Raw genomic sequence first — 101,105 nt, forward strand, 5'->3', positions numbered from 1 at the left:
TATTTCTCCAGCTTAGTATCTCTCATTCAACCACCAACACCAGGTGTTAGAAACACCATCTTTTGAGGGCAGATTCGGTGTGGAGACGGAGAAGTGCACTGCTAAATTGGGGTGGATCCAGGATGGAGATACCTGTCCCTTCTCTCTGGCTCAAGAACTAAGGCATGGATTTTTATCTTTTAAGAGATGGCAGCTATGAGTGATAAAATTAGTAAGTTCATTCTCTTACACATGAATGAGATGCAAACTCTTGCACAAAGTATCATTGTTCATCGCTCTTCACTTGTTCCGTAAAGTTGTTTATGTGACATGAAAGCAGTTTCTGGCGTCTGAACAGAGGAACTGTTTTCCAACATAAACTCAGAAGGCAATAAAATCAAGGTAATGATTCAGGGGAGAGAGGGGAGCCTGTTGTCCTTTGGAGGCTTGGATTAGATGCTCCCCAAACCACTAGTAGGGAGATAAGTGATCCCTTCAGGCTTTGTCAGGGCTGGAGGGGACCCTTGTTCTGATTAGCAAACAAAGCCTCCTAGAGAAACAACTTAAAACTCTCTCTCATCCTGACCTGTCTCCCCGTACTTAACTGAATGAAAATCCTTCCCTGTTCTGGAGCAGAGAGTAGTGGGTTAGGAATTCCCCAGACTGGAATCCTACCTCTCTGTATCCTGAATTGAGCAAAACAATAGTTGAGAGAGTCCAAAAACAAGTATTGAAATAAAATGTCATTAATGTAATTGACCGTGTTTACTTTGTGCATGCATTTTATTGGGCGGGCAGTGGGAATGACTCATCTGAATCTAATGGTATTATTTCATAGGCTAATCCAGTTTGTACTTGGGTTAAAGATATTGAAGGGCAATATTTAACTATGGAGTTTAGTTTTTCTTAATTACAAACAGTCCTCTATTAATAGAGTGTGAAATATCTTTCAAAATTTAGAATTTAGGATGTCTAACAGATGTCTTAAGACGTTCCTATAAGCTCATTGCACAAACTGGAATTACTTTCCAAAAGACTTAGGGAATGCAGATATGTTATTTGTAAAATGCATTGAGTATTGTAAATAAAACAAACCATTTTTGATTTAAGTTGCTCTTTACAGTTCTCTTATGGGAGGGCACTTCGCATCCTAAGCTAGTCTAAAGGCAATGACTTTTTGATGTTCTTGATGTTTCTAAACTATAGATTCTAAATGTTTCAAATGTTCTTGATGCTCTGAAACCATAGGTGTACTTGGCAGGCTTTACCACTGGCAAGTCAAGTATTTGGGGTGAAGCATCTCTTGAAATGTCCCTGTTCGTGACACGGTGTTCTCTATGGGAAACAGCTTCCATCTTATATCATCTTAGCAGTAGATGTAACTGCCACCAGGTGTAGTGTATCACTTGTATCAACCTTTTAAATTAAGGAAATTAAACTCAAATTTGGCATTATATATTAGTATGGCTGTGTCCTAAACAATAGTGACTTAATATAGAAGTTTATTTCTCTTGCATGTAAAAAAAAAAAAAGAAAGCAGGCCAGGGCTACTCTGACACTCTGCAGGGCCAGGCATCCAAGGTCCTTCTGTGTTGCCCTTCCACATTCTCAACACGTGGCTTTCGTGTCACGGATGCAGGCAGCTGCACTAGCTAGAAACCTCCTCTCAGCATTTCTGCTCCCTTCCTTTAAGAACGCTTCTTCAAGTTACTCACACCACACAGGCTTATCCACCCAAGCTCAGTCAGTTGATCCTACTAGCTACCGAGGAGGATGGGAAGTCATAGTGTTTCTCCTGGGCTGTCATGGGCCAAAGTAACATTTCAGGATTCATTACTGAGGAAGCAGTAGAGAAGTGCATATCAGGAACAGCTAGTGGTCTTCTGTCACAGGGTTGACTACGTTGTGTATATCCTGCAACCAAGCGTCACTTCTGAGGTCAGGTTTTAGCTTTTCCGATTGAGCGGAAATTTTTAAATCTCTTGGATGCTCCTCAGAGTTGCAGCTAGTAATGTTTCAACTTATATGTAGTAGATTGTGGAAGAAATTTCTGCCACTCAGTGACTGCTTGGAATCCTAGAGACCCAGAGGCTTCAAAAAACCGAGCAGCCTGCTCTCACAGCTACACTGCAAGTATAGACTATAACAATTTTCAGTAGAAGTTACCCTGGTGCGGAATGTAATCTTTAAAAAATTAAAACACACTTTTAACTATTCTAAAAACTTGAACAGAATGATTTGTAATCCTAGCATCAAGAAAGGTATATGAGGTGCATTGTAAGATGTTTGCTACCTACCTAATCAACAATACTGAGGTTCATGCACAGGTTAATCTGAAGAAAACTTTGAGCAGATTCAAGGTCATCCCCCTGATAATGGCATTCTTTTTTGTATGTGTGCTTTCCTTTTTTATTTATTGTATCAAAGCATTCAAAATGAATATATGTAACATGTACATAAATTATAAAGCATAATAAAATGAACACCTCTGAAACCACCATTCTGCTTAAGAAATAGAACATTACCCGTAGGGGGATCTTGGGGGTGAGCTTGCTGTTTGTTGTCGTCAGGTAACAGGACCGAGGCGGGGTGTAGGGGTGGGCTGTGGAGGCATGGATGAAAATAGCTACTCTCAGGCGCCCAGCTGTGCACAGCTCCTTTTCGGGGCCACAACTGAGTAGGGGTCCCAGGTAACACATAACCTGGTCTTGGAAGGCTGTCATGACAGCCTCGCTGCTGCTGCTTCCTCGAGACACTCCACTGACATCTGTTGGGAAATTGTTGTAATAAATATGCATACGCACAGTGAATCTGAACATGAATAGTGCCCTCGGAGTTGTGTACTGCACGGTTTACATGGCAGCCTTTCCACAGAGGAAGAGGATAGCGAGGCTCTTTTCTAGACAGGAGCTTCCCCCAGGGTTCAGAAGAGCAGCGTGTGTCCTTGGGGCGAGGGTTCCTTGCGGAGTTTGCTGAGGGGGCTGCAGACATTCTGAAAAACATCACAAGGGTGTTTATTGGCAGGACAACCAGAGCTGTTAGCTACTTAAGACCCTGGAATTACGAATGATTTCTTTCTCTTCTAAACTGTCTTCAATAATTTAAAAAATACATTGCTGGGAAAATTTGGAGCTATTTCCATTTCTCATCAAAACTGAAACGACCACAATAATGAACAATGAAAGAAAACCTACCTTAGCACTGGAACTAGGGAAGGGGCATCCAAATGCTAGAAACCGGGGGACATATGTATTTTTAGCAATCAAAATCCAGAAATTTATTGAAAATAAAACAGGTATAATATCAGGAAATCTAACATTTCATTTAATCGCAAGATTAAAGCAGAAAAAGTACATGATCATGACACTGAGCTGAAGAAGTAGGATAATCCAACAGCTATTCCAAATTTAGATTTTAGAAACTTGAAGTAGGTGAAATACTAAAGTCACATCCGTTAGAGTCAGAGCAAGGCACGGTTTCTTGCTAGTCAACATTGTCTTAGGTATGAACAGTTAAAAAAATGCTTACATTGGGACTTCCCTGGTGGTCCAGTGGTTACGACTCCGTGCTCCCACTGCAGGGGCCACGGGTTCCATCCCTGGTCAGAGAACTAGATCCTGCAGGCCGCAACAAAAGATCCTGCGTGCCTCAACCAAGGCCCGGCGCAGCCAAATAAATAAATATTAAAAAAAAAAAAAACAAATATTAAAAAAAAAAAACATAGAAACCATCTCTTTTTTTAAAATATTTAAATTGGTACAACATCAAAGAAGAGAGAGATCATTTTTCCCTATTTGCATACCTAGAAAACCCAAGAGATTCTAATAAAAAGCTTATGAGCACTAAGAAAAGAATACACTAAAGTGGCAGATCCACAAAACCAATAGAATTTTATGTACTAGAATAAGCACCTAGAAAAGGAAATGGAAAAAAGAATCCAATTACATCACAACGAAAACTGATTTTTTTTTTTTTTTTTGCGGTACACGGGCCTCTCACTGTTGCGGCCTCTCCCATTGCAGAGCACAGGCTCCGGACGCGCAGGCTCAGCGGCCATGGCTCACGGGCCCAGCCGCTCCGCGACTTGTGGGATCTTCACGGACCGGGGCACGAACCCGCGTCCCCTGCATCGGCAGGCCGACTCTCAGCCACTGCGCCACCAGGGAAGCCCTATGGGTTTTTTGTTGTTGTTGTTGTTTTTTGCCCACGCCTCACGGCTTGTGGGATCTTAGTTCCCTGACCAGGGATCAAACCCAGGGCACCAGCAGTGAACGTGCTGAGCCCTGACCACTGGACGACCAGGGAATTTCCATAACTACCATAACTAGAAATAAATGTTTCAAGAAAGATACAAGACTAAATGAAAACTGTAGTCTTTTTGAAGGACAGAATAATGATCTAACAAATGAAAAACCATCATTCTTTATTTGGAAAACAAAAATATGAATATTTCCCAAATATATAAATTCAGATCAATTCCAGTTAGACTGAAACAGATTTTTCAAGTACTTCAAAGACTATGGAAACAAATAATTTGAAAAAACTGATGTAAGAAAAAGTAGCGAGCAGCTGCAAGAGAGGGCAGGGGGACCCACCTCATGAATACCAGTTATAAGAATAAAATTTTAAATGACTTGTATCCATCAGGGTTCTTAGTTGTAAAACCCAGAATCCCCTCTGGCTAGTTTATGCTGAAAAGGAAGCACAAGGGATCCAGATTCCCTTAACCTGCCAGGAGTAACACCTGGCCTCATAGTCTGCTGGAGCAGAAACAACCCGCCCACCAGCTCCCGTGAGGATGCTCAGACCGCAACTCCTGACTCAGCTGCTGCTGCAGGCCGTGCCTCCACAACTGGGTTCTGCCCAGGCCTCCTGTTTCCTCCCTCCTTTCTTAGTGTTGGGCAGGGACAAGGTCATATCCATGTGTGTCAAGCAGCAAGGGATACCAGACAATGAATCTTGGCTGTGTGAGCAACTCCAAGCATAAAGGATATTCAAAATTTATTGAGCGTTACACCAATGCAGTTTAATAAGTTGTCAACAAAAAGATAGTCAAATAAGTTGGAAGAACAGGATGGGGAATCCAGAGATACATTCCTATATTCATGGGAATTCTGTATACAATTTAGGTGGTGTTTTAGTTTCGTGGCAAAAGGATGATTTCTTTAATAGATGGTACTGGCACAACTTATCTGACTGGAAGAAAATAAAGCTGGGCCCCATCATACCTTATATGAAAATAAATCCCAGTTGGATTAAAGACTGAAAAAAAATTTTTGCTTACTCTTAAAAGACAATACAGGAAACTACATGTACAACCCAGGAGTGGAGGAGATATTCTTTTCTTCTTTGTTTTTATAAAGGAAAACTTTTTTTCAGTTTCATTGAGAAATAATTGACATATCACTTTATATGGGAAGATGTTCTTAACCAAGAATAAGAAACCTAGAAGCTGTAAAAGAGAAGATAGACATATTTAACTGTATACAATTTTTAAAACTTTCAAAATGCTTTATTTTGGGACCGCCCTTGTGGCACAGTAGTTAAGAATCTGCCTGCCAATGCAGGGGACACGGGTTCAAGCCCTGGTCCGGGAAGATCCCACATGCCGCGGAGCAACTGAGCCTGTGCGCCACAACTACTGAGCCTGCGCTCTAGAGCCCGCGAGCCACAACTACTGAGCCCACGTGCCACAACTACTGAAGCCCGTGTGCCTAGAGCCCGTGCTCCCCAACAAGAGAAGCCACTGCAGTGAGAAGCCCGCGCACCGCATCGAAGAGTAGCCGCCGCTCGCCGCAACTAGAGAAAGCCAGCGCACAGCAAAGAAGACCCAATGCAGCCAAAAATAAATACATAAAATAAATAAATTTATTTTTTTAAAAAGTGAATAAGAGTAAAATAAAATAAATGAAATAAAAATAAGACCCTAAAAAAAAAATAAGACCCTAAGCACAGTTATTTTTTTAAAAATTTGCTTTAACGCAGGTAAGCTCTGGTCTCCCCATTAGATCCTGCTGCTGCATACTAGACCAGAAAATCCACTTGGGGACGGTTGATTTGGTTTGTTATCACCTAGAGCTTGATCATGTTAGAAATAACTGAAGCGAACGTAAAGTTCTGAATAGTCATCTCCTCTGCACCCTATGGATAGCTGATAAAAAATGTGGTGAGGCTGGTGAGTTCTGGGTTGACAGTGGTCATTAGGGATATTAGAAAAAGTAACAAGATAATTTTTCCTGGTGAAATGTTAAGCACAGTTCAGTCAAAAAAAATTTTTTTATAAACTTGTAACAGAAGGACAAATACTGCATGATTCCACTCACATGAGAAATCTAAACTAGTCAAACTCAGAGAAACAGAGAGCAGAACGGTGGGTGCCAGGGGCTGAGAGAGGGGGAGATGGGGAGTTAATGCTCAATGGGTATAAAGTTTCAGTTATGCAAGACGAGTAAGTTCCAGAGATGTGCTGTACAACACTGTGCCTATGGTCAGCAAAACTGTATTGTGCACTTAAAATTTTGTTAAGAGGGTAAATGTCAGGACTTCCCTGGTGGTGCAGTGGTTAAGAATCCACCTGCCAATGCAGGGGACACGGGTTCGAGCCTTGGCTGGGGAAGATCCGACATGCTGCGGAGCACCTAAGCCCGTGCGCCACAACTACTGCCCTCTAGAGCCCGTGCGCCACAACTACTGAAGCTGGTGCTCCTAGAGCCTGTGCTCCGCAACAAGAGAAGCCACCACAATGAGAAGCCCGCGCACCACAAAAGGTAGCCCCCGCTCACCACAACTAGAGAAAGCCCGCGTGCAGCAACGAAGACCCAACGCAGCCAAAACACAAATAATAAATTAATCAATCTAAAACAAAACAAAAGTAGAGGGTAGATTTCATGTGTTATTTTTTGGGGGGGGCACACAACATGGCATGTGGGATTTTAGTTCCCCCATCAGGGACAGAACCCCTGCCCCCTGCAGTGGAAGCACAGAGTCTCAACAACTGGATGGCCAGGGAAGTCCTCATGTTGTGTTCTTATCACAGAAATTAATAAGTAAATAAATAATAAAGCTCTTTCTTTGACAGAGTCTTGAAAATCAAGAACACAAGGACTTCCCTGGCAGTCCAGTGGTTAAGACACCGAGCTTTCACTGCAGGGGGCACAGCTTCGATCTCTGATTGGGGAAGTTCCGCATGGTGCACAGTGCGGGGGGTGGGTGACTTATAAAAAAATCAATAACAGGACTTCCCTGGTGGCGCAGTGGTTGAGAGTCCGCCTGCCGATGCAGGGGACGCGGGTTTGTGCCCCGGTCCGGGAAGATCCCACATGCCGCGGAGCAGCTGGGCCCGTGAGCCATGGCCGCTGAGCCTGCGCGTCCGGAGCCTGTGCTCCGCAGCGGGAGAGGCCACAACAGTGAGAGGCCCGCGTAACGCAAAAAAAAAAAAAATGAAGAACACGTACTTCTAACAGCAACATCCTTGAGAGACTGAGAATCTCTGAGGCCTGATGTTAGGTGTGTGAAGAGAAAGCACTGACACCCTACCCTTCTATTATTCACGTAAGGACAAAGCGCTGGAGAATATTACAAGTCAGAGAGCTTGAAGTCATCAACAATATAAACAGTGGTCAGTTCCAGGTCAAAGACCTTCTTGGAAAGTGTATGCACACTCTGTCTGTTATCATCATAAATTTAGTTTATTTGCCAGAAGCTTTCTCTCTGAGAATTTGAACTCTGATGAATAAGTATTGTATAGCTTTCATCAATGCTGTGTAAGGCAGTAAACATCTGGCCATAATGTAGGGATGGAGCCCAAAATATTTCATCCCGTAAATCACATAAATCTAAGGTGTTTTTGCAAAAAAACGAAAAACACTATTTTTTTCAGCCAATCCGTACTGTCTTATAAGGCATAAAAGTAAAGATAAAGGGATTTTATCACATCCGGCCAAACCCTGGTCTGAGTAGGTGTTGAATGACCATCACAAGGCAGTTCCTTTTCAGCCTCCCCCAGAAGAAGGAAACAATTCGCCTTCACTATCCCCTCTTGCCAAGTGAGAATGGGGCCTGGGCAGAGGAGAGAAGCAATCTAACTAGATTTCAGTCCCTCTTATCTCAGGGCTTGTCAGGTCTGGGCTTTCCTTGTTTGTTTGTTCTAGGAAATTGTATTTCCTCATTGCACGTTTGTAATAGGAAATTGAGTTTTCTACTATTTAACTCACTCTCTGTGCCTTCACCAATCTCTCTTTTTTTAAAATTAATTAATTTAGTTAGTTATTTTTGGCTGCGTTGGGTCTTCGTTGCTGCACGTGGGCCCTCTCCAGCTGTGGAGAGTCGGGGGTCACTCTTCACCCCGGTGCACAGACCTCTCACTGCAGTGGCCTCTCTCCTAGCAAAGCACGGGCTCTAGGCACACGGGCTTCAGCAGTTGTGGCATGCGGGCTCAGTAGTTGTGGCACATGAGCTCAGCTGCTCCATGGCACGTGGGATCCTCCCGGACCAGGGCCCGAACCCATATCCCCTGCATTGGCAGGCGAACTCTTAACCACCGCACCAACAGGGAAGTCCTGCCTTCACCAATCTCTTTAAAGTCGACTTGACCAGTAGAAAAGCTATTCAGATCTTCTTGGAGTTAGGAAAATTGTGCCAGATTTCATCCACGTACCAATTTTGAATCATGGAAAGAAAAATTATAAGTAATTATAATTTTATTATGTATTTATTTATTTGGTTGTGCCGGGTCTTACTTGCAGCATGTGGGCTCCTTAGTTGCGGCTCACTGGCTCCTTAGTTGTGGTACGTGAACCCTTAGTTGCGGCATGCATGTGGGATCTAGTTCCCTGACCAGGGATTGAACCTGGGTCCCCTGCCTTGGGAGCACGGAGTCTTAACCACTGCACCACCAGGGAAGTCCCAGTAAAGAATGATTATAGCAGAAAGGTTTCTAAAACACAGTTTAGAATTTGGACTTACTAGCACATCACACATTTGATTGTTCTTACAACAAAAGCCCCATCAGTAAAATATACTTACTGATGGTAGGGTGGAGTAGTATGAGTTGATTCCAAGTCCACAAATCTCAGATCTTATCCCTAGTCATAGCTGTCATGTATGTAACATCTATTTCATAGCAGGGGCTTTATGTTTGCTCTCAGATGCTCACAAAAGCTAACTTAAGGAACTTTAAGTAATAGTCTCAAATCCCAGAGAGTCTGTGCAGCTGTGAGGGCTCAAGGACTCGAACCAGCATCTCAGGCATCTTGCTAACTCATTATTTTTCAAGCCAGTGTTGTGTGACCACTGTATGGGAGTTACTAGCTGAGTCTCAAAATTGTGTTCCAGAGTCAAAGTTTAGGAATTCCAGTATACTGTATCCTCCCTTTGTAGTCTGCCATTCATATCAGCATATTAGAGTTTCAGAGAAACGTTGCATCTAAAAAAAGTGTTTAACTCTGTTTCACTTAGTTGTCCCCAATTATGTTTGGACTTGGAACTCATTTTTTTTTTTTTTTCAAGGAATTCCTGGTCACATCCTGGAAACTTACTGTAATTGCTGTTGAGTTGACTTCTGCTGAGGAATCGACTACTGAGGCCTCCAGCTGAGAACCAAGGGGCATTAAGTACCACGCGTTCTAAAGAGAATGGCCATCACCAGGGCACTGTTCTGGTCTCTGCCCTCCCATCAAGTCGATCCCCAAAGTCCACCCAAGAAGACCAGGGAGGGGAGTTGGGAAGAGTCACAAGAGTAGAAGGCTGTTGGCTCAGGGCAGGCTTCCCCTGCCCTCTTTGTGAGGTGGATGGTGGAGGTCCTTCACCACCACCCCAGCCAAAACGAAGAGGGGCTCCCAGAGAAACTCTTCTGAAGATATGGGTCCCTATACTGCACCAGGAGGCCATTGACACAAACAAGTCAGTGATGGCAGAGAAAGCAGAGAAAAACCCTTGTCAGTGTTCTCTAGAGAAACAGAACCAGCAGAGTGTGTGTGTGTAATTGTGTGGGAGGGCCTCATCCAATCGGTTGACGGCCTTTAGGGGAAATATGTATATGAGCTTTCTAAAATAATTTTTTAAATTAGGACTTCATTTTTTAGGGACTTCCCTGGTGGTCCAGTGGGTAAGACTCCGAGCTCCCAATTCAGGCGGCCCCGGTTCCATCCCTGGTTGGGCAACTAGATCCCCCATGCATGCTGCAACTAAGAGAGCCCATGTGCTGCAACTAAGACCTGGCCCAGCCAAAAGAAATAATACATAAATAAATAAATATTTTTTTTAAAAAGACTTCATTTTTTAGAGACATTTTACGTTTACAGCACAATCGAGCAGAAAGTACAGAGATTTCCCATATACTCCCTGTCCCCCACATACAGACTCCCCCATTATCAACATCTCCCACCAGAGTGGCACATTTACTCAGGGGGAGGACAAGGGATACTTAATTATCACCCAAAGTCCACAGTTTCCCTTTGGGTTCACTCTGGTGTTATACATTATACGGGTTTGGAGACACGTATGACATTTCTCCACCATTACAACATCATACAGAGTATTCTCACTGCCCTAAAAATTCTCTGTGCTCTGCCTAGTCATCCCCCACCCCCAAACCCTGGCAACTACTCATCTTTTTACTGTCCCCATAGTTTTGCCTTTTCCAGATATCATGGAGTTAGAATCATACAGTAGGTAGCCTTTTCTGATTAATTTCTTTCAATTAGTAATATACATTTACGTTCCTCTGTATCTCTTCATGGCTTGATAGCTCATTTCTGAGAAAGAGAGAAATTTATTTTAAGGAGTTGGCTCATGCAGTTGTGGGAGGTGGCAAGTCTGAAATTGGCAGTGCCTGCTGGCAGTCTGGAAATCCTGCAGAAGTCAGTTTGCAGTCTTGCGTCCAAAGGCAGTTGGGAAGCAGAATCCTTCCTCTTGAGGGGACCTCAGTCTTTGCTCTTAAGACCTTCAGATGATTGGATGAAGCCCATCCACATTACAGAGGGTAATCTGCTTTACTCAAAGTGCACTGACTTAAATGTTAATCACAACTAAAAGTTGCCTTCCCAGCAACATCTAGACTTGTGTTTGACCAAATAACTGGCACCATAGCCTAGCCAAGGTGACACATAAAATTAACCATCACAGCCCCCAAGAGAGGATCGGTAGTCAGTTAGAAAAAGACTCAGAACCTGTCTCTCTCCCAGGTGGCTACCCTCACACATTATGGAAATTGGAGTAGGAAGGGCAGGGAATCCCCAGGGTAGATCGCAAGCCAACCCCCGCCCCCCGCCCCCGCCCCCGCTCCACTCCGGGTGGGAGAGGAAAGAAGTGAAAGCACAGAGCAAGCTCCACACCCGCAAGCCATAAGCCTGGTGAGTGCTTGGGGGTGGGGAGAGGAAGTGGAGGGAACAAGGGATAAAGTTTATCATCATCATCATCTTCTTCATCATTATTATTGCCATGCCTCGCGGCATGCGGGATCTTAGTTCCCTGACCAGGGATTGAACCCAGGCCCTCCTCAGTGAAAGGGTGGAGTCCTAACCACTGGACCGCCAGGGAACTCCCAAGTAAAGTTTAAACAGGAGCTATAAATGAGACTGGACTTTTATTTCTGAAAGTGACTGTGAAATGATGGATCTTCCAGGGATGTCTCTAAAGGACAGGAAAGGAAGATTCAACAGGAAATGGATGAAGGAAGTCATGGATGGAGCAAAAGAAACCATTCTGTGTTTAGATCCCGCTGCTCTGACACTAATGCATAAAAATGGCGGTATCTTGTTTGAGAGACTCAATTTCATGTTTTTTGTTTGTTTGTTTCTTGGTCGCACAGTGCGGCACGCGGGAAACTTAGTTTCCCAACCAGGGATCGAACCCACGACCCCTTTGGTGGAAGCTCGGAGCCCTAACCACTGGACCGCCAGGGAATTCCTTCAAGTTCATGTTTATACTCCATTTGCATTGACACCATTAAACTGGTAATATATTGTCTGAGAGACCCCCAAGTTAGGACATACTGCCTTAATTCACTTCTGTCACCATTACCATAAGCAAGGCAGGTGAGCAGAGAAAAACATTTTTGAAAAATGTATATAAATGATTAAAAATAGAAAAATATTACTTTTATTCCAATAACTAGTTGGAGGTGTACTTATTTTCTCAGATGTCAGGCTTAGGAAAAATGTCTTTAAAGAATCTGTACAGAGAGGTGATGGTGGCTGGGGGCTTTCATGCCATGCCAGACCTTAAACCTGAGGCTGTGAGACCAGGAGAGAAAATACTGTGTGATGCTGTATGGCTCAACTCACTCTAAAAACCTCTTCTGCATAAATTCCTACAATATCCAAAGTTCAAAGGAAAACAGTACAGAGTGTGACAAAGATACATTCCAGGAAAGAGAATTAGAATTTATATCCAGCTCGGGACTTCCCTGGTGGCGCAGTGGTTAAGAATCCACCTGCCAATGCAGGAGACAAGGGGTCAAGCCCTGGTCCAGGAAGGTCCCACATGTCGTGGAGCAGCGAAGCCCAAGCACCACAACTACTGAGCCTGCTCTCTAGAGCGCAAGAGCCACAACTACCGAAGCCCGCACGCCTAGAGCCCGTGCTCCGCAACAAAGAGAAGCCACCGCAATGAGACGCCCACACACCTCAACGAAGAGTAGCCCCTGCTCGCCGCAACTAGAGAAAGCCTGCATGCAGCAACGAAGACCCAATGCAGCCAAAAATAAATTAATTTAAAAAAAAGAATTTATATCCAGCCCTTATTATCCAATTGTTCATTTCTTTAGGGCTGTAAAACTTAAAAGGGAAGAATGACCAAGTAACATTTTAAAGAGGAAACTCGGATGATAGGACACTTAAAATCCCCCACTTTATCCTTCTTGTTTCAACCAGCGGCTCGATTGAGATTTATTGAATACTTACTGTAAAAGGCATAGCATTAAACTCTGAAGGAAAGAGGAAGGTGAGCCCAACAACGCTCAGATCTGCTGGGAATTTATTCTAAACATAGTACTGAATAAACAGCCGTGTCTGTGTAGCTCAGTGCTGTATCTCTGGCACCTAGAGCTAGTAATCAGCCTGATTCAGGTGCTCAAAATTTTTTTTTCAGTGACTTCATATATAAAGGGATCCACGTCACATGTGTTGCCCATGGTATCAAGAAGGTATGCTTAAGCTAACGATGCAGACCTGTGTCGCCTCTGTTCCCAGCTTAACAGTCAACAGCTCTACTTTCCTTTTGCAGTGCTGAGCACCTCCAACGTTCAAGGCGCTATGTTAGGTGCAGGGATACAGCAGTCAACAAGGTACCATCACAAATCAACCCCTCATCTTACCAACTTGCGCTTAAAGAGGCATCACAGAAGTAAGCAGGTAATGGTGGGAGAAGAAGATAAATGTGCACTCAGGCCAGGAGAGCACACGTCCCCATGACAGAGCCTGATTTATTTGGGACAGCACTGCACCCTCCCAGCCTCCTCTGGAGCTAGTTGCGGGGAGCAGACTAGTTAGTACCCTGCAGTGGTATGTAGGCCAGGGAAGGCTGCTTGAAGGGATCTGACTTACTTTGTGATCTGTGTCTGGGTCTTAGTTTATAAAGGATACTGAGTGATGACGTGGAGAGGCTAATGCCGTTGGAAGAGGAACTTACTACTCACACCTCCCACGAGGCGGGGGCACAACATGCCACCAGGGCCATGTGGGGAAGTAGCAGCTTCAGTCAGGACGCAGAAGCAGGAACAAGGGGAAAGCACAGGCCGCAGCCTTTATTGTGTTTTCCGAGGGAAAGGCAAGCTTAACGTTGGCTCCTTGAATAATTCCGGTGGGCTTTGGGGCTTAAGGGCTGTCCTTAATTGTCTGGCACCTGGCCCCGGGTTGATTAGGGGAGAGGAAATGTTGGCTTGGTGTGTGAGAGTGAGATAAAGGAAATGGGTCAGAGTGGATCACAGGGGAGATGCAAACAACCTCGGCCGTTAGTTTTGTCTTATGATTAATGGATGTCAATTAGACAAATACAAAATCTAAAACGCTTCGCCTGCAATGTGGACACGATGCCTGGAGCAGTCAGCCCGGACCATGAGGTGATCCGTACTAGCACAGGGGGAACAGAAAGGAGCCTGTGTCCCCGGTGACTGCAAAGCCGCCAAACCGCCCTGGACCGTCTATCTCCACATTCATGTCACATGAGAGAGAAATCGAACTTCTGTCCTCTTAAGCCACAGTAGTCAGGCCTCTGTGATGAGTAGCCAAAAATCATCCTAAGGATAAAGGCATCTAACTCAAATAGGGTAAATCAGAGAAGACTTCCCTGAGGAGGTAACATCAAAGGCAAGACGCTGGCAGACAAATCAAAGAGGTGGGGAAGAGTGTTGGTTAGGGGGACCAGCGTGAGTGAAGAAGGTCCGGGGAGGAAAGGTGTACCTCACGCAGGGGCTATGGAAGCGGGTGTGGCTGAACTGACAGTGTAGCTCACTGGAGCCCGGAGGGTAGGGCGTGGATGCTAGCAGTGATGAGCGAGGCAGCCAGGGAGACAGCAGGGCAGAATCATAGAAGACCTCGGATGCCGGGTTAAAGGGCTTAGCTTTAATGATGCTAGGAGGCCATTCAAAGGCTTTCCAGCACGGGAGTGACATGACCAGATTTGCTGATCTTCCTGGCTGTTCTGTGGAAAACAGATCAGAGAGGGGAACTAGCTGAATGCGAGGAGAGGTAGGTAGGATGCTGCTCAGGGGAACCCACCCATCCTGGTTTGCCAAGGACTTTCCCAATTTTAGCATTGGGAGCTCTGCATTCCAGGAACCTCTCTCTCCACCCGCTATCCCGGGCCAACAGGGACAGCTGGTCACCCTAAGGCTGCTGCGTGACCCCAGGTGAGAACTATGGCTGTAGGGACGAGGATGCAGGGAAGGTTCCAGGTTACCGCACAGTGAAACGAACGCCACCTAAATGATCTTGGGTCAGACAGAGCTCCCGCACTCAAAAATCGCATCGTATTTCAGACATGAAAAAGCACGAAATAATGCCATTTGCAGCAACCTGGATGGATTTAGAGATGATTATACTAAGTGAAGTAAGTAGCACAGAGAAAGACAAATAACATATGATATCACTTATACGTGGAATCTAAAAAATGATACAAATGAACTTATTTACAAAACAGAAACAGACTCACAGACATAGAAAACAAACTTATGGTTACTAAGGGGGCAGGGGGGAGATAAATCAGTTTAGGATTAACAGATACATACAAGTGTATATAAAATGGATAAACAACAAGGTCCTACTGTATAGCCAGGGAACTATAGTCAATATCTTGTAATAAACTATAATGGAAAAGAATCTGAAAAAGAATAGATATATGTATAAATGAATCACCTTGCTGTGTACCTGAAACGAATACAACATGGTAAAGCCACTATACTTCAATTTTTAAAAAAAAGAAAGAAAGAAATCACACTAGGGAGTGCTCTGTGACCAGAAGTCTGGGTAAGCCAGAACTACAAGGCCACCAAACTCCAGGGGGAGGATAAACCATGATGGTCAAGGTCTAAAGCAATTCCTTTTCTTTTGTTTCTTTTAGTTTTTGTTTCTTGCGGTACACGGGCCTTTCACTGTTGTGGCCTCTCCCGTTGCGGAGCACAGGCTCCGGACGCGCAGGCTCAGCGGCCATGGCTCACGGGCCCAGCCGCTCCACGGCATGTGGGCTCTTCCCGAACCGGGACACGAACCCGTGTCCCCTGCATCGGCAGGCGGACTCTTAACCACCGCGCCACCAGAGAAGCCCTAAAGCAATTCCTTTTGATTGACAAAAAAGACCAAAAAATAACATTTTGCTCTGGGTACAAACAATCTTATTCCACGTCTCTTAATCTTGCCTTCTTGTTACAATTATCTTCATTTGATGGTTGACATCATTCGACCTGTTCACAGCCAGGACACTGAGAGCTGAGTGAAGCACAGAGGTAGGGCAGGCTGCAACCTGAGCCCTGCAGAGAGGCTGCGTAAGGAGGAGAGGGGAACGTAAGGTGGGAAAGGAGGCAAAGGGCCAAGTGAGCAAAGCTAGAGGATGAGAGAAACACAGTCAACTGAGGCCTTCTCTGTCTTGAAAGAAATAAAGTTTAGTTTTGGATTCCCATTTGCATTTTTAAACTAGAGTTGATTTAAACTGGGATCAACATTTGTCAATCTGGAGGATAGAAAACAAGTTTTGTGAGCTGTTTCTGGAGGAAAGCAGACCTTATGTGTTAGTATCATGGGTAGGGGGGCAAACTCTGGAGTCAAGACAGTTGGGGGTTGATTCCTACCTACTTGAGCTGGAGCAAGTAACCCGATCTCTGTGCCTTGGTTTCCCCAATGTGAAATTGAACTAATAATTGTAGCTACCTCAGAAGGTTGCTGTGAAGATTAACTGACCTTCTGTATAAAGCAGTTTGGCACAGTGCCTGGAATACAGTAGGCTGTGGACCTGTTGGCCATTATTATTATTATTAATTATTAACCAGAAGAATCTAGTGTCACAGGGCCAGAGGCAGGGGCATTCTCCTCCCTTCTGTATGGTACTCCACACTATTTCTCCTCTGCCTTCTCGTAAAAAGCCCCCCATTCTTTGCGGTCCATGCCATCCCACTATGCCTCTGACTCTGCCTCATCGTGGTCAGCCACCCAGGGCTGCACTAGGGTGCCTTCCCTCTGGCTAAACACAGCCCCATGCCAGGGTGCCTGGCCCTTCCAGTGGAGTGTGGGCTGGGTTTCAGCTCCAGGTTGCCTAAGTGGGCAGAGCACACCCACCCAGGTACAGGGCATCCTGCATCTACCAAGTTCCAGGTGTCTCCCCACATGGAATTGAAGGCTCCAGCCCCTGGCTCAGTTTCCCCCTTTAGCCCGTTTGCCGTCATTGTAGATGAGCACCCATCCATGTGGACAACCCATCCGAGTCCCTGCCTCTGAGCCCCTTGGCTTCCCTTGGGACCTCCTGCCCCACGCCTCTGTGCCCGCGCTCAACGCTGCTTCTACGCGAGCCATCTCTCACCCGTCTCCCCACCTGCAGCTGCACGCAGACCCTCGGACCTTCCGTCTTCCCTCAGCCTCTCAGTCATCCTCCTGGGTGATTCTTCTTTCAGGCTGATGACTGAAGCACTCCCTTCAGCCTCTGTTCTTCCACAGCCTCTCTGGCCCAGTGCCACCCCCTATGGATCAAGTCCACCATCCACGTGGGCTACTGAGCAGACTGGCCACCCACAGAGACCCGACAGGCCATCGCCCCCCATCAGGACTGAGGGGGCCCCTCAGTCCCACCTGAGAGAATTCGCCACACTTACACACCGATGCCTGTGCTTCTGGAGATCTCTGGGTTTTTCGTGGAGCAGTTGTCTCTAGAGGATGAGGGAGTTGTTCTTCTGAGATACTAGCGATCCACTAGCCAAGGAAACTCTCCTGCTGGGGCCCAAGACCACAGGGCAGCCCAGTTAAGAGGGAACAGGCCCCCAGCTCTGGGCAGAGTCCAGTCTTGCTCTGTTCCCGCCAGACAAATGGGGTTTGGAAGCACCGCCCTGGGACTAGATGTAAGTGAGGCTCCTCTGGGCTGTTTTGTAACCAGCGAGCATCATCGGAGCATGAGGAAGGGTGTGGGGATGGGAGCGACGTGAGAAGCCTGAAGCTGACAGGCTAGTTTTCAGCAAGGAGAGGCTCCTCTTTCCTTCAGGTTGATGGGTGGGGACTTGAAAGAGGGAGGAGGTCCCCACAGAAGCAAGGGCAGAAACTTGGGACTAGTATTACCGATGTGACTCAGGGCCTGGTGACTTTGGGTCTCACAGTGAGAGCAGCCTTGGATATGACCTTCCCTGACTGGTTCCCACACTCAGGGAAAGGGGAGCACCTGTGTCTTTTTTTTTTTTTCTTTCTTTCTTTTTGCGGCACACGGGCCTCTCACTGTTGTGGCCTCTCCCGTTGCGGAGCACAGGCTCTGGACGCGCAGGCTCAGTGGCCATGGCTCACGGGCCCAGCCGCTCTGCGGCATGTGGGATCTTCCCGGACCGGGGCACGAACCCGCGTCCCCTGCATCGGCAGGCAGACTCTCAACCACTGCACCACCAGGGAAGTCCCCATTGGAATAATAAAGGCTTAATGAAAAGGCAGCAAAGAGCTGAGTTAAATGAGAAAGATGTTTGAAGTTGAAAATGGCATATTTCTTTGCTTTAAGTCCTTTAGCCAATAAAAAACTATTTATATAAATTTACCAGGGATTTAAAGGGAGCATTTGCAGCATGATAAGCAAGAGACACTTTGAGGAGTATCATGGATTCATTTAATTTATTAAAATGTATATTTATCATCTTTTCATCCACTCACAAAACATCCTTTTCTCTCTGTAAAGACGATGAGGCTAAATTACTTGGCATAGGTGATGCTAAAGTAAATTGAGTTCTTCAAATGTTTTGTTTTAATGATTACCTGAGTATTTCAAAAAATTTCTCTGATATTATTTTAAAATAATTCCCTCTCTCACTACAGCACAGTTCACTTTTTTATTTTTGTTTTTAATGAACTTTATTTTTTAGAACAGTTTAGATGTACAGAAGGATTAGGAATATAATACAGAGGGCTCCTACATACCCCACACTCAGTGTCCCCTATCAGTAACACCTTACAGTAGTCTGGTACGTTTGTCACAATTAGAGAACCCATACTGGTACACAATTGTTAACTAAAGTACACACTTTATTCAGATATTCTTGGTTTTTCCCTAACGTCCTTTTGCTGTTCCAAGATCCCATCCAGGGACCGCATTATATTTACTTTAATCTCCTTAGGCTCCTCTTAGCTGTGACAGTTTCTCGTTTTCCTTGTTTCTGATGACTTTGACAGTTGTGAGGAGTACTGGTTAGATATTTCGTAGAATGAATCTCATTTGGGATTTGTTGACGCTTTTCTCATAATGAGACTGGGGTCATGGGTTCGGGGGATGACGAGCACAGAGGTAAAGTGCCCTTCTCATTACATCATTCAAGGGTAGGTACAGGCCATCAATAAGACTTATCACTGTTGATGTTGCCCTTGACCACCTGGCTGGGGTAGTGTTTGTTTGTCATGTTTCTCCAGGTCACACTCTTCCCCCACTTTCTATGCTGTGCTCTTTTCTATGCTGTCACTCTGCACGGCCCACACTTAACGGAGTGAGAGCTATGCTCCATGTCCCTGTGGCCGAAACATCCACATAAATTATCTGGAATTTTCTGCACCAGGGGATTTATCTCTTCTCCCTCATTTATTTATTTATTCAATCATTTATTTACATCAGTATGGACTCATGGATATTAGCGCAGTTCATTGTTTAAAGTGCAGATTCTTTTCCCCCTGTGGGGAAAACAGGAGAAGCTGCCAAACATGTCCATAAACAAAGTGCCCTCAGCCTTTTCTCAAGCACATCTCGGGAATGTGTTAAATCCTCTGGGTAGCAAGGGGCTTGGCATAGATAAGGAGGGATTGCTTGATGTGATCAAAATGGTTGACTCACTAAATGAAAACACCCTTGTGAAAACTTCCCTAGTATTTGCTTAATCTAAATCCCTCATTTCAAGGAAATGAAATTTAAATGCATTCTTTGTTTCTAAGTATTATTTAAATCACAGCAAAATATAGACAAATCAATGTTAAAAAAAAAAAAAAAAGACAGAAAATCTCCCTCAGACTCTAAAAGCAAAACTAAAATACACCTATGAAGATGAAAGTGTGTGCTAAAATTCCTAAATAAATTAATTAATTAAATACCACCACCAACAATGCCCAGGGATGATTCGGTCAGAGAGACAGGGAGCAGAAGCAGCGACCTCCCTGTCCCACGGCTTTCCTGGGGCCCTCAGAATCCCGAGGCCCTAAGAACTCACTTTCACTGTAAGTCTTTCCAAGTCCTAAGACCACTCAGCCTTCCGGTGAAGCTCCTGGTTGTCAGGGTGACGCCAGCAGGCAACACTGCCTTCAGACAACCACCAAAGGCCATGGGTCTGGGGCACACTCACTGGGCCTCTCCTGACGTCCAATGGCCTCTGGGCCCCCGGAAGACCGGCTCTTTCCACATGGCGGCTCCTCCCTCCCTTTTCACTGCGCTGCCTCCAGAACCTCAGGATTGCTCTTCTCAAACCTCCTAAAGCCCCCATGGACCCTGCACCGACTGAGAGCTGGCCCTCCCCTCCCAGTCTCCCTTCCTCACCAGTTTTGGAAGGTAATGCTATGCAGAGACAAAGTTCTAGCTCTGACACAGATTATCTGTGTGACCCTGGGCAAGTTGCTTCACCTCTCTGGGCCAATTTCTCAAGTGTAACATGAAGACACTGGTTTCAAGTCAGCTCCAAATGCTTTCACTCTGAAATGTCATGATCCTGTTAAATCCTTAAAGGCCAGGATAATACTGTTTCCCAGTTGTGTGGACAACTCGATAAATAGCGATGTAGTCATTAAATATTGTCTTATCTTTCCCTCAGTTCCCTCTTCTGGCCGGGGCATTTTTAATGATTATCTAGTATGTATACCCAGATATAATAAATTGTGTTTCATTGTTTTAGATGTATGCTTCTCAGTTTTGCCATCAAAAAGGTGTATTTGGGACTTCCCTTTTGGCGCAGTGGTTAAGAATCCACCTGCCAATACAGGGGACATGGGTTTGAGCCCTGGTCCTGGAAGATCCCACATGCTGCAGAGCAAGTAAGCCTGTGCGCCACAACTACTGAGCCCGTGAGCCACAACTACTGAAGCCTGCGTGCCTAGAACCCATGCTCTGCAACAAGAGAAGCTACCGCAATGAGAAGCCTGCACACCGCAACAACAAAGAGTAACCCCTGCTCGCTGCAACTAGAGAAAGCCCGCGCACAGCGACAAAGACCCAATGCAACCAAAAATAAATAAATAAATTTTTAAGTGTATTTTTTTCTAAATGGGATTTTTATTCTGATGGTTTCTAGCTTTTTAAGATGACTAATTTACCGAGCTGTAGGCTTTTTTTTTAAAAGCTTTTTATTGAAACCGTTTTCAGCTTGTTAGGAGGAGACATCTTAGTTTCAGACAGAAGTGGTCCACACAATTGAAATCTTTTACCTTGAACTCTTTCAGACAGGAAATTTTTAATTTATTTATTTTGGGCTGCTTTGGGTCTTCGTGGCTGGGCTTGAACCCATGTCCCCTGCATTAGCAGGTGGATTCTTAACCACTGCAGCACCAGGGAAGCCCCAAGTTGTAGGCTTTTTAAAGGAGAAAACTAGGATCAGGGAGGTGTATGCAGGAAGCTTGAGTCTGTAATACTTTATTTTATTAAAAAAATTTTTTATTAATTTTTTTATTGGAGTATAGTTGATTTACAATGTTGTGTTAGTTTCTGCTGTACAGCAAAGTGAATCAGCCATAAATATACATATATCCACTCTCTTCTAGACTCCATTGCCATATAGGTCATTACAGAGCACTGAATAGAGTTCTCTGTGCTGTAATATTTTATTTCTTTAGAAAAAACAAGAAGAACAGACGGCAAAATCTTAGAATGTGATGAAATCTGAGTGACAGATACAAAAATTGTTACATGATTGTGAATATTTCTCACTTTCCTCGAATCACTCAAATCATTTTCTTAAGAATAAAAACTTCTCATACCCTTCGTTTTCCTTTTGATTATCTGCTATTTGAAAATGCATAGCCAGTCAATTAAAATAGGACAGAGAAGAGGTGAAGCACCCCCTTGTCTAAGTTCTCCTTTCCCTTTACAGCTCACATTAGGTCCCACTTCCTCTACAAAGCCTTTCAGTTTGCCTCAGTCTCCTATGGAAACTTTCAGCCCATTGCCTGGTGCCTTTGTTGTAAGGTGCCACTTCTGGGCACTTAATCCACTACTTTTTAACACTCTGCTTGTTCAACAACCCACATTTTCATCTGTGGTACACTGATACCCTGTATTATCAGGATGGGCAAGGTCACTGTGCTACCAACCCCACAAGTCATTTCTTGCCCACACAACATGTCCGCGGTGGATTGACTGTGGGTCTGATCCATGTCATTTTCACTCTGATGCAGCAGTCTTAACCTGTCACATTGCCTGTTTCCAGGTAGAAGAGGAATAACCTGGTAACCATCATCTAACTCTGAAAACTTCCACCCACCTGGCTTCTAACTGTATTTTATTGGCCAAAGCAAGTCATGCGAGGACTCCTGAGTTTAAGAGGGCAAGGATGGCTAATCTTCCTGTTGGGAGGGGCACCACGGAGAGGCAACCAGTCTGTTGGGTGAACAGGACAGTAACACAATCTACCATTCCCTTAGGAAACATTTCTTCTGCTGAATTTGAACTTTCAACTCTCAGCTGACAAACAAGCTTTCTGTGATCTCACCTGCTGATGCGGCCAGTTTCTGCAGTGCTGCCCTCTTAAGGAACCCTTGGTACAAGCATTTAAATATTTTATTGCATTTTAGCCCTTATTAATTTATAACCATGGATGGAAAATGGAAAATTAAAGTGCCAATATGAGTCATAAGGAACACAGGTCTCATAATTTAAAACACAGGAGAGGATCCTCAGGTATGCCAGAGCTGTGAACGTCTCAATCAGAGGTTCACCAGACAATCTAAGCTAATTGACTCTGCTCATCTGTGAAGGAAACACATTAATAAACTTGTAAAGAGCTAGAGCAATATCAACAAAACTTGTGTTTAAAAGCTGTGATTCGGGCTTCCCTGGTGGCGCAGTGGTTGAGAGTCCGCCTGCCGATGCAGGGGACACGGGTTCGTGCCCCGGTCCGGGAAGAGCCCACATGCCGCGGAGCGGCTGGGCCCGTGAGCCATGGCCGCTGAGCCTGCGCGTCCGGAGCCTGTGCTCCGCAACAGGAGAGGCCACAACAGTGAGAGGCCCGCATACTGCAAAAAAAAAAAGGCTGTGATTCAAAAGGTTTTTAACTCTCCGGGAACAGAAACTATTGCATCAACTTTTGGACATTGTAGTTTCCTGTGTATATTTTCAGGAACGTATTATGTAGGGGCTCCCTGTGTTGGCTGATGTTTTTATTTAGTGCTTTGCACATGTGCTCTTTTTCCTCAGATTGTAAATCCCTGAGGATGGTATCTAAGGGGCACCACAGAGAGCACAGTGCACTCAAGTTCTGCAGTGAGACCATCCTGGATCCAAATCCTGCTGCTGACACCGCCTGGCAGCAAGACACTGGGCAAGTGACTTAAAGCCTTGGGCCCTCAGTTTTCTTTTCTGAAAAAAGGGGGATTTTAATACTTAGCTCATGGTTTGTTGTGAGCTTTACCTAATACATGTGAAACACTAGCAGGTGCTACATAACGTAAATTTTGTCTAATCTACCGTTTACTACGCTTACTGTGTGCCAGGCATGTAACATGCTTTATTCTGTAACAACCTCCTTACAACCGTAAAGGTAGGATTATCGTTCACATTTTGTAAAAATCAGAGAGATTAAGTGACTCTTCCAAAGACACAGCCATTGGCAAATTATGTCTTGAACTCATGCCCTTTGATTACAAAATTCTACAAACTGAAAAAGAGGAGATTAACCGGTCTTCCCACCTCAAGACCTAAGGCATTGCAAGATTCTGCCTTTCTAGATCGTGAAAGAAGATAAATCATACTTGAAAACATTTCAGGGTTAGATGTCGCATTGCTCTCAATTCATTCCGTTCCCCTTCCCTGCTCTTTTGCGGGTGTGATAAAATATACATAACATAAAATTTAGCCTTTTAACCCTTTTTAGCGTACAGTTCAGTGGGATTAAATACATTCACAGTGTTGTGTAACTGTTATGACTGTTTGCAGAACTTTTTCATCAGCCCAAACAGAAAGTCTGTACCCATTAAACACTAGCTCCCCATCTCGATGTAACCTCTGGTAACCTCTATCCTACTCTCCATCTCTAAGAATTTGCCCTCTCTTGATACCTCACTTAAGTGGAATCATACAACATTTGTCCTTTTAAGACAGGTTTATTTCACTTAGCCTAACATTTTCCAGGTTCATCCATGCTGTAGCAGGTATCAGAATTTCATTCCTTGAAAACATGGTTTTTATTATGGGCAAAAACACATAACACAAAATCTACTATCTTAACCATGGTTAAGTGTATAGTACAGCAGTGTTACATCTGTTCATATTATTGAGAAACGGATCTCCCGAACTTTTTCATCTTGCAAGTCTGAAATTCTCTACTCGTGAAAAACATCTCCCCATTTCCTTCTCCCCCCAACCACCATTCTACGTCTGTTTCTATGAGTTTGACACGTGTATGCTTTTTTTGTGACTGGCCTATTTTACTTAGTATAAGGTCTTCAAGTTTCACCCGTGTTGTAGCACATGACATGATTTCCTTCCTTTTTTTTTTTCTTAAAGATTTATTTATTATTTATTTTGGGCTGCATCGGGTCTTGGTTGCAGTGCAGTCTCTTCGTTGTGGCGCGCAGGCTTCTCTCTAGTTGTGGCGCGCCAGGTCCAGGACGCGTGGGCTCTGTAGTTTGTGGCAGGCAGGCTTTCTAGTTGAGGTGCGCGAGCTCAGTAGTTGTGGCACGCGGGCTTAGCTGCCCCACAGCATACGGGATCTAGTTCCCTGACCAGGGATGGACCCCGGGCCCCCTGCATTGTAAAGTGGATTCTTTACCACTGGACCACCAGGGAAGTCCCTTCTTTCCTTTTTAAGGCTTAATAATATCCATTATACATATGTAATGGAATATATATATATATATGTATATGTATATCTCCCATTCTGTTTATCCATTCATCTCAGTGGACGCCACTTGGGTTGCTTCCTCCTTTTGTGAATATTGCTGCTGTGAACGTGGAGTACCCCCTGCTGTTTTCATAAGCAGGAAAGTATGTCTCCCAGACTCCTTGTCAGCTGGTTTCCGGGAGTTCAGCCAGTGGAAAGCTCTGGCAGAAGCCTGGAGGATGGCAGGAGGGGAGATGCCAAGGCAGTCCCCTTCTCTCTCTGCTTTGGGAGGCATTTCCACCAGCGGCAGCCTGCCTAAAGGCATCTGTGCCACCTGTGTCCCTCCACCCCTCCCACCATGGTCACAGCTCTAGCCAAGAGGTGACGGCAGTTTCCTTCTTATTTTTGCCAATATCTGTGTTGCCTCACTGTCTTTTGTCTGCCTTCTCATCTGGGTACAACTGTGATATGAGATGTAAGGTTTCTTTCACTGGTGGGACATAACACAATGACACTCAGAGAGATGATAGGCAGAATTCTGTTACATAAAGCTCCAGAGGAGAGAAGACATCCAGGCAGGACCACCTGGGGACAGGGTAACAGCAAGTTGAACTGTAGGAGGTGGCTTATGCATGGCAGGCAGGGTGGGGTTCAAGATTTCGAGGGCTTCCTGGGGATTGGGTATTTTGAATAACTCTGTGGACCTAAGGAAGGAAGCGCCTCCCTGGGTGTTAGGTATCTGGGGCCTCTGGCCTTGGGTAAGTGCATATTGTAACACATGCGTGTTAGAGCCTGATAAGGCAAGTAGTTTGGGTGGGGGCTTAGCAACTGAGAGAAGATGAATGGAGAGTTTTCAGCCATGTCTTCAAAACTGAGTCAAGATGGCACTTGTGAAATATATTATTATGGCAACCAATTCCCTGACTACTTTCCCTCTGTGTAAAAGGTCTAGAATGGCTTCTGTTTTCCTGACTGAGCTCTGATGGGTACAGATGCATTCGATTGCACTCCAAATCTTTAAACATTGATAAACTGTATAACGTACCATGTTAATATCACTATTGATCAGAATACTGTGCTCTGTTGTTAGCCATACTACCCACCACTAATGTATCCCTCTGTCCACCTTGTCTCTTTCATTACTTTATGAGTTTCTTGGAGGCAAGGATTGTGTCTTAGTCTCTCTTTCTCCCAACCCCCAGTCCAGAAGCTGACCAAACCCCAAATGTGTGCTTTAATAAGTATATGATTCATTACATGGATCTCAGAGCATGTCAATCACGATTTTTGACTTCCACCTTGGCTACAATTCAGGGCTGGAGCCAGCTTCACATTCTGACCTTCAGAGTCCTGACCCCTGACTGGGACAAGATCCAGATTCTTTAATGAATCATCTGGCATCCACATTTGCTTCCATACACTCCTATAAAATTGGCATCGATCACAGCCTCCATGAAGCACTTCTTTGTCATTTGACAGAAACAAGAGACAGCTCTCACCGTTTTGTTTTTTTTTTGCTGTTGTTTAGTTTGGTTTTTAATTTCTGAGAGAAATATGGGACCTATCTCTAGGGCCAGCTTCACAGGTGTGTGACCCGGGCAGTAGCACAGGGTCCCACACTTTAAAGGGCCCACACTTGGTTTAAGGTTCCACTGTTGCCATCTTGAGATTCTTAATACCCTTTAAACAAGAGGCACCACATTTTCAGTTTGCACTGGACCCACAAGTTAGGTAGAGGGTCCTGCCTATCTCATTTGTATGTACCTTAAGCTCGTGACATCAATTTTTCAAGTCATATGGGTTTAATATTTATGAAACCCTCAGTGGTTCAGAAGTTCCCTAAGGAAATATACTCCAAACCTCAGTGGAACATGGCACGAAAAGCTTTTCATCTTCTGTTACCTCCCCTACCTAAATTGACGCCCCTAAAACTTCCTTAGCCCCATCTCTCTTCTTCCTCCTTTCCCTCCAAATGTTAAGCCCCAGCTATTGTACTACTTGCTGCTTCTAAACTTGAGAGCTCACCAGCCACTAGGTACTTGCATATCCTGCTCCCATCCTGCCCAGGGTGGTCCTCTGTCTCTATCCCTGGCTAACCCCAACTTATCTTATAATTCTGAATTTAGTTGTCACTACCTCTGGGAGGTCCTCCCTGACCTTCTCAACGCTGAGATCTGGGGTTCTCATAGCGCTCCGTGCTGCGCATATCTTAGCACTTATCTTGCTATTATGTTTCTCTATTTGTTTTTCTGTCTCCCTCATTAGACTGTGAGCTCCTTTTAGACAGAGACTGTTTCATTTTCTGAGGTGACAGCCACGCTTAGCTCCAAGAAGGTACTCGATAAGTTCCCTCCCATGAAATGACTGAATGAATGGGTCCCTGGTTTATGTGGAGAGTGCATGAGGAGACCTATGAGGTTTTCTTTGGTCTCACCTAGGAGAGCAGTACTTTCATTATCGAAGAAGACATTCCACAGCTCCCTCAGGCATAGCCATGTGGATTCCCCTTCCAACGCGTTGAGGGAACGTGTCGAGCCCCCTTTTTCCTTTCCAGGAGAGTTAAATAGTAGCTCTTTGAATTTCTCAGCTTTAAGAGGAGTACTGAGGTCTCTCCTGAGACAGCTGCTTGCTGAGGTCATGGAGGTAGTTCAAGTGAGACCTTCCCTCCCCCAGAGGACTGTCTGGCGCTATACAACTTCCAGATCAGGTGTCTCTTGCAAACTATCATATGTAGAATGGATAAACAACAAGGCCCTACTGTACAGCACAGGGAACTATATTCAATATCCTGTGATGAACCATAATGGAAAAGAATATGAAAAAGAATGTATATATAAGTATCACTGGCTCACTTTGCTGTACAGCAGACATTAACACAACATTGTAAATCAACTCTCCTTCAATAAAATAATCTTTTTTTAAAGTGTCTCTTCCTTCAACCTTCCTAGTCTACGTTCTATTCACCCTTTACAAGGCCCAACCAAAACACTAACTCCCCACAGTTTTAATGTAATCAATCCCTCCGTTTTCCCACTGCATTTTGTTTGTACCTGTAAGGATACTTGGCAAGCTTCTAACATCACAGTGACTTGTGGACTAAGCTAGACAATAGCGCTGGGAGCAGAATGTTCTAACGTTTGTAGCCTTTATGTCTGTATGTCTTACAAACACTCACCACTCAAAGTAACATTGGGTAATTTGGATCTCTAACAGATGGATTGAAATACAATTTGTCCTAGAAAAGAAGAGATTTGAGAAGCCCTCAAGTTAAGATTATTATAGAGTAATTGTCAAAGTTTCATTTCAGATTTGGAGCAAGAGAAAAACTGGTTGGATCTAAATTTCTTAAAGACAGATTATATAGGAAGGAAGAGGAATGTAAGATAAGGCTGTTTAAGTGCAAGAGCGGTTAGCTTTACAAGCCTGTAAAGCTGTCACATTCTTATTGTGTAGCTTAAACATGGATCTCAAGGGACCCCAGGGTCATCCCCAGAGATGTCAGACATGGGCCCTTAATCAGAAATAGTAATGAACACCGAAACTGAGTAGGACCCTGTGAGGCCCTCCCGTGTACAAAAACCCCTCCATGGCCCCTGTTTCTTGTTTGTAGAAAAAGGTTTTAGTCTCCTAGGCCTTCCCTGAGTTCCAAAGAGCAGGCACAGGCACTTACCAATTAGGGAAGTGAGGGAATGCAGAAACAAGGGAAAAGTAGTTCAGCAAGAAAAGTAATAATAGTTCAGTGATAAAGCAGAATCCCAGTTCCCCCTCAAGGGATATCCATAACAATCTGACACAAATCTTTGAGTTGTTATACAGAAACTAAGACACACCTCCCCACCACAGGTGGAGGATAGCGATTAAGTAACCCCAGATGATTAATATTACTGAAACATCACCCTCTTACCTCACTGCCAACCAATCAGAAGAAGGTCATGCTTCCTCCACCCCTCATCCCAAATGTTGCCTTTAAAAACCCTTCCCTGAAAGCCATTGGGGAGTTTGGGACTTTTGAACATGAGCTGCCTATACTCTTTGCTTGGTGCCTCCAATAGATGCTGTACTTTCCTTCACCACCATCCGGCGTCGGTACATTGGCTTTGCTGTGCAGTGGGTAAGCTGACCCAAAATTCAGTCCAGTAACAACATCATTGTGGGAGTTAATCAGAAATACCAAACAAGAAAATCTCAGCGTTTTCTTTGTTTTGTTTTGTTTTCTCACTACAACGTTCTGTTTTCTTTCACATTAGAGATAATTTTCTGTTTGGGATCTTCCATTTAATATTTAATCATGCTCTTAGCCACTTCGAACCAGCTCTAAGACAAGCATTAGTGCTTGAGAAGGAATGGAAATAGAGAATCTGGATGGGGAGTACTACATTCCAAGTTCCAACTCCCAGCAAGTTCCCATAGTTAGCTCCCACTTCGCCTTCCCCACCAGAATTGCAGATTCATTAGGCAAATGACTCATTGATTCAAGGGAATCTTGTATTTCAGAGAGCTTATGGGGGCAGGGGGGGGGGCTTCCCTGGTGGCCCAGTGGTTAAGAATCCGCATGCCAATGCAGGGGACACGGGTTTGAGCCCTGGTCTGGGAAGATCCCACATGCTGTGGAGCAACTAAGCCTGTGTGCTGCAACTACTGAGCCTGTGCTCTAGAGTTCACGAGACACAACTACTGAGCCCACGTGCCACAACTACTGAGCCCATGTGCCACAACTACTGAAGCCCGCGTGCCTAGAGCCCGTGCTCTGCAACAAGAGAAGCCACCGCAATGAGAAGCCCTCACACTGCAACAAAGAGTAGCCCCTGCTTGCCAACCAGAGAAAAGCCCGCACACAGCAACAAAGACCCAAGGCAGCCCAAATAAATAAATAAATAAAATAATAAAATAATTTATTAAAAAAAAATCTTGAGTGTTTAACTGAGATGCTTGGCTTACACAGTGATTACTAGAGGCTAACCTAGGACAAGGGCTCTTCCAGACCAAACACTAAATGGGAGGAAATAACCCCAAAATGGAGTCCTATCTCTCACTATCTCTTAACGCTCTGTGCTGGGTCTTGCAGATGTTACCCAAAAAAACTGGGTTCGCCTCTTGGTGGGTGTGGAGCTGAAAGACACAACAAAAACAAAGATCAGGAAAAGGAAGGATGTGTTACTTGCAGCAAGTAAGGAGAGCACTGGGGAATCTTCCCCAAAGCAGTGTCTTCTCAATAGCAAAATTGGGGAAATTTTAAGCTAAGAGTACATGCATAGTCATGAAGTGGCTTGGCGGCCACAGAGTCCAAGCTTTAGTTGATTGAAGTCCTGAGGGTCAGGAAAGGTCGACATCATCATCCCTTAGAGGGTGGTTGAGTGCTCGAGGGGGTTTTAAATTCTGCGAAACAGCTTAAGAAAGTGCTTCAGGTTAATCTTTACCATTGAAACAGAACTGGGAGTCTTTACAACTGATTTATCTTCTTTTTTTTAGAAATTTATTTTTATTATTTATTTGTTTATTTATTTTTGGCTGTGTTGGGTCTTTGTTGCTGCGTGCAGGCTTTCTCTAGTTGCGGCGAGCGGGGGCTAGTCTTCGTTGCAGCGTGCAGGCTTCTCATTGTGGTGGCTTCTCTTGTGGAGCACGGGCTCTAGGCGCCTGGGCTTCAGTAGTTGTGGCATGTGGGTTCAGTAGTTGTGGCTCACGGCCTGTAGAGTGCAGGCTCAGTAGTTGTGGTACACAGGCTTAGTTGCTCCACGGTGTGTGGGATCTTCCCAAACCCGTGTCCCCTGCATTGGCAGGCAGATTCTTAACCACTGTGCCACCAGGGCAGTCCTACAACTGATTTATCTTTGCTATTGTTACTTCTCTTGCCTGATAACAGTTTGTTCTTGTGTTCCCTTAAGATCATTATTGCTGAGGCCTGTTCAAGAACAAGCACTGTGGTCAGTCTTAGATCACAAAATGTCTTAGGCCAAAAATGGCTTCTTTTATGTCAAGAAAGCCACGCCTCGTTCTCTTTTTCCCGGGACTCCTTACCTTATTCACTTACACAGAGACCGTGTGGCAGTAATTGGCTTGATGATTGTTTAGAGCTGCAGTTATGATTAAAAATGCTACCTGAAGCACAGCAAGGATGTCCTTGACACGCAGCCTATTTTCTGGGAAAAGATTACTACCACAGTAATTGAGCTGAGAAGCGGAGACAAATTGCTCTTGGCAGCTTCAGCAGTGTTTCAAAGCACTGCAGTTGGCTGGAATCACCCCTATCATTTTCCCCCCTCCATCCAGTCTACAAGATAAGTGATGGCACCTACAGATTATCTGCAAGATACAAGTGGAAGGAGAAAACAACCCCACAACCAACTAGACTGTAAAAGAATCTCGAATTCATGACAGAGTTACACAAATGACCAAATGAAAGAGGAACTCCACTGGGGCCGACTACGCGACCGGCCGAGAGTGCAAGATGATTTATCTATTTACAATGGGCCGGCGGCGCCAGCGGCTGGCCGGAGCCCGCGGTGACATCACGGGGCCCGGGCGCCCGTCACGTGGTCCGCGAGCCGCTCCGCCCCCTCCTGCTCCTCCTCCTTCTCCCGCAGCCTTCCGAGCGCTGGGTCCGGCCGAGGCAGCCGCTCCGAGCTATCGGGGGAGGCGCGGAGCAAGGGCCGGCGGGCGGCGAGCGGGACTGGGAGCGCGAGCGGGAGCGGCCGAGGAGCCGGCAGTAGCCGCGCGGCGGACCCGGACCAACGCGGCCGAAGCTCCTGCAAAGTTGGGCGCGCGCTCGCGCCACTGCGCCGGCGGCCCGAGCGATGAAGATGGTGGCCCCCTGGACGCGGTTCTACTCCAACAGCTGCTGCCTGTGCTGCCATGTCCGCACCGGCACCATCCTGCTCGGCGTCTGGTACCTGGTGAGCGCGGCGCGCTTTGGCGAGCCCCGGGGCGCACCTGCCAGGGAGGAGGGCGGGCGCCCCGCACCTCGCAGGGACTCCGGCCCGCGCCCCCGCCTCGCTTTTCACGACCTCTGGTTGGTTCCCGGTGCGGCTTCGGGGTTGGGTGATGCCAGCACTAATCCGCCTAAAGTTATATTATTAGAAACTTAATTCTCCGGGCGAGCGGGTCAGCGATGCCCCGGGCTCAGCCAACCTGTGGCGAGGGGTGCAGTTAGGGCCGGGAGTTCGGGGCGTTTCGGGGGTGCGGGAAGGCAGGGGGCGCCCAGAGCAGAGAGCGCCGGAAAGCTCTCAGCTGGGAGCCGGCTCGGCCGTGGGGAGGTCCGCGGTTTCCGGTGAAAGTGCACTCGGTGGTCAGAGAACTCCGATCCGGTCTGCGGAGCACGTGCTTTCCTTTCCTTTCTTCTTAGCAGCACCCGCTGGGCTTTGTGTTTCGACGGGTCCCGACAAACGTCGAGGCGGTGACCGGCACCTCGTGCTACCCCCAGTTGCGGGCCCGCGTGCCTATTCTCCCAGCCCGCATCTAGCCTCGGGTTTGCTGTCCAGTCTCCTGCGCACCTTCACATCCCGAGCGGAAATGGTTGGAGGCTCTTTACCCACACGTTTGTTGTAAAGCCCTTACTCTAGGAAGGGATTTGCCTGTGATACATTGCGTTTCAATCTGCCCGGGGCAGCCATTTTACACCCACTGGCTTTCCCGCCCCTTTGCAGATGATCCCTGTACCTTCTTAGTCGACACCGGAGGAGGCAAATCTGGTTTGTCTTTAGGTTGGAGCTTTTAAGACCTTATTTGTATGGGGAGCAGTGATTATCAGGGGCAGTGAGGGATTCTTGCCCTGTGCCAGCTCCCGGTTGGTTGTTGGCCCCCCGAAGACTGCACTGAGTCGGATTCCACTGCATTTCGGTTTTGGTCACATCATGATGGAGAGTTAGACCCGAGCCTTTTTGCGGTGAATATCTCTGCATTATGAGGAAACACCTTAAAAGTGGTAGTAAGATGGCATATAGAACTTTTCGGTGGGAATAAATTCTTTTCTTCTTAGGCATCATAGTTTTTTGGTCGGTTCATAATTCAGTTTTTTGATGTATATGGACATGATGTCGAATTGTGAACTCGTTTGTTGTGTCATTTTAAACAGAACACCCCCCCCCCCCCCCGCCCCACATGGTGTTCTCTGTGCTATTTATAGTTTCAAGTTTCCTTTAGTCTGTGCCTATCACAGGCCACACAATAGAAATATTTGGCCTTAAAAGCTTTCAAACAGATCTTTGGTATGTGTGGGTTCTTACTGTGCGGTGTGAATGCAGATAGAACATCTGCGTATTGGCTCAACCCTGATTTTGCTAAAAGCAAAGAAATCTTTACAGAAATTTAAAATTACAGTGGAAGGATAGTGGGTGGCCTCGAAATAGTGCTTTTATTGATGATCAAGACAGATAATTTTATACACATGTCTTGTGTCCTCCTTGAAAATGTTTAAATCTGCAGACTTGCAAGTACATCAGTGAATGTAATTTGTAAAATCTAGGGCACTGCATTAGGCAAGTGGACTGCATGATCTACAGGAAACATAAATCTACTTTGAGCCCTGCTGTTGGCTGTAATCCAACTAACCAGTATTGGTGTGATAAAAGGAGAGCACTCACATACTCTGTCTATGGCTTGAGCATGCTTTTTGGGGGAAAGTAGTTATTGGTATGCACGTTTTAGCATTTGGAAATAATATGGCTTTTTGAAAGATAATTAGAAAGCTTTCCAGCACATGTGAATAAGAATGCCACTTTAGGTAAACCTCATATCTGGGAAACCTGCCGGTCATCTTTATAAGTCTTTTGCATTTCACAAAACAATTTAAACTTTTTTTAAAAAAATAGTGAGTTTCCCTCATACCTTTAAATATAATTTGGTTATCCAAAACATTGATTAACATGACAGTTTTTAAGATGAAGGAGCCAAAGAATAAGGCATCTCTTCCTCCTTACCGTACCCCCTCACCCCACCAGCCATCTGGCTGAGATGGGGTTACTTATCAGAAAGGGGGAGAGTTTTCAGGAAAACAAAAGGGTAGGAATATAGATAGGTATTCAAAAAAGAGTCCACTAGAAAGGATAGGTAAAGTGGATCTTTTTTTACACATCTTCTAATGGTTTCCTACCATGACCATTTACTAAGGTCCTGTGTTCCAGGGACTATACTAGATATCTTTGTTTTCTTTTTTTTTTTTTGGCCGCATCCCACGGCTTGTGGGATCTTAGTTCCCCGGCCAGGGGTCAAACCTGCACCCTCGGCAGTGAAAGCACAGTCCTAACCACTGGACCTCCAGGGAATTCCCTAGATATCTTGACTTGAAAAAAACCAAAACGAACAACGTAAGAACTGTGAGTTGAGTTTATTCAGTGTCTTACTGTGTAAGGTAACCCAGAAGACAGCCTCTCAGCTCGGAGAAACCGTTCTGAAGAGGTAAGGGAGGAGAGGAGCCAGGATATATGAATTCTTTGCTGTGAAAAAACCTGTAGTCGAAATCAAAAGGTGACTATTAATCACAAAGAACAGGCATCTCAAGTTGATGATTTTAGTGCTTTTCTTTGTATGGGAAGATGCAGGAATCTGGGGTCACTGAAATTTTTCCTTAGATACATATCTTCACTATCTCGGGTCATCCAAAGCACAGACTGCTTCCTGTTTGTCTCCATCCTGAATTCCCCTCAGGCCCACAGTCAGCGGGTGACTACAGTGGCTAATGTCTTGATCCTTGGAGAACTAGAATAGTAGGCAACATTTTTCTCTACAATGCTTTTTTTAAAATTTTATTTTTAAAAACTCTTTTAAAATTTTTGCGTGGCGCTGCATGTGGGATCTTGGGTCCCCGACCAGGGATCAAACCCACGCCCCCTGCAGTGGAAGTGCAGACAGAGTCTTAACCCATTGGACTGCCAGGAAGTCCCCTCTCTGCAGTGCTTTGCATAAGCTTAATTTTTATGTCTTGGTGAGGTAGATTTTTTTTATTCCCGTTTCATAGATGAAAACTGAGGCTAAGAGACCTTAGGTGATTTACTTAAGGTTGGCTTGTGGTTTGAGTGATGTTTTTGGTCTGTGCTGTTTCCACAGTTTAACCTTTTAAAAGTTGAGGGTGTGTTTTGTTTTTGCCTTGGAATTATAAAGGTTTCCTTCAGTCCAGTAAAAAAAAAAAAAAAAAAGCATATTGATTTCAGGTATTTGTATTAGAGATCTGTTTGTTTTGCTTTCTTTTAAGTTTTCCTTTTTTAAATTGAGGCATAATTTACATATGGTGAAAATCACAGATATTAGGTGTACAGTTCATTGACATGACCAATGCATGCACCTTTGTAACCCACACCCTTAGAGAACATTTCCAAAACCCCAGAAAGTTCCCTTGTGCCTCTTCCAGTATACCCCTCCACAGACACCCCGACCCCATAGGTGAGTTTTGCCTATTCATATAAATGGAATTATACTGCATGTATACTTTTGTATTGGGTTTCTTTAACTTAGCATAATGTCATAGATTCATTCATGGTTTTGGAGTGTATCAATAGATTGTACCTTTTTTTTTTTTTTTTTTTTTTTTTTTGCGATACGCGGGGCTCTCACTGCTGTGGCCTCTCCCGTTGTGGAGCACAGGCTCCGGACGCGCAGGCTCAGCGGCCATGGCTCACGGGCCCAGCCGCTGCCGCGGCATGTGGGATCTTCCCGGACCGGGGCACGAACCCATGTCCCCTGCATCGGCAGGCTGACTCTCAACCACTGCGCCACCAGGGAAGCCCTAGATTGTACCTTTTTATTGCTGAGTATTGTTGTATGAATATACCACAGTCTGTTTATTCATTTGCCAGATGATGGACATTTGGGTTATTTCCATTTTGGGGCTATTATGGATAAATCTGTTCTGAACATTCTTGCAAAAAAGACTTTGTGGACATTTGTTTTTATTTCTCTTGAATAAATACTTAGCAGTGGAATTCCTGGTCGTTGTGTGGGGTTTTTTTGTTTGTTTGTTTGTTTGTTTTTGCAGTACGCGGGCCTCTTGCTGTTGCGGCCTCTCCCGTTGCAGAGCACAGGTTCCGGACGCGCAGACCCAGCAGCCATGGCTCACGGGCCCAGCCGCTCCGCGGCATGTGGGATCATCCCAGACCGGGGCACGAGCCCGTGTCCCCTGCATTGGCAGGCGGACCCTCAACCACTGCGCCACCAGGGAAGCCCCGTTGTGTGTTTTAACTCTGTAAGAAACTGCCAAGGGGTTTTCCAAGTTGCCATTTTACATGCCAGGCATCAGTGTATGAAGTTCGGTGGGCGTGTAGTGGTAGCTCCTGGTGGCTTTAGTTTGAGTTTCCCTTATGACTAATGAGGTGGAACAGTTTATCTTTGCTTCTTGGCTAATTATATCTCTTCCTTTGTGAAGTGCTATTGATTGCCCATTTTTAAAATTGGGTTTTGTCCTTTTTTTCCCTACTGATTTGTAAGAACTCTCTATATTTTAGATACCAGCCCTTTGTTAAACATATACCTTGTGAATATTTTCTCTCAGTGTGTGGCTTGCCCACTCATTTTCTTAATGGTATATTTTGATGAACTGGAGTTTTAAATTTCAATTAAGTTCAACTTGTCATTGTTTTCTTTTATGGTCAGTACTTTCTGTGTTCTAAGACTCTTTGCCTACCCTGAAGTTGTAAAGATATTCTCTTATATTTTCTTCAGAAGCCCTACGGCTTTAGCTTTTATATTTACATCTGTGGTCTATCTCTAAGTTTTGTGTTAACGATGTGAGGTAGAGGTTTGTGTTTATTTTAAAAGGCAGTTTAATCATTAAACCTAAAAAAAGTTGATTTATCACATAACCTTTAATAGCTACAAATGTTTTTAGAAAGACAAGTAAGGTGCCTATCCATCTTCACAGAGAATGAGGACTGACTTGTCCTGGTTTCCAGAGGGATCGTGATATGAAAGAAATACTTAAAGTAGAATGATTGCTATGCAGGCTTCTGAGGTTTCCTCTCCTTCTTCAACAAAACTTAATATTCTAAGCCTGAATCCATTAACTTTCTCCCCAGATTTGCACATACTCGAGTCTCTCTTGTCGTGGTCCAAACGTGGGTTGGAAAAGAATTTCCAGACACAAGGCAGAATGTAAAGAACATAGAATTTGTTAGAGGGAAGGGTTGCTGCCAGAAGAGCAGGCCGACTTCCTGATAGTCTGGGAGAGTCAAGCCCGAACGTGTGCTGTTGATCAGTTTTTATAGCCAGAAAGCAAAGGAATGGTCCGAGGTGAAAATTTTGTTTCCTGATTGGTCAAGGCACATATACCTTCCTTCTATAGGGTGGGAGTGGGACAGGGCATATACCTTTCCTTATTTGGGACAGGTCCCGTTGCCCACGTGGGTCCTTATTTGAGACTGGTCCCAAGTTGCCCAGGTGGGCTCAGGAATTTCGTAACCATGGCAACGTGGTGAGGGAGATTAAGAGTCCGGTAGTGGGTGTAATGCTGAAACATTTTCAGGCAGGGTCGTCCTTTGTCCTTGGAGCACCATTGTCCTGAGAGCACCACATCTCTTTCACCTTCTATCTACATTTCCCAGTTTAGCTGCCTCTGTTCCCCTTGCCATCTGAATCTCTTCCTTTATTCCGTCTCCATGTCCTATTGATTTTTGCTCAACCTCCTGATTACCTTATTCTGTCCTGTTCTTATTCTTGCTACCGTTTCCCTCGTTTAGGCTCTCATTAGCACTCACTTGGCTATTATAATAGAATCATAACTGGTCTCCCTGCTTCTAGCCTTGCCATCAATAATCCATTTTTTTTTTTTCAGTCCATTACAAATGCAGTTTCCAGAGGCATTTTTCTCAAGCACAAATATGAGCTTGTTATCTTACTTGTAAAAAATGTTGGCTTATATCAGGGAGATGTGTGTATTTCATGACCTGTGTGTTTCAAGTCAACTTAAATTGGCTTACACAATTAACAAGTGCAGTGGTTTCCACCACACCCCTTTCCCCCTTTCTCCCATCCCTTCCCCTTTCAGGTTATCTTCCTTTAGGATACAAATGGCCAGCCAGTACTTAAGCCCTGGGTCCTGAGATTCATTCAGATTTGATAAATGTAAGTTATCTGTCCACCCCTGAGCCACATAGGCCAGGGTTATGTGACTAGAGTTATACCGATGAATTTAGGTCTGGGATATGCTTCCCTTGAACTATTTATTGACTAGGAGAGATGTGAGCCAGAGGTGGGATTAATTTAAAACACCAGCTTTGAGAGTGGAGGGATGAGTCATCAGAGACTGTTACTGGGAGGAGGAGGGAAGAATGTTTGGAGAATAACACAATGAAAAATCCCTGCTATACTCTTTATGCTAAAGCCTGCATTTCTTGTGTTTTGCCATCAGGACCTGAGTTTCTCCCTATACACTCAAGCATACTTTTTGCTTTGTAGTTTCTTTCATCGTTTTATCAGGTAATTTTCTTACTGTGTTTTTAAAAGTGGTCCTGGTAGTTGGAAGAATCTGTCATTGACACCTGGGATAGGTCCCCCTTTGTGCATATCATCCTTTTTATTATAATCCAGGTGTGTTTTTTTTTTTTTTTTTTTTTTTTTTTTTTTTTTTTTTTTTTTTTATGCGTTACGCGGGCCTCTCACTGTTGTGGCCTCTCCCGTTGCGGAGGACAGGCTCCGGACGCGCAGGCTCAGCGGCCATGGCTCACGGGCCCAGCCGCTCCGCGGCACGTGGGATCTTCCCAGACCGGGGCACGAACCCGTGTCCCCTGCATCGGCAGGCGGACTCTCAACCACTGCGCCACCAGGGAAGCCCCCAGGTGTGTTTTAGGAGGTTAGTTATTCAGCAAGTACATACTGAATGCTTCTTTGTGCCAGGCATTATTCATAGGGGAGTTGGCCATATATCAGGTTATAAAGGATGAAAGAGCTCAGGGTAGCTGGTCTCATTGGCTTTATGACCTGGCCTGTCAAATAATCAACTAGTTCACTTTGAAAGTCACAGCTTGCTTGTGTACCCAAGCCTGGTGGGTTCTTTTTGTGTCCTTAGAAGTCCTGGTGCAATAACTGTTAATTTTTGTCTGTATAGTAATACTGGATAGTAAAACCGACATCTTGCATTTGTAGAGTGATTGATAGTTTTCAGTGGACTTCATATTTGTTCTTATTGAGACCTCAAAGCAACCCTGGGGTCAGGCACGATAGGTGGTGATATGCTCCTTTAAGATTAATAGTTTCTTTCCAGCTGTCAGATTCTTGAACTTGGTCTGTAAGTCCAGGGCAAAATAGGGGCTAATTCATAATATTTCTGTAATCCTTACTACCTAATGTTTTCCCTACTATATTAGATTGTAAAAGACTGAAATTATAAGCTAAAGAATATGGATTTTATTCTGTAGGCAGTGGGGAGGCACTGAAGAATTATGAACAGGTGTGATAGGGTGAAAGCAGTTTTTAAGGAAGATTGAAAGGGCAGGCTCTTTCATAGATGGCTGGGAAACCAGGCGGGGTGTGGTACAGCCTTCCAGATAGGAGATGTAGAAATGTCAGTTCTTCCCAGCATAGGTCTCTCATTTGCTAATGATGCAAATAATATGGATGGGAACTTTGATCAGTTAGTCAATGATACCATTGCCATCCAGATTTTCTACGTCTGAATTCAGGAATCGAACAGATTTGGACAGAGAGGGATACTGGATTTTTGAGAGATGTCTAATGAACCCCTTTTAAAAAGTATAGGCCTCCCTACCCCCAAATGTACAGGATCAAGGGAAGTTCTATGAAATATTGTCTGGTGAAGATTTCAGTGGTATTTAATGCCTTTTTAAACTTTTATCTTGTGTTACCAGATGTTCATCCGAACCGTTTACTTTTTTTTTTGGCCATGCCGCGCGGCTTGGGAGATCTTAGTTACTTGACCAGAGATCAAACCCAGGCCGAGGCCTAACCACTGGACTGCCAGGGAATTCCCTCATCAGAACATTTTAAAGACCAAGAAATAAAGATTGCCATCATAGTGTTTATTAACATCAATCTCTCTGGGTCCCACTTTAGATACGTCTAATGAACTAACAAAGCATCAAGTGTTAAAGTGGTTAACATGAGTTTTGCACCGTGATGTGTATATTAACTAAATGTGTGATCTATTTGTTTTGTCAACTTATGTTGAATCTTTGTCATGAAGGAAGAGGACTCATTTTTCCCTTCCCACTGCACCCCCGTTGTGGCAGATATACTGTTGTTCATAAAGGGATGCTAGTGGAAATAATGGGTGAGCCCTAATAACTCACTGCTTTCTCCACTTCCTCCCGGCTCCCTTGGCTCTTTTAATAGAGCTTTCTGGAGCCTTGATGAGAGTTCTTAAACAGCTGTAAACTGTTTTTTTACCTGAAGCAAAATAAAAATTAAGCAAAGATCACACTTCTTCATTTGGTCCTAACAAACTCCCCCCGCCACGGCCCCCCACCATAAGGGATTTGAACCTGTGCCCCCTGCAGTGGAAGTGCAGAGTCCTAACCTTTGGACCACTAGGGAATTCCCAGTTTAACAAACGTTTAAAGGTTTAGAGTTGCCTCTTTGAGGCTGCAGCTTCCAAGGGAAAATTATTTCTCAGGGACATATGTAGGGGCCAAAAATTGCTTGAGGAAATATAGTTTCAAATTATTATTAAAAATAAGCTTGAGTGTTTTTATTAACCTTTGAGCTGCTAAAATTACATAGCTAGTTGGTTCCATGGTGAGGGATGGTGAAGCAATAACGCTTGGTACAGGTAGGTGCTGACATCTTTGTTGACTAACAGTAGAGGGCTTGGGGCTGCCGAAGTGGAGGTGTTATTGGTTGGAAGAAAAGAATCACTTAGGGGGTTACCTGGGTAAGGCCAGATGGGATGGATCAGAGTTTGGCCTTTCCTCAACCTTGCTGGACCAGAGGTTGGATCTTGTCAATGCCCTAAAGTTGAATGGCTGATTCACACTGACTAAACTTAACAGTAGACACATAAAACCAGAATGGCAATTTATTAATATTCGATGGGGAAATGTAATCCTCATGGAAATGAATACTCCTATCCTGAGGCCTATGTATTCTTTTCCTGTAGAGGACACTAAATTGTGATTGTCAGTGATTTGAGTACTTAATAGCTTTTCTTAAAGACAGCCTGGTGAGGCCAGCTTCAGAAAAGAGATAGCATTCAGTACTAAAAGGAGCAAGTCTCCAGGCCGCGACAGTGTGTCTTCTTCCAGCTGTGCTGCAAGAGGGGTTTGCTTCTTTGATAGTACTTTTTGTTGTCTGAATTTTGATCTAGCCATAAGTGTCCCCCTTCCCCCCCTCCTTTTTTTTTTTTTTTTTTTTTTTGCGGTACGTGGACCTCTCACTGTTGTGGCCTCTCCCGTTGTGGAGCACAGGCTCTGGATGTGCAGGCTCAGCGGCCGTGGCTCACGGGTCCAGCCACTCCGCGGCATGTGGGATCTTCCCGGACTGGGCCACGGATCTTCCCGGACTGGGGCACAAACCCGTGTCCCCTGCATCAGCAGGCGGTCTCTCAACCACTGCGCCACCAGGGAAGCCCCCCCCTTCCCCCCCTTTTAAGGTGGCATTGGATTCTCTGATAATCTGGTCTTTTCTCTTTTGTGTTAATATTTAACCTCTGTATTTGCTATGGTATAGATAAAGTGTTGTGAACAGAGGTGCAAAAATGCAGTTTCCTTCTCGCTTGTGTTAACATTTAGGGAGGATTGGCAAGCTTTGTTCCGTGAGGCCATCCAGAGACGACCCAGGGTGGTGGGGCAGTTGTGCCATCCTAAATGTGCTGACTCCTCTGGATGTAGGGGGCTGCTTCCGTTATCCTTGTCTGCGTGGTTGGAGACATCTCATCAGCACCATGTTTGTGTCCTGGCCTGCTAGAAAGAAGAACAGTCACCTGGAGGACAAGCAGCTTCATTTTTTTTAAGGATGTGAAGTGGAAATTGTATGCATTGCTGTCACTCATATCCCAGTAGCCAGAAACAAGACATACGACCTAGCTGCAAGGGAAGCTAGGAGATTTTATCTTTAGCTGGGCATTGATATATCCAGATAAGCCTATTACTGTGAAAGAAGGAGAGAACGGATTCCAGGGGCATCTACTAATCTGACGTGACACCTAACGGCAGCCTTATTGCTGAGATCCTGTTGCCCGGTGGGCACCCAATAGTAATTATAAGAGGCTTTAATTCCAGTCTACAAAACAGTACTTGTTGGCTCTCAGTACTTCAGTTTTCCTCTCTAAATTGGAGTTTAAAATTCTAACAATAAACAATTGCAAATATTAAAAAGTATCACAAAACAATTTAAGCAAGTCATAAAATAGTTGCAAATATGGATAAAACTAAGTAGTATTCAAACACAAATGCATTTCTCCCAAGGTATGCTGCTTAATGGAGTTTTTAATTGATTGTTAAAAATTATTTTAAAGATAAAATGAGGGTACATGGATAGCATTTTCAGTATGAAAACACATAGTCATCTATGTAAGAAATCAAATGCAGCTAGCTTATGGATCAGAAAACTGTAACTGTGCTTATGGATAAGGACTTCCCGTCTCAAAGGAAAATCATTGTAGAATATTTATGCCTAGAAGGAATGGCATTGTGTATCCAGTTTCCTTCTTCCCTCCTTCCTTCTTTCCTCCTCCTTTAACAGATTTGAGAACTTCCTGGGTGTTAGGAAATGTGTGAGGTGCTGGCAATGCAATGGTGATTCAAACTAGACTCAATCCTTGCCAACATGGAATCTATGGTCTAGTAAGAAGAAATTACCAGTAATTAATATATATTAATTAGTAATCACAAATAAATATTGGAACGTAATTGTGATAGGTGCTGTGAAGGAGAATGTAAGACATGTGAGAGAGTTTGGGGATGAGTGGCTGTGTTGGGGAGCCTTGCAATCTTTGTCTTTAACTGGAGAAATTAGCCCATTTACGTTAACAGTGGTTAATATATTAGGACTTATATTACTCCTTGTTTCTGTTTTTCTGTCTGTTGTTGCCATCTTTCATATTACCTGAATTTTTTCTTATCCATTTTTTTTTTTGCCTATCTGCTATTTTTTATTTCTATTATTTTAGTGGTTCACTCAAGAAATTTTAACATATGTACTTATCAGAGTCTAGACTTAATAATATCTTTGCCTTTCTTTTGAACAAGTCCTTTAACTCTGGTCATTTCTTGTATGTTAGTGTCTTTTTTTTTTTAAACTCACCCAAGACACTGATCTATACAATCAATGTTTGCTTAGAGTTACCCACATATTTACACCTCTGTCCATCATCTTCTCTCTTTATTTGCAGTCACTCTAATTTTTATTTTAAAAACAGATATTTTAATACCCCAAATGTGGAAAGTACGTGATCCATCATTTTCTTTTGCACCTCAGACCTGCTGTCTAGGATCACTATCCTTCTGTTGGACGTACATATTAAACATTTTCCTTTAGTGAAATCTGTTGGTGGCAAAGTCTGACAGTTCTTCTTTGAAAATATTTTTATTTTTATTTATTTTTTAAAAACATAGATTTTATTTATTTATTTTTGGCTACATTGGGTCTTCATTGCTGCATGCGGGCTTTTCTCTAGTTGCGGCAAGCAGGGGCTACTCTTCGTTGCGGTGCGTGGGCTTCTCATTGCGGTGGCTTCTTTTGTCGCAGAGCACGGGCTCTAGGCGTGCGGGCTTCCGTAGTTGTGGCTTGAGGGCTTCAGTAGTTGTGGCTCCCGGGCTCTAGAGCGCAGGTTCAGTAGTTGTGGCGCATGGGCTTAGTTGCTCCGTGGCATGTGGGATCTTCCTGGACCAGGGCTCGAACCCACATCCCCTGCATTGGCAGGCGGATTCTTAGCCACTGTGCCACCAGGGAAGTCCTGAAAATATCTTTATTTGACTCGAGTTTTTGAAAGATATTTCAATCCTTGGTTGAGAGTTATTGTCTCAACACATTGAAGCTCCTTCCACGTCTCTTGACTTCTGCTTTGCTGCTGAGAGGTCAGTTGTCAGTCTTGCTGACATTTACTTTTTTTTTTTTTTTTTGCGTTACGCGGCCTCTCACTGTTGTGGCCTCTCCCGTTGTGGAGCACAGGCTCCGGACGCGCAGGCTCAGCGTCCATGGCTCACGGGCCCAGCCGCTCCGCGGCATGTGGGATCTTCCCAGACCGGGGCACGAACCCGTGTCCCCTGCATCGGCAGGCGGACTCTCAACCACTGCGCCACCAGGGAAGTCCGACATTTACTTTTGATTCATTAGGTCTGGAGTTGGTCTTGTGGGTCTGCATTAGTAACACACTGGGGATGATGCTGAAGCTGCAGGTCTACCACACTTTTGGTAGCAGTGGTTTGTGGACTCACACATTTCGGATGCTAATTTCCTTTTCCTAGAATCTTGCCTATGTAGTTAAAACACTGGCTATTTTTATTCCTTCAAAAGGTATTGAACAAAACAAGTAACTGAAGGCTTGGTGATAAGTCAAAGTATAGTTACAAGGAACAAGCAATTAAAAAAATTTTTTTCTTATTTTACATTGGAGTAGAGTTGGTTAACAATGTTGTGATAGTCTCAGGTGTACAGCAGTGTGATTCAGTTATACATATACATGTATCTATTCTTTTTCAAATTCTTTTCCCATTTAGGTTGTAACATATAATACTGAGCAGAGTTCCCTGTGCTATACAGTAAGACCTTGTTGGTTATCCATTTTAAATAAAGCAATGTGTACATGTCAATCCCAAACTCCGTAAATATCCCTTTCCCTTCCCCTTCCCCTGGTAACCATAAGTTCGTTCTCTAAGTCTGAGAGTCTGTTTCTGTTTTGTAAATAAGTTCATATGTATCATTTCTTTTTAGGTTCCACATACAAGTGATATGCTTCTCTTTCTCTGTCTGACTTACTTCACTCAGTATGACAATCTCTAGGTTCATGAATGATGCTGCAAATGGGATTATTTCATTCTTTTTAATGGCGGAGTAATATTCCATTGTATATATGTACCACATCTTCTTTATCCATTCCTCTGTTGATGGACATTTAGGTTGCTTCCATGTCTTGGCTATTGTAAACAGGGCTGCAGTGAACATTGGGGTGCATGTATCCTTTTGGACCATGTTTTTTGTTTGTTTTTTTTTTTTTTTTTTTTTTTTTGCGGTATGCGGGCCTCTCACTGTTGTGGCCTCTTCCGCTGCGGAGCACAGGCTCCGGATGGGCAGGCCCAGCGGCCGTGGCTCACGGGCCCAGCCACTCCGCGGCATGTGGGATCTTCCCGGACCGGGGCACGAACCCGTGACCGCTGCACCGGCAGGCAGACTCCCAACCACTGCGCCACCAGGGAAGCCCCGGACCATGTTTTTATCTGGATATATGCCCAGGAGTGGGCTTGCAGGATCATATGGTAGCTCTATTTTTAGTTTTTTAAGGAACCTCCATACTGTTCTCCATAGTGGCTGTACCAATTTACATTTCCACCAACGGTGGAGGAGGGGTAGGAGCTGTGCCTTTTCTCCACAGCCTCTCCAGCATTTATTGTTTATGGATTTAAAAAAATTTTTTTAATTTAATTTTATTTTTTAAAATTTATTTTTGGCTGCTTTGGGTCTTCATTGCTGCATGCGGGCTTTTTCTGGTTGCTGCAAGCAGGGGCTACTCTTCCCTGTGGTGCATGGGCTTCTCATTGTGGTGGCTTCTCTTGTTGCGGAGCACGGGCTCTAGGCACACAGGCTTCAGTAGTTGTGGCATGCAGGCGCAGTAATTGTGGCTCATGGGCTCAGTAGTTGTAGTGCACAGGCTTAGTTGCTCCGTGGCATGTGGATCTACCTGGACCAGGGATCGAACCCATGTCACCTGCATTGGCAGGTGGATTCTTAACCGCTGTGCCACCAGGGAAGTCCCTGTTTATGGATATTTTTATGATAGCCATTTTGACTGGTGTGAGGCGATATCTTGTAGTTTTGATTTGCATTTCTCTAATAATTAGTGATGTTGAACATCTTTTCATGTGCTTCTTGGCCATCTGTATGTCTTCTTTGGAGAAATGTCTGTTTAGATCTTCTGCCCATGTTTTAATTGGGTTGTTTGTTTTGATGATATTAAGCCACATGAGCTGTTTGGAAATTTTGGAGACTAATCCCTTGTTGGTCACATCATTTGCAAATATTTTCTCTCAATCTGTGGATTGTCTTTTTGTTTTGTTTATGGTTTCCGTTGCTGTGCAAAAGCTTTTGAGTTTAATTAGGTCCCATTTGTTTGTTTTTATTTCCATTACTCTGGGAGACGGATTGAAAAAGATAATTGCTGTGATTTTTGTCAGAGAGTGTTCTGCCTATATTTTCCTCTAAGAATTTTATAGTGTCCGGTCTCACATTTAGGTCTTTAATACAGTTTGAGCTTATTTTTGTGTATGGTGTTAAAGAATGTTCTAATTTTATTTTTTTACATGTAGTTGTCCAGTTTTCCCAGGACCATTTATTGAAGAGACTGTCATTCCCCCATTGTACAGTCTTGCCTCCTTTGTTGTAGATTAATTGACCGTAGGTGTGTTTTTATATCTGGGCTTTCTATCCTGTTCCATTGATCTATTTCTGTTTTTGTGCCAGTACCATACTGTTTTGATGACTATAGCTTTGTAGTATAGTCTGAAGTCAGGCAGCCTGATTCCTCCAGCTCCATTTTTCTTTCTGTAGATTACTTTGGCTATTTGGGGTCTTTTGTGTCTCCATACAAATTTTAAGATTTTTTATTGTAGTTCTGTGAAAAATGCCATTGGTAATTTGATAGGGATTGCATTGAATCTACAGATCTGTAGCTTGCCTTGGGTAGTATAGTCATTTTGACAGTATAGATTCTTCCAGTTCAGGAGCTTGGTATATCTTCCCATCTGATTGTGTCATCTTCAGTTTCTTTAAACAGCATCTTATAGTTTTCAGAGTACAGGTCTTTTGTCTTCTTAGGTAGGTTTATTCCTAGGTATTTTCTTTTTGATGCAGTGGTAAATGGGATTGTTTCTTGAATTTCTCTGTATGATCTTTCGTTGTTAGTGTGTAGAAATGCAGCAGATTTCTGTGTATTAATTTTGTAACCTGCAACTTTACCAAATTCATTGATGAGCTCTAGTAGTTTTCTGGTAGCATCTTTAGGGTTTTCTATGTATAGTATTATATCATCTGCCAACAGTGACAGTTTTAACTTCTTTTCCAATTTGGAATCCTTTTATTTCTTTTTCTTCTCTGATTGCCGTAGCTAGGACTTACAAAACTATGTTGGATAAAAGTGGCAAGAGTGAACATCCTTGTCTTGAGGAACAAACTTTAAATTAATAACAGAAACACCAGAGAGCTTTTGTGAAAATGTTTTAAAAATTTAGTAAAATTTCAAAAGGTGCTTTCTTTGATTCTTTCGTTATTTACCTGAGAATATTTCTTTGCCTAGTTTTTTCCCCCTACCAGCTGTTTAGAAACTAAATGAAAGTTTCTCAGATAATTTTTTTTTTAAAAATATTTATTTATTTACTTTTGGCTGTGTTGGGTCTTCGTTGCTACATGTGGGCTTTCTCTAGTTGCAGCGAGTGGGGGCTACTCTTCATTGCGGTGCACAGGCTTCTCATTGTGGTGGCTTCTCTTGTTGTGGAGCACTGGCTCTAGGTGTGTGGGCTTCAGCAGTTGTAGCACACAGGCTCAGTAGTTGCAACTCGCAGGCTCTAGAGCGCAGGCTCAGTAGTTGTGACGCACGGGCTTAGTTGCTCCACAGCATGTGGGATCTTCCCGGATGAGGGCTCGAACCCGTGTCCCCTGCACTGGCAGGCAGATTCTTAACCACTGTGCCATCAGGGAAGTCCCTCTCAGGTAATTTTAATATTTGTTCTAAAGAAAGTATGCAAACAGGAATAGAATCTTAAAGATATTTTTGTATTTACATTAGCGACAGTTAATTCACTAGATAATCTTTTCATTAGTTTACTTTGAGAATAGCTTAAGAACAATGATCTTCAGAGGCTGTTTACTTTTGAAGTAATCTAATACTGTTTTCTTTTAACTAAAAGTAACTATCAGACATTAATGTCACCTTCAAGAATGTTCCATTACCTAGATTCATAGTAATGAATATTTATGGCATACACTTTATGTGTGGAAAGGAGAAATTATTAACAATTCAGCATTATGATTACAAAACATTCGTCTAAGAGTACTTAGATTATATCATTGCATTTTATTTTACTTTGACAAGATTTTTTAAAAACTTAGCTATCAAGTTATACTTTAGCTGCTTTTTACTCTAAACTGCAAGCCATGTGTGCAAACTAAAAGTGTATATTTTTTGTCTTAATTTCAGAAGTTGTTGTTTTGGGGTGTATTAAATGTATTGCTATTTCGTAAGAAAAAATTTAACTCTAAAGTACAATATAGCAACACTGTTCCTGAGTAGAATGCAAAATTTATATTCTAATGGTTAAGTCTGTTACGGCCTCTTCACTTTCATTAGAAAAGACATTCTGTTTTATGAGTTTCAATTTTGTCTTTGAATAGCTGTAGGAATAAAGTATTCTTTTATGTATTGAAGCTAAACAGGGAATGTTTTAAACAGTCTTCCAAAGCATATTTTTAATGATTATCCAAGTTGTTGGAGTAGGATGGTTACAAATAGGGACTAATAGACCTAATGAATAGAGCGTATCAGAACACAAAGAGCATGATGTTTGTTGCACTGAAAAATTAATTTAGCCATTTTGCAGTTTATATTTTCTCCTCTTTTTTGGACGCTGGCCTTCTAACCCTCTAGTGCTTGATCCTTCCTTATGTACAGAGTTTAGGTCCCCATAGCCCATTCTAAATTAGGCCCTGGGCTAGGCCTGTCTCTTTATATTCAGAGATGCAGAATGTTCTTTAGGGCATAAAAGGGAACACAGTTGTTCTCCCTGTCCACCCCTCCCCCCGCCACCAAGTCTCCCAGTGGCTCTTTGAACAGCCTTCTTTCTGGCCTCTGCTAGAGGACCATCCTTTGCCTTCTGTTCACTGTCCAGACATCTTTCTCATCATTCTGAGAGAATACATACAGTGGTGTTTCAGCCTGAGAGTGAAGATCAGAACCTGGCCGAGTCCATTCAGGGAAATTGAGGATGCTTCTGCTGGGGTCGCAAGTCGGTTTCACTCTGCTTGCCAGCTTCCTGTCGCCTTGAGAGTGGCTGGGCTGTCTGGAACACTCCCTTGGAAAGAATTCTGAGCCTGCTGCCAGGGGACTGGTGAGCAGAGTCGCCAGGGCTTGTGAACCGGGTGCGGTGGCTTTTGGGGCGGAACCTGGGTTACTGGAAGGAGCATGTGTGGCATTTGTAATCAAAGGACCCATGACTGAGTGTCAGCTGAAAATGTCATGACCTTGTGTGGGTTTCCCCAAAGTCTGAGAGTCCTCATCTGTAGAGCGGCGTAACAATAATCACACCACATAGGGCAGGCAAAACGTCTTCAGTAGTATAATACAGAATGTGTAGTGGTGGTGGTTTCTTGATTTAATCTATCACCCATGAGGGAGACATGCCAAAAGGATGGCACTGTGGCCTGCAAGGTGAATCAGAAGGACCTCATTGAATTTGGGGCGGGGGGGGGCGGGAATCTTTATAATACATTTAAAAAATCTGCCTACTGGGATAGGCAAACACACATGGAGGGCAGGCCAGAGCACCAAAGGCTGAATAAGAACAGGAGGCTGAGAGGCCAGACGGACAAGCCAACACGTGATTATTCGGACAGCCTGCAAGTACTTTTCCTGCCTAAAATCAACCTTGTCATAGTCCTTATTGCTGATAATGACAAGATTTTGTCACCCAGGCTCGAAATTTCAGAGTCTCCTTTGCTTCTTCTTTTATCCTTGCAGCTCGTCACTTCCTGTGTGTCTAATAATTCCACCTCCACGTGGAAAGGCCTTGAGATTCGAACCTTGACTCTTCCACACGTAGGACCTAAGTAACCTCTCAAACTAATGCCTAAGATGACAATCTGACAGGGTTGTCATGAGATTTAGAGACGAAGTGGATCAGACCCTCATTACTGCTCAGCCAGACTATTGCAGTACTTTCTAGAATGCTTTCCTGCCTCCGTTTTAGCCTCCCAGCCTTTTCTAGCTTGATCTTCCTAACGACAGCTCTGATCACGTCATATCCTGCCACAAAAACCTTCATTAACTTTTTGGATAAAGGCTCAAATTCCTCGCCTGGTTTTGAGGACTCGCTGCCATCTGGCCCTAGCCTGCATTTCTGGTCTCATCCCCTAGCACTTTGCTTTTGTCTACTGTGCTTTAACCAAATCGAACTGCTTCCTGTTTTCAGCGCAGGCCCCTGTCCCAGTGGCTTTACTCATACTTGAAATTGTTCTTCTCTCTTATTTGTTTGTTTGTTTTGGGGGCGGGGGGGCACGCCCTGTGGCTTGCAGGATCTTAGTTTCCCAACCCGGGATTGAACCCAGGCCCCAGCAGTGAAAGCGCCAAGTCCTAACCACTGGACCGCCAGGGAATCCCGAAATTGTTCTTTTCTACACCTCTTGGGTTCCCAAACCTTCTCATCTGTCCAGTCCCTGTCCAAGTGCTCCCAGGTCCACTGCACCTCCCTGCGAACTCTGGTCTCAGCCTCAGGCTTCAGTAGTATCTTTCTCTGACTCTCCATTATTCTTTCTGTGAAGTCTTTCTGTGTTTATGGCTTCATGCTTTGTGTTACTTGGGTGCATGATTTATTTAACCTATTGTGAATCCTGGGAGGCTCTTTCCTAAGCACTTAACAAAGCACCTACTCTAGGAGGCAGCTAGGGGAAGTGTTATGATAAGTAAAGCAGGCAAGGGGGTAATAACAAGTTGACCAAGGCTTGACAGGCCCACTGGAACTGAAAGGACAGGAAAGCAGCTGCATAGCACTGTCTCGGAAGATCTGGGACCAGGTAACTTTCTGATGCCAGCCAAGAGCTTTTATATGGTTCTTGTTAAGGTTTGAAGAGGTAAGACAACTAATTTGAGTCACTCTTATATGCCAGCTACCCTTCTAGGTGTTTTACATAATTTACTCATTTGAACCCCAAACAGATCACATTCTTTCCTTCCTTAATATTCTCCATTGGCTTCTTGTTGCACTTAGAATAAAACCCAAACTCTGTAACTAGCCCTAAAGGATCCCTAAATCTGGCTTGTATTTCCTAACTGGGTTCACTGCCCTGCCTCACCTAGCCATTTTTCTCTCTTACCCTCTGTACCCCACCCCTTCCTTCATTAAAGCTTCACCCATGAATCCCAAATTTATGTGTTGGTTTTTTTGTTTTGTTTTTTCTCCAAAGCTTAAAAAACAACCCCATTATGATAACAGCAGTAAACACATTGCCTTTGTCTGGCGCTTAACTTTTCAAAACACATTCTTAGGTTATTTTATCTCATTTCAGTACATAATCTTTGGTCTGCCTTTTCCAAAGATAAGACTATAGAGGGAATAGAATGCCAAGAAAACCTGATGATCTGTCAGAGAACTTCTTCGCTAAATCGTCTGCCCGTCGTGGAACTAACTCATACTTTCCTTTAAGCTTCAGATATGTTCTGAAAGCTTTTCTTCAACTACAGTTTTTCTAATCATACTCGCTTTAAAATGTGCTGTGAAGTTGCTTGGCTCTTTGGAGAGAAACAAGAAACTGGCAGTTCTAGTAGCCACTGCAGGGAGGGTGACCGTCAGATAGGAATAGGAGGGAGACTCAGTTTTCACTATATACCTTTCTGAACGTAAAAAAAGTTTTAACCACAAGCTTGTGGTATCTATTTAAATTAGTCATATATGTGTATGCTCTGGAAAATTGCCATTCTCATTATTATAACTTCAAAAAGCAATCAGACCATATTAGACAGTTTGGAAAACAGAGGAAGAAAATAAGGTCATTCCAGATTCCACCACAATCAAAAAAACAACCACTTGGGATTGCCATTTCAAAATGGATTCTAGAGTGGGTTTGTTTTTTTTTTTTTTTTTTTTTTTTTTTTTTTTTTTTTTTTTTTTGCAGTTCGCGGGCCTCTCCCTGTTGTGGCCTCTCCCGTTGCGGGGCACAGGCTCCGGACGCGCAGGCCCAGTGGCTATGGCTCACGGGCCCAGCCGCTCCGCGGCATGTGGGATCTTCCCGGACCGGGACATGAACCCGCGTACCCTGCATCGGCAGGCGGACTCTCAACCACTGCGCCACCAGGGCAGCCCCTAGAGTGGGTATTTTGTAAAAGGAATAACCTGACTCCCCATTTGAACCTCTTCTGTAAGTAGGTATTGCCGAATATGATTTTTATAGTAGGAAATGCCTTTAGTTACTGTTGTTAGCAAAAGAATTTTCTCTATATAAAAGATGAAGGTTATTCATCTTTCTCTCAGTTTTGACAAGAGTGAAACATAGAGCTCTATCACAAGTTTCTCAGCTTAGACCAAAGGAGAAATAACAACCCAGTCTCAGCCGAGCCTCACCAAACTCTGGAAAACCTGCCGCCCACACCTCTAGCCCCGTCACAGTTGGTCCATGTGTGTATAACCAGCCCGGGCAGTTAGGAAGAGTAAAGGAAATAGAAATGCAGCAGTGGAATTGTCAGAATCTCACAATTGGTTGGATGTAAGGGAAAAGGAAGATGGGAAGCCCGAAGATAATCAGGTTTTGAGGAACAACAGGAGATTTAAGAGATTAGGTTTTGGAATTGGTATTCCTGGATCCCAATCCCGTTTCTACAGTTTGTTACTTGCCTGATCTTGGGCAGCGTTCTTAAACCCTGAGCCTCAGTTTTGTCATTTACAAAACAGGGATAATTTTGCACCTACTTCATTAGGTTATTGGAGGGCTTAAGAGAGAAATTGCACATAAAGCACTTAGTGCAGTGCCTGAGTGTTTTCCACTTTTAATTATTAATGGTGATGCTGTTTTGTAAGATAGAGAACAGGAAAGTAGGAGCAGAGGTGGGAGGTGTTAAGGAAGATGGTTTCCGCTTTGATGGGGTGAGTTTGAAGTTCCCGAGAGAAATATATTCAGCAGTTTCTAGGAGACAGAAATGGGGGCCTGGGATAGAAAGTGGCTTGCCTGTGTTCCTGCAGAAGTAAGGGTCTGCCACGAAGTAGCTTTGCACTCATTCTCTGACACTGCTTCCTGGATGGGCTCAAAGTTCTTATTGTTTGAACCTGTGAAAAATGTTTGGTCGCCTGAACAAGCTCGTTAGCATGTGCGTGGCTAGCTGGAGAGTTTTTCCAACCACTGGCGTCAGCGCTGCTGCATGTTTGTTCACTGCTCTAGGGTGCCCGGCCCAGGGGACAGTGAGGTGAAAGCCAACTGCACACCAAGCCGTGTGCCCTTGGCTGCATGAATGGGCTGGCAGTGTCTCTGCCTCAGAAACGTTTGCCTGGCGCTTCCCTGGTGGCACAGTGGTTAAGAATCCGCCTGCCAATGTAGGGGACACGGGTTCGAGCCCTGGTCTGGGAAGATCCCACATGCTGCGGAGCAACTAAGCCCGGGCGCCACAACTACTGAGCCTGCGCTCTAGAGCCTGCGTGCCACAACTACTGAGCCTGTGCTCTAGAGCCCACAAGCCACAACCACTGAGCCCACGAGCCACAACTGCTGAGCCCGTGAGGCACAACTACTGAAGCCCACACTCCTAGAGCTCATGCTGCACAAGAGAAGCCACCGCAATGAGAAGCCCGCGCACTGCAACGAAGAGTAGCCCCTGCTCGCCGCAGCTAGAGAAAGCCTGCGTGCTGCAATGAAGACCCAAAGCAGCCAAAAATAAATAAATAAATATATATTTTTTTAAAAGGAAATGTTTGCCTGCTCCCTCAGTGGGTGGGGCTTCGTGTTGAAAGGCCACCAGCTGTTGAAGTTAAACTCCATGTGGTCAATGTAATGTTCTATTTTAAGGACCGTATACTGGGGTTACTTAACATTTTTTCCTTTCTTGCAGATCATCAATGCCGTGGTACTGCTGATTCTGTTGAGTGCCCTGGCCGATCCAGATCAGTATCACTTTTCAAGTTCTGAACTCGGGGGTGACTTTGAGTTCATGGATGATGCCAGTAAGTACATCAGACAACTATCGTAGGTATTTTGGTATTTTCAAGGGCAGGGAATCCAGCTGCCGGTTCTTCCTATTAAATTACAAATATTGATTCATGGGCCAATTTGAACTGATACTTAACTCTCTTCCCATCATTACAAGTCAGAACAACAAATATTTACGTGCTACATGTATTCTGTCTCTGTTCTAAGTGTAAGAGTCTCATTAAAATCTCTTTTGTCTTTTTTTATCTTAATGTTAACTTAGCCATATTTTAAAATTGTTTCTTTGTCATAATCTTTTTACGCTGGGCCTTTTGGCTAGGAGAGGGAGTCAGTGGCAGGAAGGAAGGGTCAAATGATATTACATATCTTATTGTGTCTTCTATTATGTTTCAGTATTTACCATTCTTCCAGGAGGTGATCATTCTCCATTCTAGAAATCCTTTTGATGATTATTTTGTTGCTTTTTCCAGATAAATAGAAATGTACACAGGGATGTGGATGTGGGGTGTGCAGAAAGGAGGCTAGGCCCCCAGCTCTAAGATCATGGAAACCTAAACATCATACAACTAAAGTCAAGCTGTGTCCATGCTAACGGAAAGGGGCAGAGCTGTGTACAATCCCAAACAAAAGGTCATGCAAATTTATTTTTCATTGGCTTTGCAGAACTTTCAGTGCATTAAAAAAAAAAAAAAGTGTCTGGAGCAAAGTGAGTAACGTGGAGAGGGGCTGAAGGTGCAGTTTTAGGGAATGACTAGGAGCATTCAACAGACGGGGTGAGACTTGTGAAGTTTATTCTCGGAGTGAGAAAACCATTCAGTGGTTTTTAGTAATTCTGCGGTTATGAACTGATATGTGTTTTCAGAAGATCCCTTTTGTTGCTGAGTAGAGGATACATTTAGGGGACTGGGTGTGTGAGTACAGAGGCCTGGAGACTGCTTTGGGGGGTGTTTCTGTGCGATCCAGGCTACACTGGGGTTGGGGAGGAGGGTGGGTTTGGAGGTGGGATTGATAGAACTTCCTGGTATGGGCAGTGAGGGAAAGGGAGGAATCAAAGATGACTCCTACTTTTCAACTTGAGTATATATGGTCTGCATCCTTACTGGGGTGAGAGAGTCTAGGGTCAGGAGATGGGAACACACCTTGGAGAAAACTCGACTGATTTTTTTTTTAATTAATTTACTTATTTTTATATTTATTTTTGGCTGTGTTGGGTCTCCGTTTCTGTGCGAGGGCTTTCTCTAGTTGTGGCACGCGGGGGCCACTCTTCACGGCGGTGCGTGGGCCTCTCGCTATCGCGGCCTCTCTTGTTGCGGAGCACAGGCTCCAGACACGCAGGCTCAGTAGTTGTGGCGCACAGGCTTAGTTGCTCCGCGGCATGTGGGATCTTCCCGGACTGGGGCTCGAACCTGTGTCCCCTGCATTGGCAGGTGGATTCTTAACCACTGCGCCACCAGAGAAGCCCCTCGATTGATTTAAGTGGCTTAGCATAGTTGCTAGGAGTGTGGCTCTGAGGCCGGAGACTGTAGTTTGAAACCTGACCCTGCCATGTGTGAAATGTCATAACAGTGGGCTAGTTACGGATGTTTGTGTGGCTTAGTTTCCCCCTCTGAATACAGGGGTGATCGTAGTTATCTACCTTGTGGGATTGTTGTGATTAAATATGTTAGTGTATGAAAAATGCTTCGAATGGGGTGCGGCCCATAATAAGGGCTCAGTGTATTTCACTGTTTTACTCACTGTTAGATATATTAAAGTGGAGAGATTAAAAAGGTAGTTTGATATGTGAACCAGACATCTGGGCGGAGGTAAATTTGAGGACATAAGCTTCAAAATGGTATTTACGTTAGGGAGATAGTAAAGAGACTTTTCCTGAAGGAGCCCTGACATGAGAGGCCAGGAGGAGGAGCCTGAGAAGAGCTGGAAGTGAAGTACATGCAAAGCCGGGAGATGCTTTGTGTCCATCATCTCCTACCACCATTGCTTCTAGTAGATACCAAGGCATTGTACCATCCTGGGGTTCGGGACCTTGTCAGACTGAGACAGGACTTCTGCTGTAACATCGCTCATCCTTTCTGTTCTCAATAACCCTGTTACCCTGATGAATTCCTCCAGAAAGATAATGAATTCCATTAATATTAAATTAGTATCTCTCTGCCTTCCTTCCCCTGAGTTAAAAGACTATATAACCTCTAAATACAATGTTTGATTGACGTTTAAAAATAAGTTACCTTTCACTGTTTCCAGTAGCAGGATTCCCTTTCTAAGTAATTGAGGTTAGCAAAGAGGTTTTAAATAATTCAGATACAGTTGTGTCTGAATCAAATAGTCACACTGCCTGCCTTTTTCTAATTGCCGCAGATTAAGCTGGGTGGTGAACTGTCTGACAGTATAGGCTTAATTTACCTGACCTCGGAGGCTTACTGGTACTCCAGACCTTACAATAGTAATTGTTTGTAATGACCTGGATATTAATTCAAGTGCATTTGCAGTTTCTCTGATATTTCATACATTTGAAAGAACTGAATGAATAGTTTGTAATTACTTTTAGGACTACGTATTGATCATTTAAATTGCATGGTTAAAAAGATACAGAAGGATGACTATTCATTCATGTGAGCGAATCTTTTATTAACTTGCTTCTTACATTTTCCTTTCATATGTTTTGACCTCTCTCTCTTTTTTTTTTTTTTTTTGGCGGTACACGGGCCTCTCACTGTTGTGGCCTCTCCTGTTGCGGAGCACAGGCTCCGGACACGCAGGCTCAGTGGCCATGGCTCACGGGCCTAGCTGCTCCGTGGCATGTGGGATCTTCCCGGACCGGGGCACGAATCCGTGTCCCCTGCATCGGCAGGCGGACTCTCAACCACTGCACCACCAGGGAAGCCCTTTGATCTCTTTTTAAAAAGAACTTTGTAGGTCAAACATCATCATGGCTGACAAACCTTTCTATATTTAACATACATGAGGATACAACTAAATAGTCCTTGAAATGGGTACAATCAATTGCTTTGAATTGTGCTTGAAAGTTATGGTATATAACAATTTTTTTGTTTTGTTTTTTGCGGCTTGCGGGATTTTAGTTCCCTGACCAGGGATAGAACCCGTGCCCTCGGCAGTGAAGGCGCGGAGCCCTAACCACTGGACATCCAGGGAATTCCCGGTGTATAGAAATTTTAAGTTGATATCTTTTTGGAATGGTGGTACTCATCTCAAGGTTTTATCCAGAAGGACAGAGCAGGAGTGTATCTCACTTTTCCATGTGATCTTTTCCTAAAATGATCTGGTAGAAGAAAGTCAGATCCCTATGATTTATATTAAAATGGGGCATATAGGAGAATCCACTGGGATAAAGAAAAAAATATAAAGAGTTCTCTTTTTAAAAACACCTATCTCTTCAACATTTGTATTTTTACGTAATTTATATACAAAAAATTGTAATATATATTTATAATTTACAAATAAACATATTTATGTAATCAAAAATTGACTATGCTAGGAAAGACTGGGAACTGTCATAGATGGGAGGAAACAAAGGAGATACAACTATATGCAGTACAAGACCCTGGATTAGATTCTGGAACGGAAAAAGGACGTGAGGGGGCAAAGAGAAACAGGTAAAATTCAAATAAGTAGACTTCATGAAATTTTATTTGTGAAGTTTTAATGGACTGGCAAGGAACTGTAACAGGAAGTGTCAGAGCCAAACATAATGCCAAACAGATCATCCAAATTAATTTCTGATTCATTTTGTAGCAAAATTGTCATTCAGGGGCTTCCCTGGTGGCACAGTGGTTGAGAATCTGCCTGCCAATGCAGGAGACACGGGTTCGAGCCCTGGTCTGGGAAGATCCCACGTGCCGCGGAGCAACTGGGCCCGTGAGCCACAATTACTGAGCCTGCGCGTCTGGAGCCTGTGCTCCGCAACAAGAGAGGCCGCGATAGTGAGAGGCCTGCGCACCGCGATGAAGGGTGGCCCCCGCTTGCCACAACTAGAGAAAGCCCTCGAACAGAAACGAAGACCCAGCACAGCCATAAATAAATACATTTGGAAAAAAAAAAAAGTTAAAAAAAAATTGTCATTCAAGCCAAACTTACTTTATTCACCTGCCCTGGGAAGGAAATGGCCATAAAAACAATGAAGAATTTGTTTACTGTATATAGGAACCTGGTTTAGGATAAAAACATTACTGCATTTATTGGAGAAATGATGGTCTTTATAGGCAGTGGTTCTGGGTGAAATCAAGAAGAGAAAAACAGGTAACTTCATCAGAGAAGGTATCCATATGACCAATAAGCACATGAAAATATTCTCCGCATTATTAGTTGTAAAAGAAATGCAAATTACAAGCACAGTAGTGAATCACTCCGCCCCTTCAAAATGGCAACATGAACAGAACTGACAATGCCACCTGTTGATACGGCTTTGGAACCACTGGATTTCTCAAGCTACAGCTGGGAGTGTAAATCGTTCAACCACTTTGCGAAAACCAAAGCTATATAGATATACATCCACCCTATGACCCAGCAGTTTCACTCCTAGGTATGTACCCTACAGTAAATGAATGCTTGTGCCCATCATTAGCCATGTATAAAAATGGCCACGGTCGCTTTATTCATAATAGCCAAAAACTGGAAACAGTCCAGATTTCCACCAGTGGTAGAATGGACAGAAGTGAAGAGATGAGACAATCCAAACAGAATGGGTGCTGGAGATTCATTATACTTCTGTGTATGTTTGAAAGTTTTGGTAATACAAACTAAGAAACAGAAGGGAAAAGAAGATCGGCTGAGGCTTTCCATATGGCTCTTGGCACCACATTGGGAAAGGCCCAGGCTGCCTACCTGCTGTGTGTTCACATAGCCTCAAACCAGCGGGGCACTTGGTCTGCAGAGCTTGTCCACTTGTGCGTGACGTGCCAATGTCTTGAGGAAATAGACATACATATGCGACAGCCGGGAGAGCGGAGCCACAGGACCATCCTGGCCCTTTATTTTCATCCCTCTACCCTCCCATCCTTCCATCCTGTCATCTCTTTAGCTTTTTTCTTTTTTAAAAAATATTTATTTATTTGGTTGCGCCAGGTCTTTGTCGTGGCACGTGGGCTCTTTTAGTTGCGGCAGGCGGGATCTAGTTCCCTGACTAGGGATCGAACCCGGGCCCCCTGCATTGGAGCACAGAGTCTTAATCACTGGACCACCAGGGAAGTCCCATCTCTTTATCTTTTAAGTCACATGGCTCAAAAGGTTACATATTCTACACCTTGACTACATCTTATTTTTTTACAAGGATAATTCAATGAATATTTATTTTCAAAATCTTTTTACAAAGATGGAGGTGTAAGAAGACTAGGGATGGTGAAGTAATTTGCTTAATCAAGACCAGCTGTTACCATCCCTAGATCTGAAAGAGAGATGGGAGGCAGTGGCTACTAGAGCTGGGAATGAGTCATACAGCGTTGAACTCCTTATAAGGAGCCATGCTACCTTTTGGGTCCAGGGCCAACCCGAGGCAGCCTCACAGCAGGGGGCAGCCTCTTCCTCTCTCTGATCCTTTGTCTGGACTCCTCATTGAGTGACTCAACTAACGCCACAGGGTAAGGGAGCCCTGTTGATGGCCCATACCTGTGTGCCTGCTAGGGCAGATAACTGGATGGTGAGAGTGGGTTTGGAAAGACAAATGGAAGACATCTGGTAGAATTATTCACCTTCTTATCCAGTGTTCCACTTAACCAAACTTGGTGGACATTTCCCCACTTTGCCTACAAGAAAACCATTAAAAAAAAACTTTACTAAGTGACTTTTAAAAAATTAAGATACATTAAGCCTGTAGAATTCCTTATTTGTTTGAGTTTGCCAGCGACTGAGCAGGAACTAACCTAGCACAGGTGTCCAGTACTGCTTCTCTGGTGGTGCATTTTGTTGTTTGCATTTCAGTGGTTTTGAAATTAGGATGTGATTTACAATTTAACATAGATTTAGTGTTAGTATCTTTTTTTTTTTTTTGCGGTACGCGGGCCTCTCACTGTTGTGGGCTCTCCCGTTGCGGAGCACAGGCTCCGATCGCGCAGGCCCAGCGGCCATGGCTCACGGACCCAGCCGCTCCACGGCATGTGGGATCTTCCCGGACTGGGGCACGAACCCGCGTCCCCTGCATTGGCAGGCGGACTCTCAACCACTGCGCCACTAGGGAAGCCCAGGATCTTTTTTTTTTTTTTTTTTTACTTCAAACCTTTATTTTGAAAAAATTCAAACCTTTCAGAAAAGTTTGCTATACAGTGAACACCTATCTTGCCGTTTTCATTAACAATAATTTGGAGTTCCTCATCCTTTATAGGATTACCTCTTATTAAATATTGATTAAGTGTAAAACAATGTTTATAAAATAAGCTGAGTAATTGTGAGTACTTGTGCACCCACAACTTGATTTGAGGAATTGAATTTTACCTTAACTTTTGAAAGAGCCCCTCTGGTCTTGGAGATAGCTGCCACTCTTCTGAACTGTTTATCATTCTTTTGCTTTTCTGTATAAGCTTACCACGTATATTTGTATCACTCAGTGATCTATTGTTTAAGTTTCACGTGGTTGAACTTTATATTGTGGATTCACACAGTACGCCTTCTTCTGAGACTTGCTTTTTCAACTTTACTGTGTTAATGAAAAAATTATTCAGATGCTTGATAAAGATGATAAGGAAGACTTTATTCAAGATTGGCTACTGTAGTGGGGGCCTTGCAGTAGGGGAGAAAAATCAAGCTCAATTCCCCCTCCAAAAAGGACAGGTGGCGTTTATAGCCAAGGAGCAGGGTGGAGGTCAGCGAATGGAAAATCACTAAGAGGAAACATCAGGGCTGGGGGATTCTTGCTAGATAACAGGATTCTTGCTAAAGGCAGACCAGGGTGATATGCTATTGAGGGTGAAAAATAAGGAATTTGACCAGATATCAGAGTCATTGGATACCAAGAGTGAGGTATACTAACTCTGTAGGATTCTTGCCAAAACTTGACTAAGTGGGCCAAGGATAGAGCCTAAGGTGTTTGGTCAGAAGGGAGAGTCTTTGTTATGTGTCCGCGTCTAATTGGGAAAACCTGTATGCTTCCAGCACCCAGTTAGTTGTAAGGGAATCTGGGAAATTTAGATTTTAGCTTTCTAGCCTCTGCAGAATAGGAAGGCACTTCAGAAGGTGGGAATGAAAGCTTGGTGCCAGTTCACCACCTCTCCTGCAAATGTGTGTAGTATATGGTAGGACTAACCTACCTTCTTTTTCAGAAATCTGCTTGAGCACCACATGTCCAGTTGTCAGGAAATACTGCTGTATATCTCTGACTGTTAAATTTGTTGATTAGCTGAGGGAGAAGCAACATCTTTACATGTTGTATTTTGGACATCTTTTTTTTTGAAAAACGACTTTATTGTGCTATACTTTGTATGCTGTAAAACCTACCCATATAAAATGTACAACTTCATGATTTTTAGTAAGTTTATAGAGATGTGAAATCTTTAAAAAGTCTAATTAAAACTTATGCCTTTCCAATTGTGCAAGTCTTCTTTAGTGTCCAGCAGTAATGTTTCCAGAATTGTTCCAAATAGATCATGAATATTTTTTATTAAATTTATTTTATTTCCTTCTCTTAAGGTCTAGTCACACATCTTGGTTCTCCAGTGACCATAATTACAAAAACTGTAAATGCTCCTTATTGGTTTTTCTGTTTTTAAATTTATTTATGTATGTATGTATGTATGTATGTTTGGCTGCGTTGGGTCTTCGTTGCTGCACGTGGGCTTTCTCTTGTTGCAGCGAGCGGGGGCTACTCTTCCTTGAGGTGTGCGGGCTTCTCATTGCAGTGTCTTCTCTTGTTGCAGAGCACAGGCTCTAGGTGCGTGGGCTTCAGTTGTTGTGGTGTGCGGGCTTCAGTAGATGTGGCACGCGGGCTCAGTAGTTGTAGTTCGTAGGTTCTAGAGCACAGGCTCAGTAGTTGTGGCACAGGCTTAGGCTCCACGGCATGTGGGATCTTCCCGGACCAGGGCTTGAACACGTGTCCCCTGCATTGGCAGGCGGATTCTTAACCACTGCACCAACAGGGAAGTCCAGGTTTTTCTGTTTTTATATAAGCAACCTTTATGAGACTTAATTATGTCAGTATAAATTTCTCAATATGAGAATAGCTGGCAGGAGCTAATTTCCTTATCTTAGAAAGTGAGGAGTTAACAGAGATTCTCTGAACTTGACATTTTCCGTAACTAACTAATCCTTTGTAACTTATAGTTTAAATCTTAACACCTGACAACATGTATGAACCTTGAAAATATTATCCTAAATGAGATAAGCCAGACACAGAAGGCCGCATATTGTATGATTCCATTTATATGACATGTACAGTATAGGCAGATCTAAAGAGATAGAAAGTACCTTAATGGTTGCCAGGGGCTGGAGGGTGGGGGGGAATGGGGAGTGACTTCTAAGGGTATAGAGGGGGTTTTTTTGGGGAGAATGAAAATATTATGGAAATAGTGGTGATGGGTGTGCAACTTTGTGACTAAAAAACCCACTGAATTATATATATGCTTTTTCAAAGGGTGCATTTTATAGAATGTGAATTATATCTTAATACAGAAAATTTATGAGGGGAAAAAAAGACCCAGCCCAAATAACCACATCCTCCCATAAATTCTTTTTTGTTCCTCTTGGCTGAAAATATTGTCCCCTCTGAACTCCCCTAGCTTGTCATCTGTTATCTGCTATTGAATTCTTCCATCCCTTCCCAGTAGATACTAAGCATCTGAGAGCAAAGATTATGTCCTCTTAATCTCTGCAGCCTCACATTTTTATCCCATGTTACACACCTATTTAGTATTCATGAAATAAATTTTGGGTTTAAGAATAAAGTTGTAAATTAGCAAGTTACAAGAAACCCCTCTTCTATCTGAATTTACTTCGATAAAAAGTTATAAATAATTGCCACACAAATAACAAAAAGTATGTTAGAGCTTTGCTTCTGTTTTAGGGGAATAAAATTAGTGCCTTACGCTTATTCTTCCCCAAGCTTTCAACCTCAGAACGTGAGGCCCCATAGGAGGGACTTACCTGGGTTTTGTGTTTACCCCCGCAGGGGTTGAGGGCTTTTGTATTTTGCTCTCAGGAGCTCATATTGTTGCTGTGAGTTCATCTGAAAATAGTTCTCCTCTAGACTTAATGGTGAAACTATACCCCAAATACTGTTTGTTTTCATGAGCCAAAAACATGGCCGAAAATTGAGCCATAAGAATGACTCGTTACTAGGCAAGTATGATGTGAGAGCATAAATCAGGTGTTAGTTACCTATCTAGCTACCAGTTTTATGGGAAGGACACAAACCCAAGAAATGTTAAGGAATAGTAGAATTAGAAAGATTATTTTAACAAAGGCATTTCGGGGAAACTCCTTTATATGCCTGTTCTATTTCAATGATTAATTGACTAAGTATCAGGAAATGCTTTCTAATTATGCCTTTGTGGCCTGTGGTGTAGCTTTTCTTTGGAACCTTTTCAAATTAGAACTGAGTCATTAAGCCAGGAATTTAATTTAGGAAACAACTTGCCCACAGTGTGCTCTGACTTTGGTTGGTGGAGCTGCTGTGCAAAGAATAAGTAAGGGATATTCCTGTCACTGACCAGTACTTTACCGATTGTATAAACATTCCTACATTGTTAGTAGGACCAGTTACTCATTTGCCAGTTGACATAATTATAAAAGAAATGGATTTTCATTCCTCAGAGTAACTCTCATGTTCACCATGGTACACCGCACACTACTTCAGAGGAGGTGACTTGTGCTCTAGGTTGCTAGGAGATACGAGGTTCATTAACCTGTTTTATCTCCTCTGCTCTGTGTTTTTATTTGATTTACGCTTTGATCCTGCCTAAGCTATTTGACATGCTTGTGATATATTCAGTCTGTTCAGTGTGGTTGGTGTAGTCATTAACAGGAATAGAATTTTGAAAATTTCCTCATCTCAAATTAACATTTTTTCTGTGGTATCTCATTGTGAGTGGTGATAGGATACTTTATGACTTTCATTTTATTTGTGCCTTTTAAATTTCTCCTGAGATTTATATTCTTTGAAAAAGATGGAAATTTTAAAAATTCTAATGATTATGTGAGATTTCGTTCTGGAGTGGTTTTCTTTTTTGTTTCCAGAATAGGACATAAAATTATTCAAGATTTTAGTGTTTTATTCTGTATTAATATTTTATATTAATAAAGGTTTTATTGATATGCCTAATACATAATTTATATAATTTATATAAATTTTATTATAACAGAAATATTAATGTAACCATTATATTTATATATATTTTTTCTTTTTTAAAATATTTATTTATTTATTTTTGCTGCGTTCGGTCTTCGTTTCCGTGTGAGGGCTTTCTTTAGTTGCGGCAAGTGGGGGCCACTCTTTATCGCAGTGCGCACGCGCAGGCCTCTCACTGTCGCGGCCTCTCTTGTTGTGGAGCACAGGCTCCAGACGCGCAGGCTCAGTAATTGTGGCTCACGGGCCCAGTTGCTCCGCGGCATGTGGGATCCTCCCAGACCAGGGCTCGAAACCGTGTCCCCTGCATCGGCAGGCAGACTCTCAACCACTGTGCCACCAGGGAAGCCCCATATTTTTATTTTTAAATAAAGCCTTAGATTTTTTTGTTTGCTTGTTTCTCTCTCTGTCTCTCTATTTCTCTTAAGATCTATGAGGGAGTCAAAGAGTATCCTCTAATGGGCTAGCTTTTATAAAACTCATTTTTTCTCATTATAAAATAGGCTTGTACAGAATTTGGAATGCGTCAAAGTAAGACAAAGAAAATAAAAAATTTCTGCCTGAGTTCAATCAAGTTTTAGAGATCACTACAAGTTCTGATAGGCTTTGCACATAATAAAGGATGTCCACTCCTTTTAGGGAGGCTCTCTGGTTTCCCAGGACTTTGACCTCCACTACTGCATTTGCTTTACCTCCTTCGCAGCTGGGTGGCATGGTGGCTAAGAGCTTTGCCTCTGGAGTTAAACTTCTGGGGTAGAATAGCTCATCCACCACTTGGCAGCTGGGCAACCTTGGGCAGGTTACTTGCCCGGCAAAAATACTGTGAGGCATACGTGAAATGTCCTTGTTGGTACCTCTTCCCTCATAATAAGGGAAGGTGAGTTCATTTAGCATTAAAATTATAAAGTAAACTATAAAATATATATGTATCCTGAGAGAAATCATGCTCTTTTAAGTACTGACTAGTATTAATTATCTCTTGATTCTCTTATAACCTTCTTTTTTTTTGAGAATCAAATTTTTACTCCTTTAGTAGAAGTCATCAGCTTTATTATAAATGTACTGCATTAAATCTGGAGACCATTTTAAGGAAGCTTCATTTTTTTTAAGGTGCCAAATGGTCTTTGTTGATATATATACATCTGACACAGAAAGTACTTTGCCCTTACGATTCTGTTTGTAAACCTGCTTAAAATATCCTCTCATCTCTGAAGCTGAGGATACAGTGTGGGTGGCTCTAGAACTGGAATGCTTTCCTTTGGAGAAATACCCGTAGCAAGTGGCAGCCTAGGTTGGTTCATTTGGTCAGTATTTAAAGCTTAAGTAGAAGCAGCATCGTATAGCAGAGAGAGCCAAAGATTTGAATCGTAGGAGCTGGATTAGTCATAGTTTAGCCTTTTGATGCAAATGCTATCTCAGCAGGTTACATGACCTCTGAGCCCTGGTTTCATAATCCATTCACTGGGCACAGTAACGTCTACCTCAGAGTAATGAAGACTCAATGAGGTATCTGTGAAAATGCCTTGGAAACTGTCAGCACTGTACAGATACTTCACTGCAAGGGTTTTTGTACTCTCTTAGCCTGATTATAACCCTACACTTTACCTTCAGAAACCCAGATATACTGTGCTTCTAATCAGAATAAGTCTTCAGTTTGTACCTACTGTGAAACAGGCTTTGTACTAGAGCTGCTCTATTCAACAAAGATATGATACAAGCACACAAGTCATTTTAAATTTCCTAGTAGCCTCATTTAAAAAGGTAACAACAAACAGGTGATTAACTTTAATAATGTATTTAACTCAGTGTATCCCAAATATTATTTCAGCTTGTAATCAGTATAAAAATCATTAATGGGATTTTTTTGGTTTTTGATACTAAGTCCTTGAAATGAGGAGTACGTTTTAGTCTTACGGCACATCTCAACGCAGACTGACCACAGTACAAGTGCTCAGCGTGCACATGCGGCATCTGTCACCTTCTCGGTGTTGAGGTTGCAGTAGTGAACGAGACACAGCAGCAGCTCCTTTTCCTCAGGAAGGTTCCTCTAGCAGAGACAGACAGTACACGAATGAGCAAGATAGTAGTGAAACATGCCGTAAAGAAAATACAGCAGCCACGTGGGCATGACTGGGAGGGTCACATTAGCTAGGATGGCCAGGGAAGATCTTGGAGGTGTTGAGCTGAAGGATTAAAAAGGCGGAGCCAATCATGTGAAAATATGAGCGACATTACTTCTATTCAGTGGGAACTGCAAATGTGAGGCCCTGGCATGGGATGATTTGGCTGTGTTTAGTGAACTAAATGGTATGGCTGGATTACAGTGCGTAGGAAAGTGTGGGATGGGATGAGAGGAGATTGGAGAGGTTGGCGGGCTCTGGACTAAACAGAGACATAAAGGTCCTGATAAGAAAAAGAATACCTCATTTGTTATATATATAATTCGGTGGACCAGAAGACCAAACTTTGAAATATATATACATAGATATATTTAATATAGACCTATGTGTGACTTAGGGAGAAAATCTTTTAGGCACTTTGCTTCCCTTAACAATCGTTGTCTCAGATTCCAAAGGAACTCTGGTGTTTAACTTAGTATAAAGTTCTTGTCTATAACTGGTTTATAAACAAAATGCCTTTGAGGTGTGACTTTAAGAAATGTTAAAACAGTGGAGCTACTACTGACTTTCTTTTTAAAAAAACTTTTTTGCAGACATGTGCATTGCTATCGCAATTTCTCTTCTCATGATCCTGATCTGTGCAATGGCTACTTACGGAGCATACAAGGTAAGCAACTTAGAAATGAGGTCCTGGGCCTTTTCCGTGGTCCCTTACACATGTATCTGTGCAGCTATCTGTAAGGAGTGGGGAATGATTGTGCTCAGTTTCCTGTAAGAATCTTTAAAAGTTTAAATCTCTTGCTAATGTTACGTGGAAAACCAGTGTTACAGTCTCAGAAGTGTTCACTGAGGCTTGCTGGTTCGCTGCTTTTGTTTGGTTTAGCAAGTTGCCATCATGACCTGCTTTAATGAATTTCTACTCCCCCGTTTCCCTTCAGATTAAGAAAAGATTTCTCTGAATTCAAAAAATATTGTTTTGTAATATTGAACATATTAAATATTAACATCCTGTCCTGTCTTATGTTTAGCAACACGCGGCCTGGATCATCCCATTCTTCTGTTACCAGATCTTTGATTTTGCCCTGAACACCTTGGTTGCAGTCACTGTGCTTGTTTATCCAAACTCCATCCAGGAATACATACGACAGCTGGTATGTGACCTTTATAATTACTAACTATGTTTCTTCGTGAGGGAGACCTGGTTAAGATAGAAATACAAAAGACGTAGAGATAAACATACATATACATATTAATTTGTGGCGTTTTAACTTGCATCTGAGTTACTGATGAGAGATTTTTGAATAAAGATAAGATTTTTTATCTCTTAGAATGCTTTTTGGGAAAACATAACCCCCTGAGGTAGATAAGTTGGTGATGATGGTATTAGAGGTGCCTACCTGATTTACAAGCTACTTACTAATTGTCTTATTTTTGTAAAATGCAATTTGCTCAATTAGCAGAGGAGGATAGCCTTTTGCCTCTGCCGGGTATGGGAAAAGTGGAACTCTACTATGTACTGTTTCCTGAACTTATTTGACCATAGAACCCCTTTCTTCTTCTTCAAACTTCTTTTTTTAAAAAATTAATTAATTAATTTATTTTTGGCTGAGTTGGGTCTTCGTTGCTGCACGCAGGCTTTCTGTAGTTGTGGTGAGCGGGGGCTACTCTTCGTTGCAGTGCGCGGGCTTCTCATTGCAGTGGCTTCTCTTGTTGCAGAGCACGGGCTCTAAGCATGCGGGCTTCAGTAGTTGTGGCTCACGGGCTCTAGAGCGCAAGCTCAGTTGTTGCGGCGTATGGGCTTAGTTGCTCTGCGGCATGTGGGATCTTCTTGGACCAGGGCTCAAACCTGTGTCCCCTGCATTAGCAGGTGGATTCTTAACCACTGTGCCACCAGGGAAGCCCCAAACTTCTTTCTGGGGCTGGTTTTCTACAATATTAAATGTCCTTTGTGACCATATGAGTGAATATTGGTGGCTGGCTATTAAGAAGCTCATGGAGGGTGTGAGATTAGAGTACTTCTGTGCCTTCACATTTTTTAATCTTTGTGTTTTAAATTATGTACCTTAAAATTTAATTTCTTCAGAATCTTAGAATGCTTTAAATGGAGAGAATAGTATGCTCAGTCTTTAGTTTTCATAGTAGTTTCTGAGGACTTCCCTGGTGGTGTAGTGGTTAAGAATCCGCCTGCCAATGCAGGGGACACGGGTTCGAGCCCTGGTCCGGGAAGATTCCACATACTATGGAGCATCTAAGCCTGTACGCCACAACTACTGAAGCCGGCGCACCTAGAGTCCGTGCTCTGCAACAAATGAAGCCACGGCAATGAGAAGCCCACATACTGCAACAAAGAGTAGCCCCCGCTCACCACAACTAGAGAAAAAGCCCCCGCACAGCAACGAAGACCCAATGCAGCCATAAATAAATAAACAAACAAACAAATAAATAAATAAAAATATTTCCTTTAAAAAAATAGTAGTTTCTGAGCATGGGGGAAGGAACAGGGTTTTTCTGGGATGAAGATACAGATTGGGGGTTTGATGTGAAAATGGAGGTCAAGAAGTTCAGTGGAAAAGAGGAATGGAGGGGATGGAGCCAGGTAGGAAGTGTGGCCACAGGAGTTTGTGATCTTTTGGCAGTTGGCCCAGATCACGTGACTAGTACTCAACAGACCTAGTATGAAAAGCCTCCATCCAGTGTGTTGCTCCTTAAAAGTATGAGGTTGTCGTTGTTGTAAGAAAATAGCTTCTTTTTGTTTCTTAGAAATAGATCTATGTTTTCGTAGAGTGTAGTATCAAGAAAATTTTGGTGTTATTTCCCACGTGCTAATTTTATGTATCATCTCTTGTGATAACAGCTAAGTGTTTCTGCATGAGGGGGTTTATATGTGATGAACAGGTTGTAGAACTACCTCTGTCTTTAAGGACTTGAATTCTACTCTGTAATCATGATCTGGCACTGAGCTCCTAAAATCATCCTGGAATTGTGGAGGAAACATGGTCTCCACAGAGCCCATCACGTGAGGGGGCCAGGAGAGGGTGGGATGGAGTAAGGGGACACCAAGGCAAGTCACATGCCAATTTTGACTACTTGAAGAGTCATATATTGTGTGCTCCATCCCATGTATTTGGAGATTTATAAGGAGGAGAAAGGGTAATGTGCAGGCCAGAGTCTAGAACACTCAGGATACTACCAAGACTTCCTGTTCCACCTGCATTGTTTAGTCACTCTGTACCCAGTGGTAAAGTCATAATATCAGTGGTGCTCACAATAATCCCCATATGAGTTTAAAAACTCACTCTCTACTTTTATTTATAATTATAAACCAAATAATACAAGTAGGCATCTTCTGCATGTTCGACTTGAAGATCAGTCTGGGCTGGAAGAGCAAGGCCTGCAGGTCATCACAGTGCCTAAGAGACAGCACTGAAAGGGGACATTAAATTTCCACTGCTATTGCCCCTCCTGCTGACAAGTTGAGATATACAGTGAACCTGGGGAGGCTTGTCTGAGAAGGCTGCTAGAGAGCACCACTTAATCCTAGCGCCAGTTCTTTTTATGTGGAGTCTTGTAAAACACAGTTCAAGTAAGTTATGTGTGTGTTTTTACAGGTCTTAAGTGGATGTAGAAACCACGTTCACTTTTCTGGGGGAAAGAGTGTGAAGATCTTTGTGGAAAGGCTCATATATTTCCACTGTAATAGCGGTTGTTTTTTTTTTTTTTTTCCACATTCCTGGAAACAATATGATTTTGTGTTGGTCTTGTAAATAACATCAGTTTGTTTGGGTTTTTTTTGTTTTTTTTTTCGGTATGCGGGCCTCTCACTGTTATGGCCTCTCCCGTTGCGGAGCACAGGCTCCGGACGCGCAGGCTCAGCGGCCATGGCTCACGTGCCCAGCCGCTCCGCGGCATGTGGGATCTTCCCGGACCGGGGCACGAACCCGCGTCCCCTGCATCGGCAGGCGGACTCTCAACCACTGCGCCACCAGGGAAGCCCTGAATTTTCTTTTTGAGAGTTGCTGCCTGAATGAAGAACAGACTAGCCTCTCCCCATCACACTGTTTATAGCTTTTTCATTAGTAGAGGTAGACTAGAAATGTTGTAGTGTCCTTAAATAATAACTATCTGCTTTAATTAATTGCTTTCTGATAAGCACATCTGGCTAATGCTTATGGAATAGAATCCTGGATCATTAATGAGATTTGCTAATGAGGTACTTTTCTTTTGTAGCCTCCTGATTTTCCTTACAAAGATGATATCATGTCAGTGAATCCTACCTGTTTGGTCCTTATTATTCTTCTGTTTATCAGCATTATCTTGACTTTTAAGGTAAGCATGAAGATTTTACTTATGGTCTAAATATTACTAAATGTATTCATGAATGCTAAAGAAGTAAGAAAACTTGCCGTTAGTTTATCTTGTTTTAGATTTCTGAGCTGCTTTTTGAATTCCTCACAATTCTGTTCCTTCTCTTATCTATATGAGAGAGATAAACACTAACCAGACTTCCACAGGCCAACCCAGGGTTCTTCTAAAATCTATTTGGATGGAAATAAATTAATATAATGTTGTACATTTATGTGGTGTGTATTAAGTACCATAGCATCCATTACAAGTCTCTGTATACATTCTTTTGTAATTTGTGGGATTTTTCCCTAAATATTTTTTTATTTATTTACTATATTTGGTTGCAACAGGTGGGCTCCTTAGTTGCGGCTCGCCTGGCTCCTTAGTTGCAGCACGCAGGCTCCTTAGTTGCGGCATGCATGTGGGACCTAGTGTCCTGACCAGAGATCAAACCCGGGCCCCCTGCACTGGGAGCGTGGAGTCTTAACCACTGCTCCACCAGGGAAGTCCCTGTAATTTGTTTTTAAAAATGTAATTGATTTTGAACATTATTCTGTAGCAGTCTGTTATGAATTTATCATTTTTATAAATTAGTTATTGTTGGACATTGAGATAGTTCCTACTTTTTCACTTATAAATAGTACGGCAATGAATATATTAAATTAATTACATCTTTTGTATACTTATACATTTATTTTCTCAAGATTTATTTCCTGAAATTTGAGGGTATGCATAATTTGAAGGTTTTTGATAGTTTGTCAAATTGATCTCCCCTAAAGTTGAATGCCTTAACACTCCCATCTGCCATGTTTCCCTTACCCTCATCGGTCGAGTGCTATTTTTCATCTTTGTAAACCTGATAATAAAAACATCATTATAATTTGTGCTTGTGTGCTAGTAATAAGTAGAAAATTCTTAAGTTAGATCTTGAACTTTTAATTCTTAACATCTTTCATTGTCTTTATTTTGGCATAAAATTACCGAATTCTTTAAAAACCAAGCTTGGTGAGTTTTGAAGAAGCTGCCTTTAGGGAGAAAAGTCATTTTAAATGGTAATGTGTTGAAGAGGAGTAGAAAGAAAATGATTCACTGAAAGTCACTGAGGTCTGCATCGCCCTCCATACAACATGCTCTGCATGGCTTGTTACTGCACGTGTGGCTTAGTGGTCAAGGATTTGGGTGAATTTTATACACAGATGTCGAGGCTTCCTGCCCCTGCAGCTCCTACCTCAGCACCCCAACTTCCTGGCTTTTTAGTCAGACCACCGGCTGTGTGGAGAGTGAGCAGAGCCACTGGCAAAAGGCTTCAGACCCTCAAATCCCACTCACTGCAGTTTGCCACTCAAGGGTAGACTCCCCTTTAGCTTCTGCCTGTTTTGGGCCCTTCAGCCCTGCCTTCAAATAGAGTCTGTGTGCCTGTGTGTGTTTATTCCAGATTTTATCATTTTTACCTGGAAGAAGGTTAGTCTGACCAAGCTACCCTGTGCCATTACCCAGAAGCCAGCACCTCCCACTGCTCTCAAAAAAGGCACTTTAACTGTGTAGGCATTTACATCTTTATTGGAAATGCTTACTTGAGATATTGAGTCAGAGGACCTAGATTTACCTTGTGTCACTGCCACATAGCTATGTGACCAGAGCCTTGGTTTCTTCATTTACTAAATAGGAGTAATAGCTAAGAAAACATTGTGAAGGGTGACTGTGAGGTTAGTTGAGCTAATGGATGGGAAGATGCATCATTCATTTATTTATTCAGTAAACATTTGCTGAGGGTCTCCTGTGTGCCGGGCCGTGTTGTAGCTGCTAGGGTTTGGTGGTGAATAAGAAAAATCCCTGCCCTGTCTGTGGTGCTTTTATCAACTGCAAACAATATTATTTATCATAATGACCTAATAAAAGGCATCTTATAGATGGTTCACAGCACTGTCTCCAACCTGTGTGTAATGTGTTAATATTTCATTATATATGTATCTATCTCTACTAACCAGACTGCATTTCATTGAGAACATAGACCCTGCCTTCATTTTTCTATCCCTTGTGGAGACTCAGTCATTATTAGTTTAAACAAATATGAACACATATATGTGTTACAGTTTCACATAACAGTTTACCTGATTAGTAGCTCTCACAACCTAAATTCACTGTTACTCTTTAATAAGTTTTATCACTAGTGATTCCCTGGGAACCCAAATCACAACATGTGTCAGTTTTGCTCTGTCCTTAGTCGGTAAAGGGAACAGCGCTTACCGCCTAGCTCTGCAAGTAGATGATGGATGTACTCTTGTCATTTCAAGTCTGTTTGGGAAATATACCAAATATTTAATTTATTCCAGATTACAGAAATGTCAAATAGGAAATAAGGTCATTGAAATAAGTTATTGGTCATTGAAATAACTTTAGAGACAACAGGCCAGGTTTTTCTCCCATCACAGTGTTTAGTGGGTGAACGCTCCTGGTGTTGCAGGGGCCATTCAAGAATGCTGACTGGGCGTATGGGGCCCCAGACACTGGGTATTTCCCCTCCGCAGTTTAACCTTCAGTTATAGATTTGTCATTTTGGAGGCCTCACATCAGAAAGAGTTGTTGTCTTAAAAGAACCTTCTGTTCACTGCTAAAATAATGGATGACTTCTTACATAGTACACAACAGAATATGTCCAAGCATTCCTTTTTTATTTGTATTAAAATTCTCAATGAGTCCAGGGTTTTGTTTGTTTGTTTTAATAGAGAAGCAAGAGCGTTGTTGAGTAAACTGAAGATTTGAGTAAATTCAACATATTGTTCAAGAAAAATGCCCTTTCCATCTCTTTCTCATTGTTGATCTCTGGTTTCAGATAATTGTCATTCATAAAACACTTTACTAAAATAGCATTATGCATTTTCATATTAACATTATCACAGAAAGTCTCACTGTAGGAAATAATCACCACCAAGTGTGAATGCAGCAGGCTTCCCTGGTGGCGCAGTGGTTGAGAATCTGCCTGCTAACACAGGGCACACGGGTTCGAGCCCTGGTCTGGGAAGATCCCACATGCCGTGGAGCAACTAGGCCCGTGAGCCACAACTACTGAGCCTGCGTGTCTGGAGCCTGTGCTCTGCAACAAGAGAGGCCGTGATAGTGAGAGGCCCACGCACCGTGATGAAGAGTGGCCCCCGCTTGCCGCAACTAGAGAAAGCCCTCGCACAGAAATGAAGACCCAACACAGTCAAAAATAAACTTAAAAAAACCAAAAGTATGAATGCAGCTTAAGACAGCATTCTGAGTACACAACAGAACATTTACCTCACTTCTGAAAAGTGTTGGCGAGCACTCCTTTTGTTGTTAAATGTCTTCTTTTTTTATAAAACAACTTTCTTGAGATATAATTCTCATATCATAAGGTTCTCCCATTTAAGTGTACAATTTAGTGGTTTTTAATATATTCACGGAGTTGTATAAACACAGCTCTGTGGTTAAACAATGTAATTTTAGAACACTTTTACCATATGACGTTTGCCCTTACCCCCATCCCCTGGTAACCACTAATCTATTTTCTGTCACTATGGATTTGCCTCTTCTGGACATTTCATATAAATGGAATCATATAATATGTGGTCCTTTGTGACTGGCTTCTTTGACATTTCCAAGGTTCATCCATGCTGTAGCGTGTTATCAGAACTTCCTTTTTATTGCTGAATTATATTCCATTGTATGAATATACCATACAATGGAATATTTTGTCTATCCAGTCCTAAGTTGACAGACATTTGGATTGTTTTTACTCTTTTGCTATTACAAATAATGTTGCTGTGAACATTTGTGCACAAGTTTTTGTGTGGACATATGTTTTCATTTCTCTTGGGTATATACCTTGGAGTGGAGCCACCGGGTCATATTTAACTGTTTGTTTATTTATTTATTTATGGCTGCGTTGGGTCTTCGTTTGTGGTGCGTGGGCTTCTCGTTGCGTGGCTTCTCTTGTTGTGGAGCATGGGCTCTAGGCGTGTGGGCTTCAGTAGTTGTGGCTTGTGGGCTCTAGAGCGCAGGCTCAGTAGTTGTGGTGCACGGACTTAGTTGCTCCGCGGCATGTGGGATCTTCCCGGACCAGAGCTCGAACCCATGTCCCCTGCCTTGGCAGGCGGATTCTTAGCCACGGCACCACCAGGGAAGTCCCCACATTTAACTGTTTAACCTTTTGAGGGACTTCCAGACTGTTTTCTAAAGCAACACCGTTTTACATTCCCACCAGCAATGTAGGAGGGCTCCGTTTTTTCCACATCTTTAACCTTTTAATCAAAGAATTTCAAAGCTAGAAAGGGGCTTTGAAATCATTTTGTTTTAATCTGATTGCACATGATTGGAATGAAAGTACAAAGACTTCGTATTTTAAACATCTCCCATGAGCTCATGCTTTCTATTTCCAGCATGTCTTTATTCTGGAGCTTAATTTTAATTATCTTCTGTGGATATTTCATTGTGAAAATGGAAATGTTTTAGTGAATTGTACTGATCACAGAGCAAATTAATGTGCTATGAACGTTGTTTTTTTTTAAGTTGACTTGTATTATAAAATCATATATAATGATATAGAATAACGATCCGAAAGACCCAGAGTTAAAGTGTGATGAGAATCGGTTAATGAATTGCTTGCTCTTTGGGGGCAGTAAATGTTTGCGGCAATTGCTCCTTTCAACTTCCTTTTCTTGGAAATTCTCTTTCTCCTTTCAGCCTCACCCTTCCCCATCACCTTCTGTGTAGTAAGGCTACAGTATCACCCTTGGCCAGAAAGCTACTATATCCAACATTTGTAATTTTAAAGCCTTCTCGGTTTAGTAGAGTTAATGTGTGTTTAAAATTTATATAAATGAACATTTTGCAATATGGCTTTATCCATGATGATATCGTAAATTGTCTGAACTTTGAAAATTAAATCTCTAACAATCGCTACTTACTTACAGGGTTACTTGATTAGCTGTGTTTGGAACTGCTACCGATACATCAATGGCAGGAACTCCTCTGACGTCCTGGTTTATGTTACCGGCAATGACACTACGGTAGGTGCGATGTCACTTCACGTGGAGATCTCCACACATCCACTATACGATGGCTTATAAATATTTCTAGTGTTTGCTGCTTTTTTTACTGTTGTTGAAACATGTTCACGAGCTGCTTAGTCATCAAAGGATTCATAGTTGAATGAAATGTGTTTTGTTTTCCTTACAAGACATTAAAATCTAGTTGGCTCAACTCTGGTTCATTTAAAAAAATATTACAAATAGATAATGTATGTGCCTCTCCACATTTATGTATCTTTCTTTTTTTTGGCTGAGTGGCATGTGGGATCTTAGTTCCCCGACCAGGGATTGAACCCATGCCCCCTGCATTGGAAGCGTGGAGTCTTAACCACTGGACCACCACGGAAGTCCCAACATTCACGTATCCTAAACCTGCATTATTAAAAAACCATGGTAGGGCCTCCCTGGTGGCACAGTGGTTAAGAATCCGCCTGCCAATGCAGGGGACATGGGTTCGAGCCCTGGGCCGGGAAGATCCCACATGCCACGGAGCAACTAAGCCCGTGCGCCACAACTACTGAGCCTGTGCTCTAGAGCCCGTGAGCCACAACTACTGAAGCCCGCGTGCCTAGAGCCTGTGCTCCGCAACAAGAGAAGCCACCGCAATGAGAAGACCACGTACTACACAGAAGAGTCGCCCCCGCTCACCGCAACTAGAGAAAGCCCATGCTCAGCAACAAAGACCCAATGCAGCCAAAAGTAAATAAATAAATTTATTTAAAAAAACAACATGGTAGGTAATTCTAGGTATCAATTCTGCATAGTTTGACTATACTGTCTCACTAGACATGTGAAATTAAACGTAAAAATGTGATTTTATAGGTAGAGAGATAAGAATGGCAGAGATTACTGTATCTTTAAAACTTGCCCCGCACATCGGGCTTCCCTGGTGGCGCAGTGGTTGAGAGTCCGCCTGCCGATGCAGGGGACATGGGTTCGTGCCCCGGTCCGGGAAGATCCCACATGCCGCGGAGCAGCTGGGCCCGTGAGCCATGGCGGCTGAGCCTGCGCATCCGGAACCTGTGCTCTGCAACGGGAGAGGCCACAACAGTGAGAGGCCCGCGTACTGCAAAAAAAAACAAAAACAAAAAAACAACTTTCCCTGCATATGAAAACCTTAGCAAAAGAATTTAGGTGAACCGTGTTCTGCCACTAGTTGTTCATACTTAACTTTTTTAAACCTATCGAATACGATTTTGAGAAACATGCCTTCACTGGAAGAGTCCTCAAAATCATTTGTCCTTTATGTAATTATCTTGCCTGGCTCGTGGTAAAAGTACAAGTCCTCTAGGTACTAATCTCTTTGTGTCTCCATCACCACGTGTGATACTCAGTACAAGTAAATGCTCGAGGAGTGGTTAATGGAAGGGATGGGTGACATGAGCCTGTGGGATGGGTCCAGGTGGATAGGATTGGAGGGGACAGAATGGACAGGACAGATAAAGGATAAATATAAATGGTGTGTCTGTTCTAAACTAGAATGGCGTTTTATATTTGGTTTTTTATTATTTTATTTTAAAAAAATTTATTTTATTTATTTATTTTTGGCTGCATTGGGTCTTCGTTGCTGCGCGCAGGCTTTCTCTAGTTGCGGTGATCGGGGCTACTCTTCGTTGCGGTGCGCGGGCTTCTCATTGCAGTGGCTTCTCTCGTTGTGGAGCATGGGCTGTAGGCACGTGAGCTCAGTAGTTGTGGCTCACGGGCTCTAGAGCACAGGCTCAGTAGTTGTGGCTGGTTGAAGCCCTGGTTTTGTTTTTTAAATTGTGGTGACTTGCTTACTCTGTGGCCTTGCTGAAGTAATTTAGTCTGTCCCTGACTTGACTTCCTTGTGTATAAAATGGGGATAGGGCTTCCCTGGTGGCGCAGTGGTTGAGAGTCCACCTGCTGATGCAGGGGACACGGGTTCGTGCCCCAGTCTGGGAAGATCCCACATGCCGCGGAGCGGCTGGGCTCATGAGCCATGGCCACTGAGCCTGCGCGTCCAGAGCCTGTGCTCCGCAACGGGAGAGGCCACAACAGTGAGAAGCCTGCGTACCGCAAAAATAGATAAATAAATAAATAAAATGGGGATAAAACAACTTCAGACTTTATACTAAATACACAGGTGCAAGCTGATATCACTGAGATCTCTGTGGGATTTCTGAGAGAAAGCGTGTTATACGTGAATAGTTTTCTGAAGTCCTCAGCAGGGAATCGTTGGTTTGAATCAGAAGTGCATGAGCAGTGGTTTAAGAGGAGGCTCTGCCGCGATCAGATGTACAAACCCAGCGTGCCCAGGTGCTGGGGGGCCCTTTGGGGGCCGTGCAGAATCCTTTGCACTGATCACAGTAGACACATCCTGCCTACTAACCCTTTAGAGAATCCCTCTTGGGTCAGTACATCTCTTTAAAGAAATAACTGTTCATAGTTGCTATAATTTTGATAAAATTACTGGTGTACAGAATTTTTTCCTTCTCTCTGAGTTTCTGAGTGTTAGTTATCTATCAGTATCTTTCTGTTTTTTCTTTAAAAAGATATCTCAGAGTACTTTTATTGCCCTGCTGAACTAATGAAAAGTCTAAAAAGTTTGAGCTGCTAAACAAGCAAGGTATGTTAGAGCCCCATCCTAAATATTATGAATGTGTGGGACTTACAAAACTACCATCTTTGAAAAGTATCTCAGCGAAGATAATGCCCATATCACATGTGTTTGTTTGGTATACTTCTGGTGGTTGTTTTTTCAATGCTTTCTGAAGGGTTATGTGTATTTTTAATAGAAGCAAGGTGGAAGGGCTGGGTACACGTTGTATAAATACACCTGAAATCAAAGGATATTCTGAAATTGTAGAAATTGGGGTGCTTGGAGAATTTACGAATCATGAGTGAGTCGCTAAAATGCATCCAACTAGCTTTTTAGAGGAAGTTTTATTTTCCACCCTTTGAAAGATTCAAAGTTAGGTATGGATAGCAGGTAAGCTGTATTTAGGCTAACATACATTCAAAAATAGTTGTACTTTCCAGCTAGACATCCTAGCTCTTCTAATAATAGACCTTTCTTCAGAAAGGCTTCCAGCTTGGCAGTAGTTTGTAGTAACTAGGGTTTGGGACCATGGACTAGTGCCAGCTGTGATTGTTTCCTTGTGTGTTGACAGAAGGTCCTGGGGAATTGCTTGATGATCATTATTATTGGTCATTATCTTCTCAGTCATTCTGTATCAACTTGCCTTTTTTGTTTTTGTTTTTTTTTTTGCGTTATGCGGGCCTCTCACTGTTGTGGCCTCTCCCGCTGCGGAGCACAGGCTCCGGACGCGCAGGCCCAGCGGCCATGGCTCACGGGCCCAGCCGCTCCGCGGCATGTGGGATCTTCCCGGACCGGGGCACGAACCCGTGTCCCCTGCATCGGCAGGCGGACTCTTAACCACTTCACCACCAGGGAAGCCCCAACTTGCCATTTTTAAGATAAGGAAACTGATGATTTGTTTCTACTTTCTAAAAGTTCACAGCGAACCGTTTTTTCCTTTTTAAAACAAAGAATGGTATTCCTGGGGAAAGGAGTTTTATCATTTCTCATAGCTTGCACGGATAGTCCACTTAATAGATCACCACCTGAAGTCTCAGCTTTCTGGCAGCGTTTTTAAAGGTTGTTTTTTTAAAAAATAGGGCTTCCCTGGTGGCGCAGTGGTTAAGAATCCGCCTGCCAGTGCAGGGGACACAGGATCCCTGGTCCAGGAAGATCCCACGTGCCACGGAGCAGCTAAGCCCGTGCGCCACAACTACTCAGCCTCTGCTCTAGAGCCTGTGAGCCACGGCTGCTGAGCCTACGCACCACCACTACTGAAGCCTGAGCGTGAGCTTGTGCTCCACAACAAGAGAAGCCACCGCAATGAGAAGTCTGCGCACAACATGAAGAGTAGTCCCCGCCCGACACAACTAGAGAAAGCCCGTGCGCAGCACTGAAGACCCAACACGGCCAAAAATAAATAAATAAATATTTAAAAAATAATGGTATTGTGGATATTTTTCTAAAGAGTACTTATTATATCTAAAATAATAATTCTTAATATAAAATATATCCAGTCAGTGTTTAGATTTTCAATCGACTCCTGTTAATTTTCCTAGCAATTTATTTGAAACAGGATCTGTGAGTCAGTATGCATTTTAAGACTTTGTAATTTTTTTAAAGAAACAACTGGCCCACAAACTAGATTTTACTGATTGTATACCTATAATACAGATCTCTGTATTTCCAGTAAATTAGTGGTTGGATCTAAATGCTTCCTATATTTATATTCCCATTTTCCTTTTTTTGTAAGATTGCTTTATAGTTGATAATTTTTCTTCCATCAGGATGCAGGTGATGTCTGGTTGATTCTGTCTTTCTGGGATGTCAGCAACCATTGATATCATCAATTCATTTGGAATTGCAATATGATGACATGCTATCATTTTTCATATATTAGCTGGAATATTTCTATAAAGAGAAACTTTCCCTCGAGTAGTATTTAGTTACCCAGTGGTACTTGGGACAATGATAAATATATGTGCTTTTGTTCTGTTTATCAGTTTTCAAAATGACAAGTTGGTCCATCATTCTCTAGTGATGGTTTTTTTTTTTTTAATGTAATAAATGAACTAATGAAAAGAGGCCTGTTATTAGAAGAGCTGGGGATGTTCCGTTGAAAAGTACAGCTATTTTGATTAATTTTATCAGTAACCGTAAAGAAAATTTACCTACTGTTCCATACCTATTTTAAGACTTTCTCAGGGGAAACCCAAAATCTTCCTCTGAACAGCTACACCATAGCTAACATCCTTATGAGTGTCCTAATTATGCTGTCTTTGCCCAGTTGGAGCGTCTTCAAGTTGGCATCTGAGTCTTTTTACACAACTCTGGTAGTGTGATCGCTTCCTTGCCGTTCTGGGCTCATCTTGTTCATATCCTGTTCCACACCTGGAATCAGCTATTTCTCCAAGGACCCCTGCTTCCTTTCAGTAAAGACCATAATCTGTATTTCTAGGGTTGGAGAATAGATTTTTTTTTTTAAAGGGGGCTCTGCATATTTAAAGGTTGTTTTGACTAGTACGAAAGGAGTTCAAGAACCAAAGGAGTTCTAATTAAAAACAAAAAAATACTGGAGCCTCACTCTGAGATCCTAAGTGGGGCCTGGAATGATCTAGTTCTGTCATTTTCCCTGGTCTCCATAGCTATATTAAGATCCTCATAGTGGTCATCACGTATGTTTCTCTTTTGTCCATGTCTTTATGGGGAATCCACACAGATACGTTGTGTCTTTCACTTCCTATCAAGTATTAAGCCAGATGGCTTTTCTCCCAGGCTGAAGAGTCTCAGGGTGACTTCTGTGGAAAGATACTGGGGCTCTTGTTGGTAGAAAATAAATGTGCTGCTTTTTTCTTCTCTAACACATATTATTAGCCAGGTATCTACTTTTCCAAATACTACTCAGGGAGAATAGATAGCGTTATTATATATTGGAGATCATTCTATGGATTAATTGCTCCAGTTTCATAACTAAAGCAAAGCAAAAACCTTTGAAAGAAATGCCTTAAGACAGAGAGGTCACAAACTCTGTTAGTTCATAATGCCTCTTAGGGTCTTGGTATTTTTTTTCATGATGCCCTTAGGCTAGAAGACATACCTAGCTGCTTTCTTCATTAAGTAGTCCGGTCCAGACAACTTAATAGTAGTAGTTAGTGTAGTACCTAACAGGCTTTCTAGTGTTTTCCTTGGAAATTTTAAATATCCCAAGGTGTCCCTTTGAGTCACTGCCATACACAGTTAGGTACCCTAGAGAGATGGAACCTTCCCTTTAGAACATTGTTTTCAATAGAAATCAGATTCTGGATATATATTACATAATACCACATTCTCTCCCCTACCTTCATCAAAATCTGGCCTTAAGAGGAAAAATGTATTAAAATACTAAATAATAGAAACAGATTTCTTTCACCTTAAAATTTATGCAAATCGAGATTTGAAAAATCCTTTTAATCTGCTAATACCAGTGCAGACTTGAGTCATGGCAGTACCCAGTGTTGCGTTAAATCCATGAGGAGGGAATCAATTGGGGCACTTTAAAAGCAGTGAGATGAATGTTTATCCAAAGTAGTATCCGAAATTCTGATTTCAGATAAAAGGATCATAGTCTTGGGCAATGTAGGAAAATGGCTATTTAGGGATAAATAGGAAAATTTTAAACTTCATGGAGTCCGTTATGCCGTATCATATTGCAGGTGCTAATCTTGGTGAACACTATATACAGGTTTATTGTTCTGACTTCAAAAAGTGTTTTGGCAGGAATTCCCTGGCGGTCCAGTGGGTAGGACTTTAACTGCCTGAGACCAGGTTCAGCCCCTGGTCGGGGAACTAAGATCCCACAAGCCACATGGCAAAAAAAAAAAGTGTTTTGTTGTGTGGGGCTGCCTTTTGATCCTGACTGCTTGAAAAACACAGTTAAGAAAAAAGTCAGTGACCTGGTGAAGGCCAGATTATCTCCCCAGCAGTCATTTCCCTGTAGATATCCCTGAGAGGCTGAGATTAATTGAGGCTGACCTTGGGCTGTCAGAAAGCCACAGAACACTCTCAGTTGACTGAGAAGGGTTGGAGGTGGGGAGGATTTATTTAGTAGTCGTCTCAATGACTTTCAAAAATTGTGCATAAAAAATTCCATTGTTTTTTTTCCCTCCTGCTGCTTTTAAAAATGAGTTTGTTCATTACTTCCTAGGCATAGATTACATGTGATTAGAAACAAGTTCTTGACTAGGTGACATGAGTTGTGTTTATTCTTTTCCCACATCCCACCCCCAGAGACAGAACGGGAGGGAATGAACTAAATTGATAGCAGGAGAGAGTTTTTAGACTTCAGAAGTTCCTTCATACCTGAGAAACTAGACTGTTACCAAGATGAATGTATAGTCATCATCTTGCAGATTCTTCAGAAAAGTCATAACTGATTTTCAGAAACTATGTGAGGAAGGCTTCGTTTAAAGGCGGTAACGAGGCTGGCTCTGAAGATCTCCTTCAGTCCTGGGCATTTCAGATTCATGTATGTTAAACATACCTCACAAAACAGACCTTTCACCACTGTCACCTGCCTGTATGAACCAGGGGGTCCGTAGAGGATTTGAAACTCCAGGCTGTGAGTTATTGGCTCTGAAGCTTCCGGCCTAGTAAGTACTGGAATACAAGAGAGACTTTTTTTTTTTTTTTTTTTGCGGTACGCGGGCCTCTCACTGTTGTGGCCTCTCCCGTTGCGGAGCACAGGCTCCGACACGCAGGCTCAGCGGCCATGGCTCACGGGCCCAGCCGCTCCGCAGCATGTGGGATCCTCCTGGACCGGGGCACGAACCCGTGTCCCCCGCATCGGCAGGTGGACTCTCAACCACTGCACCACCAGGGAAGCCCCAAGAGAGACATCTTATTCATAATACCTCAATATCTCTTTTCACTTGTAATTTAGTAGTTTGTATGATCTAAGCTTTTGCTTTTGCTTTTGCTTTTTTTTAATTTAAAAAATGTGAGAGGTTTTGATATAGACTGGGTAACATCCCAGATACGCAGAGAGAGCAGCCAGGAGACCGTTTCCGTAGTCCAGATCACTACAGTGATGAAGACGATGCAGTTCTGATGCAGAGGGCCTGAGGAAGAGGGAGAGGATTTGAAGAGGGCTGTCAGACGTAGCAGCGATAGTTGATAGGGGCCACAGAGTGAGCATGAAGCCCCAGGACGTGTCTGGTCTGTGACCGTGACCTGAAACGTTAAATCACTCACCTGAATGGTAGGACCAGACCTTGAAAGTTAACTGACCCTCTCTCATCTCCTTAGCGGTGTTCCCACAAGTGTCATCCAGCCAAGCGCTGAAGAACTCCGGTGAGGTTTCGCTCTTCTCTGCATCTGTCCTGTCTCCCGCTCTGTAGCTTTTTGTACTGGGGGTTTCTCCCCAGACACTTAGGTAGTGGTTGCCATCTGCCAGGCTCTGCGGTGCGGGCTTTATGTATATGAACTCAGTCTCACAAGAGTCCTTGAAGTAGATCCCTGGGTACAAAAGAGGAAATTACCAAGTGGGTACCTTCCCGTGGTCACACAGCTGGTGCGTGCCCGGGGAGTGGAGAGGGGATCACAACCTTCGCAGCCTGGCTCCGGTCTTTCTTTACCCGCCACCCTCCTCCTAGACTGTCATCTGTGCAGACTGCCGCCAGGGCTGGGTGTTCTTCCCTGTTGCTGCTGGCGGGGCATTGACCAGGACAAGCAGCAGTGAAGCAGGAAAGTAATTCATTTTGATGATTCTTCTCAAGTCAAGTCACAAACTTCCAAAACAGTGAGACTTCGTTTTGTTTGCTTATTTTTGCTCTCTAGCTCAGGGGAAGGAATGGGAGGGTGGATTAAAGAAAGAGGTGGAAGGGCTTCCCTGGTGGCGCAGTGGTTAAGAGTCCGCCTGCCGATGCAGGGGACACGGGTTCGTGCCCCGGTCCGGGAAGATCCCACATGCCGCGGAGCGGCTGGGCCCGTGAGCCATGGCCGCTGAGCCTGCGCTTCCGGAGCCTGTGCTCTGCAACGGGAGAGGCCACAACAGTGAGAGGCCCGCGTACCGCAAAAAAAAAAAAATAAATAAAAGAGGTGGAAGAAAAGTTAGAAGTAAACTTGGTGACACCAAGACAGCTGCTTTATTTATTTCATTCATACATACATACATATACATATATCTATTTTTTTCCAAGTTCTTTCCCTGTTTAGGTTGTTACAGAATATTGAGCAATACAGTAGGTCCTTGTAGTTCCCTTGTTGTGTTAGATAGCCCTCCCTTCTGTAACTCAGCCCCACGCATTTTCCTAATAGCTTCATATGGGCACGTGGCTTCAGACAGACTTGTCTGTTGGTTCTGATAGAAAAGCATCGTGGATAAGATTGGGCTGGATGCCCGCTGAGATTTCCTCTGGAAAGCGGTTCCCCTGCTTTAACGTATTCCACGCTACAAGCTGACAGTGTGCGATGTTAACTCAGCTCGTGTTTCTTTCCCTTCTTCAGTAAAATACAACTTTTGAAAAAAATATACTAATCTGATGGAAATTATCTCTGACCCATATAAGTTTCCAGTTATTTCATCCAGAGAACAACTGGAGCGGTCAAACCAACACATAGATAATTGACACCTAAAAGTTCTGGAAGAACAGTTCAAATAGACCCAGTTTTCACTGTGAACATGAATAAAGGATATTAATCAATCGCTCAATTGTAATCTTCCTATAATAACAAGTAAGAAAAATTTAGCTTTGCAGGGAATCAATTATAAAATCACCCTCTATTTTCATTGTGTTTTACTTTAAAACACACTCAGTACTTGACTTATTTTATCCCACATGTCCAAAATAGAATCCGTGTTGATTTTACTCTAGGGACAAAGGAGACATTGAATTTTATTTTTCAACATTCTAAGAAAGTTTCTGGGAATATATCTTAAGGAAGTAATAAAAAAGAACCGTGTTTAAGATATTCATGCGGCCTTGTTTTTTAACAGCAAAAGTATCCAATTTCACTGTCTAGTAGTTGGGAACCAGTTTGATTAAGTAGGGGTATGCCCACTTGATAAAATCTCCTTATTGCCATAAAAATTACGAGCAGTGCAATAGCAGAGGAAAGGCTTATGATGCTTTAAAAAAAATATAGAAGTTTGTATTACAGTTACAGCTATGAGAAGGCAAAGCTTGTAGACAACAGATTAGATGGTAATAGGAAATTACACGATTGCTTTCTTGAATACTAGAAAACAAAGCAGAAGATATCTGTCCCTTTCCATTAATTCGAGGGAGGGAAGTGTGTGGGGAAGGAGAACAGGTAAAACGGGAGTCTGAGGTTCTGAGCAGTCCTTCCAGCCGAAGTACCCTGGCAGCCACTGAGCACAGTCAGCTGAGCATGGCCTGGTTGGCAGCCCGTGCAACACACAGGGTAGAACCCCATCCCAAAAGAGATGTGCACAGTAGGTGGCGCAGCACATTCAGGCTTGGGGGACAGGAAGCAGCTGAGATGCCTGTGATGGGGCATTCCCTCTACTTCCTCAATAGTTGTATATTTTTATTTTAGATAAAAATGTAGCTCTTAAGATACTGATTTTGATAAAGTTATATAGTTTTAAATATAGTTACTTTAGATATATTTATTTGAACATTAGATATTTTAGTGCATCTTAGCTTTCAGTTTGGGCCACGGTATTATTTTGGTGTTTCCTGCCCAAATATCTCACCAGTGAGGATTTTTGACCCAATACGGAAGATTTGAAATAATTCTATATTGTAAGTATAATCTGTGAGAGAATTTGAGTAGCTTCTCTGCTGAGAATTAAGGGAAATAATGACTTCCTCCTATAAAATCAGGTGAGGACAGTTTATACTGGTTCTTCAGTGAATTGAGGATACAGTTACTTTCCACCTTATTTGTCTTTGGAAATTATTCCTTCTGTAGGTGGGGGAAGGTTTCACTAGGATCTTCCGAATTTGTTTTTGTTCTTCCGACTCCTGTGTGTTGAATTGAGTACAAGATACCATTGGTTGTAAACTGCAGCATTATCTTAGGTGCTTCTTATTGTCAGGTGCTGTTAGTTACAAGGCACAGCCTAAATTCAGACGTTAAAATGTGCAAAAATGTGTACATTAGAATCAGAAATGTTATGTGTATGTGTGTGTTTACTGGTGTATATTATAGGTGGAATTATTTTAAAAGTTTGGAAACAGTTATTCTAAATGCCTTAAAGATAAGCCCAGGCGGGCTTCCCTGGTGGCGCAGTGGTTGAGAGTCCGCCTGCCGATGCAGGGGACATGGGTTCGTGCCCCGGTCCGGGAGGATTCCACATGCCGCGGAGCGGCTGGGCCTGTGAGCCATGGCCGCTGGGCCTGCGCGACTGGAACCTGTGCTCTGCAACGGGAGAGGCCGCAACAGTGAGAGGCCCGCGTACAGCAAAAAAAAAAAGTTAAGCCCAAACTTCCTGTTTGCGATGATCCTATCGCAAATGCCCAGATGGCTATTTCAGTTAATCTTGGAGATTCATGGTTCACCTATCTCCCCTTTCCTGTTTGGCCCGAGTAAAGGAAGCTCACTCACATCTAAGTAGGCAAATGTGGTATCAATGTAAATGCTGCCTGTTTTAAACAAGGTACATTGTAGACTATTAGGGGTGTAATAAATGGTAAAGGAAAAAAATACTTTGGCTACTTGGGATTAATTTAAATGGACCATGGGAAGATTCAGGTGCCTCTAAATGACACGATTGTTTTGGGGCTTTGTACTTTCACATCTGATATTATCACATCTTCCAAGGTCAGAATTCAGGGTAATGCTTTTCCTTCGTTCAGCTGGAGGCAAACTGTTTTCTGTAAAAGCCAGATAGTAAATATTTTAGGCTTTGCGGGCCATATGGTCTCTGTCATAGCTATTCACCCCTGCTGTTGTCGTGTGAAAGCAGTTGTAGAAAATACGTACACAAGCAAGCGTGGCTGTGTTGCACTGAAGTTTGAGTTTTATATAATTTTCACACATCACGAAACGTCTTTCTTTTAAAAAATGTAAAAACCATTCTGAGCCCTCAGGCCATACAAAAAAACAGGCAGCGGGCCAGATTTGGCCCATATCCGTTCACAGACTCCTGCCTTCGTGGCAGTTTAAGCTGAGTTTTCTAGGTGTTTGTAGGACAACTGTTTGAACCATCCCAAGGGATTTAATAACCCTACTTAGGGCCTTCATAGAGCTTTCCCCTCCTGCAAGTGGAATGGCGAAGAGCAGCACCTAATCTTTTGGTCCTTTTTATAAGGATATTTTTTTTCCTGAGAAAGTTTTCATTCTCCCGTATTTATTGTTTTGCCAGTAGTTCTAAATCCAGCTTATATTTAACAAACTATAGTGGAAATCAATAAGAGAATAATTCGCTTGCAAAATAGTTGCTAACATGTTGAAAAACCACAGCTAAAGCTCTTATGCAAAGATAAGAAACTATCTTTTATACAAAGATCCATTCTATAAAGTCCTGTTTTAGTTTACTGCCAGAAAAAAAGTAACACACACACCCACACCCCCCTTACTTAACCTCTTTCCCTCTCTCTCTCTATACTTATGTGTCAAACTATGTATATATGTATCCATCCATCCATATATAGAAATAAAAACTTGATAACCCAAAACATTTCTATTTTGCCTTATTTCTGGGTCATTTTAACGTTCATTTGTTTTATTTTGTATCCTGATCAATACAGCAAGCCATCTCATCCTTTCACAAACGTATGGAATAAAATTCAGATTTGTTGAGCCTTAGTGCCTGCCGTGTACTGTGCTAATAATAAGCACGTTACTTGGGCTTATTCATTTCAGTAACCTTGTGAGACCGACTGGTATCGTCCCCATTTATAGATGAGGAAGCTGAGGCTTAAAGAAGTGACTGGCCCAAGGCCTCCGAGTTGGGAAGTTTGTCGGCCCACACGGTTGACTCCACAGTCCGTGCTCTCGGCTACTACCCCAGGGTACCCCAGTCTTCTCAACATGGTGGCAAACAGAAAACTGCAGCATTTGTATGGCACACTCTTGCGAATGGACACCGGTTGAGAAGCTCTGCACTTCGCCATGGAAGAAAAACTCTGTTTATCAGACTCCTCCCCTAGCACATAAGCTGTCTGCTGGCTCAGACCTTACAAGTGTCGGTGGTGTGGTATCCTCAGTGCCTGGTACATAGTACGACTGGCATTTGTTGATGAAATGAATGAACAGTATTTAACAAATCATTTGTCTTGCTCTCTTTTTTTTTTTTTTTTACCGAGTTGAAGGAAGTAGCTTAGATCTTGTGACCCGGATCAACTCCGTGCCGATGTCCCCAGTCATCCTGTGGTCATCTCCAGAGAGGATCACACTGCAGAGCTCACTCCATTTCTTCCGTATCTGCTTCTTTTCTTAGATTCTAGTGAATGGTAGCAATGTCCACTTAATCACCCAAGCCTGTAACCGAGGGGCCATCTTTAAACTTGTTAGAGGTAGGCTTTTAGCCTCTAGCCTTGAACTCTACTTTCTCTTCAGTTTTTGCTCTCTGTTGCTGTCAGATGGATCTAAAACATAAATCTGGTTTTGTCATCCCTGGATTTAAAAGTCTTCAGGGGCTCTGCTGTTTATAACTTTAGCATTTCTCAACTGTGATGTCACTCCACTTTGCTCTATGATTTGTGACTTGCGGGGTGGTATTTAAAATCTCAGTTTACCAACGGTTTGCTTTTTTTTTGTCCTTTGAATGAATAAGGACAGCTTTAGGATTATCCCTGTAACAACATCGGTCTCAGCTATGCTGTCTTGCGTTCTGATATTTTCTTGAGGCCAGAGAAGGGAGTGGAGTGATAACTTCATCCTGCCAAGTTTGTCTTAATTGTGAAGCAGCTTTGAGGGACTGTTACTGATTGTGTTATCAACAGTCGTGGGTCTCGTGAGCTATTGTGCTCTCATGAATACTGTGCCCCTTGCTTCCTACCCACTGCCCCACAAAGGAGCCAAAAAAAAAAAAGGAAAAAGACGTCTCCATTTATAGTGGTTTTTTTTTTTTTTTTTAAATAAACTTATTTATTTATTTTTGGCTGTGTTAGGTCTTTGTTGCCACGTGTGGGCTTTCTCTAGTTGCGGTGGGCAGGGGCTGCTCTTCGTTGCAGTGCGCAGGCTTCTCACTGTTGTGGCTTCTCTTGTTGTGGAGCACAGGCTCTAGGCGCACGGGCTTCAGTAGTTGTGGCTTGCGGGCTCTAGAGTGCAGGCTCAGTAGTTGTGGCGCACGGGCTTAGTTGCTCCGCAGCATGTGGGATGTTCCCGGACCAGGGCTGGAACCTGTGTCCCTTGCATTGGCAGGCAGATTCTTAACCACTGCGCCACCAGGGAAGCCCTATAGTGGTATTTTATTTGTCCGTGCTTTAGTGGGAGAGAAGGGCAATTGGTTTTGTAAAAACACACCTGTGTACGCCCACGGGAGGCTCTGACACATGAACATCACCAAAGCTCCCATCCCCCTCACGCTGGGGAGGACGGCTGGTTGTTAAAGAAGAAATTTTCACTTCCTGGTATTGCTCGCCTGTTGTTCCAGGCTCATCCCTTGTAATCTCGACTCACGCACCCAGGTCTCTAACTAAAGCAAACCACCTACACCTTTACAGGTGTTTCTCAGTCTCTTGGGACAGGTCACGTGCGCTCTCCCCCACTCCTGGGATGGGCATCCTCCAGCCTTCCATCTCTGCCTCCCCGGCAGCTGGCACAACAGCTGCCCTCTGGGGGCTGCTCGGGTGTCCTGGGGTGAGGAGTAAATGGATGGACATGGTGTTTCAACCACACTCACTTTGGCTTTTAGAACTATAACTATGTGAGAGGTGCCCACAGCTCCACAGACCTGCAGCCTGCGGTAGAAATGGTGTCCACTTTGTCTCCTTTCTCATCATTCAGTTACTTTTGCTAAGGAAGAGTTAGGCTCAGAGCAGCTTAAATGGTTAGCCTCTTACACTTCCTGCAGCCACCTGAGAGGGAAGAGGAACTCCTTTTCTGACCCACATGAATCAATTTGTGAGTAGTGTTTACTGGTGTCGCTTTCTTAAGGAAGGTGTGTAGTTGAACTAGTTGGACAATCATACCGCGTTGGTTTCTTTCTGCAGTTGGAGAATTGCTGCCACTTATTGAGCGCTCAAGTGCTCAGCCTGTCCTTGGTGCATTAGGTATGGCGCCTCCCTTACATCCTTACGGCAGTCTTTTGAGGAGTATCCATCGTGGTCTCCATTTTATAAGTGCGGAAGCTGAAGTTCAGGTAGATTTACTAATTTTCTCAGGACCCCATGGTTGCTACGTCACAGCTGGAATTTGAACCCATGTCTCATTTCAGTTTGACTCCCCCCACCCCATATTGCCTCTAGAATTGGACCGTGGCCATAGAGCTGAAATGATAGGACTCAAATTTGGACACACCTCTGTCTAAAAACCAGTGCTAAGAAAGGACTATGGAAGTGTAAGACTCTTGCCTTTTAGAAACTTTTTGGAGAGGAGAAAGGTAAATGTTTACAAGACAGTTAATAATAGTACAAGATAGCATATAATTTAATTGATAAGCTAGTTACGTAAGTGCTTTAAGAGAGTGGTTTTGTGTCTGAGTTCAGAGTGCTGTACTGTCGTTACGCCGTTTCTAGTGTTACGACTTCATGTTATCTATAAAGAATATGGAAATACCTAACTGGTGTTTTTATTTAAAAAATTAATTTGTCATACTGCAATTGCACAGCATAACTCAGAGGAGAAGAGAGAAATCGAGGCTAGACTATTTCAGATCTCCGTGTTGGAAGTGATTTTAACATGAGCTTGGGGTTGTTTGGGCTTTGTACGGAGTGACATACAAAGCAAGAGGAACATTTGAGGAGGGAGAAATCATAGGGAAAAGGAGTCAGATTGGTAATGAACTTGCCGTGCTAGGGAGTCATGGAAATAAATGAGACAGGAGAGAGCCAGACACTGGGCTGCTGTTGGCCTGGGCATGAGTGGCGTGAAGAGCAGGTATCCTGGGGGCCCCTCGTGGCATCGTAGTTCTCTAGTTTCCATTGGTATTTGGAGCACCCTAGATCGGGTGGGGTCTCACAGGTCTGGAGGAGAGTCTCAAGCAGGCAGGGGGCCAGGTCCTGACCAGCTGCTCCGTGAAAACACGTTTCACCTCCTAGGCAGGGACCTCCATCTGCGAGGCGCTCCCTGGCTGCTCTGTGAGCATCTCAGCTGCACGAGTCCAGCCCCCACCACCCCTCCCGGCGTAGAGAGGGACATCTTGGGCAAGTTAGGAGCGTTTTCCAGACCCCTGCAGGGGCTCCCGGCGAACACACATGTCACCCACCAGCCAAGAAGCAAGAGGAATGAGGTAGCTATGAGCCTGCCCACTGCCCTCAGGTTGAAAGTTGCCCCTTGATGACTGACTTCTTTCCTTCAAGACTGCCATGATGATTCTCTTATTTTTAAAATATCACTTTTATTTTTAACACAGCATTACATGTACATAGCTAAAAATCATGCTAGTGAAAGATTTATTTTTCTCCCTCTTTTTTTTCCTTGTACCTTGCAGGATCTTAGTTCTCTGACCAGGGATTGAACCCAGGCCCTCAGCAGTGCAAGCGCTGAGTCCTAACCGCTGAACTGCCAGGGAATTCCCAAGATTTCTCAGTGGTCCTCTGCCATTCTCGTGACTATCCTCCACTTTTCACCCCAGCTGTAAACACTATCAACTCTTACTTGTTTCTTGTATTTACCTCCATTACCTACATATTTTATTTTATTTATTTTTTCTTTCTTTTGCGGTACGGGGACCTCTCACTGTTGTGGCCTCTCCTGCTGCGGAGCGGAGGCTCCGGACGCGCAGGCTCAGTGGCCATGGCTCACGGGCCCAGCCGCTCCGCGGCATGTGGGATCTTCCCGGACCGGGGCACGAACCCGTGTCCCCTGCATCGGCAGGCGGACTCTCAACCACTGCGCCACCAGGGAAGCCCTACCTACATATTTTAAAATAATATGTCTGTGTTACTAATTTTTCGATGATCAATTTGAGATACCTTTTGACTTCCTGGTGTTGAATAGAATTGAACTTTTACTCTCCTCCCCATATTCTCTACTGCCTTCATCCACCTAATACAGTCACATTAGATTTTCTGGTTACATCACCAGTTAATGTTTACCTTGATTATGTGACTATTGTTCTGTGCACAGCTCTGTCATGTACATTCCCTTTCTTGTACAATTTTTGTTTTCCTCGAGCAAACATTTGCCTTGTTTTTTCAGCTGCCAAGTTTTTGACCTTTTACCTCACCCCTATCTCCCAGATCTGTCAATTACCTATCAATGTTTTCCAAATGTTTGACTCAGTGAGATAAAGGGTCAGTCCTCCTTCTTTGCTGGAGCTTCTCCTGCTCCAAGGTGGGTGAGGTGCCACACAGCTGTCATCCTGGGCCTTGATTTCATTTTAACTTACCTCACCCTTATTAGGATATGGGGCCAGTGGACAGACTTCTGGTGCAATTTACCTCGTGCCCTGTACTGCCCTCCCCCGCACCCCCCAGTCCTGGACCCCAGAATCTCTAGATGGCTCTTTGAGAATCTAATGAGAGCTCTGAACACCCTCCCCTGGAAAATAAATGCACACACGTAAAATTTGGCACGTAATTTTGTGAATGTCTGAAGACATTTACGTGACTTACATGTAATGTAGTCCTAGCAAACCGTACAATTCCAAATAAGCCTTTAGTGCCTTAACTCTGATATTACAGTAAAACTCTAACCATAGTATCCAAACATTTCTTATTTTTCCCAATAAGTAGTTCTTTCCTCTTGAGCGTTTTATTATTTCCTACTATTTGATGGAATTAGTTTTCCAAATTTTAATGGCTTGCAGATTTATGGCCAGTTGGAATCACTTCTATTCCAGGGTATTACATTTTGCAGCCTTTGATGTTAATTTATTTGTCCCTCCAACTGTTCTGTATGTTGATATAGCTGGGAATGAAGTTTCCCTCGAATATTTGTTGAATTGAATTGAAATGAATGCTGAGCTGCTCTCCCACCAGCACACGTCACCTAGCATAAGAGCTCCTAAGAGATACTATATATAGATGGATGCTGATCTTCCTAATGAACAGATGCCCTTCTGGGGTCATTGACAAGAGGGATTTTCCATCTGTGTGGAACAGAGTTCCACCATCAGTCACTCTGTGGTTGAGATCCTATTAAGACAAACTCCAAGGGTCTGTACTTCGATTAGAGTTTTGGTTGTATTGAATATTGCTTGAAGTAAAGTGGTGCGTGGCTGAGATATATAATGCATTTGTGTTTATCTACTCATTGAGTAGCTGCTGTTTACCAGACAGCGAAGGAGAACATGACCTATAATTTTAGTCCTCAGAGATTATTTTTTGGTCATTCATTGTTTTATTTTATTTATTTATTTTTTTGGCTGTGTTGGGTCTTCGTTGCTGTGCATGGGCTTTCTCTAGTTGTGGCGAGTAGGGGCTACTCTTCGTTGCGGTGCACGGGCTTCTCATTGCGGTGGCTTCTTTTGTTGCGGAGCACGGGCTCTAGGTGCTTGGGCTCAGTAGTTGTGGCTCGTGGGCTCTGGAGCACAGACTCAGTAGCTGTGGCACACAGGCTTAGTTGCTTCGTGGCATGTGGGATCTTCCAGGACCAGGGATCGAAACCGTGTCCTCTGCATTGGCAGGTGGTTTCTTAACCACTGTGCCACCAGGGAAGTCCTGGTCATTCATTGTGAATGATTAAAGTTCTTAAAATAAAAAACTGGGCTTAACTAAATGCCAGCTTCTAAAAATGTCAAAATCATTGTGTTTTACTTTTTTTTATTATTTTTATTTTTTTCGGTACGCGGGCCTCTCACTGTTGTGGCCTCTCCCGTTGCGGAGCACAAGCTCCGGACGCGCAGGCCCAGCGGCCATGGCTCACGGGCCTAGCCGCTCCGTGGCATGTGGGATCTTCCCGGACCGGGGCACAAACCCGCGTCCCCTGCATCGGCAGGAGGACTCTCAACCACTGCACCACCAGGGAAGACCAAAATCATTGTGTTTTAATCAGTTTTGTATGGCATCTTAATTGGCATCTTCTATCTTAATTGACCCTATAGTTATTTTCTCCGATTTCCAAGTACTTCATTGATATTAGAAGAAAAGGACAGTAGCAAGTGTTTTTAGTCAGTATTAACAGACTGTAATACAAACAGTATGGCAATCCTGACTTCACCAACCCTTCCTTGAAATCATCATTAAAAATTAACATCATTTAGATAATAAAAAAAAGATGACACTGTCACTTCAGAATTTAAAACCAATTCCGTTTGGAGAACTTTTCATTGAAAGTAGTTCAGAGAACTTCCCTGGTGGTGTAGCGGTTAAGAATCCGCCTGCCAACGCAGGGGACACAGGTTTGAGCCCTGGTCCGGGAAGATCCCATGTGCTGTGGAGCAACTAAGCCCGCGAGCCACAACTGCTGAGCCCGTATGCCACGACTACTGAAACCTACGCACCTAGAGCCCGTGCTCTGCAACAAGAGAAGCCACCGCAATGAGAAGCCCGTGCACCACAGCGAAGAGTAGCCCCCGCTCGCCGCAGCTAGAGAAAGCCCATGTGCAGCAACGAAGACGTAATGCAGCCAAAAATAAATTTATTAATTAATTAAATTAAAAAATAATAAAAGTAGTTCAAGGAGCATGAAGTGCTCTGTGAAGAGTATTTTTATGGTCAGCATTTAGTATGTGGTAATGGGGAGGTGAAGACAGGCCTGAGGGTGTCAGAATCTTAGTGAAAGCAGAATGTCTTCACCAGGCATCTTGACTTTGGTTAAAGGGTCCAAGGCAATAGAATGTTTGAGAGAAAAAGCCATTAGGATGTCAATGATTCGAAATGAAACTTTAAAACAAGTTTGAAAATAAATAGCCAAGCCTACCGTGAAAATAAGTTTTTAACAAGCAAAAGGCAAATGTGCAGGACTTTTTTCTTCTTCTTAAAGAAAATTTTGTGTTTAATCATCTGTGAACATTTTGGAGAATTTGAGTGTTACGTTTTGCTCAGGGAGAAAAATAAATTGGATGTGATGGCTGATTTCACTCCCTTTTAAGTAGCTCCACTGTGCTTTAGGGTCACTTCTCCAAGGATAATGACAGATAGGAATCAGCTAATTGTTCAATGAGGTTGGGGAGCATAATGCTGACACTCAGTCATGCAAAATCAAATGTTTCTCTTGCTGATCACAGCTCTTCCTGCTGGTTATAAGTTACCGCATCTAACGTGCGCACACATGGGTGCTGGAGACTCAGTCCTTGAGTCAGATGTGCAGACGCAGAGGCCGGGGCTGTGGCTTTGGTGTAGAGAATACACTTTGTTCCTCAGCTCGAGCTGGGACTTGTAGGCTTCCTAGTGGAGACACTGCTGCCAAAGACTGGAAAAGCTCCTTAAGGTGGACTCAAGGCCCTCTCCATGTCCTGGCCTTTGCCTGTCTTTCCCGCCTCTTCTACACCACGTTCTCCCCGAAGCATTCACATCACAACCCCTGGGTTCCCAGAAGGAGCTCTCCCTCCAGCTTCCCTCCTTTTGCCCGTGCTCCTGCCTCCCCACCTGCAGTGCTGTCCTCTTTCCTCTCTGCCTGATTCAACGTGTCCTCCTGAGGACCGTCCCTGCCCTCCGGCCTAAATCAGTTGTCCCTGTCTGTGCTTTCACATCTCATCTACCCCCACAAGTTGATCACGCTCAGTCTTAACCATCGCGCCCATCTCTGCCCTCTCCAGGGTGTGAGTTCCTCAGCAGACAGCGAGGTGTGTTCCGGTGTGTGTGGGCACGACCCAGCGCCCTCTGCGTCCTCGGCAGGTGCTGACTTGTTGGGTGCAGAGCATATGGTTTCGTTCTGTGGGGAGCACACAGGAATGCCTCCTGGTCTTGGACTGGCGTCCTGTACTGAACGTGCCCTGGAGGCTCCTTCCATTCTAGCACCACCAGCAGCCGAACATTGGCCCTGACTCTGATCGGGTAACGCCTGATACGAACACAGGGGCAGCATCACCGCCACTTTGGGGAGCTATTCTCAGGCCCGTTGGCGTCCTTGTGTCTTGCTGAGCCAGTTACCCGCTTCCTGCTGTGCAGGTCCCACGTTCGCAGGTCGGCCTACTTGGAGCTGGCCTTGTGACAGTCTCCCCTTTGCCAGCCACTCCGCCATCTGGCCTTGTGGGCAGAGTGCTCTGGAGGAGGACAGTGTTTTCTTCTCCGGTCTGTGTGTGTAGTACAGCATCCGGATCTTGCTGGCCGCGGCCCCCGGAGCAGCGGCACCGGCACTCCCTCTTCCTGACGGCCTTCCCAGCGCACCTCCATCTCAGGCAGTTTCCAGGGCAGGTGGCACCTCCCTCTCCCCGTGAACAGCACCTCTGCAGCCGTGTCTCAGCAGGTGGTTCACTAGCTTGGCCTGAAACGTTTCTACCATCCAGTGGGTTGAGCCAACAGTGTCTGATTCCCAGCCTTAGGGAGGCGAACGCTTTCCATGTTTGTTCCTTTCTTGAGTACCCTCGCTCAGCGCTAATACCTGTTAGAGTTCTCTTTTTTCCCCCTTAGTTAGTTCTCCATACCTCCAATCCCCTGTTAATAATTCTTTTTTAAACTTTCTCTGTTCAAACCACTGGGTGGTTTCTGTCTCCTGATTGGACCCTAACCATGCAGATGCCCCCTGCCTAGAATGCCAGGCTCTACCCCTGCCCCAGCACCAACCGTACAGTCTCCAAGGGCCAGCCTAAATGATACCTCACTCATTTATGTGACTGACATCTTCTGAGTTCCAGCTAGTAAATAGGCCCTGGGCCCAATCCTGGGGTTAAGTAAGACAGGGCTTCAGCCCGACAGGAGCTGTAAGACTGGAAGAAGAGAAAACTAAGTAGTGAACTGTGTTAAGTTAGAGAGGGTATGTGTGTGTGTATGGGGGGAGTAGTGTAGGACAAAAACTTAGAACAGAAACTTGAAAAGAGAATTTTAGTGTCTTCCCTAAAGGGATAAGTAAATGAAAAGTCATGAAATTGATAACCATTTACCACTTTAAGTTAATGTCCGTAATAGAAAAAGTAACAAAATGGTGGTTTTGTTTTCCATTTCATTTGTGAATATTCTTTCTCCTTCCACAAAGCCCTTGAGCTGGGTGTTTTTTTGGTTTTGTTTTGTTTTTTAATTTATTTTATTTTTGGCTGCGTTGGGTCTTCATTGCTGTGCGTGGGCTTTCTCTAATTGCGGTGATCGGGGGCTACTCTTCGTTGTGGTGCACAGGCTTCTCATTGCAGTGGCTTCTCTTGTTGTGGAGCACAGGCTCCAGGCATGCGGGCTCAGTAGTTGTGGCTCGCGGGCTCTAGAGCGCAGGCTCAGTAGTTGTGGCTTGCGGGCTTAGCTGCTCCGCGGCATGTGGGATCTTCCCGGACCAGGGCTCAAACCCGTGTCCCTTGCACTGGCAGGTGGATTCTTAACCACTGCGCCACCAGGGAAGCCCGAGTTGAGTAAGGTTTAACTCATCTCATCTCTGATTTCCTAAGGGCAGGAACTGTCACATAGTAGGTGTATAATAAACGTTAGTTGACTGAATAAAGGCTAATCATATCGAGTTGATATTCTCTCTGTTTTGTAACTACTCAAGGAAGCCAAAGTCAGCCAGCGTTTTTTTAGGTTGACGGTTCATAAACAATTACATGCAGTTGTTTTTATACTTGAAGTGTGAACAGAAACATTATTCATCAACTTAATGCTGATACTTATTCGTTCCTCTCTAGCCTTTTACAGATAACATCTGCCATGTCAGGTGTGTATCACACAGTATGTTAGGTATTATAGACCTCTAATTCTCAGCTATCCCGATTGTGCAGGCATAGATATTGAGGTTAGCTAACAACCTACCCATGGTGTTGCTGATCAGATGTGGCTGAGCCCTGCTTTGAGTCCAGGTTGGTACCAAAGCCCTTGTGTTTCCCAGTCCACTGCTCAGGCATCCCCATGAGGGGCCCCTTGGTCAATCAGGCGCCTGCCCGATTTGAGTGTACACACATACACATCACCCTGCAGCCTTTTTTCCTCTTCAGAGCCACCACGGCCTCCTTCCTTGTCCTAGAGGCACAGCCCTTTGGACCCGCCAGGCACTGTGACATCCAGGTACAAGTGGACACGGTTTGGAAAACTCAGAAAGGTCCAAAAGTCTCTTCCCTCTGCTTCTTTAAGGATTCAAAAAGTCTCTCGTCAAAGTCTAGCCACTTGCTGGAAAATTGATATTGGTACAGGTTATGGGAAAAGTCCAGTTAAAATTAAAGCTCAGGGGGCTTCCCTGGTGGCGCAGTGGTTGAGAGTCTGCCTGCCGATGCAGGGGACGCGGGTTCGTGCCCCGGTCTGGGAGGATCCCACATGCCGCGGAGCAGCTGGGCCCGTGAGCCGTGGCCACTGAGCCTGCGCGTCTGGAGCCTGTGCTCCGCAACGGGAGAGGCCACAACAGTGAGAGGCCCGCGTACCAAAAAAAAAAAAAAAAAAAATTAAAGCTCAGGGGAATGTGTGTGCACCTTTAAACACTAACCCTGTCTTTTCTTCTTCCCAGGTGCTCTTACCCCCGTACGATGACGCCACTGTGAATGGCGCCACCAAGGAGCCGCCACCACCTTACGTGTCTGCCTAAGCCTGGAAGTGGGGCGTGGCTGAGAGCGACAGCTTGACTTCCATAACATCAGAGCAATAGTTCTTCAATTTTACTTCTGAGACGAGCTCTCTGAGCTTATTTGTTGCTGAAATGCTACAATTTAAAATTTTAGATGTTAAGTCGAGACTCTGTAGTTTGAGACATATGCTTAGCTAGAGCACCGTGACAGAGTAACTGTAGAATTCTTCTTTCTGTGCGAGTGCGGTGGGCTCCCCTAGGCTTTCCCCGGCATCGAAACTAGCCAACAATCCGGATGAACCTTCTGTCCGAGGAGTCTGTTGTACGTGCTGAGCCCCAGAGTTGAAGAATTTGTGACACTGTTCTCTGCGTTCCCTCCTTTCTCTTCCGAAAGCGTAAAATAAAGTCAGAATTACACAGTGCTTTTCTTAGGCCATTCCAGTGTATAGAACAAACCCTTAGGAGAAGAGGAATCGCGTAAGGAGTCCAAATATACACATAAATAAAACAAGAATTTCCTTAGATCCTTTATGATTTAAGTTCAGTGACAGTTTGGGTTCGCTGGTCAAGGATTTTGTCCACGGGCTAAATTGAGACCCTTTGTCAGTTCCCGGCAGCGAGGACAGTCAGTCACCACCCTGGTGGCTGCTCTTGCGTGCCCACATTTGGGGTCACGGCGTGGAGTGTTAGAGGGGAACTGGTTGGTACTGTGGTATCAGGTTCTCCCTTTCTCGCAGTTTCCTTCCCATCCCCGCTCAGAGCCCCCTTTCACTTAGTGTTCTGTCCTAGCCTGACTCAGGGAGGACCTCCATCAGCCTTTGTCAAGTGGAATTGCTGATGTGTATTTACCCAACACTCTGAAAAAAGGTTTTCTTCTCTCCCTGCAAGGCACATCCTACTCCTTTGAACTTCTGAATACGCCTTGTCATCTTTTAAAATAAGTATAAAACGGTCCTCGGAAAGACGGGAGGTGGCAGGGGTGCTTCCTTGTGAAATGCCCTTATCTTGACTACCTGAATTTCAAGAGACTTTTATATAGTCACATGTTCAAAAGTCACAGCTCTCCTGTTTGTTCATTATTGAATGTGCTGTAAATGAAGCCATTTGCAATTAAAGTGAGATTTGCCCACATCCAAGAAAACCACCTTTTGGTTCTGGTGATTGTGCCTGGGAACCCTTCTTGCCCAAGTGGGGCTGCGTTAGACACACACAGTTTGGCCTAAGGAGGAGGTTTTATGGCTTGTCTCACACATATGTTTTTTTTTTTTTTTTTTAATATTTCAGTGCTGGTAAAATCAGAGCATCTTAGGCCAAGAGAAATGGAGAGGAGCAGACACGAGCTTCCAGCATTCCTGACCCCGCCTCTGCCAAAGCTCTGTCAGCTCGGCTGCTCCGAATCGGATTGCTTTCTGTCCACAGTGCAGTTTTAATACGCTGTTCAGATTTTACTGTGTTCCAAGGGAGATTAAAATAAGAGTGGCTTTGGCTTGTTCCTGAACGGGTATTTCAGATAATTTGGAAATGTAGAATAAAATAAGAGGCAAGGGGGATGACTTTTATCCCTGAGAATCAGCCTCAGTCATTTCTTTTGGTGTATCTCGTTAGTATTCTTTGTAAACTCAACCTCGGAAATTCTGTTCCTTGAAGTTTTATACCCAGAAGATTAACACATGAAGGGTTGTTAGGTTTGGGGAAGGCCCGTCAGGTAGTTTCACTGATCCCTGTGGAAGGCACATAGGAAATCACAGTTATTTGCATGTTACACTCCCCATGATTTTCCAGTGCTTTGCCTAATACTTTTTTTACAATATGAAAAATGGCACATGGTCAGGTGGAGAAGAGTGCTGGTTTGGAGACTCTACGTAGGGTCCTCGGAGAGGCTCTTGTTCACGTGACACTCAGTAGCACCACAGACACCAGGATGTCACGATGCTGCTGGGCTTTCCTGACATACCAACCCAGGTGGAGCTCCAAAGCTGCCCCCGTACTTACCTCTACACGGTAAGCAATTGTCTTCCTGTCTGCACCATGGAGAGGTTGTGACGCTTGGATTAAAATGACCCCCCAGAGCACACACAGCAGTTCGCTGTGTCCTTGTCTTCGCCAATCCAGATATATGCCTCTCTTTTTTTTTTTTTTTTTTATGTTACGCGGGCCTCTCACTATTGTGGCCTCTCCCGTTGCGGAGCACAGGCTCCAGACGCGCAGGCTCAGCAGCCATGGCTCATGGGCCTAGCCTAGCCGCTCCACGGCATGTGGGATCCTCCCGGACCAGGACTCGAACTCGTGTCCCCTGCATCCGCAGGCCAACTCTCAACCACTGCGCCACCAGGGAAGCCCTATGCCTCTCTTTTAAATGTGTTTTAAACCCCACTTTAATGTCCTGCTCCTTTCTTCTATTTTGTTGTCTACAGAGAAACAAAACAGTTACCTCAATTGCTCGCGTGCCTGTATACTTTCTGGTCACTTGACTGAGGGTTCCTCGGGGTTTTCATCT

At 43.7% G+C, this 101,105-nt stretch overlaps 1 protein-coding gene across 1 annotated transcript; it reads left to right on the top strand.

The window, feature by feature from the left end:
* Positions 1–31,266: 31,266 nt before the first annotated feature.
* On the top strand, positions 31,267–98,889 carry LAPTM4B (lysosomal protein transmembrane 4 beta). Its single transcript, XM_065895409.1, has 7 exons — positions 31,267–31,542; positions 53,541–53,652; positions 66,637–66,710; positions 67,072–67,194; positions 70,271–70,369; positions 75,325–75,420; positions 98,552–98,889. Exons 1-7 carry the CDS (start codon positions 31,444–31,446, stop codon positions 98,627–98,629), a joined length of 681 nt encoding a protein of 226 aa, XP_065751481.1. The 5' UTR covers positions 31,267–31,443; the 3' UTR covers positions 98,630–98,889.
* Positions 98,890–101,105: the final 2,216 nt, after the last annotated feature.

This window comes from Phocoena phocoena, chromosome 17 (assembly GCF_963924675.1).
Source record: "Phocoena phocoena chromosome 17, mPhoPho1.1, whole genome shotgun sequence".
NCBI lineage: Eukaryota > Metazoa > Chordata > Mammalia > Artiodactyla > Phocoenidae > Phocoena > Phocoena phocoena.

Excerpts from the sequence above, each read along its gene's own strand:
- LAPTM4B (XM_065895409.1), top strand. The coding sequence starts at position 31,444 with ATGAAGATGGTGGCCCCCTGGACGCGGTTCTACTCCAACAGCTGCTGC. Across the intron at positions 53,653-66,636 it reads TGAGTTCATGGATGATGCCA|ACATGTGCATTGCTATCGCA; the intron begins GTAAGTACATCA and ends ACTTTTTTGCAG. Across the intron at positions 75,421-98,551 it reads TTACCGGCAATGACACTACG|GTGCTCTTACCCCCGTACGA; the intron begins GTAGGTGCGATG and ends TCTTCTTCCCAG.